General features: G+C 34.2%; 2 protein-coding genes, 1 long non-coding RNA gene and 1 pseudogene across 5 annotated transcripts; 3 read left to right on the top strand and 1 right to left on the bottom strand.

Moving 5' to 3' along the window:
- Window positions 1-12703: 12703 nt before the first annotated feature.
- Window positions 12704-80716, bottom strand: LOC115967008 (annotated as a pseudogene).
- LOC115968966 (very-long-chain aldehyde decarbonylase CER1-like) lies at window positions 69552-77121 on the top strand. Of its 2 annotated transcripts, XM_031088512.1 has the most exons (10): window positions 69552-69679; window positions 70499-70722; window positions 71095-71327; window positions 72154-72373; window positions 73444-73819; window positions 73999-74106; window positions 74932-75132; window positions 76155-76253; window positions 76418-76591; window positions 76768-77121. In XM_031088512.1, exons 1-10 carry the CDS (start codon window positions 69620-69622, stop codon window positions 76942-76944), a joined length of 1872 nt encoding a protein of 623 aa, XP_030944372.1. In that variant the 5' UTR covers window positions 69552-69619; the 3' UTR covers window positions 76945-77121. The 2 variants fall into 2 exon arrangements, with proteins under 2 accessions (XP_030944372.1, XP_030944373.1); XM_031088513.1 differs by lacking the exons at window positions 71095-71327; window positions 72154-72373.
- Window positions 80717-91304: 10588 nt separating the features above from the next.
- On the top strand, window positions 91305-93762 carry LOC115969397. Its single transcript, XR_004086960.1, has 3 exons — window positions 91305-91504; window positions 91993-92034; window positions 93415-93762. It is a non-coding gene; the product is annotated as an uncharacterized LOC115969397 (long non-coding RNA).
- A 7469-nt stretch (window positions 93763-101231) lies between these two features.
- Window positions 101232-113985, top strand: LOC115968885 (very-long-chain aldehyde decarbonylase CER1-like). Of its 2 annotated transcripts, none has more exons than XM_031088423.1 (10): window positions 101232-101294; window positions 102234-102457; window positions 102574-102806; window positions 103796-104015; window positions 104220-104595; window positions 111595-111702; window positions 112531-112731; window positions 112978-113076; window positions 113294-113467; window positions 113643-113985. In XM_031088423.1, exons 1-10 carry the CDS (start codon window positions 101235-101237, stop codon window positions 113817-113819), a joined length of 1872 nt encoding a protein of 623 aa, XP_030944283.1. In that variant the 5' UTR covers window positions 101232-101234; the 3' UTR covers window positions 113820-113985. The 2 variants fall into 2 exon arrangements, with proteins under 2 accessions (XP_030944283.1, XP_030944282.1); XM_031088422.1 differs by having other exon boundaries at window positions 113640-113985.
- Window positions 113986-117010: the final 3025 nt, after the last annotated feature.

Here is a 117010-nt window from a genome sequence, read left to right as displayed (position 1 = left end):
TACGAGGGTTATGTGGTTCAACCTTATCGGCTTACGTCCATGGAGGATTTATTAAGGGCTACATCTTTATTATGTAAAAGTGTAGTATAATAACCTGTGTTACAATAATCTATGTTACAATGAACCAAAACATAAGTATATATAGGTGATTGTAGAGAGGGAAAATTCCCAACCTATCACAAGCTGACACATCACACTACCAAGTTCACAAAGTACAGCCAATTACAAAGCGCCATGTACTACAACTAGTTTCTACCATCACCATTCAGGAATCAACAGAAATTTGCCAAGTATCATGAAATAAAAACATTAAAAAAAAAAAAGTATGCAAAATGTCAATCACATAACGGTGCGTGTAAGCAATAATACATGCCACACATCAGCAAGTGTAAGCAATGACATCCGGCACGTGTAAGTAATGACATCCATTGCGTGTAAGCGATGACATAAGCGATTAAATCAATTGCTGATATGTGTCATCTTGAAAATCAAGACATTTCTGCCAATCAAATGATATCATGTGTCTTGGAGAAAAAGTCTTAAAAATCCTCCAATTAGACTATGACATGCGTCACCAATCAGACTCTGCCATGTGTCGCTCATCCACCCCCAAACTCCTATAAATAGAAGCCTTCCTAAAACATTTCCACACACCAAAACATCTTGGAACACACACCAACACATCTTGGAAGACATTGTAAACACAAAATTTCCCAATTGTAGAAAATCAAACAAATTGAAAAATGTGTTCCACAAATATAATTTTGTATTAATCAAGTAGTGAGTACAGTCTCTATTTTGATTTTTTTACAAAAGTGCTCCTCTGATTCTATCTTCTTTATAGTCTTGACTTGAACGCAAAATTTTCTTCAATTTGGCTGGAAGATGAATCAAATGATCTTCACAACAAATCTCTGGCTTTGAACTTGTTAGAGATTTGTTGTTCTTCAAGTCCTTCAAATGTACTTCAAGTCCTTTGAATGTTCTTTAAGTCCTATGAATGTTCTTCAAGTTCTTCAAAGATTCTTGAGACAGAATTTCTCCAAAGTTTAGGCTTCTTGAAAACTTGGTGTTGAAAATGATAGGGGATGTCCCCTATTTATAATGGTTTCAGAGGATAAGATCCACTTTGAATTAATATGCTTGAAAATATGTAGTAGACTTTTGATTGGTCCAAATTTTGCTTAGGGATAATTATCTCTATTTATCTATTTCGATTAAATTCATATTTTAATAAAGATAATGATCAACAAAGATAAATAATTATCTCTATTTAATTTATTTATTTTAATAAAGATAATTATCCATCAATTTTGAATAGAAAATTTATCTTTATTTTATTTTATTTATTTTAATAAAGATAATTATCCATAAACTTTGAATAGGGGATTTATCTTTATCTTGTGGGCCAAGTGACACATGGCAAATTTCAATATGCCAATGTAATATCAATTTGGATAACACATGTTGTCATTTGATTTAACTAATTTAATGACATATTAATCTAGAATTTGTCACTAACCTTTGATGTGGCATTTTATAATTAGCTTAAAATTTTGCCTCCTATAGACATCTTGGGAGAGATCTTAGAAGACACCAAGGCATCCATGCCACAAGTAGCATCAAAGAAGATTCAAAAGTGTAGAAGCTCTGCTGGAATCAAGCCCTGAAGCCTCCAGGAACTTCAAGAACTTCATCTTCGAATACGAAGAACATTCAAAGAAAAATCATCCAAATCATCTTCCTAGATCTCAAAATTCACTAGAATCAAGTTCAGAAGCCTCCAGAAACTCCAAGAAACCACAAGTTGGTGAGGCTCAATAGATTCAAGCCTCCAAACCTCCAAAGAACTTCCACCATAAACCTTCGAATACAAAGAACATTCAAAGAGAAATCATCCAAATCATCATCCTAGATCTCAAAGTTTGTTGGAATTAAGCTCAAAAGCCTTCAAAAACTTCAACAAACCATAAAATGGTGAAGCTCAACGGATTCAAGCCTCCAAAGCCCCGAAGAACTTCCACCATACATGAAGAACGTGAAAAAAAAAAAAGATTTCTAACAAGCTCATAGCCAGAGATTCATTGTAATTCTGTTTCAAAGACTTTCGATCCATTCTTTAGCCAAATTGAAGTATATTTGGTGTTCGAATCAAAATCACATTACCACAATTCCAATCAACAAATCTTTCAATGAGATCGAATTAGAGGATCACTCTTTGTAATCACAGAAAATTGTACCACACATTCATCAATACAAATTCGTATTTGTGAAACTATTTTACTTGTTTGACTTTATTTCAAACTCAAAATTTAGTCGTCCACAGTGACTAAGCCCTAGACTATTAGTACAAGCAAAAGTGGGCTTGGGCCTATTACTTTGGGCTAATATGTCTAATATATCTCTAACACCCACCCTCAAACTCAAGGCGAAAGTTTTATGAAGTCTTGAGGTTGGGTAAGCATGAGAAGATCCCTTGGAGATACCTTGAAGAATGCCTTTAAAGAAACCTCGATAAAGAATGTGCTAATTGAATGATTTAAGAGCTTCAAATGAAGAAACAGAGTCCAAAATCAAAATCTACTCGAAAAAATTGGGCAAGATAGGCCATATCAAAAATTTTGACTTTTGGTTAAAGATCAATGCAATAAGTTTAAGTCAATGATTAGGTCAAAGTCAACAATCAGCACGATCAACAATCTACACAGTCCGAGTCAGGTCACAGATCAGGCTGTAAAGGCACTATTGTCTTATGATGACGTGTCAATGATGTGGACTAAGGCTAACGTGGCTATACTTGCATGTCTGATGACATGACAAGATGATGTCATCAAATGACGTCAGTCTTGATGTTAGTGAGTTTTTCGGCGTGTGTATGTCTTGGTCTGATGATAAAAAACTATAACAAGAAGTGAACGCTATAAGTTGTAATTATGTTGTGACTATAAATATAATGTATTTATTTTTTTAACTAGTTAAAAATATTAGTACATAAATACTACCCCTTGGTTACTTTGGTGTGCATGAGTAGAATTTATTTAAGATAAAGTTTGGCTATAAACTTGGTAATAACCTAAGACTACAACTCTCACTAATAAATTTAACATGACCATGTATTTTGAAAATCTAATCATTGAATTATATATTCTTTATATTCTTAACAAGCATGTCAAATTTCATATTATTCAGATGTTATTTACTATTTGATCTACAAGCTAATTTTTATGCATAATTTAATACTACAATAACTTGAAATTTAAACACTTGATTGATAATATAGCTATTGATCTTTATCAAACATATATACAAACAAAACTAAAGGCACTCAAACAACATAAAACATGCAAACTATAATATAAAACACTTTTGACTCAAATAACCATTTTCTTTTTAAGATTATTTAGACCAACATTTAATTTGAAATGACTATTTTTTTATTTTATTTTAGAGAGATTAATAAATTTTTTTGAATTTAGACTTCCAAAACAATACTAATAATATTTAAAAAAAAAAAAAAAAATCAGGGGCCATGGCCCCCATTAGTTTAAAGGTCGTCCTTTCATTCCTCCCTATCATCTAGGTGAAATATCTCCTTTTCTTTGTATGGACTTTTTAGAAATGCCACTATTTGAAAATATGGTTGATGATGATTAAATCGAACTTATTTTTTAAAATAACTAGAAATACTACATAAATACCCCTTCCCTCTACTCAAACTGAGGCCACATAGGGAGATACCATCCCACTGGCTTAAAACTAATCAACTTCATTTTAATTTAATTTAACATTAATTTATTACAAAAAGCGATTGAATCATATTTAGTGAATTAAAATAAAGTTGAAGTTGATTATTTTTAAGCCAATGGGATGGTATCTGCCCATGCCTTAAGTGCATAGGGAATGTTGTGGCCTCAGTTTAAATGACCATTTTTCTAATTTTTTTATATGTCAAATTACAATTCAATTAAAAAAATGGTCATTTAAACTGAGGCCACAACATTCCCTATGCACTTAAGGCATGGGCAGATACCATCCCATTGGCTTAAAAATAATCAACTTTGTGGGGCCCAATAATCTATGGGCCAGACCCATTTGCTCGTGGAGAATCCGAAGGCCCAAGCCGAAGAGAGCTATGGCCCAAGCCCGATAACATAGAGCACAAGACTGTTTTGGAATACAGCCGAGGACAGTTCAGTCCTCGGCAGATCCAAAATCCCACCGGAATAAAGGGGTAAAACTGGTATTGGACTAAGCTTGAAAAGAGACCTAAAATATCTTGGGAAAGTTACCCTTATGACCCTTCCCAGATAAGACTCTGCACCTAGCAGAGCCGTATTCTTCAGCCTTATCAATCATCCCCAACAATTCTGGGATTAGACTGATGGGACAAATATCAGTCTTGTAAAGGTTGACCCTACACGTGGACGAAGGACAGTGGACGTAAGCTAGTATAAAAGAAAAAGTAAGTGAACCTAGAAAGGAGGACTCCCATCTGACCTCCAAAAAGGGGACTACAGGGGTGAAAACACCCCAACAACACCTGAAATCACAAGAAAAAACCCATCGTTGGGTAACCGGGGTAAGACCTTAATAGTCCTCGGATCAAGTCCGAGGAGTCCAACCCCATAGGATGCGACGCCGTAGGGCTTAAACGTTCAAGCCCAACTCCTTTTTCAACATGAATTCCTCTAAAATCAGGACCGGAACATCGCCCTGTGACCAACGGCTAGTTTTTCAAGCCCACTCTCTACAAATCATATTGTGAGGAATCTTTCATATGCGAGCCCAACATCATTATTAGGCCGCAAAGGAATTGTGTCCTTACAAACTTCTACTTTATTTTAATTTAATTAAACATTAAGTTATTATAAAAATCAATTGAATCATATCTAGTGATTAAATTAATTAAAATAATACAAGCTAAATATTCCCTTATAATTATTGTCAGGAAATAAAATATCTAATTTTTTTATATAATTTATGATTCAATTTACTCAATTCAATTAAGGCACGGGGAGAAACCATCCCAATTTTTCCCTTGAATCACTCAAACCGAATGCCACAACACTCCCTATGCACTTAAGGCATGGGGAGATACCATCCCACTAGCTTAAAACTAGTCAACTTTATTTTAATTTAATTAAACACTAATTTATTACAAAAAGCAATTGAATCATATTATCTAATTAAATTAATTAAAATAATCCAAGCTAAATATGCCCTTATAGTTATTGTTAGGAAATAAAATATCTATTTTTTTATATATCAATTTACAATTCAATTAAATAATTTTTCCCTTCACTCAAACCGATGCCACAACACTCCCTATGCACTTAAGGCATGGGGAGATACCATCCCACTAGCTTAAAACTAGTCAACTTTATTTTAATTTAATTAAACACTAATTTATTACAAAAAGCAATCGAATCATATTATCTAATTAAATTAATTAAAATAATCCAAGCTAAATATGCCCTTATAGTTATTGTTAGGAAATAAAATATCTATTTTTTTATATATCAATTTACAATTCAATTAAATAATTTTTCCCTTCACTCAAACCGATGCCACAACACTCCCTATGCACTTAAGGCATGGGGAGATACCATCCCACTAGCTTAAAACTAGTCAACTTTATTTTAATTTAATTAAACACTAATTTATTACAAAAAGCAATCGAATCATATTATCTAATTAAATTAATTAAAATAATCCAAGCTAAATATGCCCTTATAGTTATTGTTAGGAAATAAAATATCTATTTTTTTATATATCAATTTACAATTCAATTAAATAATTTTTCCCTTTGCTCAAACCGAGGTCACAACACTCTGCATGCACTTAAGGCATGGGGAGATACCATCCCACTGGCTTAAAACTAATCAAATTTATGTTAATTTAATTAAACATTAATTTTTGTATAAAGAGCAGTTGAATCATATTTAGTGATTAAATTAATTAATATAATCCAAGCTAAATATGCCCTTATAGTTATTGTCAGAAAATAAAATATCTAATTTTTTATATGTCAACTTACGATTCAATTAAACAATTTTTTTCTTTAATTTTAATAATTTAACTGTTATTAATAATAAAAATACTATTTACTTTTAATTATAAGGTATTACATAATGAGAATTTTTCAAAATGAAAAATTACCAATAAAATATCGAACAATTTATTTAAGTATATATAAATATATACATTTTAATAACTAAAAAATCAAAAGTATATCAAATAATTAAAAAATTATGCTTGTTGTATGCCAAGTGTTTGGTAAATTACCTTCATAAGTTATGAGGTTAGATTACTTGATTTTTGGCTATGATAATTGTTATATAAGGTTATGAGTTGCATTCCTAGTTGTTAATATGTGCTAGCTAACACTATCTTATAGTGTGTATTCTTTTTTTCTAAAACACTTAAACAACTATAATTGGAGGTATATTTATTTTCTTCAGCAACTCTAAATTTATTCTTAAATTTGATATTATTAGACTCATCCTTCATGTGATATTATTAGAATATGTACTTTACTATGGTTGTTGGTAGATGGCAATGTATTAATAATTGTTTCTTTGATGGCACACATTGACTTAGAAGACATGAGTAAAACTTTATGGACAAAGTTTAGTTACAAAATTGATTAGTTGCAAAACTGATTGTAGCCTAAGGATACAATCTTACTTAATAAAATAAACATTTCTGCATATTTTGAAAATCTAATTGTTAAATTGCATATTCTTTACTCCCTTAATACACATATCAAATTTTGTGTCAATCAGCTGTTATTTACTATATGATTTATAAGCTTATATTTTATGTATAGTTTTAAACTATAAAAACTTGCAATTTAAACAATTTATTGATGACATAGCTATTGATCTTTAATTTTCTAGAAATTTTGTAAGCATGGAAGATATAAGAAGAAAATGTAATCTAATGGTGAGTTTGTCAAAATTCACATCCAATAAAAAGATATTAAGTAAAACTATATTCTTAAGCTACAACTAATTTTGTAGCTAAATTTTGTCAAATTTTTTTAATGTTTTGAAAGTGTATTTAATGTATTCAATTGGTAATGGATTAGTCTTATTGTACTATTAAAATTGCTGTTAAATGAACTTATAACATTGTCTTTATTATATTTAGGATTGTGATAATGCAGGTGACCGTTCTCCTATTGCGCAAATTCAATCATCGGGGGAATCTCATTAGGAAATATGCTGCTCATGTTTTTTTTTTTTTTTTTTTTGGTTTGAGGACTATTTAATTTTATCTTGTTGCACTAAATGTATTAAATGGTTTGCAACTTTGATATGGCATTCTAGACATTTCAAATGTCTTGTATTGGGCATAACAATTATTATAGCTAGAAATTTTAGGCGAAAACCATATTTTCGTCCTTACATTTTTACGCGATTTCCAATTTGGTCCCTATCTTTTATTTTTACTGCTTTTACTCCCTATTTAGAAAAACACTATCTATTTTAGTCCTTTCCCTCAGTGCCCTAACGGCAAAGTCCTACGTGGCAGATAGAACTATTAAAATAATAATAAAAAATTTTATTTTGGCATTAAAATATGCCACGTCAGCATCTAAATTAAAAAAATTAATTTATTAATTTTAACTAATAAAAAAATTAATATAGAAATAAAAACTAAAAATCACATGAATTGAGATCCAAGTGTGTCTTGAACAAGAACACAAACCCAGATATAAGAGCACAAAATTAAAATCTAAAAATCACAAACCTAGAAAATAAGAAAAGAAAATTAAACTATAGATCCACATCAAATTAAACATGAACAAGAAATTAAACATGAAAACAAAATTTAAAACCTAGAAAATTCGAACCTTAGAGCTGAAACCCAGAATTAGAATTCATGCCAACATTCTTGACGAACCCAGATAAAATTGATAAATTAAACATGAACACATTAAATATTTGAACAAGAACACAAACCCATCAAATTTAAAACCCAAAAAATTAAATTCAAACCTAGATTCAAAAATTTAAATTCAAACCCATATTTCAAACCCCCACACCACCAAAACATCAAACACAAAAATCAAATCCAGATTTTTGACCCCCAAACTCAAAACTCAAAACCCAAATTTTCTTATGCTTTCTGAGAAACCAAACACAAACCTCATATCCAAACCTTAGAGTTGAAACCAAACCACCTCTGCCTCAGATTCAAAACTATCAAACCCAAACGAAATTACTCACCTGACAACAAAACCATCTCCTCTCTTAGCCGCCGCTACTTTCTTCTTGCTCGTGTTTGTCTAGGATGTGGGTTTGAGAGGACGAGGCCTCATTTCTCTACATCTTCTCTCTCTACTCTCTCACGTTTCACTATCTCTCATTCATCTTACTCCCCTCTGTTGAGCTTTATTCCTTCTATCTATTTCATCTCTCTATTTTTCTTGTCTCCCTCTTAGATAAGCATGGAGGTGCTTTTATGGTGGAGATTGTGGGTCTTGGGTTTTGGGTCTTTGGTCATGGAAATCGTTTTGTAGATCGGTGGGTTTAGGTCATGGTGGTTGTGGAGGTGAATGAGGGTTGTGGTTGATTGGCGGTGGTGGGTGATTGATGGTGGTGTGGATGTGATGTAACCGTGGGTATGGTGGATTCCAGAGTGTTTTGTGGTGTGGGTTGTTGGTAGGTGATGGTGGCGGTCTGGTGACGATGGCGTGGTGGTGGATCTGCCTCTCTCGCCTCTCTCCAGCTCTCTCAACTCTCATTGTGACACACCCTCTCTTTTGCTTTGATTTCTGAATCTTAGCTCTACTAGGGTTTGATATTTTGTTGCCTTTGCTAGGGGGTTCATGTGTTGTTCTATATGCTTAGATCCTTGTTAATAGTTTGGGAAAAATTGTTTTCAGATTGGAATATTGATCTTGTTCTTATTGAATTCCGTGTTCATGTTTATTCTGATATGGATCTTATGTTTAATTTTGTGATCTTATTTTTTGAGTTATTTATGATTTTTGGATTTTAATTTTGTGTTCTTATATCTGGGTTTGTGTTCTTGTTCAAGACACACTTAGATCTCAATTCATGTGATTTTTTGTTAAAATTAATAAATTAACTTTTTTTAATTTAGTTGCTGACGTGACATTTTTTAATGCCAAAATAAAATTTATTATTATTATTTTAATAATTCCGTCTGCCACGTAGGACTTTGCCTTTAGGGCATTGATGGAAAGGACAAAAATGGATGGCATTTTTCTAAATAAGGAGTGAAAGCGGTGAAAATAAAAGATAGAGATCAAAGTGGGAATCGCGTGAAAATGTAGGGATGAAAATGTGATTTTCGCCAAAATTTTATTATTATATTATATTAATTTAATAATTTGAATATGTTTGATTATTGTGGGGTCTATATTGTGTGCGTAAACTAGATCTAGTCATTTATTTAATATTGATTTTTATTTAGCTACAAACAAGTCGAGAAAACAAAATGCAGCGAAAATATTTTTGCCAAAAAAAAAAAAAAAAAAAAAAACAAGGACCTATATCTGTGTGTTTAAACTGCTGCTAAAGCCCGTACTAAAAAAATTATTTTACATGTCTAATTTTACTTAATTGAAAATTATTTTCAGTTTGACGGAAAATTTAGGTTTGGCGTGGGCCTCTCAAAAAAAAAAAAAAAGGATTAGATGAAGGCCAAACACCTAAAATTTGGAGGAAAAATATTTCCTCAAGTAATTTTACAAGGAAACTGTAAGGACCAGATTTGGGCCCCTAGCCTAGATGGTGGATGGACCTAGGCCCAAAAAACCCAAAACAATGAATTTGTAGAGAGTGGGTTGAAAAACTGGGTTAAGATGAGTTGGATCGCGAATAGAGTGAGCCCAGTTGACAAGAACAAAGAAACATATTGAATTAAATTGGAGAAAATTGTCCTCGGCACAGTCTGAGAAAATCAATCCTTATATCTTCATTACAAGTTTGATTACAGAGTTGGTTCTTGATTGCTACAGTATTTCTCTTGTGATTTTTCGATCCCTTGTCCATGGAGGATCTCCTACATTATATAGTTCCCTCTAGACGATCTTGTTCCTACACTTGTTGATCATTTGAGCCACCATTTGAGTGTTTGTCCCATTAGACACCCTTTCTGGCCTTCTATGAGTTGTGGTAGCCAAAGCAACACTGTTTAGGGGTTTTCTCTATATAAATGTGGCCAGAAAGTTAGTTGCAGGGCATTCAATGCGGTGCCAACAGCTTTTCCTTAGATATTTCCTATATCTCTTTCTTCTCGTACGTTCATAATGCACGTCCTTCTTGGTGGAATTTCCTGGAAGGTCACTTTGAGTAATAGAATATACATTTGATCTGTGTTTCGTTTATCCGAGGTGACAATCCCCATCGGACCACCTTTTCCAACCTTTTCACTTGCATGTTACTTATGGGACTCTAAACTTAACACCCTCACTACTATTTATTAGTCCTCGGACCAATCACCATCCTCGGCCAAAGCCCAAGGTCCAATATACAATTTTGGGCCCTTATCCCTACAAAAACAAATGGACCCATAAATATAAAATCTTAATTATTAGCAATTTTATATCTTAATGAGTACGAAGAATGTATTTTAAATATATATATATATATATATATATATATAATATAGAAAGTTTCATAAATATTATAGAAGTGACATTTAAATTAAAAAAATGTCCACTTCAAACTTTTGTTTTAGGGCTCAAAATATATCGAGCTGACCTTGTTAATTTGATGGAAAACATTTAAGTGCTAATGTTCTTATGTCAATAATTTTTTTAGTCACGGTCCTTTTCATTTTAATTTTGAGCATGTTTTAATATTACTAGTGTGTAATTGGATCTAGAGTTTCCGGTTTTTGTACTCAATAATTCACTTGCCACAAAAATTAAAAAAAATAGATGAGACACATGGCACAAAATTAAACTCCAATTAGAATTCAATTTAGAATATAATTGAATTTAGACTCATTAATTTTTACACCTAATAATTCACTTGACACACAAATTTAGATTTTAGATAAGACAAGTGGTGCAAAATTAGACTCCAATTTAGAATTTAATTAGATTTTCTCTTAATTTTGACTATTAATATATATATATATATATATAGAGAGAGATGGGTTCAAGTTACACCTAGTGTAACTCTATAAGAATTACACCCTTTTTAAATCATAGATTCCCAATAGCATACACATTATCTCTCTCCTTATTAAATGCTTTTTGTGTCCACTTTTTTCTCTCCTTATTAATTTTTTCAATTTTCATTGTAATTCCTTTTTCTATGCAATTCCTAGTACGTTTCTACCATCTCCATCTTTCTATGCTTTTCTTATTTTAGTCAGTTTTTTTCTTTACTAAATAAAATCTATCACTTTCCTCATCCTTTTTAACAAAATGTTCAAGCAAAAATATTCATAGCAGGAGCTACAAATAGCATCGACAACTACAACAAGACCACAAATTTCTTGAAAGGAACTTCTAATTATTTTTAGTTTAGGTACTTTGTATCTCGTGTTCCAATTTTACTTGATTTTTTTAATCTTTTTTAAATGTTCGTTGATTTGCAAACAACCTCATCACCTAAGATAAAACCTGATTATCTTATCACTAAGGATAGACTTCTACAGACTTAGGACTTGTATTTGGTGTGGCTACCAGATATGCCCTTATCTCTATCTCTTGTATTTGAACTCAAACTAGTATTATGATTAGTATTAGTAGAATCCTTAACAAGGCTCAAGTAATCGCAGCATAGACAATTATGTTTTTGATTTTGAAACTTTTCTTTGAAGAGTTGAGGTGTTATTCCATAAGATCAAAACAATGTAATTTGATATTTCTTAATTATCAGAACCATGGAAATGGTTGGTGGAGCTATTGGATTTGTATGTATCGGGTTTGTTTGTTTTGTTTTTTTTTTTTTTTTTGTGGGGGGGGGGGGGGGGGGGTGTGGGGGGTGGTTTAGAGGGCAGGTTCATTAATTCTTTAAACTTTATTTTTACCCTATAAATTTATCTTGAAGATCCCATGTTTTGTTTTTAACTTTCAAGTTATTTTTAGATTTCATTGCAACGGCACTTAGTCAATTAGATACGACTAATCTCCACACAAAGAGAGAGAGAGCTGGGCTAATTTCTGATTTCTTGATTCTCAAAAATAAAAAAAAATAAATTCTGATGCCTTTTCATTCAATTGTGCTTGAACATTTTGTAAAAAAGGGATGCAGTTTTATTTAGGGGAGAAAAGAACAAAGTAAGGAAATAGTAGAAGGAATTGCATAGAAAAAGAAATTACAATGAATGACTTAATAAGGAGAGAGAGAAAAGTATAGGAGCATTTAATAAGGAAAGAGATAATGAGTACGCTATTAATTTGTTAAATATTTAATAGATGTCATGGATAATAGTATTTTGTTTTTAACCATATGATTTTTTGGAAATCAATGACTTAAAAAATGTGTAACTTTTGTAGAGTTGAATCCATCTCATATATATATATATATATATATATATATATATAATACCCGGTGTATTATCTGCCATAAGAAGATATATTAATGCTTCATTACTGGTTATATTGATAGATACGAATCACAAGATCACACAAGTTTAATCGAAATACATGATTAAGAGGTATTAATACAAGTTCTTCAATTTAAAATAGAGGTTGTTCTAAACATCAGGGTTAAAATGAAGGTGGCTTTCTAATCTTAGTAGCTTGCTCGAAGCCATGTGCAATCTCAATCAACGTTGGCCCTGAGCCCTTTAGTCCTCCAAAGGTTATGCCAAAAGGCACAGCTTTATTATCATATCCTGCAGGGACATTAATACCAAGGAACCCCCCAATTGCAAGAACATGAGCAGCATCGGAATCAGGTGTTACCAATGCATCTAAGCTAATCTTACTTATCAGTTTCTCAAATCCATCTCTGGACAGTTTTTCCAGGTTAAGTAATGCTGCCTTCTCTTTATTGCCAATTCCATTCGTGGCTTGGAATGCTAGAAAGATGTCTTGGCCAAATTCCTTAATCTTTTCCTACATGTCCATTCAAGTCAAATTTTCTGCATCAAAAGAACAAGCTTTGCCCATGTCGCTTGAATATACAACCATGGATCGAAGAAATTAAGGGAACCTTTGGTAAATGGTAATATGTCACCCAGGAGAAAGTAAGTAATTGAAACATTTATTTATTATATTGTTAAAGTGACACCAATAATTTATATTTATTATCATGCAAGTTTGTAAGTTTTGTATAATAAAATTTGTTGTAATTTTAGAATTTTCCTACCTACCACATCTGAGAACTTGATGTTGAAGGCTATTACATCTACCAAGGACTGCACTGGAGAAACCGCCAGATCTTTTAGATATGCATTTAAGAATAGTTTGAACTCAGCCAGCAAAGCCATTGCTTCCCTACTTTATGTGACATTCAAGATAACGTTAATGTTGACTATTTCCAAGTGGTCTATCAAAATTGCACCTTCTTGCCTTTATAACATGCAAATTATGACATATTAAAGCAACATCACTATGTAGAGCCAATTTCTTACTTGAATAATTTTGCTGTATATTTAGATTAGTACTTGGAAATATTTTACCTTAAAGTCTGGAAATGATAGTCAAAAGCTTTAGCCTGGAGAGATCCTGTGCCAGAAGTGAAGAAGGGATTCCTAACTATTCCCAACCTCTTCTTTGAGCCTATAAGCATTTAGAAACTGTTTATAGCCGCCACGTGGAATGTACTTTGATGCGTCCTCTGTTGCTTTATCATTATAGTCGAAACCTGTAATGGCATCAAGAACATAAACAACATCTGATACCATCCTGGTGATTGGCCTGTTCAATTAGTCACAATATATGGCACTCCACTTAGACCATTTGTACATACATAACCATGGTGAATGAAAATTGCAACACAAGTCTTAGAGAGAGAGAGAGAGAGAGAGAAGTAAACCGTTTAATGGCTCAAAACAATTGGGCCCTGCAAGAAAAATAATACCATATCCTTTGGATACAAATGCCATTTTTAAAAATTAGATGAGATGGACTTTACAGAGAGGCTGGCCCAGCTTGGTGCCATGGAAAGAACAGAATGGCCTATGTGGCCCAATTTAACCTTCATCACTTAACATGTTGATATGAGTAGCAAACTCGACATGTAACATGCGACGAATCCAGGTCAAAAAGACAAGCCAATCAAAGTTCGACAAGTGACGAAGGGATGAGAAGGACCAAACACGTTACCAATTCAAATTGATTTTACTTTATTAATCCAAGTTACTTGATTGATATTTGTAATAGAAAATTTTAGATGGAGCACTGTGCCCAATTGGATGCTTAGAATTGTAATGGTAAATGTAACCCTCAATATTTTCTGTTTACCTTTTACATTGGTTACATGTTTCACAATTGGTTAGAGAGCACTCACCTCGTGTGGACACTACATGTTATGAAATATTAGTTGCATACCATCGTTACACAAAATACTATCTCGTGAATGTAAATACGTTGCAATGCTTCATAACACAAAAAATATATTAAAGCATTCGCATTAGTTTGTGCAAATATTTTTTACTATTTTAGTATAAAAATCTTTTTTTTTTCTTTTCTATTTTACATAACCATTTTATTTTTCAAAAACACTCACATTATATTATCTGCTATATTATCTATTATATTAAAATATCAATTTTTTGTGATTTTTTAATTATTTCTCTATCTTCAGTATTATTCATACATCAGAATCACTATTTACTCTCTTCTTTCATTTTCGAGAAACACAAAGAATGAATAAAATATGCATATACACAACTACGGTAACCATGTAAATTTACATGGTTATTATAACTAAAATAGAAAATGCATAACTTTATATGAATTGATGTAAGTGATTTTTAAAGTTAATTGGCCAAAATTTTGTATTTAAGCTATATTTCGTGGAATGATGCAAGTGCTCTTATAATCTCAAAATGGAAAGTGTAAAATCACATACCCAAAGTGTCCTGCCAAGGAGAGATTGGGATGACCCCCTGCTCGGCTGGTGAGCCCAGTGGTTGGCTTGATGCCTACTACTGAGTTAAAACTGGCAAGATATAGGATTGAGTCATCAGTCTCGGTCCCAATTAAGTGCCACTGCTACCAGATTTGCCGCAGCTAATATTGCTGGCCCACTACTTGACCCACAACGAGTTGCTGATAAAACGTAAGGGTTCTGCATGCAATAGCAAAACATTAGGTCTTGGTCACATTAAGTATATAGTTTTTTTTTTTTTTTTTTAAATAAAAGTATATATATAGTTTGTTAGTGTTTCCTTTTAGCTCGCTTTGTCAAATTTTTTTCTAGCCAAATTCCAGCTAATATTTAAGTTTACTTAAGTTTCAGCATCTTAACTTCGATATTTTTCTACTATGATTTTTTCTCCCTTTTTTTAAGGTTAGTTTTTATAGATGTCTGTTGAAAATTAGATGCTAAAATTGAGAATTTGAGAACCATTACATTGTTGGTTTGGGATTTCTATTGTCTGTTAGGGTTGTAAATGAAATGATATATATGTTTTATAAATAATTCAGGTTTGGCTCAGGAAATATTTACTTTATATTCATTTATTTTGCAAAACATTCTGTTTAAGCTTGCTTGCAAAATGAGCATAGTTTCAAATATAATAATGCTGGGACTATCAATTTCATGGTTAAAAATTTGGGGCATTCATTCATAAAAATAAAAAATAAATAAAAAAAATCATTTAGTATTTTCATTATTATATTTCTCTTATATATATTACAATTTTTTATATTAAAGCATGTAAAATTGATATTTATTATTTAGTTTATTTGAAATTAATTGATTGATATATATTTTATGTTTTCGAAAACTATAGTATAATGTGTTGTCTAAAATTTATTTAATGAAAAATCAAAAACTTTATTTTAAAATGTTGAAAGAATATCCACTGTGTTTCGACATAGAAGGTGAGGAGGAAGGTCGGGGAGATGAATCTAAAGTGTCCATTGATTAGGGAAAATGAATCGAGATTAGGTTTTTGTAGTTCATTAAAGGCCTAAGGGTAAAAGCAACTAGTAAAATATGTATTATTAATTTATTACATATGTTGGGTCGGGTCATTCCATATTTATCAACCTGAATCCAATATAAGATGAAGGTTTTTTTTTTTTTTAAATTATATATATATATATTTTTTAAATTAACTCAATCCAACCCAATTCATAAAAACTAACTTGGAATACCCTTTTTTTTTTTTTTTTTTGATTGGGCTAAACCCAGTTTGGTAAATTGATGAGTTGGTTACTAATTTGGATTGGCTATTGCAACATGCAATTAATAAATTATCACTTAGTTGTGGAGATGTAAAAGTTAAGATAATTAAATAAGCTGGTTAGCACAGCCGGAAGAATTCGACAAGAACTAAGACTTCTCTTGCCATTAAATTATATCACCCTTCAATAAATTTTACATTTATATGTGCCGTCCAATCAAAACAGAAACCAAAAAAAAAAAGGTATAAATACATACTATTTATTGTCCAATGTACTAATGTACTGTACAGAAACCGTGTCCGAGTACATACAATTTCCATCTAAAACCTATAAAAGGAGAAATTATGCAGTCTTTTGGTGGACCACGTCACTTGTCCACCATTTCACTAAAAGACTCTTACTTGTTTAAAATTATTGAGTCAATAATTAGTTTCTATTTAAAAAAAAAAAAATTTAACTTAGTAATTTTAAACAGGTGTGAGTCTTTTAGTGGAATGATGGACCACATCACTTATCCACTATATGGACCTTATAATTTCGCCTATAAGAGAGAGAGAGACAGAGAAAAAAACGTGGAATTCATGTTTCAAACTAGTGATGTACATAATGCCACTCACCATACAACCCATCAATTAATGAGGAGCAAGAAAGTCCGATCAGACACTAAGAAGCCTTAATTACTTACCAAAAAATTTGTTAACAAGTACTTATTTCAAGCAAAAATAAAAGTACTAATTTTTTTTTTCCTAAAATGAGATAATATTACTGAAGTTGAGTTCAAATTATGGGTCTATTTGGATTGAACTTATTTTTGCTGAAACTGAAAACTAAAACTGAAAACACTGTAGCAAAATAATTTTTAAATGTGTGAATAGTATCGTGGGACCCATTTTTAATGAAAAAGTTACTGAAAAGTGGAATTTGTGGGTCCGTGAACAGTGCACGGATGCACTGTTCACGATTGACTTGGTCAAATAGTGCGGCTGGGAAAAAAAAAAAAATTCAGAAAACACAGACTCTGAAAACGCTGGATTCATTTGAATCCAAACAGGCACTATATCTGGTGTAATTTTAAGTAACGTTATACCATTTAATAACCTTCTATTAGCTAGATTAATTTTATAAAAAAAAATTGATTGATGGATTACATGTACTCTATATTCTTAACATGCATAAAGAACTTCTTACTAATTAAATACTATTTTATATTCAATCTAGAAACCCATTTTTTGTGCAAAATTTTAAATACAAAAATTTATAATTTTTAGATTTGATTGACGTGTTAGTTATTGACCTTAGATTATCTTGAAATTTTGCAGATATATAGAGTATAAGAAGAACATTAATCTAATGATAGATTTTTTAAAATTTACATCCAATAAAAAATTATTAGGTAGTATAACATTGTTTAGAGTTAGACTAGGTGTAACTTGAATCTAACTCATATTATTGGTGCAAAAAAGGATCAGCCCAGGTCATCTACCCTCTTTGCTTCCAAAATGATAGCAGGGAGAATGAAGATGGATAGGAGCCCGATAACATTACAAAAGGGAGCCCATGCAACAAGGTCATGGGCAGCACGACTAGTTACAACAAAGAAATGTCATTGCTAGTTGGTTGATGTCTACAATGATGGAAAAGATGGACCAATGAGGGATCAAAGAGGAGTTCATAATAGGTTCAATCACATTAAGAGCAACACCTTAAAAAAATGATATTATTCAATTTCAAACCCATATTGTGACTTGTGAGATGTAAGCAGATGACACACAGCCAAAAGAGCTACTTCGGCTTCAGCCCAAATGGGTTCACCATTTCATGTTATACTCGTTATGCATAGACAAAGTAACCCAAGAAGTCACTACATATGGTAATCTTTGTTACACGCAACTAATTGAACACATGGTTTTTGTTGACGTGGGTGGCTTGAATTGCCACTGAAGCCCAAGCCCATTGCTGGTAAGTCGGTCAAGGATGACCAAATACAACTAGGAATGTATCTCCTAGTAATAGCCGGCCTATAATATATATATATATATATATATATATATATTAGGTTTGTGTTGTAGGGAAAACAGAGATTATTCTAATTAACCTAGTGAGCAGCAGCCGTATGAGAGAAAATAGAGAAAAGAGAGGCAACCAGCTTCTATTCTTATTGTTTCTGTGAGAGAGTGCTAGGGTGTATTGGGAATTGGATTTCTTGAGAGTGTTCTTTTGCACTATTGTATCTCCCTATTTTTATAGTGAAATTTCTCCGTCGTCTCCGTGGAGATAGGCAGTTTGCCGAACCACGTAAATTCTTTTGTTCTTTGTGTGTGTTTGTTATTTAATTTCCGCTTATTTATTATTATTGATTTGAGTCCTGGGGTGCTATCTGCACAACAAATGGTATTAGAGCCAGGTTAGGATTCAATCTTTTGAATACAGTAAAGATGTCAAGCACAAAGTATGATGTAGAGAAGTTTTGTGGTAAGGGAAATTTTTCACTTTGGCAAAGGCGGATGAAGGATCTCCTAATTCAACAAGGAGTTCATAAGGCCTTGCTTGGGAAGGAGAAGAAACTGGAAACGATGAAGGATGTAGAATGAGTAGAGATGGATGAGAAAGCAGCTAGCGCTATTCGTCTTAACCTAGGTGATAAGGTCATTCACAACATCCTAGAAGTAAAGACCGCAAAGGAGGTTTGGGAAAAACTAGAAGGTCTTTATATGAGAAAGAATCTGATGAACAAGTTGTACGTGAAGAAGCAACTGTATAATTTGCATATGAAGGAGGGTTCTAATCTGTTGGAGCATCTCAACATGTTTAACATGTTGAACACCCAACTGTCAAGTTTTGGGGTGAATTATGAGGACGAAGATAAAGCATTACTCTTATTAGCATCGCTTCCTACTTCTTTTGATCATCTAGTAACTACGTTGATGTATGGGAAAGAGACTATAGTACTAGAGGAGGTGACCAGTGCTCTTTTGTCACATATTAAGATGAAGCAAGATTGCAATGGTTCTCATGCTGATGGACATATTGTAAAGTCTGAGTCAAGCAATAGAGGTAGAAGCAGGTCAAGAGGACGGAACTCCAACAGGAACAGATCACAGTCTAAATCACGTGCAAAGAAAGATGTAGAGTGCTTTTATTGTCACAAGAAAGGGCACTATAAGAATCAGTGTAAAGAGTTGAAAGAGCATTTAGAGGAGAAGAAGAATGGAAAGAAGTCCTTAGAATCAGCTAGTGTTGCTAAAGAAACATCAGATGACAGTGAAGTTGGTGCAAATTTACTTTCAGTCTCATCAAGTAACAATGTTTTATTGGAATCTTGGGTTTTAGATTCAGCATGCTCATATCATATGACTCCAAAGAAAGATTGGTTTGACACGTATAAGCCTTACAACGGTGGTATGGTCCAAATGGGTAATGATGCTACATGCCCGGTTATTGGGATTGGTACCGTGAAGATCAAGATGTTTGATGGAGTTGTGAGAGTTCTTAGTAATATCAGACATGTTCCAGATCTTAGAAAGAATTTAATTTCTTTAGGAGTGTTGGATGATTTGGGTTATTCATACTCATCAAAGGGTGGAATCATGAAGATTACCAAAGGTGCTTTGATGGTGATGAAGGGACAGAAAATAAGCACGCTTTATAGATTGATTGGGAACACAGTTGTAGGAAGAGTTGCAGTCACCACTCCGGTGGAGTCCAGCACTGACGACACAAAATTATGGCATATGCGACTTGGCCATATTGGTGAACGTGGTATGTTAGAGTTGCACAAGAGAAATTTATTGAAAGGAGTGAAGACATGCAAGCTAGACTTCTGCAAGTATTGTGTGTATGGGAAGCAGCATAGAGTCAGTTTTAAGACAAGCTCTCATACAAGTAAGGGTGTTCTTGACTACATTCATTCAGATGTTTGGGGTCCAGTATCAGTTTCTTCTCATAGCAGTGCTCAGTATTTCGTCAATTTCATTGATGACTACTCTAGAAAGGTATGGATTTATTTTATGAAGTATAAGTCTGATGTGTTTGGCATATTTAAAAGGTGGAAAGCACAGGTTGAGAATCAGACTGGCAGGAAAATAAAATACCTTAGAACAGATAATGGACTAGAGTATAGAGATAAATAATTCATAAGATTTTGTGAATTAGAAGGCATTACTCGTCACTTCACAGTTAAAGGAACTCCACAGCAGAATGGGGTTGTAGAGAGAATGAACAGAACCTTAGCAGAAAGAGCTAGATGCATGAGATTGAATGCAGGGTTGTCTAAGGTGTTCTGGGCAGAGACAGTTAACACAGCAAACTTCATTATTAATAGATCTCCATCTTCAGCCATTGATTTCAAGATTCCAGAAGAGGTTTGGTCAGGTAAACCAATTGATTATTCGAGTCTAAAAATCTTTGGTTGTCCAACTTATGTGCATGTGCAGAGTGGAGAGCATTCTAAATTGGATTCGAAGTCAAGAAAATGTGTATTTCTTGGTTTTGAAAAAGGTGTTAAAGGCTACAGGCTTTGGGATCCAATCTCAAAGAAAACGGTGACCAGCAGAGATGTCATATTTGATGAAGCCTTTATGTTGAAACAGAATGAAGTAGAGACATGTGATGATAGTCCACAAGAGAAATTAACTGTTGAGGTGGAGCTTGACGAGAATAGTTCACCTAATGATAAGGGTGATGTTGAGATTGATCCACAGCAGCAACAAGAAGAGTCTTATTCAATTGCTAAAGGTAGAGAGAAGCGGGTTCACAAAGCACCACAGAGATATGGCTTTGAAGACATGGTTAGTTTTGCTCTCGTAACCAGCGGTGGAGATCCATTCACTTTGAAGGAGGCTACAAATAGGAAAGACAATGATAAATGGCTTGTAGCAATGTCAGAAGAGATGGAGTCACTACAGAAGAATAAGACTTGGGAATTAGTGAAATTGCCCAAGGAAAAGAAGGCTATTGGTTGCAAGTGGATATTCCGTAAGAAAGAAGCATTGTCAGAAAAGGAAGGTGAAAAATTCAAGGCACGGTTAGTGGCAAAGGGTTACTCACAGAGAGAAGGAATTGATTATAATGAGATTTTTTTATAATGAGATTTTTTCACCAGTTGTGAAGCACACCTCAATTCGAGTAATCCTAGGATTTGTGACAATGCATGACATGGAGTTAGAGCAACTAGATGTGAAGACTGCATTCCTCCATGGAGATTTAGAAGAAGAGATTTACATGCAACAGCCCGAAGGCTTCAAAGAACCTGGCAAGGAAGATTATGTTTGTCTATTGAAGAGATCATTATATGGCTTGAAGCAGTCTCCCAGGCAATGGTATAAACGGTTTGATTCATTCATGGTCACACATGGGTACATGCGTTGTGAGTATGATTGTTGTGTTTATTTTAGAGTACTTGCTGATGGCTCTTATATATTTCTTGCTCTATATGTTGATGACATGTTAGTAGCTGCAAAGAGTAAGCAAGAAATTGTGAAGTTGAAGTCTTTGTTGAGTAGTGAATTTGACATGAAGGATCTTGGAGCTGCCAAGAAGATTCTTGGGATAGAAATTCACCGAGATAGAAGGGCTGGTAAATTATGGTTATCTTAGAAGGGATATCTTAAGAAGTTGTTAGAGAGGTTTAGTATGCTTGATGCAAAACCTGTTAGTACACCGCTTTCTGCCCATTTTAAACTGTCCTCATAGTTGTGTCCAAGTTCAGATAAGGAGTCAGAGTATATGTCTAAAGTGCCATATGCAAATGCAGTTGGGTGTCTTATGTATTTGATGGTGTGCACAAGGCTTGATATTTCTCATGCAGTCAGTGTGGTTAGTAGGTATATGGCAGATCCAGGCAAAGAGCATTGGAATGTAGTAAAGTGGATCTTTCGATAGCTTACAAGCACTCGTGATTTCGGTATCCTATTTGATCAGAGAGCTAGTACAGAAGCTGTGGGTTATGTGGATTCCGACTATGCAGGAGAGCTTGATTCTAGAAAGTCCACAACAGGCTATGTGTTTAGGTTTGCTGGTGGCCCAATTTGCTGGAAGTCGACACTACAAGATGTAGTTGCTTTATCCACTACAGAAGCAAAATATATGGCGATGACAGAGGCAGGAAAAGAAGCCGTTTGGCTTAGTGGACTGGTTAATGAGCTTGGTTTCAAGCAGGATAGCATGGTGCTACATTGTGATAGTCAGAGTGCAATTCATTTGGCGAAGAATCAGGTATATCGTGCAAGAACAAAGCATATTGCTGTGCGGTATCACAAGATCAGAGAATGGGTTTCATCTGGTGATATTTTTTTGTTGAAGATTCTCACTAGTGAGAATGCCTCTGATATGTTAACAAAGCCAGTTCCCACAGCCAAGTTCAATCACTGCTTGGACTTGATTGGTGTTTGCAGCTTGTGAGCCCTAAAGGGCTAAGGTGGAGGCGATGGAGGAGTTTGCTAGTGTAGCTTGATCAATTCAAGCCAAGGTGGAGATTTGTTGATGTGGGTGGCTTGAATTGCCACTGAAGCCCAAGCCCATTGCTGGTAAGTCGGTCAAGGATGACCGAATACAACTAGGAATGTATCTCCTAGTAATAGCCGGCCTATAATATATATATATATATATATATATATATTAGGTTTGTGTTGTAGGGAAAACAGAGATTATTCTAATTAACCTAGTGACCAGCAGCCGCATGAGAGAAAATAGGGAAAAGAGAGGCAGCCAGCTTCTATTCTTATTGTTTCTGTGAGAGAGTGCTAGGGTGTATTGTGAATTGGGTTTCTTGAGAGTGTTCTTTTGCACTATTGTATCTCCCTATTTTTATAGTGAAATTTCTCCGTCGTCTCCGTGGAGGTAGGCAGTTTGCCGAACCACGTAAATTCTTGTGTTCTTTGTGTGTGCTTGTTATTTAATTTCTGCTTATTTACTGTTATTGATTTGAGTCCTGGGGTGCTATCTGCACAACACTTTTGAAATCCGAAACGACCGGTCGAACCATGATAACCGGAAACCGTTTATCATTCCGGTTTTTTAAACTACCAAAACCGAAAATTTTAATTTTTTAGTGAACCTTTCGAACTACGGTCAAATTGCCTGGTTTTCAAAACCGGGCACGGGTCTGACGGTCCTTTAAAAAGTCACAAAATATTGCCATCTCCCAAGTCCCAAAATCAGATCTTCCTAGAAGGAAAAAAAGAAAAAAAGAAAAAAAAAGAATAGATAGCTGTGGAAGAGAGACTACAAATCTGCTTCTAGCTTTTGCATATGCATCTGATTCTTCTTTGTTTGTTGGAAAATTGTGAAAGAGAGACTGTTGTTTGTTTGAAAATTGTTGAAAAGAGGCTGACAAAGGAGGGAGAGAGAGGCGGAGGCTGTAGGGGAAAGCAAAAATAAATAGAAGACAATAACGTCTGTAGGGTTTGAAATTTGGTATGAACTTTTAAGAACCCAACATAGTTACTGACCATTGGATTAAAAGCAACAGTCAAAATGGTTTACAGCTAAAGCCACTTGATACTTGAATTGGACTTTTTTGTTTTGTTTGCAATTGTACTTTGCCGGAATGGTTTACAGCTAAGCCACCTTGATGTTTGGATTTTTTATTTTTTTTATTAATTGTACTTGCCAGTATTAAAGAGTTAAAATATCTTAATGTGATAATTTTAAAGATATTTTTATATGAGAAATGTTATAAGTGTTTTTTTTCTTTCTTTTTTTGTTTAGAGAAAGAGAAATGTTATAAGTTATAACTATAATGTTTTCACAACAAATTTTAAGTAGTAGTCTAGGTTTCATTGAAAATAGAATTAATTATTTTAGATATTTTTAAATTTTAATTGAGATTTTTAATTTGTATATATTTATTTTATTTATTTCATATTAATTAATTACTAAATTAATTATGACATCATCACAGTTCGACCTTGGTCCAACTCAGGTTTGACCTTAAAAACCTTGAACCTCTTCCTCTACTGATTCTTTGAACGGTCTGGGTCTGAAGAAAACCATATTTGAACATACCTGTATACGTACATAATCTTTAAAACACAATTTTAGCTACAATTTTGAAATTGTGAAAATAAAATTTCACAATTTAACCGAAATTGTATATTTCAAAGACACAATGTGGTTACATACTTTGTAGTTCGTACACACCGGTGTGTAAATAAGTATCACCAAAGTTTGGTGGTAGATATATAAACAAAAATTCTAGGACAACAACTTAAATTACAATTTTTGTTATAACTATTCATACAATAAATTATGAATGGTAGATAAATAGTAATGGATCCATATAAAAGTGACATGTAATCAGTCATAATCTACCACTTAAAATAATTATGACAAAAATTATAACATTTTATGTAATACTAAAATTACTCATTCGTAGATAAGATGGTCCTGGCTCAATTAGTGTTGCTGTTACCTGCGTCCATGTCATAAATATCCTTATTCCTTACTACCAAAAATAAATACTCTGTATGTGTATTCTACGGACTGGTCCTTGTCTTATTAAATTCTTAATTCTAAGAAATAAAAAACAAATAAAAAACTTATTTTTACTTTTTACAGTGCTCCACTGGATCGAAGAGTACTTGATTTTTATTGTTAGTCAGTATAATCTGGAAAGCAGCTGAAATAGGGCTGAAATTCCTATAAAAAATAGGGCTGAAATTTGTAAATTTGCTGCATACGTTGCTCTTTTGCTTAGCTTGCATGTTATAATTGTTATTAATAAAAATGACATAAAACATAAACCTACATAAAAGTGATGTACGTTAGTTGATAATAATAATAATAATAATAAAACTCTGAAAATTTTCTTATAGCATTACTCTAATAGCATATAAATATGAGGCTTCCAGAGGCAGAATGCTGAGTAAGGGAAATAGTAAAAAAAAATATGGCTTCTAATCCAGGAATTCTCACCGATTGGCCATAAAAGCCTCTTGGAAGCTTTAAGGTGGTGTTTTCGTCTAAACTTACCATTTCTCTCACTTGCACGCACATCCCCTACAAGCACTGTATGTAACTTTTTTTTTTTTGATAAGAAACACTTTCATTACTAAAAAATGAAGAAAACTACATAACATCCATAAGAAAAGCTTGTTCAAGAAAACAAGGAATCTCTTCTATCCAAACAGAAAAATCATCAATGCCTAAAGCATGTTTAGCGAGAAGATGGGTTGGACAATTACCTTGCTGGCGAACATGAGAAAAAGTCACTTGACGAAACTCATGGGAAGCAGATACAGAACCATAAATCACAGCAGCAATTGTCGAAGGCGGGGAAGAGGTCTCTAAAAGGGCATTGAACACCACCAAAGAATCACCCTCCAAAATGAAGTCTTGAATCAGCAAATACTTGGCAAATTGCAACCCGAACTCAACTGCCTTTGCCTCCACTTCCACAGCACCAAGAGGGAACCGAAGCTTCTTACTGCATGCTCCAATTAATGAGCCATCTAAGTCCCTGATGATTACACCAATGCCCGCCAACTTTTGAGCAGCAAAAACGGCGCCATCAACATTAATCTTATACCTGGTAGGTGGAGGAGGCATCCAGCTAGTTTGGTTATTGGTGCTCGAAACAGAGGTGGTGCAACCACCTTCCTGAAATTCCGCTAAGAACTCCAAAGCACCATAAACCACCTGGTGGTCATTTTTTTTTTTTTGGGTGAAATGTATAGTAACTATATGTTTAAACACTAGATTATTTGGTCCACATTGTGAACAAGTTCGGATTAAATCCCCCTCTCTCTAATACTCTAGGGTTCCTCTTTCTGTCAAATTTTTGAAAATTTGTTTCCTGTGGATTGTTGTTAACATACAGGTGGTGGATCAGGATGCAAGTTCTATAATTTGGTCCAGCTTTTCAAGCCTTTTGGGGTGTTTACTATAGAGAGGGAAAATTCCCGACCTATCATAAGCTGACACATCATACTACCAAGTCTACAAAATATAGCCAATTACAAAATGCCGCGTACTGCTACTAGGTTCTGCTATCACTATTCAGAAACCAGTAGAGATTTGCCAAGTGTCACTAAAATAAAAGCATAAAAAGCATGCAAAAACCAATCACACATTGGCACATGTAAGTAATGACATTGGCCACACATCAACGTGTGTAAACAATGACATAGGCGATCCAATCGATTGTTGACATGTGTCATCTTGAAAATTAAGACATTTTGACCAATCAAATGATGCCATGTTTCCTGGAGAAAAAGTCTTAAAACTCCTCCAATCAAGCTATGACATATGTCACCAATCAAACTCCGCCACATGTCACTCACCCACCCCCAAACTCCTACAAATAGAAGCCTTCATAAGGCATACCAAGACATCCTGGAACACACACCAAGACATCTTGGAAGAGATCTTGGAAGACACCAACACACCAAGGCATCCATGACACAAGCAGCATCAAAGAAGATTTAGAAGTACAGAAATTCTGGCAGAAACAAGCCCTGGAGCCTCTAGGAACTTCAACCTTAAATACAAAGAACATTCAAAGTAGAATCATCATAACTACCTGCCTAGATCTTAAAGTTTGCTGGAATCAAACTCAAAAACCTCCAGAAACTTCAAGAAACCATAAATTGGTGAAGCTTTACAGATTCAAGCCTCCAAAGCCCTGAAGAATTTTCGCCACAAACCGTTGAAGACAAAGAACGCACGAAGAACGTGAAGAACAAAGGATTTCCAACAAACTCATAGCTAGAGATTCATTGTAATTTTGTTTTAAAGATCTTTGATCCATTCTGTGGACACAACGGATAGAAATCGCCACCTAGTTTTTGCAATGGTCTAGGAACTGTATATATAGCACCCTCTTGAGGAAGGACCATTGATCTTACTACCAGAGATATGGGTTCGGAGTTAAGGTATGGTTTTGGGAAGATGTTAGGCACCTAAAACCACCCAACCCTAAGGTTGGCTTCCTCTCGTTATGTCTTATGTCTTAAACCTATTAAAGGCATACTCAATATTGCATCTATACTCACACACATACTAGCATACATCTAAACACACAACATGTCATCAATCTTCCTAAAAGACCTAATCATACATCTATCATGGCAATCGACCAAAGTCTTAACATTCATCTAATTATACATATCATCACATCATAGACCCTAGCATTCATCTAACATGGCATCCCCTAACATTCATCTAGCATGCATACCACATCATTGTAGCATTCATCTAATTAGGGGTGGGCAAAAAACCGAGGAACTAAAAAAACTGCTTCAAACCAACCAAATCGATGCAAAAATTTTGATTCGATTTTCGGTGGCAAATTTTAATGTACCAAACCGAAATATATTATTATATTATATTTTATATTAAATATATAATATAAAGTTTGTAAATATTTGAGATATGCTTTGCGTTGGCCTCCCTTGGGCCTCCATCGTTTTATTTTAAAACAATTCACAATTGGGCCTTTATTTGTTTAGACATCAAATGATCCGGCCTAGCTTAATAGCTTTTCAATGTTTTCATTTTATCTTTCTAAACATAGCATTTTAAAACCCATTAGATTAATTACCTATAATTAAACTAAGTAAATATCTAATTAAACTAAAACTAATTAGACTATAAAATCAAAAGTTAGAAAACCCTACCCTACATACCCCACACTTTTCACTCTCACGCTTTCCACTCTCTCTCACGTTTAGACTTCAGACAGCCTCCACTCCACAGTCCCTACCTCTCACACTGAATCTGCCTTTGCCACCGCCTCCACACACCGCCCTCCCCACGCCGGCTTGATCAACGACTTCTCATCTCATGGTGAGTCTCTGTTTTGAAAATCTTGATACCCTCTCTCTGTTTTGTGTTTTGGGTTTTGAAAATAGTGAATCTCTGTTTTGTAGTAACAACATAAGATCAAGATGTTTATTTTTTCACGTTTTAATGTTTTATATGGAAATAAAGTTAGAGTTTTGAAAAAATCGATAACCCATGTGCTTGGCTACTTGTGCTAGTTGGTTTCTTTATTAAAGTTAGCTCAACTGATTGCCTTTGTCTCATGTGCTCGTTGAAAATCTCGATAACCCTCTCTCTGTTTTGTATTTTGGGTTTTGTTTAATACTGAATCAATAAAGTTAGGGTTTTTAAAATACTGAATCTCTGTTTTGCAGTAACAACATGAGATCAAGATGTTTATTTTTTTATATGCGAATAAAGTTAGGGTTTTGAAAAGATCGATAACCCATGAGCTTGGCTGCTTGTGCTGGTTGGCTTCTTTATTAAAGTTAGTTGATTGCCTTTGAGTTTTGATATATAAAGTTAGCTACTTTTTTTATTTGTTTATTGTTGATATATTTTTGTTTATTGTTGTTGACATGTTGTGAATCTGTGATTGTCATGTTGAGTTGTTATTTTTTTATTGATGTTGCAGATTTGAAAAATTCAATAACCCCATGTGCTTAACAATGATGTTGGTGTATTTGTTAATAGTTGACTGTGATGTTGGGGTATTTGCTTATTATTGCTTTGATGTTGATGTGTTTATTTTTATCTTATTGACGTGTTTATTGTCGGCTTGTTGCTGTATACTAGAGTCCTTCTCATTCCCCCCCCACCTTTTTTTTTTTTTTTGGTGTTTTGTATACTAGAGTAGAGTGAAGAGTCCTTTTTTTTTTTTTTTTTTTTTTTTTTTTTTGTTGCTGACTTTTATTGTGTTATTGTTGCCATTTTTTATTTTATTTTATTTTTATTTTTATTGTAGACTAGACTCATTTTGGCGTTAAATTTTTATTTTTTATTTTTTACTTTTTATAGTTATTGACTTATTGTTGTTTTATTTTATATTGTAGATGAATGAGACGAGAAATCCTAGAGGGTCAAGACAATGAAGTGGGTCAAGGGGCAACCAATGTGCATGAAGGCAAAGGCAAAGCCCCACTCCCACCAAATATAGGTAATACTGGTAAAAAAAGATCTATTATTTGGGGTCATTTCACTGTTATTGAAGGGGGATAAAAACCTAGGGCAGCTTGTAACTATTGTGGCACAACCTATGCTTGTGATACTAAGTTGAGTGGCACTACAACCTTGAGAACTCACATACAATCACAATGTTTGAAATATCCTTATAGGGAAGACAAAAAACACCAATCAATCGTAGCATTCAAACCTAAAGAAGAAAGAAAAAGTAGTGGTAAACTTGTACCTTGGGTGTTTAATTTTGAGGAATGTAAGAAAGTATTGGTAGAGATAATTATTCTAAATGAGCTTTATTTTAGGTTTGTGGAGGGTTTTGGTTTTAGGAAGTTTATGTCTGTTACCCAACCTAGGTTCAATCCAATCCCTTGTCGCACAACAATTTCCAAAACTTGTTTTAGGGTGTTTTTAGATGAGAAACAAAAGTTAAAAGAAGCCCTAAGAGAGCAGCGGGTCTGCCTTACCACAAATACATGGACATCCGTTCAAAATTTAAACTACATGTGTCTCACTGTCCATTTTATATATAATGATTGGAAAATACACAAGAGGATTCTTAGTTTTCGTTTAGTGGAAAATCACAAGGGTGAAACACTTGGGAAGGCGGTTGAGATTTGTTTACTTGATTGGGGGATAGACAAAATTCTAACTATTATAGTTGATAATGCTACCTCTAATAGTAGGCTGATTTCTTTTATTCAAAAAAAAACTAAGCATAGGAAGGCAACAATTTTAGGGCATAAATACTTGCATGTGAGGTGTAGAGCTCATATCTTGAACTTAGTTGTTCATGAAGGGTTAGTTGAAATGGATGAGACAATAGTGAAGGTGAGGAAATCTGTGCGATATGTGACACCATCTCCACAAGGACAAAGCACATTTAAGTTATGTGCGGAGAAGGAGAAAGTTGACTTTAAAATTCAGTTGTGCTTAGATGTGCTAACTAGGTGGAACTACACCTATATTATGTTGGAGAAGGCCAAGAAGTATCAAAAGGCTTTTGAGAGGTTGGAGGAAGAAGATTCAAATTATCTTAGGACAATTAGAGAGGAGGTAAAGAAAGAAGGAAATGATAGACATGAGGTTGCTTGGAGAATGGATGATGTGGATTGGGAAAAGATTAGCATCTTTTCGAAATTTCTTAAAATTTTCTATGATGCAACCTTGCGGTTTTCGGGCGCTAATTATGACACAATTGACTTGGAGTATGAAAAAGATAGTTATTTGTTGAGAAAAATGGCTGATTACATGAAAAACAAATTTGAAAAGTATTGGGGGAACTTTGATAATATGAATCACTTGTTGTATGTAGGGTTAGTTCTTGATCCTTGATACAATATGAGGTATCTTGAGTACTGTTTTGGTACTTTGTATGAGAACCAAAAGGCTGTTGATAAGGCAAAAAGAGTAAAGGCTGTTTTGGTGGATTTGTATAATGCTTATACTCAAAATCAGTTACAAGTAAAAGAATCCCAGTACTCTATACCAACCTACAGTTGAACCCTTACCCTAATACCCAATTGAACTTGTTCTGTAATGACAATCTCTCCTTTTCAATGCACGGCTCCTAGTATACGACTAACCAATAGATGCACGGCTAACCAATAGATGCGGATCCCAGTATGCGACTTAATCACCAACCTGAGAAAGATGTTAACTGCAAAGTTCTTCAATTCATCATATGATGAAGATCACGAAACTCCTTGGTCACAAAACCCTACGGTGTATAAACATAATAGCTTCTTCAAGAAAAAGATGAACTAGGGCAAATTCTGTCTTCGGTCACAATTTGCATGAACACAACTTTGCTTCACACTCGCGTAACCTTTGACAGCCTTTAAAACAATCCTTATATATGTTTAGGGTTGTGAAAAAAGAAAGCCTAAACATGTACCCACAAATTGGATGAAAATCAGAATTGAAAATCTATTTTTCATAAATCTCGACAGATAGCCTATCTATCAAGATAGCTGTCGAGCATTGGTTTTCAGTAGCTTTTAAACCTCAATAGATACTAGCTGTCGAGTTAGCTATCGAGATTTAAAATCCAACACTTCTTCACTTTTTTCTTGGACATACTTGCATGGCTTTAACACTTGAACTTAAAACCTTATTCCTTGAAGTATTAAACACATCTTAAATCTACCCAATTACAAGTAAAGTGTATTTTGTCAAAAGATTAGCCAATTACATAAAATATTGACATATGTTCCTAACATGATTCATATATGTCCTAACAGACAGTATATGTTGATATTGGCATTGACATATGACCAATTTATTTTGAGTCTTTGGCTATAATGCTATTATGTATGTATTGACATATGGAAAATATGTGGACATTGACATATTACTAATGAAGTAATGAAATCTGCACTAGTTATTTTATTTTGACTTGTACAATTTATTTTTTAATCTTGTTTGTATTTGATGTGTGCCTGTAACAAGTTACAGATTAGTTTGAGGCTTTGAGCACTAGAGCAATTTTTTGCTCTAGATTATTTCTGAATTTATGAATCTGTGTTTGTAGGTTGTACTTGTGCAAATGTATTGTTGACAGGTTATATCATGTTGACAGGTTATTTTTGGATTTATGAATATGTGATCTGTGTATTCTAATAAGTATAATAGAAGCTTTAAAGCAGGTTATGAATCTATGACATGTTGTGATTTATGAATCTGCTATATGTGTTGTAATTTTGGATTTATGAATTCGTAATAGGTTGTGATTTTTTTTTGATGAATTTGCTTTAATGTGTATTTTTGGATTTATGTTGAGCAAAAGCAAGTTATGAAAAATGTAAAATGCAAAGCAGGTTGTGATTTTTTCTTGTTTGTAAATTGCTTTTTGGATGTGTAAAAAGGCCCAAAAATGGCCAAAATAGGAAAGGCTCGAATTTGGGCCAAAAGGGCCAAAACAGAAAGCTAAAAAAGGCCCAAAGATGGCCATTGGCCAAAATAGAGAAGGCTCGAATCTAGGCCACAACTGGTTCCTAGAAAAGGCCTAAAACAAGTTTCTAAAAAAGGCTTAATTACAAAGAGCATAAAAGGGCCATAAAACAAGTGGCTTGAATACTGCATTTAAAAAAAAAAAAAAAAAGCCCAAACAAAAAAATTTTGGAAAAAAAACCAAAGGCCCAACTGGCCCAAACTCCAAACGCAAAAACCGAACATCGGCCAAAAAACCGACTGAAAGCGAAACCAATTGAGTTTCAACTATTTTGGTCTGTTTTAGTTGAGAACTTTGCAAACCGAAAATTTTGGTTTCGGTTGGCCAAATAAAAAAAAACTGACCGAACCGAACCGGTCACAGCCCTACATCTAATCATGACATAACACAAGGCAAACCTATCATACATCTAGCATGGCATCTCCTATCATCAAGGTCGGCTCTAGACATTTTGGAGCCTTAGGTGAGAACTAAAATATGGCATTTTTTTTTTTATATTTATGTATTAGTTAAATTAATATTTATTTAATAATTTTATATTATAGTATATTTCATTTAAAATCTATTTTTCTTGCCTTTTGAGATGTAAATTGACTAATTAAATTTTTGTTTTCAAGTTCTTCTAACATCTCATTTTCAATTGATAGTATAGCTAATCTAATTAATCTTTCTTGAGACATTGTTGATCTTAGATATGATTTTATTAATTTTAATTTTGAAAAACTCCTTCCTGCAGAACCAACTATAATAGGTATTGTTAGTAAAATTCTATAAGCAATGCATGTATTGGGAAATGAATCTAACCTTTTTATATAATTTAGTATGTCAATTGGAGTATATTCTTTTATTTGTAAAATTTTTTTTAAAACTTTTAACTCAAAAAATAAATCTAAACCATCAATATCATAATTAACATCATGTTTGAGAAAAGATTCAAGTTTAAGTCAGTATTTTTGCAGACTATCATCATCTAGCTGAGAGAGAGAGGTAGAGAGCAAGAGTGAGAGAGAGAAAAGGTACGAGTAAATTTTAGGGATTTGAGATTTTTGATTTTTTGATTTATTTGAGATTGTTTTGTGGGTAATTTTTTAGATTGGATTTGCATTTTATCTAGTTTATTTTTTGTTTGTCTAGAGGTTAAGGATGATATTTTTGGGATAATTGATTTTGTTTAGATCAAAGAATGCTTTGGGTACCAATGTTTACAAGGATGTATCAAATTTTTTGGAGTTTCATCTGAAACTATATATATTTTAAATTTCTACTATCCCTTCTTTTTCAAAATTTTGGGCCCCACTTCCACTTAGGGGCCTTAGGCAATGGCCTAATTGGCCTAGTGGAAGGACCCGCCCTAGTGGAAAATTTTGGATTTAGACCACTTAGACTAGCATAATTGAGAGAACTAGGAAGAAAGTAAAAATACATCCTTGTCTTTCTCTCTTTTTCCCTCTCTCTCTCTCTCTCTCTCTAAAAAAATCTATGGTTCTTGCTGGCAAAAATTTCAAAAAATTGTTTCTTGTGGATGGTTTGCTAACAAACAGGTGCTGGATAAATATATGCAAGTTCAATCTTTGTAACATTCCTAACTCCTAAGTACTACTTACAAGCATACCGTTTTGTAATCTGTATTCGGCTTTTCAAGCCTCTTGGGGATGTTTGTACTTGATAATAAATTAGAAACAAATATTTGTATCCACTTCTGAAATTATCTAAACTACTCTCATACATTAATTAAGTCCAATAAAGAAAACTAGTCTCATCACACAAAGAGGAAGACAAAGAGGAAGAGAAAGTTGTTGGAAAAACTGGTTTTGCATCTCATACAAAATCCACAGCGGAAGCAACACAATGATCTACTTCATTCATGTGAGATAACATGGAATATCTACAATTTTAGAGACAAAGAATAGAAAAGCTTACCTTGATGCAGTGAAATTCAAGACAAAAGAAGTTCGAACTTAGGAAGACTTTCAATCTTTACCCCAACTCCACATATGCGCAAGATGTGTGGTCTCTCTATAAGTTATGGACGCACTTGTTTAAGATAGAATGTGTTTAGAGAAAACTGTATATTTCTCTTTTAATTGTACATACATTTTTTTTTTAATTGTCAAAAGCAGTTACTTTATTTAATAACTCTTATTAAATAAATAACTGATTATCTAATTAGGCTATACTTTTGGGCAAGCCCAATTAGGTTTTAGTGTGTGGCTTGGGAAGGGACCAAATGGACAAATAAAACTCTAACTCCAACAGACTTTGGGCTAATCTATCAACTCTAGACAAGCCCAAAGTTACCATTAATTATATTTAATACTACTATATAAATATAATTGTCCTCTAGGTTTTATTAATAAAATTAAATCCCAAGACTTTATTATCTAAATAATAAACCCCTTCATGAAAATATTCGTAGTAATATAAAGTCATAATATATAATTGCCACTTTGAAAATTCCTACCTCTTGATCCCTGAGTACTCGATTTAATCCTTTAAGTTATTCATATATATTTATGAAATCAAATTTCATAAAATATAAACTTTAGTAACTATTTACTAAAGTGGTTAGGTCTAACACTTTGAATAACCAAATTCATTAAAATTATCTCAAGGGAATATTTTATATCTCTACAAAGAGACTATGAATTCCATCTTGAGAATATGTGTTCTTTTAGCATCACGTGTGGCTGCCCAACATACTGAGGTTTTGACCATTGAATTAGATCTCACTCCTGATATATCAAAGCAACCTACATTTCATAATCAGGTTCACTATCCTCTCAAGATTGAGAGTTTATGTAAATTAAAGTCGTGAGAATTATGATTTAGTTGAAAGTTATTAATAAAATAATTAATTTCACATCGGTCCAGTTCAATATGTCTTATACACTTAAGACACATCAACATATCAACTAAAAGTCTTCAATTCCATGATCAAGACAAACCATCTTAGTTGATACGTTATAGTCTTCACAGATGAAATGTCTAATTTCATCACCGACTAAGAACTAAGGTTTTGAGTTTACAAAGAACTTGTGATTTATATCTTCTATGACTAAATCACATAAATTACATACTATGCATCTCAAGGACTACATGATAATGTCCAAATATTCATGTTACCATTATTTTAGATAATAAAACAATTTCATTATTTATAATATAATGTCATACATAATATCATACATAGCATCGTACAATAGGGTTTTAGGGCACTAATCCTAACAAAAGTAATATAATGAAATTTATTAAAAGCAAATTGTATGTTCATACCTTCTTACTTGAGTTTTATGTAACTTTCTTATTTTGAAATTTTTGGAAACGTGGGAATAGATATGTAGGATTGAATTTGTTTTTCAAAATTTGAAGAAGAAAGAGAAAAGATGAAAAAAAAAATGGAGAGACGTGTTAAATGAAATAATTGCTTGTTATTGGGAGTATAAAGTTAGTGAGAACATGAGAGTAGATATGTTGAAGAGAATAGGGTAAAAAAAAAATGTATGTAACTTTTTTTTAGAAGAAAATCCTGTTTGTTTGTAAACTGTGTGTGTGTGTGTGTGTGTGTGTGTGTGTGTGTGTGTGTGTTTTTTTTTTAATTTATTTAAAATTTAGGTGTTTCAAAATTAGTAACTTTACATGTCTAACCATATTATTTAAACTTTCTAAACATGTGAATTTGTGGGTATTTTGGGTATAAAAAAGTAAAAATCTAAATAGGAGAAACTCCTTAAATAGTAGTATAGATAATATATTTCAAACACTTAAATTTTGGATCATATTTAAAATTTAGAACACAATAGAAACTAAATTATAACTTGAAGAAGTAATTATAAAATGAACTTTAAAAAATCCAATCTATAACGGCCTATGAAATTTAAAGAATTACTACTTTTTTAATATTTTCACAACAAATTTTAGGTGGTAAGTTATTACAAGTTTAGTTTTAATTTGAACCTACCACTAAAATTACTTTTTTGTCTACTAGTAATGACCTATCACTTAAAATTTTTTGTGAAAGTGTTATGAAAAATATCATGGATATATCATTTATCTACAATTTATACAAAGGATAAATGTATGTGAAGAAGTTCTTACAACTCTACATCCTCAAGCTGTCAATCTGATTCTTTTATTTTAAGAAAAAAGTTTGTCTTAAATATGGGAATGAACGGTGGGTTTAATTGAAGGCAGGGAATAAGAATGGCAACGGGTAGGATTCGGGCCGGGTTTTTTCATACCCAGACTCGACCCGCGGGCCTGAACCCGTGGCTCAGACCCGGCCTGTTTACTAAACGGATTTTTTTCCTAGGGCTCAGACCCGCCCTGTCAGGCCCCACGGGCCCCGTTTAGGCCAACCAGATTTAGGCCAATCCGTGGCCCAAATCGTGGCCCAACCAAAGAAAAAAAAAAGAATTGAAGCCTAAATAGAGCCCTAACAAAAATCTAATCACAGTTTAGTAACTAATTCTAAAACCTCAAAATCAAACTAAAAACCAAAAAAATACACGAGAATTGAATCAAAGCAACGAATAATTAAAACTCTAACGATTCTTCCTTTTTCTCACACTTTCTCGGTAACCAAACAGAGCTAGAAAATCATGATTCACAAACCCAAAATCACAAACACAGAAATCATTAAATATACATGTTTAAATAAAAATAATTACAACAAATATTCTTCAACGACAAGTTTTTTGGGGGTTTGGTGGCTTTGAATTCGCTAAGGAACAATGGGGGTTTCGATCAGAGGGTGAAGGAAATGTTGAGTACGAAATGTCCATCGGATGATGTTGCACTTGCATCACCTGTGTACAGGTTTTCTGGGCTTGGTTGGGGCTGTCATGGTGCGAAGCGAGGAGAGTGAGTGAGGCTCGATTGTGGCTATGGTGGTCAGAGGAGAGGAGAGTGAGTGAGTGAGACTGTGAGAGTGGGAGAGGAGAGTGAGAGAAAGAGGGAGAGGAAAGTGGGGCGGCTGAAAAATGTGAAATGAAATGAGATGGTAGGGTTTATAACTAAATATAAATATATATATATATATATATATTTATATATATGAGGGTATTTTAGTACTTAAGTATATAACCGGGTCAGGTCGGGTTGAGTTCGAGCACAGTTTTTATTAAAACCTGCTCTTGACCCGGACCCGTTTCGATTTTTTTTTCTTTTTTTCTTTAACCCAAACTCGACCCTATTCTTTATTGGACCGGGTAAAACTCGACCCATTAGGGTCAGGCTGGGGTGGGTACCCACAAGTTGGGCAAAAATTGTCATCTCTAGCAGGGAATTGACAGAAGATGGGAGAGAGTCCAAGTGAGGAAGTCCTTATTATATGGTACAAATTTAGAGTAAAGAATTATTTAAAAAATAGTGAGGGTGGAAATTTTCTGAACCCTCAAAAGTTTAAGTTTATATAGCAAAATCTTATGAAGTAAACCCACAAGCAGAAATTTAGAATTCAATTCCCTCCTATACCAAGAACTGATTGATATCATGGTTTGATGATGAAGAGAAAAATCATCAAAAATGGACGCCATAAGTTGAAACTCTATAAAGAAAAAAACTTACAAGCTACATTTTTTGGGTTTTATATAGATTATAGATATTATTTATATCATAAAAATATTAAGAATGTAACTATAATTTTAATATGACTAATGCTAGCCAAGTAGCTAGGTTCCAGTTAGCTTAACTGGCAAAATCTCTGATGGTTGTATAAGAGATCTGGGGTTCAATCCCCGCCTACACCAAAAACTGATTGGTGTCTTGGTCTAATGATAAAGAGCTATCATCAGGAGTGGATGCCATAGATTAAAACTCTCTTCAAAAAAAAAAAAAAAAAAAAAAAAGACTAATGCTAGCCAAGAATCTTAAAATTAAGTGGCATTATCTAATCCCCATTATTAACTAATCAAGGTTTCAAAAAAAAAAAAAAAAAAAGCATATGCCATGTGACATTTATTAAGAAACTAACTTCTTGTCTTGGGTAACGGTTACTTGGTACGAAGAAAAACCAACTTCCTTATATTGTAGAGTGGTTACATGGTTAGAGGAAAAAAAACTTTCATCCTTCGTCCATAAAAGCAGGATGACTACCCATGGGAAAAGTTCCTAACAGCAATTCAAAATTTTCTCTTTTTATCATTTATTTTAGGACTAGGCTTAACTTAAACCTAAGGAGTGAAACTTAAAATTTTCACTCATTTGTATTAGATTTTAATCGAGATCACTCACAAGGTCTAGAACATTGAATACATATATTTTTCCATTAAGTGTGTGCTTGAAATTTATCTATATTCATTATTCATTGAATTATATTATATACTCTATTTGCAATTTTGTATTATCTTTTGTGTTAGGTTAAGATAGCTTGACCCCAGTTAATTATTCAATTACCTAAGTTGATTAATTAAGTTTAATTGCATGCAAATCGTGAAGGCACCAACAAATCACCAAAAAAACTAAGTGTAGTGTAAAATAAATTAGACACGGTGATTTGTTGAAAAATTGGGAAAACCTCACAAGATAAAAACTCAACCAGATGATTTTAAGGTCACCATTCCCAAGAATCCACTAATCAACAATCAAACGGTTACAAGAATAAGAAATCTTACCAACTAACCTAACCTATCCCAAAATACCAACCTACAGTTGAACCTCTGCTCCAATACCTAATTGGACTTGATCTTGTAGTAACCTTCTTTCCCTTTGATGTACAAACCTCCAATTAGTGACTAACCCTTTGCACGCATCCCAGTATGTAACTAACTCCAACAACTTGAACAGATGTTAGCTGTAAATTTCTTCACTTCATCAACAATGAAAATCAGGAAGCACTTGGTTACAAAACTGTTAGGTTCTAAATGTTTAGAACAATTGGCAAATCGTAAACACAAACTTGTCTAGATATAGATCTTAGAGTCTATAGATTTTATTAGACAATGCTCAATGTGATTCAAGTCAAGATTCAAGAACATACAAGCTGCAGGAAGAAGATTTCATAATCTGTCTGGTTCGATCGATCGAAAGACAGGCTCGATCGATCGAAAGTCGTATCTGTAGAATTTTAATTAAGCCCAAACAACAGTTCAAGCCCATTAAGGATTAGGGTTTCTAATCTACTTCTCCCAGTATATAAAGGAAACCCTAAGCACGTTTTTATGTGGCTTTTCAGAGAGAAAAGAGTGTGCCTCTTTTGTATTTAGGGTTTTGTTCCTAAAAAGCTCTCTTATGTCTTCTACCGGTGCTATTCCTTGAAGAATCTCAAGATCCGGTATTGTAGAAGTTGCTGCCTTCTCTAGTCATCAAATGTGCTGATGATCTAAACCTTCAAGGATGGTCTTGGAGTCACAAACAGGAGAGTTTGTGTTGCTAAACCTTTGAGTGGGATCTCAAAGTCACAAACGGGGGTGTTTGTGTTTTGCAAAGGCCAAAGAAAGAAGGAGTTCGTGAATTCGGAGCTTGCACGTGGTCGTGTCAGTAAGTTCTACTGGTTGGTAGCAATAAGAAGTCGAGCGTGGAGGCTTGTAAGTATTATTTTATGCACTTTGATTCTTTCTAGTGGATTTGCTTTTTACCTTGAGGATAGCTAGGTTAAATCCTCCCCAGGTTTTTTTTACCGGTTTGGTTTTCCTGGGTTATCATATCGTTGTGTTATTTATCTTTCAGCTACTTTGCATGATATGATCTTTATTATTGTGATAACCTAGACTTGTTAAATTGGACTAAGTAACAACTTGGCTAATTAACTAGGTTAAATCAATTGTTTTTAAGGGGTCTAAAAACTATCAAAAACCTTATGGCATACAAATGCAATAGCTTCACACAGAGAAAAAAAGTCTCTTGGTCTTTGTATCCGTGTGTGACAGCTCTTAAAATAAGCCTTATATATGTCTAGAGTTATAAGAAAAGAAACCCTAAACAAATACAAAAGCTTGGGCCAAATTTCAAATCTAGAAATTCTGAAATCATAATTCTCGATAAATCGAGTTACTGCCGAGCTATCTATCGAGCTTCATATTAAGTCTCGATAGCAGGCTTCTGTCGAGCTATTAGTCAAGACTTAATAAACAATTTTTCTTCACTTGTTTCTTGGACCAATCTTCATGTCTTTAATACTTGACTTGAACAACATGTTTCTTTAAGTACTAAATCCATCTTAAATCTACTCAATTACAAATAAAGCACATTTTGTCAAAGGATTAGGCAATTACAATAAAATATGACCCTAACATTTTAGTTAACAAGTGCCCTTAAGGCATTTATTAATTGACCATTTTAAGAAAGTTTTAATACCATTTTAGAAAATATAAAAAAGCTATTAAAAAAATCAGTTTCTTTGTTGTTTTATCTTAAAAAGTCTCTAAAAAACCTCTATGGTCCTTCTTGCTGGCAAAAATTTCGAAAAATTGTTTCTTGTGGATGGTTTGTTAACAAACAGGTGCTGGATCAAATTAATGCGAGTTCAATCTTTGTCACATTCCTATGTACTACTTACGTGCGTACCGTTCTGTAATTTGTATCCAGCTTTTCAAGCCTCGTGGGGGTGCTTATACTTGATAATAAGTTAGAAACAAATTTTTGTATCCAATTCTGAAATTATCTAAACTACTCTCATACATTAATTAAGTCCTATAAGGAAAACTAGCCTCATCACACAAAGAAACAAAGAGGAAGAGAAGGTAATATAATGAAATTTATTAAACGCAAAATGTATGTTCATACTTTCTTACTTGAGTTTTATGTAATTGTCTTTCTTTGAAATTTGTGGAAACGTGGGAATAGATATGCAGGATTGAATTTGTTTTTCAAAATTTCAAGAAGAAAGAGATAAGATGATAATAATGAAGTGACGTGTAGAATGAACTAGTAACTGCTTGTTATTGGGCGTATAAAGTTAGTGAGAACATGAGAGTAGATTTGTTGAAGAGAATAGAGTAAAAAAAAAAAAACATGTACGTAACTTTTTTTTTTAGAGAAAATCCTGTTTGTTTGTAAACTTTTTTTTTTTTAATTTATCTAAAATTTAGGTGTTTTAAAATTAGTAATTTTACATGTCTAACCATATTATTTAAACTTTCTAAATATGTGAATTTGAGGGTATTTTGGTGGTGTAGTTAGTTTATACTTTATAACCAATTTTAAACTTAAGAAAAGCTCAAAGATGAAATAGCTTAAATTAATTTCAGAATTAAATGGGCCAATAACAAGATAAATTATTATTATGTTTTTAATCTTCTAACATAATTTGAACCCATTTTAGGTAGGTACATTACATGAGGATGAGCACATGAAGCTTAACAAATCATTGGAAATAAACTCATAGAGTAGTTTGATCCTGTTAAATTGCCGATTGTCCCAAAAGCTTAAACTATTAGGAAATGATGAATTTAATCACTTAACCATAAGTCTAACACTCCCCCTCACTTGAACTTGATGGCAACCATCCTATGGACAGTGTGGCATAGACGGAATCAGATCAGAACTTCAAACAAGGACTATCCTATCACCCAAGTGGTCCAAAATGCCAAGCAAGCCCTTCAGGACTTCCACAACACTAACATGGTACAATCAGCTCAGGTACCTATTAGTGCTCGTCCTCGGGTCAGATGGAAGCCTTGGTGTGCTGTCGTAGGCAACCAAAAATAAAACTTATACTCCTAAAAATATACGTAGTAGTGTGAGTAAGGATCGTTCCCATGGAGAGTATATAGCCTAGTTTTATGCTACGTGAACAAGGAGGGGGGGGGGTGGAGTATAATGAAAACAATTTTAAGAAAAAAAACAACAACTAAGGAACAATTCAAATTAAAGTATCGAAATTAATCAAAAGAACAAACCTTGGTCTAAGTCAACATCCACCATCGAAATTTTACAACTGATCATTGATGCAAGTATATATCAATTCACACTTTGAATATTCACCATCGAAACAATTTTCCTATCTCTCTTTAGTCGTAGTTAATTAGAAAACAAGCGATCTAATAAACCCTAACTACTAAACAACCTAAGATAAGCGCTAAATGTTTAATCTAGTAGCAGCCTTAAGAATTAGAGAGATCGATGAAACTAAACAACACAAACACAAGCGGTTGCATTTAATTTAGTCAAGCATTCTTCCTAAGATCTAATAATTTCTAACGCAGCAAATCGTTAAATCTTGGTTGCTTCACAAGTTAGAGAGATCAAACAATTACGGATTTGATATCTAACCTAGCAGTAGATTGCAACGAACAATAAACTAGTAGGCCTCCAAGTAATTAAATGAGACAATAATGAAAATAGGCACAGAAGAACATCCGATATTGAAAGCATAAATTGAACAATAAAAACAAATTAGATCTCATAGTTTTATTGATTCACAGGCTTCAGTTTCCTTCGACCAAGTATAAAAGTTTAGCCAAGTAGGGCCATGATGAAAACTCAAAGAAAAAAATCAGAGAAGAGGGGAGAGAGAGGCGTGTGTGTCCAATTTTAATTTCTCCTCCCTCTTTTACACGTTAATTCCCCCTTTCCCAAGCCTTCAAAATCTCCTAAAAATATTCTCAATAATAATATCCAAATCTAACTAATTAAGGAAAAATATTAAAAATAAAACAAAGTTCTAATATAACTAGGAAAGTGGTGTTTTTCAGCTGGAAATTTCGTGCACCAGATCTGGAAGCTTCTGAAAATAAACCCCATCAAATCTACGTATTAGAATTGTAGGCAAAGGAACATTCCAAAACGTCAGCAATGCAGGTGCAGCAACTTCAAGCCCGATTTTGACCTTGATGCAACCTGTATCTTTCAAAACTCAAAACATGAAAGTTGTAGAGCTTTTTCTTGGCATTCCATAGCATCTTGAATCATCGCAATCGGAGCTTGGATGAGAGAGTCATTCCCAGATTACGAAGCGATGTCAAAGCTGTCTAGGCACCAAATAAATATAAAATACTAAACATTAAGGGAGAAAAATATGACAATTTACATTCAGTTCAAGCCTCCACCTGATGCTTCTCTAAAAGTTAATTTCGATGGTGCAACTTTCAAGGATATCGGGAAGGCAGGTCTAGGTGCTATGATTTGAAACTCATCTGGACAGGTTCTAGCATCCATATTTGAGCAGGTTCCTTTCCCACACACATCGGATATCGTCGAAGCCTTGGCAATGGCACGAGCCATTTCCTTTGCACTTAAACTTGGCTTCTCATCCTTTATTCTTGAAGGAGACTCAAGAGCAACGAAGCGACACTCTCCCCCTTTGGCCACATTCTAGACTTGGCCAAATAAAAAACAGAGACCGGCTGCTGTATTTCCTTCTCTCACGTTCGTAGGCTTGGTAATTCTGTTGCTCACAACCTAGCGAAACATGTTAGACATGTTCGAGGTTTTTCAGTATGGATGGAGGATGTTCCTCCACACCTTTTACCTTGTTCGTAGACATGTTCTACCTCACTTGTGGGCCTAAACTTCCCCTTAATAAGTGGGGGCCCAACAAGTGGGAATTTAACATTTTAAATGAGAGGTAGAGTAAAGCCAGTGATCGAACTCAGGATCTCCTGCTCTGATACCATGTTAAATTACCGATTGTCATAAAAGTTTAAGCTATTAGAAAATGATGAATTTGATCACTTAACCATAAGTCTAACAGATCCTTTCAAAAAGTTACAGCCAAAACGTAAACCATAAAATACTTTCCCTCTATTATCTCAACCTTAAGTACATAACATATTTGTTCTTGTTTCCATAGTTTCTTTAAGATATTTTCCTCTCTTTTCGTATGTGTATTAAAAATACTTAGTATTCTAAAAAAAAAAAAAAAGTTAATACTAAATATTTAAATTAGTATTCACAAACTTATATCTTATTAATTGACACCATTTCTTTTCAACACCAGAAAATTCTAATATCTAATTTTTAACAACAATAATATTAATATAAATTTGTTCGAACATGGTTAGTGAGAGATGGATTATTTGAAGAAGAACAGTTGAAAGTGCCTAAATGAACATTATTTATTCCGTATTCACATTCCCAACAAAAAAATTGCAAAAGGACTGTTTGTACCATTGCACGCTAGCAATGTTGATTCCCACTTCTCTTGAGAATGTCCACTCTTGTGAGGTTCGTAGTATTACACCTATTGAAATTTTGCGCTAAGCATCAATCACCTCCCTCCCTTTAAAATGTGATGGTGGCCTTATGTTTAATTTTTCAGTCTTTTGTCTGTTGAAAAGAATGCTAAAATTTATTATTAATTTTATTAGAAAATGTTCATAAATTGATGTGATGATAGGTACCATTAGTGTCACATCAATAATATAAGATTTTTTTTAATTATTTATTATATAATAAAAGTTAATTCCTAAAAGCTATTGTTGCATCAAATAGAATCTTCTCTCTATAATAAATGGCTACACTCTAATTTTATTAAAATAGATTATCTTATATATTGTTAGGATAGCTTGCTTTAGGTAAAAAAGTTTTACCTCAATTTCGAGATATTTTAAATTATACTTCAATTACATTTTTTATTACAAAATTTTTTTAACAAATTTGAAATAAAATTTAATGTATACTTTATCTCATAAAAAATTGGCTCTCATTAAATTATTTAATATAGTTTATCTTATTAATTATTAGGAATGTTCACTCTAGGTAATAATTTATTAACTAAGTCACTAAATTTTAAATTATAATCCTACCCAGATTTTACTACTAGAAATTGAAAGAAATATATAAAAATAATAATTTTTTTTTTTTTTAATTTTACTAAATTAATATGATAAAATGTATACATCAGATACCATTATTATGTCAAGTGACTCAATATATGTCTGTATTTCAATAATTCAATCTAAGTGAACCTCTAGTAAAGTTTCTAGGGAAGAAAATTTTGATAATATTTGTAAAATAATTTTCTTTTGCATAAAATCTTTAATTAATCCATGCATTGCCATACTACTAGTTAGTTTATAAAAGCTATATACTAATGTAGTTGCACGATTTTCCTAGCCCAAATTCGATTGATCAGGCCCTGGCCCAAAGCGCAACCCACAATAAATATTGTTTGTAGAGGATGGGTCAAAGAACTTGGCCTCAGTGAGTCTATTCAGTCTGATGCATGGGCAATATGGTTGCAGAAAATAAAGACACGAAAATGGATCTCTCACGTACAAGTTTATTTCTTTAGTTCCTCATACAGAATTTTTCCTCCCTTTCTCTAAGGGACTCCACTACATTATATAGTTCCCTTCTCTCATCTCAACCTTACACTTGTTGACTATCTAAGCACCTACTTGAGTGGCTGTCCCATCAGACGCCTTCATCTCTCCCCATGTGAGTTGCAGAGGCCAAGACGGTACTGTTCAAGGGTCATTTCCTCATTAATGCGGCCAAGAGGGTGGTTGGGGCGCAATTAATGTGGTGGTAGCTCTCCATGGGATATTTTGGATTTTATTCATTTTATATGTTGGGAGGATGAACTGAAGTGGCTGGGGAGAGTTCCTCGTCTGGGCTTCGTGATGTCCGAGGAGGAGTTACTCCTCGGACAGGTTTCCTTGGCGTTTATTGGGATTGAGTAATGCTTCATACGTGGTTTCTCTTTGGACAGGACGCTCCTCGGACGGGCCTGAATTTGGAATAGCCCATTATTTCTGGGCCGGGCCCCACATTAGCCCCTCAAAACTCCGGTTTCTATCTCCCTCCGAGGAGGAAAAGACGGGGTTTTGATATTTGGGAGAGGGTGGAAATAAGGAAAGCGTGTGGCGCGCGTGTGGACCGTTACTTCTGACGCGCTGCAATTTACGAGGCGTGGCCATTAACTTCTGGAGGCGTTATGTTCCCTCATCCAACGGTGTGGCGTAGATCGAACGGCTATCGTTTTTTCCCGTATTTTTAGGCAGGAGCGATCTTTTCTCTCTCCTCCTGGCTATATAAGACGTCATAGGGGTTCAGTTTCTTCTTTTATCTGCATTTCACAAACCTTAGAGGCTTCCAGAGAACTCCATCGAACCCCAGAGATACACGAACACTTGCGACCGTTACGCCATCGTAGCCGTTTTTGTGAAGCGTTTCGTCCACGAGAGATTCCCAGGCGCCTCATTGAACGTTTTGTGAAGGTACCAGTACATTTCGTTCATCTTGCTGTTTCAATTTCCTCCTCGGACTCTACTTTTTTTTTCTGAGTCTTTACTTTTGTTCCCCGGTTCAGTCCAGATGGGTAGATTTGAGAAATTAGTAAACACCCCCGCCGCTATGGAGGCCTTTAGGGCTAAATATCACATTCCCCCGGGGGTTGGGCTGCGGTACTGTCCTCTTGAAGGAATATTGACAGATAGGCGTGAGGGAGAAGTCGTTATCCCCATGATTGCTTTCATAGAGGGAGGGATGACACTTCCCATGCGTAGGATTACAAGGGAGTACTTGTTCAACCATAGGTTGACGCCGTACCAGTGTGCCCCGAATATGTTCAAGATACTAGGCTGTGTAGATGTCTTAAACGAGCGGATGAATCTAGGCCTTACTTGGCACGATGTGGCTTATCTGTATGAATGTCATCGCCTCGGGGATGAGGGGTATTATCTTAAATCCCGGAACAAGGACGTTAGGTTGATCTCTTATCTCCCAATATCCAATAAGACAGTGAAGAATGATTTCCTTATTGCTTCTGGGGAGTGGTTCGACGGTATTCATTGTCCAACTCAGGCAGGAAACCCAGGTGCGGCGTCTCTAGGATCGGTCCCTTTTGGGATAGGATTTAGCATTGAGGAGTTACACTTTTTGCTTTCTTTATAATTGGAAGATTTCGTGGACTAATCCTCTTTTCCTTGATTGTTTGCAGATAAAATTCACGTCGCCCCTCGGCTAAACTTTGTGAAAGTGCCAGCGCTGAACTACCTTCTTAGGTCGGAGATCTACGTTTCCGAGGACGGGCAGTTGCGTGCTGCCCATCTGGTTCTGGGCTATCAACCCCTGAGCAGCTCTTTCCAGGCTATCGGTCACGCCATAAGGGCTGGTAGTCCGAGGTTGGCTAGGATTGACGTGTCCAGGGACGGGCTCCTAGCTGAACACGATCTGCCACCAGTTGTGTTGCCCGGTGTTAGAGATCCTTACTTGGCAGAGCAGCTACCTCCGCCAAACGAGCCTGGTGCTGCCGCTCAAGTCGAAGAGGAAGCTGAATCATCTCGTCTTTCCCTTGAGGCAGAAATAGACGAGTTTTATTTTGAGGAGGAAGTTCAACAGACCCCCTTGGTGGAATTTTCTGATCCCGAAGGAGAGCGGGACCGACATTCTGCAGTTGGTGTTCCTTCCATCGTTATCTGCTCGGACGATACTTCGGACGAGGAGATAGAGCCCATGGCAGAAAAAGGAAAAACTCTAAAGGAGCTGATGGCCTCCCGAGGGAAAGGCCGGTTGCCGAAAGGACAGTCCTCGAAGGCGCCAACTCCACCATAGGGCAAGACCCTCCCTCCTGTGGCTCCTACGGACACCTCAGACCTTGGCCTTAAGGTTAATCCGGACTTAAAGAAGAAAAGGCCGGCCGACACTCCTGAGGAGGGCGAGGTGGTTGCCCAACCGACCAAGCAGCAAAAAATCACTCGCGCGCCAAGGAGCAGAAGGGGCAACTCCTCGGAGAGTCGAGACGAGGAGACTCTTGCGGATGTACGTGCTACCCCGCGTGTATGGGGCCCCAGATTGGAGCTGGATGGGTGGCCATTCCCTATAATGCTTCGATCCGAGAGTACAATCGAGGCCGGGCGGGCTACGTGGCCGAGGCCTTAGAGCAGCCCCTACTCCTTCTTCGGGATATGGAGGCTTATAGGCGGTTCTCTCAGCCCGAGATCTTCCTATCCCTTAAAAGGGATCTCGCGATGGTAAGTAATCCTTTTACTGTTTCATTAATTTATTTGACCTTAGATTACAGCAATCTTGTTTCGTTTGTAGATTACCCAGCAGGTGTTCGTGGCTGAGGAATTTTGCCGTGGTAACAGTAGTCGGGCTGAGGTCGAGAACCAGGCGCGAGCGGAGGTGGAGAAAACCTTGGGGTCCCTCCAGCACGATTACGCTGAACTTATGGACAAGTTCAAGGAATCGGAGAACCGGCGCAAGTCTGCAGAGGCTGGTTTGAAGAGTGCTGAGGCCCAGGCGGAGGACCAGCGTAAGGAGCTGTTCTCGACCCAGATTAACCTTGCCATCGAGAAACAGGCAGTGCAGGATCTCAAGACCGCTCTGCAAAGGGTCGAGGATGAGCTGCGACGGGCCAAAGAGGAGGCCCAACTGATCCGAGAGGCCACAGAGGCTGAGAAGAGTGTCGCACGCCAGCTCGGGGCCGAAGAGACGGAGGCCAGGCTATCCGAGGAAATCCCCGAGGTATGCCGGGAGTATTGCGATATCTCATGGTCTCGTGCCCTCGACGCTGCAGGAGTTCCAGCTGACTCGGCGCTGAGACTGCCCGAGAGCATCTTCTATCCTAAAGAGATCCGAGCGCATCCTGATGGTTTCCAAGCTGCCTCTGAGCAGGATCTGGCGACGCCTGATGCTGTCCTTGTGCCCGATATGGCGAATGATCCCGTCGTAGACTCTACCATCGAGGTTCCGCCTCCTCAGCCCGAGCAGAAAGGAGATCCTCCTACTGAGGCTTAGCCTTCTAGGCTTTTGATCTTTGTACTCTTTCCTTTTTTGACCGAGAGTCGTCCAATTTTCCCGCTCTTTTGTAAGGACCTCTCCTTCTAATGTACTCGGAATATTAATATAAAATGTTCGTTTTGCTTACTATGGATGCACGTCAGTAGCGTTCTTCTTTAAACATTTGCAACTATGTAGATACAGATAAACGGTCAAGATAAAAATGGGTTTTTGGGCTGCGCATCTGAGGGTTGCGATGGTGCCAGACTGCGCCCACGTATTAAAATGGTTTCCTTTAAGTAATGATCTCCCAATCTACCATAAGCAATAATTTCCCCTAAGTCTGTGGCCCGAGGAGCCATGCAGGACTTAGGTTCTGTTTAAAGCTATGAATAGTTGCCTTAAGTATTAATTTCCCCTTAGTTTGTGGTCCGTGGAGCCATGCAGGACTAGGTTCTGTTTAAAACTTATGTGAGTAATAATTTCCCCCAAGTCTGTGGTCCGAGGAGCCATGCAGGACTTGGGTTCTGTTTAAAACTATGAATAGTTGCCTTAAGTATTAATTTCCCCTTAGTCTGTGATCCGTGGAGCCATGCAGGACTAGGTTCTGTTTAAAACTTATGTGAGTAATAATTTCCCCTAAGTCTGTGGTCCGAGGAGCCATGCAGGACTTGGGTTCTGTTTAAAACTATGAATAGTTACCTTAAGTATTAATTTCCCCTTAGTCTGTGGTCCGTGGAGCCATGCAGGACTAGGTTCTGTTTAAAACTTATGAGTAATAATTTCCCCCAAGTCTGTGGTCCGAGGAGCCATGCAGGACTTGGGTTCTGTTTAAAACTATGAATAGTTGCCTTAAGTATTAATTTCCCCTTAGTCTGTGGTCCGTGGAGCCATGCAGGACTAGGTTCTGTTTAAAACTTATATTAGTAATAATTTCCCCCAAGTCTGTGGTCCGAGGAGCCATGCAGGACTTGGGTTCTGTTTAAAACTATGAATAGTTGCCTTAAGTATTAATTTCCCCTTAGTCTGTGGTCCGTGGAGCCATGCAGGACTAGGTTCTGTTTAAAACTTATATGAGTAATAATTTCCCCCAAGTCTGTGGTCCGAGGAGCCATGCAGGACTTGGGTTCTGTTTAAAACCATGAATAGTTGCCTTAAGTATTAATTTCCCCTTAAGCCATAACTAGTAAACCCCCTTAGTGCTTAAAACTATGAATAGTTGCCCCCCTTAGTCTGTGGTCCGTGGAGCCATGCAGGACTAGGTTCTGTTTAAAACTTATGAGTAATAATTTCCCCCAAGTCTGTGGTCCGAGGAGCCATGCAGGACTTGGGTTCTGTTTAAAACTATGAATAGTTGTCAGTAGCCCAGCAAGCAGCGGATAATCATGAAAGAAAACGTGTGCTAAGCCATTCTCATTAATAATAATATCTTCTGAGGTTATTTACATTCCATGGTCGAGGTACAGATTTTTCATCTAAATCTTCTAGGTAGTAGGCGCCTATTCCGGCCACGGACGTGACACGGTATGGTCCCTCCCAATTTGGCCCCAACTTGCCCCAAGAGGGGTTCTTTGCGCTGCCAAGAATCTTCCTCATTACGAGATCACCTGGCCCCAGAGGCCGTGGTTTGACGTTAGCATCATACCCTTGTCTCAGCTTCTGGTGATAATAGGCCACATGAATCATTGCTTTTTCCCTTCTTTCTTCGGCTAGGTCCAGACTCCGTTCCAATAACTCGTCGTTATCGCTTGGGGTAAACGATCTAGACCTCAGTGTGGGAAAGTTGTTCTCAATCGGGAGCACGGCCTCAGCCCCGTAAGTCATCGAGAAGGGGGTCTCACCGGTCGATCGTCGCGGCGTCGTCCGATAAGTCCATAAGACATGGGGGAGTTCTTCTACCCATCTCCCCTTCGCCTCGTCCAACCTCTTCTTCAGTCCGTTCACTATGACCTTGTTCACGGCTTCGACCTGTCCATTTCCCTGAGGGTAGGCGGGGGTGGAATATCAGTTGATGATTCCAAACTCGCGGTAATACTCCCTAAAGTTTTTACTGTCGAACTGCAGACCATTGTCGGAGATGAGTGTACGCGGGGTCCCGAAGCGGGTGATGATGTTCTTCCAGATGAATTTTTGGGTGTCCACGTCCCTAATGTTGGCCAATGGTTCAGCCTCCACCCATTTAGTGAAGTAGTCCGTTCCGACTATTATGTATCGCTTGTTCCCTGCGGCCTTGAGGAAGGGTCCAACTAGATCAAGGCCCCATTGTGCGAACGGCCATGGACTCGAGAGGGGGTTGAGAACTCCTCCGGGTTGGTGGATATTCGGGGCGAATCTTTGGCGCTGATCGCACTTCTTAGCGTATTCTTGGGCCTCTCTCTGCATGTTCGGCCACCAGTACCCCTGGGTAAGTGCCCTGTGTGCCAGCGATCTCCCTCCGGTATGACTTCCACAAATCCCCTCGTGTAACTCCTCAAGCAGAGATTCGGATTCTTCTAGGTGTACGCAGAGTAGGTACGGTCCAGAATAGGAGCGCCGATATAGTTTGTGGTCCTCTGACAGCCAAAACCGAGGAGCATTCCTTCGTATCTTCTCGGCTTCCAATTTTTCTTCCGGCAAGACGTCGTTTTGCAGGAAGTTCTTTATGGGATCCATCCAGCTGTGACTCTTTCTGATCTGGTGGACTCTGGCAGGGCCTCTACTGATGGGACTTGCCTGGGCTAGATCTTCAACCAGGATCACTCGCGGCAGATTATGTGCCGAGGACGTGGCGAGGGTGGCCAGCGAGTCCGCATGGGTGTTGCCACTCCTGGAAATGTGTGTCAGATTGAAGGACTCAAAATTCGTCTGCAGCCGCTTGACTTGTCCCAGATACTCTTGCATCCTAGTATCTCGGGCTTCCAGCTCACCCATCACCTGTCCGACTACCAGTCTGGAGTCCGAGAACGCTTCTATCATTTTTCCGCCCAACCTTTGAACCATCGTCATCCCTTGAAGTAAGGCTTCGTATTCGGCTTCATTGTTCGTAGCCGAGAATCCGAGCCTTAATGATTTTTCAATGGCAGCACCGTCCGGGGATATTAAAACTATCCCAACTCCTGACCCTCTCTGGTTGGCTGCGCCATCTACGTAGACCTTCCAATGCGTGTTCCTCCCTGTTGAGATCGCACCAACCGACTTCCCATCCATATCCCTCTTCTCGGTTATTGTTTCTATGGAGGGCTCAGCAAACTCCGCTACCAAGTCTGCGAGGACCTGCCCTTTGATGGAGGATCTGGGCATATATTTTATATCAAAGGCTCCCAAGAGCGCACTCCACATGGCGATCCTTCCTGTATAGTCAGCGCTTCGAAGCACTGCTCGAAGGGGAAGCTGAGTCAGAACGATGACCGTGTGCGCCTGAAAGTAATGAGGAAGTTTTCGGGTTGCATGCACTATTGCCAGAATTGCCTTTTCTAAAGGTAGGTATCGCACCTCGGCCTCATGTAGTGATTTGCTCACATAGTACACCGGTCGCTGCACCCCATTATCATCCCGTATCAGTACCAGGCTTACAGCGTGGGGAGCTACGGCGATGTAGGCAAACAGCACCTCATCCGCCTCAGGGCTGGACATGATGGGTGGTCGGGACAGGTAGTCTTTAAGTTGCTGGAAAGCCTGAACGCAATCCTCCGACCATGCAAACTCTTTCCACTTGTTTATCAGGAGGTAGAAAGGCCGACATCGATCCACCGATCTCGATATGAACCGGTTCAATGCCGCAATCATACCAGTGAGCTTCTGTACTTCCTTCGGGTTCCGAGGAGCCTGTAGGCTGTTAATGGCTTTGATTTGATCGGGACTTACTTCTATTCCCCTGTGGGTGACCATATACCCTAGGAATTTCCCAGACCCTACCCCGAATGAACATTTGGAGGCATTCAGCCGCAACCGGTGCTCCCTTAATATGGTGAAAATTGTTCTGAGGTCCTTCACGTGCTCGGACGCCCTTCTACTCTTGACGACCATATCATCTATATAAACCTCAGTGATCTTGCCCAGTTGTGGTTCAAACATCCGAGTCATCATTCTTTGGTAGGTTGAGCCTGCGTTCTTTAGCCCAAACGGCATCACCTTGTAATGATAGTTTCCGATGGGCGTCATGAAAGCCGTTTTCTCTTGGTCCTCTAGCGCAAGGGGTATCTGATGATAGCCTTGGAAGGCGTCCAGGAAGCTCATTCGAGGGTGCCCCACGGTTGCATCCACTAATCGATCAATTCGGGGTAGGGGGAATGGGTCCTTTGGGCATGCCTTATTCAGGTCCGTGAAGTCTACGCAGACCCTCCATTTCCCTGTCTTCTTCATTACCACCACCGTGTTTGCCAGCCACTCTGGGTAAAAGACCTCTTTGATAGCCCCCGCTCTTTTTAGCTTTGCCACTTCGTCTTTTACGGCACTAGCATGTTCCTTTGAAGGGCGTCGGGGTGGCTGCTTCTTCGGAGTGGAAGAGGGGTTGACGTTCAGGTGGTGACAAATAAGGCTGGGATCGACGCCCGGGGCGTCGTAGGCTTCCCATGCGAACACGTCGACATTTTCTCTAAGAAATCCGACCAGTTCCTCCTTTTCTTGAGAGGGCAATTCCGAGCCGACCAGAAAGAACTTCTCCGGGTCGTCGTTAACAGCGATTTTATCTAAACTTTCACACCCTATCTCCTCGGCCAGTCCGTCGTCTTGCTCTGCCGAGGCGGCTGATTGCTATAAACTTTCAGGGGCCGAGGACTCGGCATGGGGCCGATGTAAGACGGCGGCCACCATACACTGCCTGGATACGGCCTGATCTCCTCGGATCTCTTCCACTTGTCCTTTGGATGGGTATTTCACCTTCTGATGAAGTGTGGAGGTTACGGCTTCCAGGGCATGGATCCATGGCCTGGCGACTATCGCGGTGTAAGGTGAGTAAACGTCGACGACGATAAAATTCACTTCCACCACCTCCGTCCCAGTCTGTATGGGTAGTCGGATTTGTCCTTTTGGCGTAACCATTCTTCCCTCGAAGCTAAGAAGGGGGGAGTCATAAACTGCCAAATCTTCTGGCTTCAGGTTCAGCCCCTTGTATAGATCAGGGTACATTATCTCTACTGCACTTCCTGAATCCACCAACACCCTTTTCACGTCAAAGCCCCCAATCCTCAGAGTGACCACCAAGGCATCATCGTGAGGTTGAATAGTTCCTCTCTTATCCTCATCCGAGAACCCCAGTATCAAAGAGCTTCCCTTTTTTGACCTTTTGTGTTCCCTCTGCCTGCTCCCGGAGGGGAGCCGATCAACAGCTAACACCCTGGGGATGGGTGGTCCCGTTCTTCCTGGTGCAGCGAAGATGACATGTATCGTCCCGGTGGGTGGTCTTAAGGTCACGTCCTTTCGAGGCTCTTGTGTTGCTTGGCCGGTGTGGCCACTCGACGGGTGCAGCAGGTGACGTAACTTTCCTTCTCGGACCAACTGATCCAGATGATTCCACAGATTCCTACAGTCCTCAGTAGTGTGCCCATGGTCTTGATGATAGTGGCAGTACAGGTTCTGGTTACGTTTGGAAAGTTCTCCAGCCATCTTTCCCGGCCACCTGAAATAGGGTTCATCTCTTACTTTCTCCAGTACCTGTTGTACGGGCTCTCTGAATATGGCATTCACTGTTTGCGGGTTGCTCTGCCCAGCCTGTCGCGAAAAATCTCTCCTCGGCTGACCATGATTGTGCCGTTCCGACCTAAAATCATTTGCTTTGGGGTGGATAACCTTCTCCTTCCCCCTCCCTTGCAGCTGATCTTCCTCCACTCTTTTGTACTTGTCTATCCTATCCCTCAACTGATCAACGTTGGCAACCGGTTTACCAGTGAGGGATTTCCTTAAGCCATGGTCGGTGGGGAGGCCGCTTTTGAATGTGCTGATAGCGACAGCATCGTGGTTATCATCCAGGTCATTATATACTTCCCAGTATCTATCGGAGTATGCTTTCAGAGTCTCTCCCTCGTGCATGGACAAGGACAATAGCGAACCGAGGGGCCTGGGGACTCTGGTGTTGGTGATAAAGCGAGAGCAGAAATCCCGAGTGAGCTGCTTGTAAGAGCTTATGGAATTTGTCTTCAGGCCGTTGAACCACCTCATCGCCATTGATCCCAAGCTGGACGGGAAGATTTTACACATAAGGGCCTCATTTTGCGAGTAGATCGCCATCTTTTGGTTAAATTGACTCACATGCTCTACCGGGTCTGATCGACCGCTGTAGATGGCGAATGCTGGTTGGTTGAACCATCGAGGCAGCTCAGCCCCTTCAATTCTATACGTGAAGGGGGACCTTGAAACCTGATCCAACGCCTTCTTCATGGCGTCGTTTCCCGAACCCTTACTAGATGTGCTCTCATACTTCCGCACAGGGCGTGGTTCCTTTTCGTAGGTAAAGGTTTCACTTGGGGGGGTCCTTGACCTCCGTCGGTAACTCACATCCTCCGCATTAGAGGACTTGTCTGAGTCTGAAGGAGATCGCCTTCGCTGTGCTCGTCGTAGCTTCCTCTTCAGATCATCTATCTCTCGTTGCATGGCCTGGTGACTATTTCGCTTCTGGGACACGTGACTACCTATCTGAGTGTGACTCTGGCTTGTCCGGATAATATGCACACTTCCCTCACGATTTCCCCTGTGGCCTGGGTTGACGGGGTTATTTTGCCTCTGGGACTCGGCGGGTTGTGTCTGTTGGGAGTCAGCCTGGTGAGGATTCTCCTGGTGCGGACCTAGTTCTGCCATGCTTGACCGTTGTGCTAGCTGATGCTCTAGTTCTTCCCACAGACGGCGCCAATTGTAGTTGCACGATTTTCCTGGCCCAAATTCGATTGATCAGGCCCTGGCCCAAAGCGCAACCCACAATAAATATTTGTAGAGGATGGGTCAAAGAACTTGGCCTCAGCGAGTCTATTCAGTCTGATGCATGGGCAATATGGTTGCAGAAAATAAAGACACGAAAATGGATCTCTCACGTATAAGTTTATTTCTTTAGTTCCTCATACAGAATTTTTCGTCCCCTTCTCTAAGGGACTCCACTACATTATATAGTTCCCTTCTCTCATCTCAACCCTACACTTGTTGACTATCTAAGCACCTACTTGAGTGGCTGTCCCATCAGACGCCTTCATCTCTCCCCATGTGAGTTGCAGAGGCCAAGGCGGTACTGTTCAGGGGTCATTTCCTCATTAATGCGGCCAAGAGGGTGGTTGGGGCGCAATTAATGTGGTGGTAGCTCTCCATGGGATATTTTGGATTTTATTCATTTTATATGTTGGGAGGATGAACTGAAGTGGCTGGGGAGAGTTCCTCGTCTGGGCTTCGTGATGTCCGAGGAGGAGTTACTCCTCGGACAGGTTTCCTTGACGTTTATTGGGATTGAGTAATGCTTCATACGTGGTTTCTCTTCGGACAGGACGCTCCTCGGACGGGCCTGAATTTGGAATAGCCCATTATTTCTGGGCCGGGCCCCATAACTAAAATTACGAAAAAATTGTAGCATTGTAACTCAAAAAAAAAAACAAAAACTGTAGTATTACTCATTTGTTTATGGAAGCCTTTAAATGTGGCCGCAGAACTAGTTACCTAGAAGGGTGATGAGTGCATGGCGTATAGCTGGGATAGTGCATGCATTACAAGGATGGAATGAGCACGAATCTGGTTACAAAATGTCCAACACGGAATAAGTTTGGCAAGCAAGTCTTCGACATGAATTTCAACCTTTGAAGTTCCCAAATTAATATAATTATATAAATTCATAAGCATATATATGCATACACAGATGCAACTTTTTGCATTGGTGTGTGCAGTGTGGTTAGAATTTATATGTATTCCTTCTATTCAGGATGTGATGTCTTTGTTTTAATTAATTGGGCAGAATTATGCAACTGCTTGCTTAATTTGGCCGGTTTGCGTGAGAAATATGTTTGGGATATCAATATCATGCATGTCTTGTAATTTATTTCATTATTCTACTACTTTGATCTCTGCCCTTCCTTGTTAGTATGACTACTGACCTTTCAAAATGAATTTGATGAACAAAAAATGGTAAAAATAAATAAATAAAACATTAAAAAGGTAATAAAAAGATAAAATGTTAAAAAAAATTTCCATGTTAATTTTTACATCAACAAGCAGCTAGCTGTATGATACACCGGATCTAAATGTGTTGCATTACCCTAGAATTAGAGGTGTGCATGGGTTGAGTTGGAAGATTTTTTCATCCCAACCCAACCTTGTTAGGTTGAAAAATTCTCAAGCCAACCAACATGAGTCGAATTGGGCTGGGTTCGGTCAGTGGGCTATGCATATATGTTTTATACCTTGCAACAAATTGGAGTTTCGTCAATTATTTGAACACCCTTTTCAATAAATTATTATAATTCATAAAATATGCTTAAATTATATTCCATAGTTTCAAATTCATTAAACTAATTTGCAAAATACCAAAATCAATCAAACTAAAAAATTAGAATAAAGATAATAAAAATCAACATACCTACATGCATGGTGGGTCAAGTTGGGCCAAATGGGTTAAAAATGCTATCAACCTAAACTCAACCTTACCTAAGGCTAAAAATAAAATTTCAACTCAACCCAATCCAACCCACTATCCTATGAAACCAAATCAAGGAGTCAGATAAGGTTGGATTGTGTTGGTTTGTTGAGTTTAATGCACACCCCTACCTAAACCTACGACTTGCAAAAAAATAATATCACCCATTCAATAAATATTACATTTGAACAATCCGGGACCTTTCAAAACAGAAACAAGAAAAGCAAGTATAAGTTCCTATCATAAAAGAGAGAGCATAATATTAAGTAAGTACAATCTGATTCTCAAAAAAGGTGCAATGAAGACTTGAAGTATGTATTCAACTTCTATCTTTAACCTAAAAATAAATTTATAAAAAAGGTACGTACTCCAATTCAAAGTTTCAAACCAATGATCTTATATAATGTTGCGACGCATACGCAATAGTCGGCAATACAACCCATCAAAATGAGGAGCACGAAAGTCTGATCAAATATTAAAAGTAAATATGATAAATATCTGCATTACTGATGGTTGATACATATTGTTAAGAGGCATTTGATTCGCCGTGATGTTACATTACACTGTAATCTCTATATATTAAGAGGATTCAAAAATTTAGTTATAACTTCAAAAATGTCAAAAATGCCTATAATCTAATAAGATAATCCTTATTTCTAAAAAATAAAAAATAGGATTAAAATTGTAATTCAACAAAATAAAATAAAAAACTATCAAAATTTTTTTTCCTAGCACACATCACATTTGATACATTTTTTCTTAAAAATTAGCATAGCAATTTACTACTTTTCAAAATCCTAAATTTTAACTTCTTAAAAATCCCTTATTGTGTAACCTTACTAACAATAGACAAATTCAAATTTAAAAATTTCATTAAACCCAAAATAAAAAAAGAGCCTCATCGCACATGCAGAGTGCGCGTGATGAGACTAATATTGTATTATTATAATCTTACATTAATGTAATTCAATATAAGAATACAAAATTACATTGTTTATAAAGATGATGTGATATATTTTGTAATTTTAGATTATGATGATATTAAAAAAAAAAAAGCGACAAAAAGAGTGACATTACTTTTGGCGACATTGTATACGCGACGTAAAAAGGACATTTGGTGACAAAAGTTTGTCACCAAAAATTCATTTTGCTCTAGTATGTACGTCTCTTGGCTTGAACTTTATTTTTGAGTAATTATGTTGTACTTCCTAAATAGTTGATTGGTATGCCTTCTTTTCACATGAATGATGGTCCCAAGAATGAAATTTAGGGTAGAACTCATCGTCAATGTGAGAAGACGAAATATCTTACTGTACTTTTAGGGTAAAGTCTCTGAAGGTTGAATAATAGATTTGAGGGTTCAATACCCGCCTACACCAAAAAATCGATTAGTGTCTTGGTATGATAATAAAGAGTTATTAGTAGGAGTAAACGTTATAGGTTAAAAATCTAGAGTATTGATTTTTTTTTTTTTTTTTTTTTTACTTTTAAAATTCAATGTTTTTTGCCTTAGATGACCGATTTACTTTAGAGCATTTAAAGCATGAGTAAAATCTAGGTGTAAGAATGCATAAATTTTTTGTTTCTTTTTTCATTAGAAGAAACAATGATATTATTTTCATGGTCAAAAATTTGGGACATGTTCTAATTTCTCATTCATAAAAAAGAAAAGAATTTTTTTTTTCATTTAGTTATTATTATTATTATTATTATATTTTTCATATATTGCATTGTTTATATTAAAGCATATAAAATAACATTTATCACTTAACTTTTTAGAAGAAAAAAAATGATTGATACATAGATTTGTTTTTCAAAAACTATCCTCATGTTCTAATGTGTAGCCTATAATTTATTTAAAGAAAAAATCAAAAGTATAGTAATTTTGTTTCAACATAGAGGGCGAGGAGGAAGCCTGGAAGGCGGCGGTTGATGACTAATTAATGACGACTAAGGTTGGGGAGATGAGTCCAAAGTGTCCACTGATTAGGGACAAAGTTAATCAAGAATAGGGTTTGGTAGGTCATTAAAGAGATAAAGGGTAAAAGCAACTATTACAATATGTATTTTTAAAATATATATTATATATGATGGATTGGGTCATCTCATATTTACCAACCTGAGCCAAACTAAGATGATTTTTTTTTTTTTTTTTTTTTTTTATTTATAAATAAAACAAAATCCAACACAATCCCATTAAATCTCAGGGGCGGAGGCAGCATGGGGCGAGGGGGGGCACTTGCCCCCCCTACTCTGTTAAAATGCCTTATATTGGTGATACGTTCTTAGAGAGTTTGACACTTTGACCCCTCTGATTGAAAAAAAAAAGGCAGGCCCACTCTCACCTTAAAGAAACATACCAAAAATAAGGGTTAAAGCTCCCTTGACATGCCTAGGTCCTAACCTTATATTATTCTTTTCTTAGTTTTTATACTGTATCATGTTTTTTACAAGTTTATTTTTTACCTATTTCACTATTCACAACAATTCCTTTCTTGCATATCTCATAAATAACTTATCCCATAAATGAATGATGAAATGCCATTATTTCTTACCTTTTTTACAATTTCAAAATCTGAATTTTTGTTATAAACTTAAATTTTAAATACTTAGAAGGATAGAAAAATAAATGTTGAATTTAACATATTTTAATAAACAATCAGACAATAAGACATATATACAACTTTACAAATATTTGTTATATTTTTAATATTTTTAGATTTCATAAAATAAAATAAAAAACTTATAGATGAATTTTTTTTCTTTTAAGGAATCAAATTAGATGTCTAAACTTTATGTATTTATTCTTCTAAAATAAAAATAAAAAACTTTATAGATTTACATTAATCTCTTCTTTCAACTATTAGTAACTATGAATTGACTATTTTTGTTTCTTTCTTTTAACAATATAAAACATATACTTGTAATTAAAATTGTTTATTTACAATTTATTTTGTTACTGTTATGGATTAATATATCTAAATTATTTTTCTTTTAATATTGTCTTTTAATTTTGCCCCCCCTAGACTAAAATCTTAGCTCCGCCACTGCCATTAATTCAGCAAAAACTAACCTGAAATACAAGTTATTTATTTATTTGGTTAAATCCGTTTTGGTAAATGGATGAGTTGGTTAGAGACTTGGATAAGCTATTGCTCCATGCAATTATCACTGTTCAGTTGTGAGGTATAATATTTAAAATGGTAAAAAAATAATAATAAAACTTTAAAAAGGTAATAAAAAGAAAAAAATTTAAAGAAAAAATTACCATTTTAATTTTTACATCAACAAGTAGTAACTGCATGATACACCGAATCTAAACATATTGCATAGAACCCCTAAGATTAGAGGTGTGCATGGGTCGAGTTGGAAGGTCTTTTCAACCCAACCCAATCTTGTTAGGTTGAAAAATTCTAAACCCAACTCACATGAGTTGGATTGGGTTGGGTTCGGTTAGTGGGCTATGCATATATATATATATATATATAGGTGTTTCATCAATTATTTGAACACCATTTTCAATAAATTATTGCAATTCATATAATATGCTTAAATTATATTCCATAGTTTCAAATTCATTAAAACTAATTTTCAAAATACCAAGATCAATCAAACTAAAAAATTAGAATAAGGATAATAAAAATAAACTTATCTACATGGTGGGTCAAGTTGAGTCAAATAGTTTGAAAATACTATCAACCTGAACTCAACCTAACCTAAAGCTAAAAATAAAATTTCAACTCAACCCAATCCAACCCACTAACCTACGAAACCAAATCTAGGGTTGGATAGGGTTAGATTATGTCGGTTTGTCCGCTTAGTGAGATTAACGCACACCCCTACCCAAACATAATACTTGCCAAAAAATAATATCACCCTTCCATTAAATATTACATTTAAATATGCCAGGACCTTTCAAAACAGAAACAAGAAAAGCAAGTATAAGCATTAATTTTCTATCATAAAAAAGAAAGTATAATTTTTTATTATTATTTATATATAAAATATAAATTCTACTTTAATCTAATCTAAATATATATGTGTGTAAAACTCCCTCTAAATATTTAAACTCCAACCTTTATCCTCACATTTGACTATCATTTATATTTGTAAAATATTAACCATCACATTAAGATGGCGCAGGGTAGAAAAAGTATAATATTAAGTACGTACAATTTGATTCTCAAAAAAGGTGCAATGAAGACTTGAAGTATATATTCAACTTTAGAAATAAAATTTTAAATGGTACATACTCCGATTCAAAGTTTCAAACCACTGATCGTATATGATGTTGCCACGCACATTCAATAGTCGGCAATACAACCCATCCAAATGAGGAGTAAGAAAGTCTGATCAAATATTAAAAGTAAATGTGATATATATATATCTGCATTACCGACAGCTGTTATGTACTATTCCTGTGTTCTCTCATTTAATACAAAGAAAATACATGATATTTTTTTATGTATCTTCCCTTTCATATAAGAATGGACCCCACATTTATGAGGTCCCCTCTTGTGTGAAAGAGAGTGTGAAAGAGAAACATCATATATCACCTCTTTAATGTGATAGATATCTGTATCATTATTATTATTGCTAACGTACCCAAAATAAATGGGTTATATATCAGTACAACTAGTCCTTGTCTTTTCTCTATAAAAAAAAAATAATAATAATAAATAAATAAAATAAAAAAACCGACTAGTCCTTGTCTTATTAATTCTGTCAAAGGTTCCTTTTGTTTTTGTCATCAAAGTCTACTCATGGTCTTACAGGCCGCGTGTGAGGGTGACTGTTGCTAATTTTATTTTTCGTTTCAATAATTTTTTTTTTTTTTTGTTAATCGTTTCAATAATATTGAAGTTTATCAAAAAAAAAAAAAAAATTCTCACAAAGATTCTTTAAAAGAGTTAATTCTCACAAAGATTCTCCAAAAGAGAAAAATAAATAAAGTTCTTCTCTTAAATTTTGTTACTATTAGAGCTGGCTAAAGTAATTTTTAAGATCGCATTATATTAATAATAAAATTCTAAATTTGAAATTTTTTGCTAGTATTTTGGGTTATTTTTGATAGATTTTTAATTATAATGTATGTGAGATAGGAATAATTACATACACCAAAAAAAAGAAAATAGTCAGATGCTCAAAGAAAGTATATATTCAACTTCTTTTAACCTAGAAATAAATTTTAAAAAGTTACGTACTCGGATTCAAAGTTTTAAACCAATGATCGTATATAATGTTGCCACGCACATGCAATAGTCGGCAATACAACCCATCAAAATGAGGAGTACAAAAGTCTGATCAAATATTAAAAGTAAATGTGATACATATCTGCATTACCAATGGTTGTTACATACTATTACTGTTTTCTTTGTCTCAATGTGAAAAAAATACATGGTATTTCTGATACATGTATCTTTTCTCTCACATAAGAGTAGACCCTATAAGTATGGGGTCCACCCTTATGTAAGAGGGAAGATGCATGCACTAAAAACACCATATATCACATCTTTAATGTGATAAATATCTGTATTATAACTATTGTTGACGTGCCCAAAATAAATGGGTTATATATCACAACTAGTCCTTATCATTTCTCTATTTTAAAAAAATAATAATAATAAATAAATAAAAAAAACCGACTAGTCCTTGTCATATTAATTCTGTCAAAGGTTCCTTTGTTTTTATCATCAAAGTCTACCCATGGTCTTACAACTTACAAGCCGCGTGTGAGGGTGATTGTTGCTAATTTTTTTTTCGTTTCAATATATATATATATATATATATATATTGTTAATCGTTTCAATAATATTGAAGTTTATCAACAACAACTAAAAAAAAAATTCTCACAAAGATTCTTTAAAAGAGTTAATTCTCACAAAGATTCTCCAAAAGAGAAAAATAAAGTAATTTTTAAGATCTCATTATATTAATAAAATTATAAATTTGAAATTTCTTGCTAGTATTTTGGGTTAATTTCGATAGATTTTTAATTGTAATGTGTGTGAGACAAGAATAATTACATACACTAAAGAAAATAGTCAAATGTTCGAAGAAAAGCTAGTCTTGTTTTTAAAATAAAATAAAATAAAATTGGAAAGCAGCTTAAATCATGCTCAAATCATGTCATAAGGAATCCTCAACTGAAAATAAAGGTTGTCATTAAAAAAAAAAAAAAAAAAAAAAAAAAAAAAAGGTGGTGAACCTCGGAGCTGCCATTATGCTAAACAACATTCCCAAAAGGACAACCCAAGTGCTTCTTCGATGCAAAATCAACTTGCAATTGCAGTTAATTTATGTAAATTAAACGAGGCTACCAGGTCATATTAAGAGCGGTGCTTATTATAGTGCAGTCCAAGTAGTTATGCTTGGTTTCTCACCACCAAAATAAGCTTTAGTTATATTCCTGGTATTCGAGCTCACTTTTATAAATCGGAAAGCAAATGCTCATTTGATTTAATGTGTCATCTAGTCCACCTATCTGATAAATTTTTTTGATAATAAACTAAAAGGTTAGCAACGAATTTCACACCACACACACACAATAATGGGAGAAATACAATATATATATATATATGTATTGTATAATTCATGAACCTAATAGGCTTTCATGAACTGGTGTGGTGTAGTCAGTTTATAACCAATTTTAAACTTTTATTTAAGAAAAGCTCAAAGCTGCAATAGCTAGCTTACATTAATCTTGAGATTAAATGGGCCAATAACAAGGTAAATTAGAATTTTTAAAATTTTTTTTATTTTTTAAATCTTCCAAGTTCTAACATGAATTGAGCTCATTTTAGGTTGCTATATTGCGTGAAGATGAGCGTATCAATCTTAAAAAATCGTTGGGAATGAGCTCAGCGACTAGTTTGATCCTTTCAAAAAGTTACAGTTAAAAGGTAAACCATAAAACACTTTCCCTCTGTTATCTCAACCTTAAGTACGTATCATATTTGTTCTTGTTGCGTTAGTTATTACTAAATATTAAAATTAGTATTCACAAACTTATATATTATTAATTGAGACCATTTCATTTCTATACCTGAAAATTCTAATATCTAGCTAGACAAAGATTAAATTTTTAATAGCAGGAATATTACTATAAATTTGTACAAACATGATTAGTGGGAGAAGGACTGACCGAAGAAGAAGAACAGTATGCTTCACAGCCCGGTTAGCCGACTTAATTGCATTATGATGAAAGGAGTTTTCTTTGGCTCCAATTAAAATAAAATTTATCTCGGAAAGAAAAATACAGTTTGGTTTATTAAGCTATACTACACTTGCATTAAATATGAACTTAAGATTCGGTTCATTTTGTTCATACATTGAGTTGGTTTTAAAGATATAAAGTAGGTGTTGGGCATTGGACGTTAAGCGTTACTAATTAATTCATGATGTGATGAGTCTCATTTCTACACACACACGCAACAAAAAATAAATAAATAAAAAAACGTGCTGACTTTCATTGAAGGTGAGAGATCAAGGAAAAAGAAAAGATATGTAGGCGGGTGAAATTTCAGTGAAGAGACGAAATCGCAACAAGGACTTCGACAAAGACCACACGGTAAAGAATCCTTGTATTTCTAACAGGTTGGTCAAGGAGGCTCTGATGGTTAAATTAGTACCAATAATAGAATAAGAAAAGAGATGAATTTAGCAAAGTAACAATGCCCAAGGTTGCATACCTATCTCAACAGCTAATACCACCCCCACCCCCCGGCCCTTAAGATTCATTTTTCTTTGTTTGGTTAGGATGAAAGAGATAAGAGAAAGGAAATGTGGAAATAGGGTTTCTGTGGGTCCTATCAATTTTTTTTTTTTTTTTGAACTTTTTACTTTGCCTCCAATTTTGATTGAAGTGCTTAACAAATCCATAAAACTCCTCTTATATACCCTTGGAAAGTTTTTTTTTATTCTTTGTGAAATTAATTTTTGGCGAAAATACGCTTTTAGTCCCTCCATTTTGGGCCTATTCTCATTTTGGTTCTTAAATTGATTTTGTTTTTACCTCAATCCTTGAAAATGAAAAACCATTTCCATTTTGGTCTATGCCTTCAACCTAGTAACAGAAAATACATACGTGGCAAACGAAGCGCATTGTTGGCATGTTAGATGCTGAAGTGACTAATTATGGAGCTAACATGGTCATTAAAAAATATTTTAAAATGCCACATCAGCATATACATTAATTAAAAATAAGAGCAGAAAAAATTAATTTCTCAATTTTAATTTTAATTGGAAAAAATAAAATAAAATACAATCTACTTAAAAATAGTAATTAATACTTTTTCTTTTTTTCTTTTCATTATTTTCAGAAGAACAAAAGTAACATATTCTTCATGTTCTTCAGGGAAGAATATGTATGGTTGCCTAGAAAATTAAAATAATCAAGATTTTCTTTTCTTTTCTTGTATTTTCTTAGCAAATAAACATGTAGAAATACATACAAAATCCTTATCCTCCACTGAAACCTCCAACAAATCAAACCCATAAATCCAAAAAAATCATCAAATCCACATAAAAAAAAAAAGAAAAACCCTAGAAATTTAAAACAAACACAGCAATAAGTAACAACAATCACAAAAGAAAACTTTCATTTCCTTCAATTTTGTAACTCTTATCCAACAGAGACATCTCTCTCTCTCTCTCTTTCTCTCTCCCTCTCTCTGAAACTCCACAGTGAGAGTATTCAATAATCAATTTTTGGGTTCAAACTAAAACCCAACACCAACCCAAATTGTTGTGCTTTGCATTTTTGGTCAATTGCCTCCTCGAATCCAACGACTCACATTACCAACCCCAACCCTACCAAAACGTGAGAGGTGGAGCTTAGGATCTTTGGTCTTAAGTGTTTGGGTAGATCAAAGAGAGAGAGTGAGCGACACAAAGATAAAACAGAGAGAGATATGGAAGGAAGAAAGAAGAAAAAGACCCATAAACCTAGCAAACCAAACCATTGAAACCTAGAAAATACCTTGCAATCTAAAGCCCAAACCAACAACAAACCCAACCAACGAGCACCGATTAGACCAACTAACCAACCAATCATGCAATCTGAAACCAACACGAATAGATCAGACCACCAATCACCACCACTGCTACCAATTAGTCTATCAAGCCACTGCAACCCACCACCGAAGTAACCACCACTTCTCAACCACTACCACCGTTCTTAGCCCATCTCTTTCTCTAAACCCTGATCAAAACTAGATACCAAAGAGAAAGCCTAAAGAGAGAGATCTTGATTCGAGGAAAAGCTGAGAGAGAGAGAGAGAGAGAGAGAGAGAGAGAGCGAGCGAGCTTCAGATAAGATTTTTGCAGAAAAAGGAGAGGGAGATTTTGATATGTGTTAGGGTCATATTTTATATAATTGACTAATCTTTTGACAAAATACACTTGTAATTGGATAGATCTAAAATGGGTTTAATACATCAACAAATATGTTGTTTAAGCATATCAAGTGTTTGTATTTAAAGACATGAAGGTTGGTTCAAAAAACAAGTAAAGAAAAGTTGTTCATTAAGTCTTGACAGATAGCTCGACAGATGCTTGCTATCGAGACTTTATGTGAAGTTCAATAGATGGCTTGACAATAGCTCGATTTATTGAGAATTACGATTTTCAGTTTTCTAAATTTGAAATTCAACCTAGGCTTATGTATTTGTTTAGGATTTCTTTTCTCACAACCCTAAACATATATAAGACTTATTTTAAGAACCGTCATACACGAATACAAAGACCTAAAGATTTATTTTCTCTACGAGAAGCTACTACATTTGTACGTCATAGAGTTTTGTAACCAAGTGTTTCCTAATCTACATTGTTGATAAAGTGAAGAACTTTGCAGCCAACAATATCATTCAAAATTGTTGGATTTAGTCATATACTAGGATTCGTGCAAAAAGTTAGTCATAGATTGGAGATTTGTGCATCAAGAGAAATAAGGCTACTACATGATTAAATTCAATTAGGTATTGAAACGAAAGTTCAACTATAGGTTGGTATTTTGGGATAAGCCAAGGTAGTGGTAAGATTCCTTATACTTGTAACCGCTTGATTGTTGATTGGTGGATTCTTGGGAGTAGTGACCTTAAAATCACTCGGTGAGATTTTTGCCTTGCAAGAGGTTTTCCCTATTTGTCAACAAATTACCGTGTCAATTTAATTTTCGCAACATTTAGTTTATTTGGTGATTTGTTGGTGCCTTCATGATTTACATGCAATTTAAACTAATTAATCAACTTGGGTAATTGAATTAATTAACCAGAGCCAAGCTATCTTAACCTAACAATATGAGAGAGAGAGAGAGAGCTTTATGATCTAAGAGAGATTGAGATTTTGATCTTAGAGATTTTTGCTAGCTGTATGACTGATGTAAATTTAGAGATTTTCTCAATCCTTAGAGTTTTGAGCTTCAGAGATTTTCTAAGTCTTTAAAACTGAAAAAGTAATATTTTTTTTAATTTTTTTAATTAAAATTAAAAATTTTATGTTTTAATTTTTTTAATTAAAATATTGACGTGGCATTTTTAAATGCCCAGGTAAATCTTATTAATAATATTTTAATCGCCACGTCAGCAAGCAAAACACTTCATTTGCCATATATATATTTTCTGTTACTAGGCTGATGGTAGAGACCAAAATAGAAATGGTTTTTCATTTTTAGGGACTGAGGTAGGTGCAAAATCAATTTATGAATCAAAATGAGAATAGGCCCAAAATGTAGTAACCAAAAGTGTATTTTCACCTTAATTTTTTAATTTTCCCTTCCCCTTCACTTACTATTTTCTCTTCTCTTCCCTCTCCTTCCATGCAATCAAACATAGGGTTAAGGTTAATTGTTTATTTTCCTGTGACTAATTAAACTAATCATTTACCCTTTTTTTTAGAGAAACAATCATTTACCTTTCTAATGCAATATGCTATCACAGAACGTGCTAAGAAGTAGCTACCAACACAAATAAACCATGTGTTGGAATCAAATTAGTCATATTAAAAAGTTCTTAAAAAAATTGTTTGCTTGTTTAGACCCTTGAAAATAGATTGATTAACCTAATATATTCCCTAAGTGATTACTTAGGTTAATTATCCAGATCTAGGTTAAACAATAATAAATCATAACACCACGATATGATAACCTAAGAAAACTAATAAAACTAACAGTTTCAAGGTAAAAACTTAGGGAGTATTTGATATAGCTATTCTCAAGCTAAAACAAATCCACTAGTAGAGAAATGAAATTTTTACAAAAGATGTAACCCTAAATCAATTGCTACCTCCAGTAATAACTTACTGACACAATCACGTGCAAACTCTATCCACAAACTCCTTCTTTCTTGGATTTGCAGCACACAAGCACCCACGCTTGTGACTTTGAGATCCCACTCAAAGATTTTAGATCACGGGTTGTTGATTTATGCAGGAAGTACTAGATTCTACCAGCACTTGATTGTAGATCTTATTCCGGTAGATGTTTGTAGAGTTAGAAGGTATAGAACCTCTCAAATCTCATAAGAGTGACTCACAAGTCTTCCAAGAGTCTTCAAAATATGGCTAGGGTTTTTCTTTTATATGTAAGTGTTGGATTGAAACCCTAAACATTTTCTCAAGCTTAGGCCTGTTTAAAAATTCTGCAGAAATTATTTTTCTGCGATTCTCGATCGATCAAGCCTCATCCTTCGATCAGTTGAGCCTCATCCTTCAATCGGTTGAGCTTCACAAAAAATTAATTCTTTTTCCTACAGCTTGTACATTTTTGAGTTTTGACCTGTATAGCTTTGAGCAATGTCTAACACCTATCCTAGACATATTTTTGTTCTCAATTAGCCAACACTTACATGTTGAAATTCTAAACATTTAATCCTAAATCTTTAGAACCTAACAAAATTAAATAATTTTTTTATAATGTGAAATATTAATTAAATATTATTTAAGTGATATCAAATATAAACATTCCAATATGAAGATGTTAATGTTGCCTTAAGTCTCAATCTGTTAAAACAAATATTAAGATTGTACAAAATAGAACCATTAATGTTGCCATCTGGGTCCCCCCCCCCCCCCCCCCCAAAGTAGTTGTAGTGGGCCCCGCATTAATGAAGAAGGCTAATAGCATATATATACCGCATTAATGAAGAAGGTTAATAGCATATATATATATATATATGTGTGTGTGTGTGTGTGTGTGTGTGTGTGAGCTTCGATGGGTTGCATGCTGAACAAGTGAAGTAGTAAAGAAAGAATGGCTTCGAATCCAGGAATTCTCTCCTATTGGCCATGGAAGCATCTTGGAAGCTTTAAGGTGGTGTCTTTGTCTAATCCTTCCAAGTTACATATACCTCTCTCTTTGCACACAGTCAGTCACACACACTCCACAAAATATTTACTTTCAAGTTAGGGTTCTTGCCTTCTTGGTAGTCTGTGAAGCTTTCTTTTTGTTAGGTTTTATGACAATATTATATTCGGAGCCCTTTGTTTCTGGAATTCTTTTCTATGTATGTAGTTGTTGGCTGTATTATGGAGTTTGGCCCATGGCTGCTACAACGTTCTCTTTGTTTCAATATATATCCTTTATTTAGGATGGAAAATAATAATAATTGCGTTTTGGTTGTTATTTTGTTTGTGAAATGTGGCCTTTTTTTTTTTTTTTTTTTTTTTTTTTTTTTTTTGAGAAAGTTGTGAAATGTGGCCTAGTAGTACTAGGGCTTAGTACTCGATGTTTTGGTCCACCTTCGTGGACAAGTTCGGATTTGGACCACTGTATAATAAAGGGTATATATATATATATATATATATATACACTTGGCAACCTTTAACCTTTTCTTCTTCTTCTTCATTTTATTTTATTTTATTTTATTTTATTTTTTTGAAACAAACACACACAAGAGAGAGGGAAAAAAATTCTAACACAAAGGCCCTCAAAAGATATACATGCATATATATATATACATATATATACTTGAGTTTTGGGCGTGTATGTACATGTATAAATAGACTTTAACTTAAAAAAAGCTTAATTATGTCTTTTTCTTCTTTTTCTTTTTTTGGACAGAAACAAGTATATATGATTAAATGGTTTGCACTTCGTATACTAACTTCTCATTGTTTCATTCAATCGAAGTATTTGATCTTGGCTCCATGGGCGGTACACAGCATTTACTCATTCCTATTCAAGGAAGAGAGTAAAAGGGACCTTACCAACTTTTTCATACTCCCATTTCTATTATGGAGGATGCTTCACAACCAAATATGGATTAGTATTTCTCGTTACCGAAATGCAAAAGGCAACAACCTACTTGTTGACAAGAGTCTTCAATTTGAACAAGTCGACAGAGAGCAAAGTTGGTTAGTATTAATTTTATTTGTATACACACAAACTTTTTTTTTTATTAATTTTTTATTTGCTGAAAGAATAAAGGGGTAGGGGGCGACCTGAGTTAGCATTTTCTTCTTGGACGTGACCATAGTAACATCTTACCCACTGCCTTATGAAAGCAAAAAATCCGAATGAGTCATAACTGTGTACCCAATTCCATCGAGAACACAAACACAAACTATTTTTACAAGCATTTGATTTTGTCAATTTATTCAGATATGTTGCACCTTACAAACTATTAATATGCAAGGTGCAACATATGTGAACAAATTGAAAAAATCTAATGCACATAAAAATTAAGTTGAAGTTGTAATCTTATGTCTTTTTTGGTTAATATTTAGGGATGACCAAATAATTCTGAGTGGAATCATATCCTACCTAATCAATACTACGGTGCCGGGGGCTTCACACTTTCCCATTTGGAGAACGGATGGAGTAATTCTAGCAATTCTACTTCATGCGGGTCCAGTGGAGTTTCTCTACTATTGGCTTCATAGAGGATTGCACCACCACTACCTTTACTGTCGCTATCATTCTCACCATCACTCCTCAATTGTCACAGAGCCTATCACGTGTAAAACCTATTACTATATATTTTTATTGCATTTGCCTTTTCATGTATTATCATTAGTCACAAATTGATGAATTTTATCGATTAATACTTTACCTCACATTCATGCAAGTAGATGGAGCCATGGGAGGCTTTCAGAATAATTTTAAAAAAAAAAACATTTTTTTTAATTATTATTATTATGAAAAATTATGTCTTTACGAACATTCACAATTCATGTAAATTTTACTTTGTAAACTAAACAAATGTATACAATATTATACACATATGCATGCATGAGCTATAATATTGAACACTATTCATAGAAATGTATTCAAATAATTGTATGCACAGTAAATGTAAACATATAATTTTCCTATTATTATTATTATTATAAGTACCATAAATCAGTAATGTCCCACAAGTTAATGGTCAACTTAAAAACTAAAGAGAGAGAGATCTAGCTATTTTGACATTTTATTTTTTATGAGTAAGTTTGATTCCAGAGAGGAGAGGGAAGATTCAAAATAATAATAACCTTCATTTATAAGTTATGTATCATACCCGTTATGTTTATGCCATGGGCTTAATCATTTGTGCTACCTTAAAATAATTTTTTTTTTTTTAAGAATTCCTTAAAATAACTGATTGGTGTGATAATCTACAATTGAATTCGGTAAATATTATATATGTAAATATTCTTTGAATTTTTTATCTTTAAATTGCATTAGCATGCTATTCTATAGAATAAGTTTTAAAGAATGAGTAAACTAAACTATACCCATAATATTTATCTCACAATCATATTCTTATATTTACATAATGTTTTTTTTTTATTTTTTTATGGCAGCTGTCGTACATCCATTTTCTGAGCTTATAATATATTACATGCTCTTTTCTATAACAACAATGACACTCATCTTGACGGGAACTGCTTCTTTGGCCTCTATTTTCGGTTATTTTACTTATGTTGATTTCATGAACAACATGGGTCACTGTAATTTTGAGTTTATTCCAAAGTGGTTGTTCTCTTTGTTTCCTCCGCTCAAGTTTCTCATGTACACTCCTTCGTAAGTCATAACCCTTATCTTCTATATAATTCTTTATTTAAGTTCTTGATTTATTTTATTTTTTATTTTTTGATAGGAAGTTCTTGATTTATTATTCTCTCTTTTCACACATATATGTGCATCTAAACATATATGTACACTTAAAAAAGAAAAAAAAAAAAAAAAAAAAAAAAAAAAAAAAAAAACAAACAAACAAACGTGAAGAAAAAAATGTATGCAATTTCTTAAAATTTGGATTGTTCCTAAAATAACCAAATTATTTGTTAAGATGACCGACTTCCAAGGGATAATGATTTCAAAATGGTATCCTGAAGTAGCTTACGAAAACAAGAACATAGATGGTTATTAATTTATGTAAATTTATCCAATGGATTGTAAACCAACTGGCATTTCATTTTCACCCATGGACCATATTTTTGACAAATCTTTTTATTAGATGTGTATTTTAACAAATCTAATGTTAGATTATATTTTTTTCTTATACCTTCCACAATTATTGTAAAATTTCAAGACAGTTAGAGATCAACAGTTGCTTCATTCTCATATATAGAATGTTTGAGTTCTATTTTTTATTTATTTATTTTTTAACTCTTAAAATGAGGAACAAAAAAGATGATAAGAAAATCTTGGAACACAACTTAATTTTTGTCATAACTTTTACCACAACCTTAAAGATGAGTTTGTAAATTGAATCGGAAATAATATCCAATTAACACAATTTAACCTAAACATGTAATTAACGGTAAGATCTTAAAGATATTAATATAATAAAAAGTTACTATGTATTATAATCTTACCAAAAAGTTTAAATTTGTTTAGTAGGGAAATGAAGATGCTCTCTTAATTACCAAGATACTGATAACACCATTTCCCAAAAAAAAAAAAAAAAAAAAAATGATCGTGCCCATTTGATATGTGAAATAGAAGACCACCTCATTCTATGTGAGAATTCTAAATAAATAAAAAATTTAACTATAAATAATCACTTATCTCAAGAATTTAAATTTATAGAAAAATGGCATATTAACTTGAGTACTTAATAAATATTCTAACAATTCCACTTATCGCAGGTTTCACTCTTTACATCATACGCAATTTCAAACCAACTACTGTCTTTTCATGCCTCTTTATGATTACATCTATGGTACTATGGACAAATCCAGTGACACACTATATGAAATTTCTCTCAAGAAAAATGAAAAAGTGCCACACGTAGTGCATCTAACACATCTCACAACACTAGACTCAATCTATCATTTGAGGCTTGGATTTTCTTTCTTGGCCTCTAGCCCTCACACCTCAAAATGGTACATGTGGTTAATGTGGCCACTGACATTATTGTCTACGATGTTAACATGGATTTATGGTCGTACATTTGTTGTTGAGAGGAACCAGTTCGGTATGCTCACCTTGCAAACTTGGGTCATCCCGAAGTATAGTGTACAAGTAAGAAAAATCTTCACCCACCAGCTCTTAATTTTGTAGTTTTGTTAGATGTTTCTTCCCCAACTTAAACAAGCATTTTCATCGTTTATAAAGTAATCTTGTTGGTAACCAATGTATTCCAAATTTTCAATCAATAATTATGCTATTTTGCTTACCCATTTATCTACATATTGTTACAGTACTTTTTGCGATCGCATGAGAACTCTATCAATGATTTGATTGAGCAAGCCACACTTGAAGCGGAGAAAAAAGGCGTTAAAGTGTTAAGTCTAGGTCTCTTGAACCAGGTAAGTATCAGTTATCCCTTTTTCTTTATGTAATTCAAAAATAAATAAATAATTCTTTTCATATATAGGAACTAGTTTTTAGAGTATTCACATCAATTCATGCAAAATTTCTGTCTATTTTAGCGTAAACCTTTGTTTTTTCTCTATTTTACATATTTACTTTTTGAAACACTTCATATCAGATTATCTATTTTATATTACATTTCATTAAAATATCAATTTTTTTTAATTGTTTCTCTTTTTTAACACACAACAATCATCATCCACTATTTTCCTTCATTCTTGGGATATGTAAAGAAATGATTAAAAACAAAATGCATAATGAATGATGTCAGTATAAATTTACATGGTTACTATAGCAACCATGTATTTTTACAATCTTTACTTGAATTGATATGGGTGAATTTTGAACTTAGTTGACTAAAATGTGATACTTTTTCTATTATACAAGCATTGATGTGAGTGCCCTTAATTGGAGACTTAATTTACTAGCTCAGTGGGACTTCTTTCTCATGTGAAATATTGGTGGCCTTAAATTTGTTCTCTCTTACAATGGTGTTAGTGAGATAACAACTTAGAGAGATTAATAAAATCTTATATAGAATATAGTGACACTTAATCCAAAAATTAAGAAGAATTTACTCAATTATATTATATTAATTCTTAAATTTCTTTCCATTCTTTTTTTTTTTTTTTTTTTGGTATATTGGACTTCTAGTAACATGTGTATACTACACCCAACATACTCATATTATAGGTCGATACATGATATTCATTCTCTCTCTCTCTCTCTCTCTCTCTCTCAATACATCGAACGTTTTGTAGGGGGAGGAACTCAACGGATATGGTGGAGTCTATGTCAAGAGGAATCCTCAACTGAAAATAAAGGTGGTAGATGGAAGTAGCCTCGCAGCTGCCATTGTGCTAAATAGCATTCCCAAAGGGACAACCCAAGTGCTCCTTCGAGGCAAAATCACTAAGGTTGCCTGTGCAATTGCAGTAGATTTATGCAAACAGGGCATTCAGGTATGTTTAACCCCTCATATTCATGTTGTAATAAGACCGGTACTCATAATTGGAACATTATTTTGAAAGCAAAAGGTGCAGCCCCATTACTTCTTCTTTGTTTCTCACCACCAAAATAAGCTTTAGATACAGTCCTGGTATTTGACTAAATGTTTCATCTAACCAACCTATCATCAAATTCTACGTTCATATATAGTCTATAGCAGGGGTTATAATTAGTGTCGGAGTCTGAAACATTTTTCAAGGGGTCAAGCTAATTTGGTAAGATAAAAAGTATAATTGTAATATGATTTAAAACTTATTATTTTCTCTTATATAACTAAAATCATGGCGATCATAATTAATATTTTAAAACTACTTTAGAGATTATACTATTGAAGTATACTGATAATTTCAAACATTGTGATGAAACATATAAAGATTTACTCAATTTAAATACTTAAAATATTTTTTTTTGAGAAACATATACTTAAAATATTAAATGTCACTTTACGTGCCTAAATATATACAATGTAATATGAGAAAATAATAATAATAAAATAAAAATAAAAATAATATTGCAGTTTCCATATCTTTAATTCTCTAAACGAAAATTTTAAAAAAAGTAGAAGATATTTTCTATTTGAAAATGAAATAATTAAAATAAATGACGCTTTGATTTAGTGATTTACGTATATGTTATAAAAGTAATTAAAAAAAATGATGCATCAATCATTTAGATAAGCCTATCTATTTGTCTAAAAATATATCTTGGATACAAACTGAATTACGTATGCCATAAAAGTAATAAAAAAAACAAAAATAAATAATTTAGTCATTTATAAATGTAGTATAATTTTTTAGAAATTTAAGAGAACTAATAGTTAAATTTTACATACAAATTTTTATTCTTTATGAAAAATATGAGAGGGAGGAAGAATTTTAAAAGGCCAGGGGGCTCATAGCCAATTACCATAGCCCCCACTGCTTAGATATATGTTTTCAAATTTTTTATCTTCTAACATGTGTTGAGCTCATTTTAGGTAGCTACATTACAGCAGGATGAGTACATGAAAATTAGCAAATTTTTGGAGATGATCTCAGAGAATAGTTTGATCCTTTCCAAAAGTTACAGTCAAAAGGTGAACCATAAAATACTTTTCCTGATCCATTATCTCAACCTTTATACTTAGTTATAACATAAAATATTTGTTCTTGTTACCTTATTCCTAAAGATTTAAATTATTATTCACAAATTAATTGAGATCATTTAATTTCTACACCTAAACATTATACTATTTTACAGATATGGTTAGTGGGAGATAGATTGACTGAAGAAGAACAGTTAAAAGTACCGAAAGGAACATTATTTATTCCCTATTCACAATTTCCACCAAAGAAATTTCGAAAGGACTGCCTATACCATAGCACACCGGCAATGTTAATTCCCACTTCTCTTGAGAATGTCCACTCTTGTGAGGTTCGTAATATTACTCTAAATGATGTTTTGACTTGAGCATTTACATTCAATTTTACAAACTATAACCAAATTTTAAAGTAAAAGGTAATTTTTGAGTTTTGATAGAGCACTCTCTCCAAGCACCAACATATTGCAAAACTATGAATATTTATAGAATGCTTTAAATTTGATCGCAGAACTGGTTGCCAAGAAGGGTGATGAGTGCATGGCGTATAGCTGGGATAGTGCATGCATTAGAAGGATGGAATGAGCATGAGTGTGGTTACACAATGTCCAACATGGAGAAAGTTTGGCAAGCAAGTCTTCAACATGGGTTTCAACCTTTGATGTTCCCAAATGGATCTAAATACTAGCTTCATAAGCATATGGTGGTGTATTTTAATAAAAATAAAAAATTAAAATTTCCTATGGAATGTTGGTGTATTTTAATAAAAATAATAATTTTCATAATTTTGTTGTTACAAAATTTGTTATGGAATGTTATGCCACATTAACTAAATGAGTTGTTTAAAAAATTTGTATTACATCAACCCTGGCTTCATTATCTTTCTAATTTATTTGTCATTATGTTGTGACTATAAATATAATATATTCGTTTTTTTAATTGGTTAAAAATATTAGTACAAAAAACACATTAGAGCATTTGTATTACATTAACCCTGGCTTCATTATCTTTCTAATTTATTTATCATTATGTTGTGACTATAAATATAATATATTCATTTTTTTAACTGGTTAAAAATATTAGTACAAAAAACACATTAGAGCATTCGCATTAGTTTGTGCAAATATTTTTGACTATTTTAGTATAAAAATCTTTTTTTTTTTCTATTTTATATAACCACTTTAATTTTCAAAAACACTCATATTATATTATCTGTTCTATTATCTATTTTATTCAAATATCAAATTTTCGTGATTTTTTAATTGTTTCTCTATCTTCAGTATTATTCACATATCAGAACCACTATTCACTTTAGTATTATTCACATATCAGAACCACTATTCACTCTCTTTTTTCATTTTCAAGAAACTCAAATAATGAATAAAATATGCATATACACAACTCCAGTAACCATGTAAATTTATATGGCTATTATAGCTAAAATGGAAAATGAACCATAGATTTATAACTTTATATGGAGTGGTGTAAGAGATTTTTAAAGTTAATTGGTCAAAATTTTGTATTTAAGCCATTTTTCATGGAATGATGCAAGTGCTCCTATAATATCAAAATGAAAAGTGTAAAATCACATACCCAATAGTGTCCTGCTTGGGGGAGATTGGGATGACCCCTGCTCGGCTGGTGAGCCCAACGGTTGGCTTGACGCCTACTACGTACTGAGTTAAAACTGGCAAGACATAGGATTGAGCCATCAGTCTCGGTCCCAAGTGCCACCGCTACCAGATTTGCCACTACTGATATTGCTGGCCCACTACTTGACCCACAAGGAGTTGCTAATAAGACGTAAGGATTCTGCATGCAATAGCAAAACATTGGGGTCTTGGTCACAATTAAGTTTATTGGCTTGAATCAAAGTCGCATTAAGTATATAGTTTTTTTTTTTTTTTTTTTTTTTAAATAAAAGTATTGGCGAAAATGGCCAAACAGCATATTTAGACGAAATATTTAGTCATTTATCACTATTTGCAAAATATTTAGTAATTTATTTGTAACTTGAGTTCCCAAAAATCGAGTTTCTTATAAAAGTGTGACATTTTTTAATTAAAAAAAAAATTCACGTGTAACTCGAATTTATAATATAAGCCTCGAGTTCTTTGGACTCAAGTTATTTAGAAATTTTAACTAAAAGAGCTGTGTGAAAACAGCTTGGCAACATAAAAGTAGAAATTTTTAGAGAGATTTTTAGAGAAGTTTTGTTTTACGTGAGGATTCACAGTTTTAGAGCTGTGTGATACGTTAGAAGATGGTCTGACTTTTTTTCAAGCCTTAATTGCATATCTCTGCAATTTCAACATAAGATGATTCTTGTAATATGCCTTGATAGAATAGGTATAGGCAATTTCAACCATATGGACTTTCTTGTAGGAGCAAGCTTGCCGACATTGACCTTCCTGCATGCACAATGGTAAATTGCCGTGAGTTCCTTAAAAAATACCGCACTTTTGTAAGGAACTCGACTTTTTTGGAACTCGAATTATATGTAAAATTTGAATTCATAAACTCAAGTTATAAAACATTGATAAATTGCTAAATATTTTACAAATAATGGTAAATTGTAAAATATTTTGCTCAAACATACAATTTGGCCATTTTTGCCTAAAAGTATTTATATAGTTTGTTAGTACTTCCTGTTAGCTCATTTTGATAAATTTGTTTTCTGGGCAAATTCTAGCTAATATTTAAGTTTATTTGAGTTTCAGCATCTTAACTTTGATAAATTTTCTACTTTGATTTTTTTTTTTTCCCCTTTTTAAGGTTAGTTTTTATAGATGTTTGTTGAAAATAAGATGCTAAAATTGAGAATTTGAGAACCATTACATTATTGGTTTGGGATCTCTATTTTCTGTTAGGGTTGTAAATGAAATGATATATATGTTTTATAAATAATTCAAGTTTGGCTCAGAAATTTTTTTTCTTTATATTCATTTGTTTTGCAAATGTAGGGTCACAATTTGGGGCCCAAGCCCAAAATATATGGAGTCTTCGTCCAATGAGCCCAATACAATGAATTTGTAGAAAATTGGTCAAAGAACTGGGTCCTAGTGAATTGGACAACGGCTAGTATTGGACTAAATGACAATCAAGCACAAATAAGAGATATTGATATCAATGGACTTTCAGTCCGAGGAAGCCACAATTATTGTATATTAATCACAATTAGATACTAAGACAGTTTAGATTGCTACAGTGTTCTCTCTCTATTTTTTCGATCCCCTTTCCATGAAGAGTCTTCCACCTTATATATCTTCTTTTAAGTCATCTTCACCCTCCATTTGTTAATTAACTGAACTCCTACTTAAGTACTTGTCCCATCAGCCACCTTCCCTAGTTCTCTGTGGGTTGCAATAGCCAAGGTAACACTATTCAAAGATCTTCTCCACATAAATGCGGCCAATAAAGTAGCTATTATGCATTTAATGCGGTGGTGTCAGCCTTCTCTTAGATATTTTTAGGTTTTCTTCCTTCTCACATGTCCATGAAGCACATCCCTATCATTGAATCTTCTCAGTAGGTCACTTTAATTGCTGGGTTATATATTTTGAACCATATTCATTAAGTCTGAGGAGTATGTACTCCTCAGACAGCCATTCATTTGCTCTCCACTTATGGAACTTGGTCTGAGAATATCTCATAATTATTTGCTTCTGCTCGGCCCTATTTATCCCCTCGGATAAAACTCAATGCCTAATATACGATCTTGGGCCCTTGCCCCTACAGCAAACATTCTGTTTAAGCTTGCTTGCAAAATGAGCCTAGTATCAAATATAATAATGTGTTAAGGAACAAGCTTGTAAGTATGATCTTCTCAACTATAGCATACCAAATATTATATGTATACATGCATAAATTACTTATGTCAATTTGAGATTGAATTGTATAATTTTGTAAAAAAATTTGTAAGATATAAAATTACTAATTATAAGGTAGGAATAATAAAAATTAAAATAGTAAATTTCATAATAAACATTATATACACTGTTTACTATACAAGGTTGATAAATCCAATTTTCTTAAGTTCATAATGAAAATTTTTACATCTATATAACTCAAATAATATAATTCCAACTGTAATTTAGTTATAAAGTATTACTAAAGATTTGTGATATGACAAAAATATATATATATATATATATATATTTTTTTTTAAATTAATCATGATTTTTTTTTTTTAACATATATGGGGATGAATAAGTTAGCTAAATAATTCTTAAAAACTCGAATTTTTTCAATAAGAAAATGAACAAAGTTTGCAAATCTAATTTAACTTGTTAGAAGTTCTAGTTTAATTGAATTAATTCACTAATTCTTAGCTTTTAATACTTTTATATATATATATATATATATATATATATATATTATTTGGTGAGCACATAAAATTAACTTACTTTGCCCTGGCCACCTCTAGCACTAAAACCATTAGGTGCTTCAAGTGACCTAAAATTGAACCATTATTGCTCTCGTGGTCTACCTTATCAACTTCATATAGAGCATCTGGGTTCACCTCTATAACCCCATTAAGGACCAGGTTGAGTTCCCGGATTTCTCCATGATAGGCCAAAAAACAAGTTGACCCATTGTGATAAATTAATTAATTAATTAGTCAAGTTTATAAATTAATTAATTAATTAGCCAAGTTTATTAATTAATCAAATTAACATGCAAACGCGTGGTAACACAAACAAATCACTAATTAAACTAAGTGCAGTAAAAAATAAATTCACACGGTGATTTGTTTACGAATAAGAAAAACCAACACAGCAAAAACCCCATCGAGTGATTTTAAGGTCACCACTATCAAAATTCCACTATTATCACAACAAGCAATTACAAGTAAAGCAATCTCAGTACCTTATACCAATCTACAGTTGAACCCTTGCCTTTAATACCCAATTGGACTTATTTTGTAGTGACGATCTCTCCTTGTAATACACAGCTCCCAGTACGTGACTAACCAATTGTACGGATCCCAGTATGCAACTTCAATCACCAACTAGAGAAAGTTGTTGGCTGCAAAGTTATTCAATTCATCACATGATGAAGATCCAGAAGATGCTTGGTCACAAGACCCTATGGTGCACAAACACAGCAACTTCTTCACAAGAAAGATGAATTAGGGCAAAACTCTGTCTCCGATCACAATTTGGTTGAACAAACTTTGCTCAACACTTGTGCAACTTGTATCAACTTATATCCTTGTTGACGGCCTTTAAAATAATCATTTTATATGTTTAGGGTTGTGAGAAAAGAAAGATCAAACATACAATCACGGATTAGAATCAAAACAGAACTGAAATTCTATTTTTCATAAACCTCGACAGACACCCTATCTATCAAGTTGCTATCGAACCACAGGGCTGAACAACTCTTCAAGTAAACCTCGACAGACACCCTATCTATCAAGCTGCTGTCGAACCACGGGGCTGAACAACTCTTCAAGGCTCGATAGATGGCTAGCTGTCGAGCTTTAATGACAAGCACTTTTCAAACTTGAATCTTAAATAGACTTGCATGGCTTTAACACTTGATCTTGAAACAAAATTTCTTGAAGTATTAAACGCATCCTAGATCTACCCAAATACAAGTAAAGTGTGTTTTGTCAAAGGATTAGCCAGTTATATAAAATAGTGACATATATTCCTAACAAGTGAATCACATATGTTCTAACACTCCATTGTAAAACTCAACGAGTTGTCTCGAGGTGAGTTGGTTTTGCTTGAAAGCAAGTTGGAGGTCATCAATGGTTGCTTCTCTGATTGAGAAACCATAGCCTGTGATAATGTGAGATCCGGATGGTAATATGGCTAGAAGAATTAAAAGAAGTGATGAGATTGAGAAGTGAGAATTGATAAGACTTGAGTTGCCATTGGTAGCCATTGAATGTTGGCTGGCTATTTGAGCATGTATATATATTCACATTACCAGGCAATAGATAATCAAAATTAACCTACGAGGCCCATGACAGTTAATATAATTTGAAACATGAATTAACGGTTATAATTAACACGATTTTTTTTTTTTTTTTTTGGGAGTAAAAATGGTTATAACACAATTGGGATGGTCTATTTGTAACCAAGTTAAGGTTTGGTCTATATTTTGAACATTTGTATTTTTTGAACTCAAGGAGTATTTTTTTTTTTTGGGTAACAAATATACAATAACAAAGTTACATTAGAAAAACGAAAGCACATTAAAAATATAGCAAACTCATTTCTCTGCCTTTTGGCATCAGGAATCTATCGTTACAGGAATATTCGAAAAGGTTCTTGGTCCAGTCAAATATATGAAAGAAGCTAGCCTTTGTTTTTCCCCATATAAGAAATGGTGTAGGACAATTTATGGCCTCTGCCGTCTTCTTCCGGTAAATTTGATTATATTAGTTTTGGATTGAATTATTTCTTTTTGTTGCATGTCCCATCCCATTTTAATGGGTTTGAACAATTTTTACGTACCTTTTGTAAAATTTAAAGTATTATTTGAGTTACAAGGGTCTTTACAGAACATATACGTTATAGATTATGTTATAGATACTAAAACATAGACAAACAATAAAATTGTCAACTGGCTGTGGTTTTAGTGGTTGTGGTGAAAGTTTGAATTTGAAGCTTTACTTGAAAGAATTTCTAATTGAAGAAACTCACTCGACCAAGAATGAATGAGTAGACATGGCAAAACAGGTTAGAATTTTCTGACCTAACCCGACCCGACCCAAAAAATATTTGACCCGAACCTAATTTTTTTTACTCAAAGCAAAAACAGGTTGACCCGTGACCCGACCAGTGTTTTTTGCGAGTCAACCCGACCCAAACCCAAACTTTTTTTTTAAACTTTTTTTTTTTGGTAAAAAAAAGGAAGCAATTGAAACATTTACATAACTGCATGCAAATTAATTGAAAGATAAATGGTTGAGTATTCTATAATGAGTAAAGATTTTTAGATGTCAAATAGCAAAGTACATGCCAAGATAATATGGTTACAGTAAAGTTAAAAACATAAATTTAAAATTATAGACATGTATGAGAAACATTCACATGTGTGAAAATAGTGAAGCCAAAGTATCAAATTAGCATAAATTATGAATGCTTAGACCTATATTTTTAGAAATTTATGTTCAAAATAAACAGCTTTTCAAAATAAATTATGATATTTCCTAGAGTGTATAATATGATGTATAAATAAATAAACAATCAAACTTTAATGTACATCTCAAATTGAAATAAAATGTCAACCACAATTGATAATAGATTATAAAATCAATTTTCAAGATTGTAAATTTTTTATATGTTTTTATTCTTTGTCAAATGAGTTATCCATCCAATAAGTCATTTGTAATTTTGTTTTATATCCGGGGATGTTGATATTGTGTAGAAATAAAACTTGTGTATTTGTTTTATTTATCTTTGTGTTATTTTGTTTTAGTTAACAATAGGAATGGCAACGGGTCGGGTTTGGGCCGGGTTTTTCCATACCCGGACCCGACCCGCGGCCCAAAACCCGCGGCCAAGACCCGGGCCGTTTACTAAACAGATTTTTTTTCCAGGGCCCGGACCCGCCCCCACCAGGCCCCACGGGCTCCACGGGCCTCGTTGGGCCGTGGTACTTCAGGGCCCATTTTGTGGCCCAATAAAAAAAAAAAAAAAAGTTTGCCTAATATTGATTTTCTCAGCAACCAAACAAGAGGGGAAAAAGAAAACTCAAGAAAACCCATTATTTTCTCTGCAACCAACAGATCGGAAACCCTTTTTTTTTCATTACAATATTTTCCCACATCAAAAGCAAAAACAAGAATTAACATACAAACCCTAGGTTTGAACAATAAGACCCTACAAACTCAAATCAAATAAGCCGATCTATTCAACCAAAATAGCACTAAAACTAGAAATTACAAATTTGATTCGTTGAATAAAAAGAACGATTTTCACTGCAAAAGCTTGAGTTCACAATGAGGTGAGGGAGATGAGAGAGTTGCGGCCTTGTGAGGTGGAGGAGGGCCTAGCGAGGTGAGGGAGGAGCAACGGCATTTGCAGGCTTCGACAAGGTGAAGGAGGCAGGGAGGAAAGATCAGTGAGGTGGAGAATGGAGCGGCGCCGGCGAGGTGAGTTATGCAAGGAGCAGCGGCATCGGCTATGTGAGCATGGGAGGCGGAGCAGCGGTGCTGGTAGTCTTACTCAAGTGAGAGTGAGAGTGAGGGTGAGGGAGACAATGGGAGGCGGCTTGGGAGAGAATGAGAGGGTGAGAGAATGGGTTGAGGGATTTAGGGGAAAAGTGAGTATTTATAGTTAGGGTTTTTTTTTTTTTAATATTATATATACGGGTCGGGTTCGGGCCGGGTATGCCTAATACCCGAACCCGACCCGAACCCGCTTCGGGTTTTTTAATTAAAACCCAGACCCAACCCTAATGTTAAACGGGTCGGGTCGGGCCGGGTACCCACGGGTCAGGTTCATTTTGCCATCCCTAGTTAACAATGTTAGGATTTGTATAATTTTAAAATTATTGAATAAGTATTAATAAGTTTAACTGAGTTCATTCTTGATATAAGTGGTGAATTCAAAGTAATGCATTATACATCAAATAATTGTTGCATGACTTTCCAAATAACAAATACATGATTTTTTCTTTATTAAAAAAAATAAAAAATCATGTGAAAAATAGGGGTCAACCCGACCCAACTCGACCCGGCACGTAACCCGATTGACCCGACAGAAACCCGAACCAACCCGACCCGCCCGTTTTGCCATGTCTAAAAATGAGACGCAATCAAGTAAAAAAGAAGCCCACTTAGCGAATCAATAAAAGTAAGAGATTTTTCACTCAAGCAAGACCAATGAAAGCAAAATACCTATTTTTCTTTTAACCCTAATTTTAGTTGTCACTTAATATACCCTACTTTGAGTGTTGGGGAAAAATCCTAATACCCTCAATGTCTATGTGTGAATTAAAATATATAACTATCAAGCAATAGCAATATTATGGAAACCAAAAAAAAAAAATCCAACAAGCACCACATAAACACAACCATACAAGAACACTAAATCTTATGTGGAAAACCCTCTAGTGTAGAGGGAAAAACCACGAGACAGTTCCGAAAAATATCAACTATGAAATAGAGATTATAACTATCAAGTTTTTGCTAAACTGGAGTCCACAATAAATTGGATATACAACAAATAAATCTCAAGGAGTAAATACAATCTCACCACAAAACCAATAGCAAAATTGTCCTCTGAATACTCCAACTCTCCATCATTGTAGCACTCAAATATTCCATGAGAATTTCACCAATTTATCTTCCTTGTGTGTAATTTGAGCAAAGAAAAAAGTCTCTTTTTTTCTTTTTCACTCTCTCACACTGTCACTGTGTTTCTCTCTATCTCTTCACACAGATTGCACCTCAAATGGCTGAATATCTCTATGTTTTTGGCTCACTCTATGGAACTCACACACTCTGCTTCAGCTCTTAGTGTGTTTCTCTCTCAATCACACTCAATGGCCGAATGGCCTTTCTTTTATTTTCCTTCTTTTCTCCTCAGCGTGTCTCATATGCTTGCTCAGCTTTGCATTAAACCAAAAGTTGACTTTGGAAGCTTGAGGAAGCAAGCTCATTAATTGAGCTTTCACTAATGTGACAAGCAAGTGGGCTGGACCCCTTAGGTGCCACACACCCAACATTGAGCACCTATGGAACGTGCCTTATGCACAATTTTTCGAGAGTTGAAGGAATTGTTTGGTAATGTTGTTTTAATAATGCTGTTTGTATTTTTTGAAAATACGTGTGGGTGAAAAATAGTCTAAAAATATGTGTAACGTTATTTAAAAACTATAAACATATGTTTAAACTCTTATACCAAATAGCCCCTTAGAGACTTTAAAACTCAAAGCTTGAGAGAGAAAAAAGTAATGCCTTTTTTCCCTAATATTTATTGAAAACCCATGCTATACTACCCTCTCGCCTTGTGATCCAAAGACAATGCTTGAGAGTTTGAAACCACAAAGTCTTATTCGAGTGAGGTCCACTATAGCAAAATCTTCAAGAAGGTTCCTTGAAGTGCTAGAGGTCCTGGTTTGTGCAAATGAGGTATTCAAGGAGAATATCAATATAAAAGAATTCCGGAAGTTTTAGGGCGCTACGACTGTAGTAGGACGGCAAACAAGGCATTTGCAACTTCGCATAAGTTACAATAGTGGGTCTAACTGTACTAGAGTCATGTAGGGGGCCAAAATGGCCCATTAGCATTAATTTTTGAAATATTTAGCAACAGAGCACTGTTTCGGAAATAATTAGGGAAGTACCACTTTTTCCGAAAATGCCGCTATAGGGCCCGAAAACGTCACTATAGGGCTTAAAAAACGCCACTATAGGGCCCCTTGAACCTGTTATAGGGACTTATAAAAAAAATTTTGCAGGAAAACGCCGCTATAGGGCCCAAAAACGTCACTATAGGGCTTAAAAACGCCACTATAGGGCCCCTTGAACCTGTTATGGGACTTATAAAAAAATTTTGCAGGAAAACGCCACTATAGGGCCCAAAAACGTCACTATAGGGCTTAAAAACGCCACTATAGGGCCCCTTGAACCTGTTATGGGACTTATAAAAAAATTTTGCAGGAAAACACCGCTATAGGGCCCGAAAAAGTGGTATTTCCCTAATTATTTTCGAAACAGTGCTCTGTTGCTAAATATTTCAAAAATTAATGCTAATGGGCCATTTTGGCCCATGTAGGGAGGTCATTGTTACTGTTTTTCCAACAGTGCATTTTCTGCCTAAGTCCCCATAGTGTTTTTTTACATTGAAGATGTTCTTGTTTGATTTTCCACTTCGTTACCAAATCCTATGTTGTACTTTATTGCTTTTATATTTCTAACATTAAGATTTGGTATATGCTAAATTATGGTAACATATATTTATTAATTTGTGTGGGTCACTTAACCAAGGTAATTTGAATTTATCAGAATGTCGATAGGAGATCAAAATCTGTTGCTTCATAATTTTATTTACATTGCAGGAAATATTGAACTTTTGGATTCAAGTTGCAACCAAGGTAATTTGATAATAAAATCAATAATCTTGCAATTAACATAAGGGGTCTAAAATAGATGTTTTATCATGGATTTAGTTATTAATGTACCTCTAGACATCGTGAACAAACCTGAATAATTTTTTTTTTTTTGAGAGATAATTACAACATGCTTCTAACTTCACAACTCAAACCCTTTCCCCCCCTAAACCCCCAAGCACTTTGTACATGGAAAGGTGTCAATTTAGCTATGATAGGCCAAAAACGAATTGACCCCTTGTGATTAATTAATTGATTAATTAGCCAAGTTTATTTTTTAATCAAATTAACATGCAAAGCGCGTGGTAGCACAAACAAATCACCAATTAAACTACGTGCAGTGGAAATTAAATTGACATGATGATTTGTTTACGAATGGGGAAAACCAACACGGTAAAAACCCCATCGGGTGATTTTAAGATCACCACTCCCGAGAATCCACTATTATCAAAACAAGCGATTACAAGTAAAGGAATCCCAGTACCTTCTACCAATTTACTGTTGAACCCTTACCCCAATACCCAATTGGACTTGTTCTATAGTGACAATCTCTCCTTGTAATGCACAGCTCCCAATACGTGACTAACCAACTGCGCGGATCCCAGAACGCGACTTCAATCACCAACTAGAGAAGGTTGTTGGCTGCAAAGTTCTTCAGTTCATCACACGATGAAGATCCAAAAGATGCTTGGTTACAAAACTCTACGGTGCACAAATACAGCAACTTACACAAAAACGATGAACTAGGGCAAATTTGTCTCCGGTCACAATTTGCTTGAACAAACTTTACTCAACACTTATGCAACTTATGTCCATTTTGACAGTCTTTAAAATAATCTTTTATATGTCTAGGGTCATGAGAAAATAAAATCCAAACACGTAATTACCGATTGGAGTCAAAACAGAATTGAAACTCTGTTTTTCATAAACCTCAATAGATAGCCATCTGTCGAGCTGCTGTCAAGAAGCTGTCGAGCCACGGAGCTAGAACAGCTCTTCAAGCTCGATAGATACTAGCTGTCGAGTTTTAATGAACTTGCACTTTTTAGCATGAATCTTGGACAGACTTGCATGGTTTCAACACTTGATCTTGAAACAAACTTTAATGAACTTGCAATTTTCAGCTTGAATCTTGGACAAACTTACATGGCTTTAACACTTGATCTTGAAACAAAGTTTCTTGAGGTATTAAACGCATCCTAGATCTACCCGAATACAAGTAAAGTGCGTTTTGTCAAAAGATTAGTCAATTACATAAAATAGTGACATATGTTCCTAACAAGTAAATCACATATGTCCTAACAAGCTACAAGGCTTTTGGCTAAATAAATTAGTAGTGGTAGTGAAAACATGTGCACACTTGACACATGACCTATATATAGGTCTGACTCTTCATACTCCTCCTTTCAAGATGTCTTTTAGTGTAGGGAATTAACACGAAATTCCCAAACTTGTGAGAAATAAAATAGAGAAAAACACACGTCAAAGAAAAAATAATCACACGCACAAGACAGTATTTACGTGATTCGGCAATTTGCCTACATCCACAGAGTTGTAGAGATTTCACTATTATTAGGAAAGAATGCAAATTGCGGCAATACAGTTTTTCTCTTTCTCAAAAACTACATCCAAAAACCCTAATCACCAAAACCCTAATCTCCCATTAAAAACCACGCAACATCATTTCGGGTTAGGTCGTTATCCGGATCAAATAAAACTACGCTCCACAAAGCCCAACACTTAGAGGGACAAGCCACCTTAATATCTAGAAAGAATAAGATCCAAGGTTTTGTCTAATCTATATATCTATATATATAATAATAGGTGAAATCGAGAGAAACTCAAATTAGAATTCCAATCTTGCACCATGTGTCTTAAATTATTTATTTTTAAAGAGTTTTATTTCTTAATTTTAGAATCAAATGTGGAACCACATCATAAATATTCATCTAAGTGAGTTATTAAATACAAAAACCAAAGAGTTTAAAATAAATAAATTTTAAAAAAGAAACGTTCTTCACAATAATTATAAAAAAAAAATGAATAATTTAAATTTTATACCTAATAATATACTTACAAAATATTTTAAAGAATTAACAAAATAAAAAAATGACTATCAATAGTATTTACATTATATATATATATAGGAATTATACTATACATCTTATTATATATCTTTAATGATCCATTTTGTTAGAAAGGTGGAAAAGTGGGAGGATAGAAAATGATGGGAGAATGGAAAAGTGGGAAGATAAAAAAAGATTTTAATTTCCCTCCTTTTTGTTTGGTTGGGAGTAGAAAAGTTAAAGGATAGAAAAAGTGAGTTTATATAAATTTATGCATATACCCTTATTAAAAAATGATGTCAAATTAAAACCAAAAAAGAGATAAACAACCAAAAAAAAAAAAAATCAATCACCTAAATTTATTTAAAAATAAAAATCATGTCTAGAAAAAAAAAATCACATCTAAAAAAAAAATATATATATATATATATATATATATATATGAGCATTGGACGTGTAGAAAGCCTGCCCAAAAAAAAAAAAAAAAAAAAAAAAAAGGCAACGTCCAGGAGGAAAGAAAAAGAAAAAAGAAAAAAAAAATGAAGAAGAGCAACGTGGACAAGCCCATGTGCAACTACACATGGGCATTTTTGTCCAAAAAATGATGTCCAGTTTTTCTTTTCAGTTTTCTCTCTATTTTGAAGAGAAAACTTTTTGGTGAGTCCAGGAAGAAATTGTTGGATATATTTCAACAATTTACTTTTGTGATAAAGCAAAAAAAACAACATACAAATTTAAATATAAGCAATAACACAAATTGATATGATAGGCAAAAGTAATAAATTAATAGATGTATATATAAGAAGAAATCTGTAAATAATTGAAAACTCACAGACTTACTGACTCAAAAGATTATACATTACTGAGCAGATTATATGTTGCTAAACAGATACACTATATCATAAAATAACTGTTGTATACAGACTTACTGACTCAAAAAATAAAATAAAATATTATTATTAATTAGATAAATGGGTCCAGTCCACACATGCTTAAAGCCCAACCCAATATCCAACCCAAAACTCATATTCTCTATCATTTTCTATGTGGGACTCAAGGATTCTCACCACTTCAATATCATGTTTAAGTGAACACATTAGGAGTCAATTTCTTATTCACTCCATCATATTTATGTAACAGAAAACACTTGGGTCCCACTATTTATTTTCCTTCCTTCTCACCCAACTAAACACACTCCAAAAAGTTTTCCTTCCCATTTTCTCTCCAAAGTTTTTCATCTACCCTATTTCACCTCTAAACAAACACACCCTAAGTGTGTCCATGCATATGCATGGGTTACAAGCTAGTGTTTATAATGCACAACCACCAATTATGGACTAGAATAAAAATCAAAGGCTCTATATGTCATATCTGACTATATTACAAGCCCTAGAGAAATAAGGTGTACAAAAACTCACTACCTGAATATGACTACAACATATGCAAATGGGCAAGGGCGAATGGAAGGGGCCAGGCTCCTTCAAATTCCAACCCAACTTGGCATATATATATATATATATATATATATATATATGTATGTATGTATGTATGTATGTTTTAAATTGTATAAGCAATCATTTAAAGTAATAATATTTCATTTTTGAGTAGTAATTCAGTACTTTCGAAGTACAGTTGATTGGTATGCTCTCTTTTCACATGAATGATGAGTTTTAATAAAGAAATTTATGGTAGGACCTACCAATCATGTAAGAGGAGAAAGTACCTCACTATACTTCGAGAGGGATCATTCTACTGTACCTCCCATTTTTTGAGGGGGTATGGTACCCACTTAAATTTTAGCCATAGATCTTGCTTGTTTTAATCTGGTCCGTTTATTTAATTTTATTAAGATACCTGCAACCGATCATCTAGGTTTTGTATAAAACCCAAAAAAACAAAACAAAGTTCTTCTTTTGACAAAGAGTTTGAGAGAGATCACGGGTTCTTCTGTCTAGCCACCTCTCTCAAACCTTCATGGCTCCTGTGTTTGGTATTCAAATCAGGATTTTGATTTTTAATCATTTTCCTCTCTATTGGTTGAAGTCACTGGAACCTAGAAAGATCAAATCCTACACCTACATGACCTTCATTGAGTCCTGAAGAATGGTTAGATATTTTTTTCTTTTACTTAATCATTTTAATTTAATTTTTGGGTTTGTTTTTTACTCTTCCCTGATCTGCTATTTGTTAAGTGGCACAATATGGTTTATATTAATTGTCGAACAAACTTGGTTTTTGTGGGTCATATTACTCATAATGGAAGATTTAGATTTCTTGCAAACGTCAATTTTTTTTCTTTTCTTTCTTATTTTCAGTCCAAATGTTACAATACAAACTTTTTTTCTTTTTGGGTAAGAGAGTGCAACCGGAAGTTTTAAAGACCAAAACTGTGAAAATTTCTATCGATTTCTAAGAAAAATCTGCATTGTTTTACATGTATATATAGAAGATCTGCTTTCTTTCATATAGGCGATCACCCAAATCGTAATTAGTCCCTCAATTATTAGCAAAATGGCAACCAATTTTCAATTTAATAAAGCTTGGTGATTATGTGGCTTCTTCCACAAGACTTAATTTTAATTTTAATATTGCAGGAGGAAGTTCTTTTGGAGCAACTTAAGAAGTCCAAAATATAGGTAAACTAAATATTCTCTTTAATTTTATTTTTTTTTTCTGTCTTTTGGTTGCTTTTATGAATGAGCATCTTGATTAGGATAAAAAAAAAAAAGGATCTCAACAGTTAGAAAGAATTTCTTTCTACAAAAGGTTGTTTATGATTGACCCTTTGAGTTATAGAACACAAAGTTTTCACCTATTAACTTGGTAGGTCACTAACATGGTCCAACCAACAAAGGCCCAAAAAAAGGGTGCCTTTGAATGTTTCCCTTCGGTATGAGAAAGTAAAATAAATTTATAACCTTTTTAGTAAGATCTGTTTTTGGGTTATGTCATATATCAATCTGGAGATTTATTTTTAAAAATCATTCTTTTGGTGTTTAAGAACTCAATTGGGATTCAGGAATAGTAATTAGTATAGCTTCTGTATTGGTTCCACCTAAGCACACTTAAAGTTTGCTCCCATGTGGTGATGGTGAACATATAGGCTCAACTGAAATCACATAAAAGAAAATATGGAATTCCGGTTTGAAATAATTTTACCAAAGTTGGAAAGATGAAATTTTTTTAAAGAATTCATACGTTTTTCTTGGGGGGGGGGGGGGGGGGGGGTGCAATTTGGCATAGCACTTACTAGGGAGAAATAGGTGAGATCAAAACCATTTCTTCTATACAATAATTTTTACATACAACAAAATCTATTGCCTTCATTTTTCATGTTCAAATCATAAAAAGCTTCATGAAATATGGTGAACTTGCAAGTCACCTTTCCTTGAATTCATCCCTTTGGAGAGGAAGTTTTTACTCTCAAGCTCAAAAGTTGTTTCTACCTCTACATCTGAGGAAAATGAACATTTAGACACTTCTTTGCATTTGGGGTATGCATCAATTTTGCATGAGTTCAATTATTCCTAGCATTCTTAGATGTCTCTTTTCAAATTTTTGTCCAATGTTTTCCTACTTTCTTGGATATGAAGTAAGGATTTAGCTAAGTTTTATCCTAATATAAAAACTGTCAAGAAAATGGGAAAAGTTTCATATATGCGCATTGTTCTCAACTTGTTGGTAATGACACTTCCATCTGACTCATTTTAGTGAGCTATGTAGAAAAAGTGCAATGTTACTTGATAGAGAAATGAATGTTGCTGCAAGTTACCTAGACCTTGTAGCAACAACCAAATGCAAAAGCATAGCATTGGTTTTCGTTATCATGAGCTTGTGCTTGACAATTGGACTTGTTTAAGGATGTCAATTCTTATATATATATATATATATATATATATATATATATTAACAGCTTTAATCAAATCTAGAAATATTTTTAATCATAATTCAATGTAAAATTGGTTCTGACTCTTAATTTGATCTTTTCTTATTTTTCTTTGACGTTTGTTTCTCAGATTGTCCACAAATGTTTGTCGCAAGAGAAAATCACATAAGATCGATCACACATGCAATGACTCAGGGAGTCAAGCGGCTCTGGAGTGATATATTTCTTAAGAAGTTATTGTCTTGCAGTTAGAAGCTTTATCTAGTTAGTTTCAACTATAAAATAGTTAATTTTCTTCTTTTGACAAATAGGGGTAGATGTCTTGAACTAAGCTGAGGTTTTTTTAGATTTCTGTAAATGCTAAGGCTAATAAGGCATTTCAACAAAATTTTCAGTTCATTTGATGTGCTAGGGTGGTAATGCAAAATGCAAATTACCTTGATATAATGTGGAGAACTGAAAGATTAATAAAAAAAGAAAAAGAAATTGCCTTGAATTTTGATATGAAAAAATTAAAAATGACTAATTATAAAGCTCTTTCCACCTTTGTGCTGCAACAATATTTATGTAAAAGATGCTCTTAGCATCAGTATTAGTGGTGCCAAAATTTTAGCAATTTAATACCACAAAAAGCTACTTTATCTATTTTACTATCTCATTTTACAATGCACCCAACATTAATGGTTTTATTTAGTATTCAACACAATAAAATAATATAAATAACACAATAAAATAATATATTAACTACAATAAACAACAACTACCACCAACACAATAAAATAATATACCTTTTAATAATTTTTTTTTTCTTAAGCATTTGAGCTATAGTGCACATGCAAAGAAAGCTGTGCATCATAGCTCAAAAGCCAAAAAATTTGGCTTTGCTTCCACTAACGCATGAGCATTTTGTTATGTTTGGTTAGTAAATTTAGCATTTTAGAAATTTGCCTCCATCAATACTAATGCTCTATTATGTAAATTTATTCAATAAGTGGTCAAACAAGGAAGACTATAAGAGGTGGAAACAAAACCACCTTATTTTTGTATCTCCAATTCTCCATCTCTAAGAAAAAGATCAAAATTCATTTGTGAATCATCTGAGCATAACTTATCACAATTGAATATTCCGGTTATTTTTTAGGTTTCAGGGTCATTTGGTATTTTTTTAGGTTCTAAGGGTATTTTGATAAGCTTTTAGGTTCTAAGGATATTTCGGTAATTTTAAAGGGTTTTGGGGGGTATTTAGGTCAAATTTTAGGTTTCGAGGTCATTTCAGTAATTTTCAGGTTATATGGGTATTTCAGTGTTTTTATTTTTATTTTTGATGGCATTACAGTCATTTTTTAAAAATTATAAGGGTATTTTGGTCATTTTTTAGGTTTCAAGGGTATTCTAATCATTTTTTAGGTTTCAGAGCCATTTCGGTCATTTCTTAGGTTTTAAGTGTATTTTGATCATTTTTTAGGTTTCAAGGGTATTTTAGTAATTTTCTTGGTTTCAAGTGCATTAAGGTCTTTTTTAGGTCCTAAGGGTATTTCAGTCACTTTTTAGGTTACAAGGTCATTTTAGTCATTTTTTAGGTTTCATTCGGGTCATTTTTTAGGTTCTAAGGGCATTTCGGTAAATTTTTAGGTTTCAAAGTCATTTCGATCATTTTCAAGGTTCTATGGGTATTTTGGTAATTTTCTTAGATTTCAAGTGCATTTTTGTCGTTTTTTAGGCTCTAAGGATATTTTAGTTATTTTTTAGGTTACAAGATCATTTCAGTCATTTTTAGGTTTCAGGGTCATTTAGGTTACAAAATCATAAGGTCAAAGAATTGTCACATGTGACAAAAAAATTGTCACATGTGATGTTGGAATTGCACAATGTGAGGATGGAACAGTCAAATGTGAAAAAAAAAGTAAGGGAACCACCAAATGTGACAAAAGAACTGTCCCATGTGATGTTGGAACTGCATAATTTGAGGATGGAACCGTTAAATGTGAGAAAAAAGTAAGAGAACCACCAAATGTGAGAAAAGAACTGTTACATGTAATGTTGAAACTGCACAATGTGAGGATGGAATCATCAAGTGTGAGAAAAAGTTAAGGGAACAACCCAATGTGATAAAAGAACTGTCATATGTGATGTTGGAACCGCACAATGTGAGGATGGAACCATCAAATGTGAGAAAAAAAAGGTAAGGGAACCACCAAATGTGAGAAAAAAAACTGTCACATGTGATATTAGAACTACATAATGTAAGGATGAAACCGTCAAATGTGATAAAAAAGTAAGGGAACTACCAAATGTGAGAAAAGAACTGTCACGTGTGTTATTAGAACTGCACAATGTGAAGATGGAACCATCAAGTGTGAGAAAAAAGTAAAGGAACCACCCAATGTGACAAAAGAACTATCACATGTGATGTTGGAACTGCACAATGTGAGAATGAAACCGTCAAGTGTGAGAAAAAAATAAGGAAACCACCCAATGTGACAAAAGAACTGTTATATGTGATGTTGGAGTCGCACAATGTAAGGATGGAATCGTCAAATGTGAGAAAAAAAAAGTAAGGGAACCACCAAATGTGAGAAAAGAACTGTCACATGTGATGTTGGAACTGCACAATGTGAGGATTGAACCGTCAAGTGTGAGAAAAAAGTAAGGGAATCACCTAATGTGACAAAATAACTGTCATTTGTGATGTTGGAACCGCACAATGTGAGGATGAAATCGTGAAATGTAAAAAAAAAGGTAAAGGAACCACCAAATGTGAGAAAAGAACTATTACATGTGATGTTAGAATCGCATAATGTGAGGATGGAACTGTCAAGTGTAAGGGAACCACCCAATGTGACAAAAGAACTGTCATATGTGATGTTGGAATTAGGAATGGCAACGGGTCGGGTTTGGGCAGGGTTTTTCCGTACCCGGATCCAACCCGCGGGCCAAGACCTACTACCCGAACCCGGCCCGTTTACTAAACGGATTTTTTTTCGAGGCTCGGACCCACCCCTGCCGAGCCCCGTTGGGCCGTGGTACTTCAGGGCCCATTCTGTGGCCCAATAAAAAAAATAAAAAAAGTTTGCCTGATATTGATTTTCTCAACAACCAAGTAGGAGGGGAAAAAGAACACTCAAGAAAACCCATTATTTTCTCAGCAACCAATAGATCGGAAACCCTTTTTTTTCATTACAATATTTTCCCACATCAAAAGTAAAAACAAGAATTAACATACAAACCCTGGGTCTGAACAGTATGACCCTACAAAATTAAATCAAACAAGCCGATCCTAGGAGGAATGTAGCGGCGCCGGTGTCGTGAGGTCAGCGCTGGTGAAGTGAGCAGCAGCGATCTTGCTCAAGTGAGAGTGAGGGTGAGGGAGAGAATGGGAGGTGGTTTGGGAGAGAATGAGAGGGTGAGAGAATGGGTCTGAGGGATTTAGGGTTGGAAAAGTGAGTATTTATACTTAGTGTTTTGTTTTTTTTTTTTTTTTTTTTTTTTTTTTTTAATATTATATATACAGGTCGAGTTTGGGCCGGGTATGCCTAATACCCAGACCTGATCCGAACCCGCTTCGGGTTTTTTAATGAAAACCCAGACCCAACCCATTAGGGTCAGGCCGGGTACCCGCGGGTCGGGTACATTTTGCCATCCCTAGTTGGAACCACACAATGTGAGGATGAAACCATCAAATGTGAGAAAAAAAGTAAGGGAACCACCAAATGTGAGAAAAGAACTATCACATGTGATGTTGGAACTGCACAATGTGAGGATGGAACCGTCAAATGTGAGAAAAAAGTAATAGAACTACCAAATGTGAAAAAAGAACTGTCATATTTGATGTTAGAACTACACGATATGAGGATGAAACCGTCAAATGTGAAGAAAAAAGTAACATGGTGTAGCAGGTTACCTACTAGTGGGTATCGTCCCCCCCCCCCCTTTTTTGGGGTACCGTAGCATTACTCACTTCGAGAGTATTGAATACTTTTCCTTCATTTTTTCTTTTAATATTCAATGTTTTTTTACCATAAATAATTCATTAACTTTAAAATATTTAAAATATATGTTTCCCACAAAATCTAAGTATATCTCTCCAGTAAAATCTAAGTATAGAAATGCATAGATTTTTTGGGTTTTTTGAAAAGAAGAAATGATGATAATATGGATTTCATGGTTAAAAAGTTGGGACATTCATTCATAAAAAAGAAAAAAAAATCATTTAGTATTTTTATTATTATATTTCTCTTATATTACATTATTTATATTGAAGCGTATAAAATTGATATTTATTATTTAATTTATTTGAAATTAATTGATTGATATACATTTTATGTTTTCGAAAACTATATTATAATGTGTAGTCTAAAATTTATTTAACGAAAAATCAAAGACTTTATTTTAAAATGTTGAAAGAATATTAACTATGTTTCAACATAGAAGAGGAGGAGGATGGTTGGGGAGATGAGTCAAAAGTGTCCATTGATTAGGGAAAATGAATCAAGATTAGGTTTTTGTAGGTCATTTAAGGCCTAAGGTAAAAGCAACTAATAAAATATGTATTATTAAAATATTACATATGTTGGGTTGGGTCATTCCATATTTATCAACCTGAATCCAACATAAGATCAGGTTTTTTGTTTTTAAAATTTTTTTTTAAAAAAAAATCATCTCAATCCAACCCAATTCACCAAAAAAAAAAAAAAAAAAAAAAAAAAAACCTTGAAATACCGATTTTTTTTTTTTTAGATTGGGCTAAACTCAGTTTGGTAAATTGATGAGTTGGTTAGTAATTTGTATGAGCTATTGCAACATGCAATTAATAAATTATCACTTAGTTGTGGAGAGGTAAAAGTTAAGATAATTAAAAAAATAAATAAAACATTAAAATGATAATAAAAAGATAAAAGGTTAAACAAAAATTACTATATTAATTTTTACATCAACAAGGTAGTAAGCGCTTTATATTGTGGATATAAATAAGATAGTTAGCACATCTAGAAGAATTCGGCAAGAACTAAGGGCATTCACACCTGCTTTCTTAGAAATATTTTATTTTATCATCCTAAAAGTTACTTTATTAATTATATCATATATAAAATATTTGGGAATCTAAGAAAAAAAGAATTCAAACTACAAAATTAGTAACATGTTATAATTATTTCTTAAAAAAAATTCTCAACTCTTATTTATCTCATTTATTCATTAAAATATTAATTTCATCTACTCTATCTCTCTCTTCCTCTCTAGAAAAGATAATTAAAAATATCCACCCACCAACATAAAATATAGTATAAACCTTTTACAAGTTGCTGCAGAAAAGTATCACCCTACAATAAATTCTCTTGCCATAAAAATATCACCCTACAATAAATATTACATTTATATGTGCCGTCCTATCAAAACAGGATAATTATCACCCTACAATAAATTCTGTTGCCATAAAAATATCACGGCCAAAATGGCCCATTAGCATTAATTTTTGAAATATTTAGTAACAGAGTACTGTTTCGGAAATAATTAGGGAAATACCACTTTTTCCGGTACTCGAGCATGGTGAGCTCGAGTACCATCTTTTCATTGGTCAAACATCTTCTCAAAAAAAAAAACGCCGCTATAGGGCCCGAAAACGTCACTATAGGGCTTAAAAAACGCCACTATAGGGCCCCTTGAACCTGTTATGGGGACTTATAAAAAATTGTGCAGGAAAACGCCGCTATAGGGCCCAAAAACGTCACTATAGGGTTTAAAAACGCCACTATAGGGCCCCTTGAACCTGTTATGAGACTTATAAAAAAATTTTGCAGAAAAACGCCGCTATAGGGCCCAAAAACGTCACTATAGGGCTTAAAAACGCCACTATAGGGCCCCTTGAACCTGTTATGGGACTTATAAAAAAATTTTGCTGGAAAACGCCGCTATAGGGCCCGAAAACGTCACTATAGGGCCCGTAACCTGGTATAGGGGCTTAAAAACGCTGCTATAGGGCCCAAAAACGTCACTATAGGGCTTGAAAACGCCACTATAGGGCTCCTTGAATATGGGACGATGGTGGATTAAAAAAACATGGTACTCGAGCTCACCAAGCTCGAGTACCAAAAAAAGTGATATTTTCCTAATTATTTTCGAAACAGTGCTCTGTTGCTAAATATTTCAAAAATTAATGCTAATGAGTCATTTTGGCCAAAATATCACCCTACAATAAATATTACATTTAATGTGCCGTCCTATCAAAACAGGATAATTATCACCCTACAATAAATATTACATTTAACCCAAGTCAGACCATACATACTTTTTTTTTTTTTTCTTTTTAGTTTCAATATACGGCGTTTTTTTAGATAACTTTTTATCATTAAACTAAAAAATCAATCAATTTTTAATGTAAGTGAGGATTAAATCTCAAATTTTTTATTCAATCATAAGAAACTTTACCCATTAAACTGACTAAAACTCACACGATTACCTTGACTAGTACTGTATTACTGTTACATGCGTCCATGTCATAAACATTTGTACTACCGACTAGTCCTTGTCTTATTAAATTCTTAGTTCTAAAAGATAAAAATAAAAAACATATTTTTACTTTTTACAGTGCTGAATAAATATCACTGAATAAGTCTTGTGACGCATAAAGTAATACAATAAATACCACAACTTATTCATGTGGTGAGTTGTGGTTGGTGGAGAGATAGTGGTAGGTCCATGTGAAGACACCCGTCCACCAATTACAACTCATCACATGAGCGAATTGTGACATTTATTGTGCTATTTTATGTGACACTAAAAGCACTTAGTATCACCAAACTTTGATGGTAGATATATAAACAAAAGTTCTAGGGTTACAATTTAAATTACAATTTTTGTTATAACTGTTGATCTAGTAAACTATGAAGGGTGGATTCATGAAAAATTGACATATAATTAGTTATAATCTACCACTTAGGATAGTTATCGCAAAAATTATAACATTTTATGTAAAGTTATGTCACAATCACAAACTATTTTACATCACTTTTACAAAATATTGATGTGATCAACTTCTTATTAGTTTTCATCTAGGCTTACCATTAATATCATTTTTTCATTTACTAATAATCATTCACTATATCAGTAGTTTGTAAAATTTTTTATAAAATAATTTGTATTTCTAGCCTAATTCATTCGTAAATGAAATTATCACTTTTTTATTTACTAATAATTACTCGTTATATCAATAATTTATAAAAAATTTTATAAAATAATTTGTATTTCTAACATTATTCATTCCTAAATAAAATGGTCCTGGCTCAACTAGTGTTACTGTTACCTATGTTACTGTTACCTGCATCCATGTCATAAATATCCGTACTACCAAAAATAAATACTCTATATCAATTTTCTACCAACTAGTCCTTGTCTTATTAAATTCTTAATTCTAAAAAATAAAAATAAAAACACTTATTTTTACTTTTTACAAAGTTTCACTGGATCGAAGAGTACTTGAAATTTATTGTTAGTCAGTATAATCTAGAAAGCAGCTGAAATAGGACTGAAATTTGCGGCATACGTTGCTCTTTTGCTTAGCTTGCATGTTATAATTGTTATTAATGAAAATGACATAAAACATATATCTACATAAAAGTGGTGTAAGTTAGTTGAAAATAATAGTAATAATAATATTAGAAGAGTAATACTTCTGTCATAAATTATTTTATAATATTTTTATAAATTGATGATGGGATAAATTTTTATTAGTTCTAATATAAGTGCATTACTAACATTACATTTATATTTACTTATAATTATTTAAAAATTACTAAAGTCACATTAGCAGTTTATAAAAACGTTGTAAAATAATTTTTGTCTATAGCATTACTCATAATAATAGTATGAAAATTTTCGTGTAGCATTACTCTAATAGCTTATAAATATGAGGCTTCCAGAGGCAGAATGCAGAGTAAGGGAAATTGTATAGAAAATATGGCTTCTAATCCAGGAATTCTCACCGATTGGCCATGGAAGCCTCTTGGAAGCTTTAAGGTGGTGTTTTTATCTAAACTTACTATTTCTCTCACTTGCACACACACCCCCTACAAGCATTGTATGTAACTTGGTGGTCATTTTTTGTGTGAAATGTATAGTAACTATATGTTTAAACACTAGATTATTTAATTGGTCCACATCGTGAACAAGTTCGGATTAAATCCCTCTCTCTCTCTCTCTCTCTCTCTCTCTCTCTCTCTCTCTCTAATACTCTAGGGTTCCTCTTTCTGGCAATATTTTCGAAAAATTGTTTCTTGTGGATTGTTGTTAACATACAGGTAGTGGATCAAGATGCATGCAAGTTCTGTAATCTGTATCCGGCTTTTCAAGCCTTTTGTGGTCCTTTTTCTCTATAAAAGCTGGATGACTACCCATGCAGAAAATATTTTAATCACAACTCAAAAATTTATCTTTTTAATCTTTTATTTTAATTTTAGGACTAGGCTTAACTTTAACCTTTAGAAGTAGTGTAACTTAAAATTTTTCACCCATTTGTATTAGATTTTGATCGAGACCACTCACAAGGTCTATTACATTGAATACATATTTCCATTAATATAATATGAGTATGTGCTTGAAATTGATTTATACATATTATTTACTGACTTATATTACTCTTTTTGTAATTATGTATTATCTTCTTTACAATTGTTATTTTGTAGTTGAAACCTTCTTAATTAAGACAAACACAAAACTTAGATACAACTCCTTAGTGCAATATATTATATTTTCAAAATGTGATTATATTGACTAATAAAGTATAAACTACATTATCTTTTTTGAGGATGATTAAATTCATTGAAGTTATTTATTTTAATTTAATTGAAAAACTAAATGTACAATACATAAGTTTTATCCTTAAGATGATATCCAGCTTAAAAATATAAATGGTTTTCATTTCGTGTACTAACTTCTCATCCGTTCATTCAATTGAAGTATTTGATCTTGGCTCCATGGGTGGTACACAGCATATACTCATTCCTATTCAAGGAAGAGAATAAAAGGGACCTTACCAACTTTCTCATACTCCCATTTCTATTATGGAGGGTGCTTCACAACCAGATATGGATTAGTATTTCTCGTTACCGAAATGCAAAAGGCAACAACCTACTTGTTGACAAGAGTCTTCAATTTGAACAAGTCGACAGAGAGCAAAATTGGTCAGTATATATATGCATATATACGCATTGGTGTGAGCAACATATTTTCACAAAAGCTAAGATGATATAAAAAAAAAATTTTACGTGACATTTCTTTTTGTTTATATCAAACTTAGGGATGATCAAATAATCCTCAATGGAATCATATACTACTTACTCAACAGCACGTTGCCTGGGGCTTCACACTTTCCTATTTGGAGAACCGATGGAGTAATTATAACAATTTTACTTCATGTGGGTCTCGTGGAATTCCTCTACTACTGGTTTCACCGAGCATTGCACCACCATTTCCTTTACTCTCGCTATCATTCTCACCACCATTCCTCAATTGTCACCGAGCCTATTACATGTAAGCCCTATCATATTATTTTAGGAGAAAAAATTATTGTTGGTCCCATACTTACTCCATTCATGATTTTGAGTAGTTGAACTTTAAACAATCGTTTTTAGTATCTAACAAATATGAAGTAGTTTTAAAGTTAATTTGTTAGGGACTAAATTATAAACTTAGTTTTAAATTAATTTGTTAGGGACTAAATTATAAATTTAGATTTTACAGATGGACTAAAATCACTCATAGACTACAGTTTAGATACCAATATTGTAACTTGGCCTATTATTGTGCTCTTTGTTGCATTATCATTTCTCACAAGCCAGTGAATTTTATTACATAATATTGACAACTAAAATACAGTAAATATTTTTTTTCATGAATAAATACACTAGATATAAACTCTCTGTATATAACAGGTTATAGATTCCACATGAATAACTTATTGTTTTTCATAAAATGAATATATAAGTAATATAATTAAATTATAGATTTCACATCAATAATAAATTAAAAAATTATAGATTTTCAACTTGAAAGGGGTCCGATAATAAATTAAACTAGTCCAATAAGTTTCTGATCCAAACCCGATTTAATACAAACCTAAACGGGTCTAACTTGAAATTCGATCCACTCGACCCATTTGCCATATCTACGTAAACTACACCCATAATTTTATCGACAATGCTATTTTTATAGAGTTCGAATTTAGTAAGGATGATGTGTAAAACTCATATTTTATACCATCCAATAAAAAATTGTCACATCAGCTTTTTTACTTAAAACTCTATATATCCTACCACATATAATAATATCTTAATAAACTCACAAATAAGTTAGATTTTCAAATAGATATTATAATTGATTGAGTGTGATTGTACATATTATATAATATGTAATATGATAATGTGACATATTGGAATTTAAGGGATAAAACTTGGGATTTATACCATATTCTTAAAGAATTTAATCTCGCTCTTATATTACATAATATCTTTTTATGGCAGCTGTCATTCATCCATTTGCTGAGCACATGGTATACTTTATGCTCTTGTCTATAACATCGTTAACAACGGTCTTGACGGGAACTAGTTCTTTGGGTACTCTAATCGGTTATATTACCTATGTTGATTTCATGAACAACATGGGTCACTGTAATTTTGAATTTATTCCAAAGTGGTTGTTCTCCATCTTTCCTCCACTCAAGTATCTCATGTACACTCCTACGTAAGTCAAAACCCCTATCTTCTACATAGTTCTTTATTTTAAAAAGTAATAACTTTTACACAAACAAACCTTGTTTTTAATTGAAATCGCGGTTTCAGTTAAAAACAAATAGGTGTGTGCATAATAGCCATTGCTCTTTTAAAAATCACAAATGAACTTAATCCTTTTAATAAATATTCTAATATTTACTTTTTTCTCACTCAGGTTTCACTCTTTGCATCATACACAATTTCGAACCAACTACTCGCTTTTCATGCCGTTCTATGATTACATCTATGGTACCATGGACAAATCCACTGATACACTATATGAAACTTCTCTCAACAAAGAGGAAGAAGTGCCCCACGTAGTGCATTTAACACATCTCACAACATTAGACTCAATCTATCATCTAAGGCTTGGACTTTCTTCCTTGGCCTCTAGCCCTCACACCTTAAAATGGTACATGTGGATAATGTGGCCTATAACATTATTGTCTACAATGTTAACCTTGATTTATGGTCGTACATTTGTGGTTGAGAGGAATCGTTTCAATATGCTCAGCTTGCAAACTTGGGTCATCCCGAAATATAGTGATCAAGTAAGAAAATTTCTCACCACTAGTTCTTAATTTAATATATAGTTTTGAAAGATCTTTCTTCACCAACTTCGACAAACATTTTCGTCATTGTTCATAAAATTTGTTGGAAGCCTATATATTCTGTACGTTTTTAGACCCGGATTTATTGGCTGAATTTGCAAGGCTCGATCGATCGAAAATTAGACTTAATTGATTAAACTCATGCAATTCACTCGATTCCAACTTTACAAATAAACACACTTTGAGCAGCCTAAATCTAGACTTAATATTTTGATCATGGTTTGCCAACACATTATAAGTTGAAGTTCTAATACATTTAGATCCTAAAGTCTTAAAACCTAACAAATTCTCCCTTTGGCAATCTATGACAAAACACATCACAAACATGAAATGCTCAAAGTTACAACCAGCCCAATTAAAATTCAACCTAACTACTATCTATCAGTTGCCAATGTAGACAGCAGCTATGACTGAATTAACCTATAAATTCTTGAAATACTCAAAAAACACATAAATGCATGTGTGAAAAATACAAGTAAACCAAAATTAAACTTCTTGATTTAACAAAACATAAAATAAAAAATATATATCATGAATAACCTCATAGATATAAATCAATAATCAAATGTACCATATGTGAAACAAGAAATAATAAAAATACTAAACACAAAGCACAAATGTCTCCCCCTAACATATACAACCAATAAAAACAAATACATCATGAGCCAAAGAAAATGAATACATCATGAATCTCCTAAATACAACCTAAATCTCCCCCTATCAACAAAAACACAAAATCTCCCCCTATCAACATGCATAAATACTCCCCCTTTTTGTGATGAATTGCCAAAGGGCAATCAAGACTCATCATCAAAAGGTGGAGGTGGAGTAGAATGTCGAACACTCGCCAAATCCGCACGTAAAGCCTGAAGCTCAGCAAGCACATCCACCAAAATATGTCCATGTGCTGCCTGAACGGTCATGATAGTCTCCAACGTACTCCGAATGGAAGCATCATTGGATGAAGAAGGTGGAGGATCAACAACGGCGGTGGGATCGACAAACTCCCCAACAGATGGATCACCAGATGGAGGAGGCCAAGATGCATCACCTGTGGAAGACTCAACTCTGGGGCGTTTAGAGCTAGTTTTCATCTGAGCCACTCTTTGCCTAAGGAAGGTGGTACCTATGGAGGTGATGATATGAACAGGCTAGGATGCAGGAAAATCCTCTAAACCCAAATCTAACAAAATCCTATGAATGAAAACCGAAAAGAAAAGACCATGCCCTTTTAAGCTACTCCTATAAACCTCAACTAAAGAGCTAATAAACAAAGAAGAAGAAAAAAATAGAAGCATCGGTGACAAGAGCATACAAAAATGCACATCGCTCAATGGGAATAGTGTGTAAATGAGAGATAGGCTAAATGGAATGACACGAAATCCGGAAAAATAGATAGTTGAGCTCAGTAAGCTCATGAGAGGCGATACGAGGATCAGTACCCCACTGAATGGAAGTATCAGTGATGAGTGACATGATGTCATTAAAAGGAGGGACCTCGATATAAGGATAGACAGGCTGTTGTACCAAAGGTACACCAAGAGCAGAGGCCACTACCTGAGGAGTAATGACGTACTCTTTTTCCCTTATCCAACTCTTCACAAATTGAATGTTGGATGAAGTGGAGTGGATAGAGAGGTTCGAGTAGAACTTTCTGATCAAAACAGCCAGAGGAGGATGATTTACATCTAAAAGAGGCAACCAACCCCTCTGATCAAAACTCCTATGAATCTTAGGATCAACCCCATCTAAAATCACTTTACGCTTAGCCCACACCTTCCTATAGACATTCAGTTTCACAAAGGTTTCTTGATTTTTCGAGGTAAAAAACCTAACACTTTGGAAAACAGGGGTAGAGGAGGTGGAGGTTTTCTTATGGGCTCTAGTCTTCCTAACCATGACGCTAAGGGTTGGAAAGAATGGAAAACAGAAACAAAGAAAAAAAACACAAGGGTAGACTGCATTAGAAAGGGTTAGAGCAAAAAAACAAAAAAACAAAAAAAAAAATCTATATGATGCATGAAATAAATGCACATATAATGCATACTCTAATGCATTGAAAACAGTTCTATTTTACTTTATGAACCAACAATTGACTTGAACATAGAGTTTTACAACAAAAACCCAAATTTTGAAAAATTCAATTTAAAAAAATTTAACCAAATTGAGTAATTAATCATTACACTAGATAGAAACCATCATATAATGATATAATCAATCAATTACACAAGTCAATTTTACCAAATTAAGCCAAATTTAACAAAAACCCCAATTTCTGAAAGTTTCAAGCCTTAGAAATTTCAATTGATCTCAAATCACCAAATTAATCAAATTAATGCATGGGAAACATGTTTACAACATCTAAGAACAAAAACCCATTGGTCAAATATGATTAAAAACAACCCTAAAATCAAAAATCCAAAAAATCCCATGTTCGAAATTTTTAGAGAAAAATGCATGTAAATGCATGAAAAATGAGATTTTAATGAAAAATGAAGGGTATTTAGGTCATACCTGCACTTGAAGACAAAAACACTTGAGAATTTTTAGGAAGAAAATGACAAAAAAGACTTGGTGTGGATCGTCAGCGTAAAACAGGGAAATAGCTTTTGAAAAAGATTTGAAAAGTATAAGAACATGTGAGAGAAAACCTTTTTTAAAAAACTCACTGATCGATTTTTGATCGGTCGAAAATCATATTGGATCAATCCAGCATCAATCGAGATCCGATAGAGCCAAGCAGATTCAAACCTAATTTATTTTCGCATTTTCGATCGATCGAGCAACAGCTTATATCAATCGAAAATCTAGAAAAGTGAATTTTTTGAAAAACAATACAAGTTACACCATATTTCATGAATGAAATGCATGAATATGAGTTTAAAAGTGTTGGGGGACCACAATTTGACTCCCTACAGCCACTCTAAAAACAGGCCTGCGTGGTGTGATGTCGAATGCCATAAAAGATTTGAGCGCGTCTTCCTCATCACCAATTGGTTTTAAGGTGGAATAGCATAGCTCACAGTCCGACAAATGGTATCAGAGCCAAGGTCATGGGTTCGAGTCACGGGAGTGTCATTGTGAGGGAGGGATTGTTGGGGGGACCACAATTTGACTTCCTACAACCACTCTAAAAATAGGCCCGCATGGTGTGATGTTGAATGCCATAAAAGATTTGAGCGTGTCTTCCTCATCACCAATTGGTTTTGAGGTGGAATGGCACAGCTCACGGTCCAACAAAAAGTTTTCCAAAAACACATGAATTCAACCCAGATCTTCCAAAAACACATTTTTGAAACAATTTGTCCCCAAAAACTCAAACAATAATCACATTTTACATTAAAATCAAGGAATTTTTAATCTTCGATGGTCACAACAAGATTACACACAATATTATGTACGAAGTTTTGTAAAGAATAACTTGTATAGTGTGTGCAACTAGAAAAAGTATGAGATACATGTGAGGTGTGAGGTGATAAGTAGATAGTATTCAATCACAATTTCTACAAAATTCATCACATAAGTTTGAAAGTGACTATCACTTAAAAAGTTACATCATATAACTCTCATGTCTCCTAGAATACAAGCTTGCAATCATGTAAGTTTTTTTATTTGCCTCATAATGTACACACAAATTTTATTTCATTGTGAAATTATTATTTAGGCCAAAATGTATACATCAATTTTATTACTAAGCCGAGGCTACATCATATGTTTTTTTTTGTGCATGTGCTACACTTTTTCGAGCACAAAATCTCATGATATGCACTAAAGTATTCATGATTGGCTAGTAAACAGTGGTGAGATGATTATTTATGCCTTTCTCTTAGGATTTTTTTGTCCTTACAATCATAAGCATAACTTCAAAATCAAGATCATCTGATAAAAAACTATAGACAATTCCCACACAACATGCACTACATAGCCAAAACTAGTAAAATACAATAAAATAAGCTCATCCAAGTTAAACAAGGTATACAAGCATGTTATGTAAAAATAATATGGCCAGTCTTGATTAAAAGTCTAAAAGATATAATGCAAAACACATTTTTCCTTCATTACCTTTTTTTTATATTTTTTATTTTTTAAAAAAATAACAAAACACCCATCATGAAATGCATGAATGTTATGCAATGCAAATCCTATAAAAAAAAATATACAAAAGAAGGATGATCACAAAGAATATAGAGATGAAGCACAAAGACCATGTTAGAAAAACTCAATTAGATTGACCCCAGGATTGGAATAAAAGTTTAATGCATTTACCAACTCACCAATAAGTACCATAAGATCTTGTGCTTGAGGCACAGGTACTTTTGGCTTATTTGCTCGCTTTGTAGCTTACAACTTAAAATAGTTTGGATAAATGTGCCCAGTCTTTCCACAAATGACAAACCCACAAAGGTCTATTATACATCTTGTCCTTAGGAAGGGTAGGATTCTTAGACTTAGGCTCTTTAAGATCAACCCTAATCTTCCTAGGAGGTGTAACTTCTACTGGTTTGACAATCTCACTCACAGGGGGCCTCAAAAGAAGAAACAAAGTTTGTGAAATGAGTCTTAGACATTGAAATGCTATCTTAAAAACCTAGACCAATTTTTTCTAAGAGGGACTTCTAAATACTCAACATATGTTCAAGTTTAAAACTAGCAGACTTCTTCGTTTATTCTCTAGCAACAGATAATTCAAGTTCCAAATTCTTAACTTTATCAAGCAACAACATGTTCTCAGTCTTCACCTTATCAAGTAATTCATTAACATCAAACAATTTCAACAGCAAATTTTTCTTATCAAGTTCAAGAGAAGTAATTTTCTTTAAACCCAAATCAACATTTATAGCATCCTTTGCAGCAACCTTGCAAAACTTATTATAGGCTTCTTGCAAATCAGCATTCTCAAAAAGTTCTCCATCAGAAGAGTTCTCATCAGTAACAACACTTTCATCAACTACAGCAGTAGCTGTGAAAGCATTGAAATTTCCATCTTCATCACTACCAGACTCATAATCAGAAACTTCATCATCACTAAGGGTTATAGCCATAGATTTACCCTTTGATCTCAAGAATGTAGGACATTCTGATTTCACATAACCATACTCTTGACAACCAAAACATTGTTGACCCATGGAATTATTAGAGGTTTGACCTACTTTCTCTTTAGGTTTATCAGTATTGTTCACTTTAGTGGTTTCATTCCTCTTAAAGTTCAGCATTGTTTTTACCTCTTGTCCTTCTGTTATTGTTCCTAAGAAAATTTCTAAAATTCTTAGCAAGATATGCAATCTCTATAGAAGAGAGTTCATCATCAAATCCATTCCCATTAACATCATCAACTGACTTAAGAGTCATTGATTTGGATTTATTTGTCTTGGATAGGTCTAGCTCATAGGACTGGAGAGATCCTACAAGTTCATCAAAAGGGATGGAGTCCACAACCTTGCTTTCAGTAATGGTAATCACTTTGGGACTAAAGTCCTCAGTCAGAGATCTAAGAATCTTCCTAACAATCTTAGGTTAATCATAAATTTCACCCAAATTATAAGCGGAGTTAACAATATCATTAAGCTTAACATAGAATTCATCAAAACTTTCATCATCAGACATCCTAATGTTTTCAAATCTAGTTGTTAATTACTGCAACTTATTGATCTTAACTGCCTTTATGCCTTCATGCACAGTTTGGAGAATATTCCATACAGTATGAGCAACCTCAACATTAGAGATTCTCTTGAATTCCTCCATAGATAGAGCATTAAAAATAGCATTCATGACTTTGCTATTAAAAGTAACCACTTCTTTCTGAGAAGTTTGCCACTCGCTTATAGGAGTAGTCGGCTTCTCCCATCCGTATTCAACGGAATTCCAAACTCTTTTATCAATAGATTTCAGGAATACTTTCATCCTTACTTTCTAGTAGGCATAATTGTTCCCATCAAAGTGAGGTGGGATCACAAGAGAGTGACCGTGTTCCATGACAATAGGGGTCAAGGATCAGTTCTTAAATCAAAAGATCTAAATACTAGAGCTAGCCTGCTCTGATACCACTTGTACGTTTTTAGACCCTTAAAACACAAGTTGTTTAACCTAGTTATTTAGCCAAGTGATTACTTAGATAAATTATTCAAATCTAGGTTAACATAAGTAAATCATATCATGTAAATAATGTGGAAAAATAAAGAACACAACAATATGATAATCCATGAAAACCAAATCAGTAAAAAAACATAGGGAGGATTTAACTTAGTTATCCTCAAGGTAAAACAAATCCACTATGAAAGAATTGAAATTTTTATAATAAGACTTAGATTACTAACATCCTATTACTACCTCATGTAGAAAACTTACTACCATGACCATGTGATAACTCCGAGTCCACGGACTACTTTTTTCCTTGATCCACAACAACCACAAGTTCTCCTACTTGTGTTTATCTTTAAGCTCTTGAAGCAACAGTTGAAGAGATCACCAAGTTCTCAACATCAATCTTGATTTTGATAACCCTAAGTGTGTATGAAGGTAAATATCTCTATATCTCACAAAAGATTCACACACAGAGCATATCAACAACCTCTAAAACGTGGCTAGGGTTTTTCCTTTTATACTTGAAGCAAAACATAAAACCCTACACGTCATATGGGCTTGGGTTGAGTTGGAACTTCTGCAGAAAAAACAATCTACACGAGCTTCAATCAATCGAGTCTAATTTTCGATCGATCGAGCCTTGCAAATTTCGCCAATAAATCCTGCAATTTACTCGATTCCAATTTTACAAATAAACACACTTTGAGTAGCGTAAATCTAGACTTAATGTTTTGATCATGGTTTGCCAACACATTACAAGTTGAAGTTCTAATACATTTAGATCCTAAAGTCTTAGAACCTAACATATTCAAATCAAATATAATATTTTGCTTACTTATTCATCTACTATTGTCACAGTACTTCTTACAATGGCATAATGACTCTATCAATCATGTGATAGAACAAGCCATACTTGAAGCAGAGAAAAAAGGTGTTGAAGTGTTTAGTCTAGGTCTCTTGAACCAGGCAAGTGTCAGTTACTCAGTTTTCATTTTTTTTTTTTTTCCATTTTTTTTTAATTGTAATTAACTCTTTTTTTTTTTTCCTTTCTTTCTTTTGTTAAATTGTATATTTAGTATTTATCCTTTAACTTTTGTTTCAAAATTGTCTTTATATTTTTAATTGTTTTACTTTTGTCCATATACTTTCAAAATTGCTTTAAAAATGTCATTACTGATATTGATAATATGTACTGGCGTGACTAATGTAATTCATGTTATGTCATAGACTTCATGGTGGCTTAGTTTCATGAATTCCTTTAATTATGTTAAATTTCTCATCCACGATATTGGCAATCACTTATCGAAAATATTTTGAAGTATACTTGCAAAGTGAGAATTAAATATACCTTTTAAACCTTTTTTTTTTCTTTTCATATATGTCCATTAATAGGTTCATACTTTATGCCATTTGGTGGTGCACTTGGGGACAACTATGCTTAAAGTTTTAAGAATAAAAACTTTTACCAATTATTAATGTGCATGTAATTTTTTTGCTGAAAATTGATTTGCTTATTTGTTTGATGTTGATAAATATAGTTATACCTCTAAAAAAATAAATAAAAAGAGAGAGAGAGAGAGACTCTAAAATTTTGAACATAAACTAAAAAAATATAAACCAGATTCCAAACACCCCCCACCCCCCAACCCCCACCCCTTCCCCAAAAAAAAAGTGGGACTATCCTCAATGAAATACTGGTGGTTTAAAACTTTGTTGTTTTAAAAACGATAGGTTGGTACTCTAGCTCTCTCTCTCTCTCTCTCTCTCTCTCTCAATACATCAAAGGTTTTGCAGGGGGAGGAACTGAACGGATATGGCGAACTCTATGTCAAGAGGAATCCTCAACTGAAAATAAAGGTGGTGGATGGAAGTAGCCTCGCAGCTGCCATTGTGCTAAACAACATTCCCAAAGGGGCAACCCAAGTTCTTATTCGAGGCAAAATCACTAAGGTTGCTTGTGCAATTGCAGTTAATTTATGCAAACGAGGCATCCAGGTATGTGTATACCGTTTTGATCCATGTCATAACAAGATCATTAAGGCTTTCATTAATAAACCGCATCATGCTATTTAGTGTTGCTATTCATGCACTTGTGATGTAGTCAGTTTATAACCAATTTTAAACTTAAGAAAAGCTCAAAGATGAAATAGCTTTAATTAATTTTGGAATTAAATGGGCCAATAACAAGGTAATTTTTTTATTATTTTTTTAATCTTCTAACATGAGTTGAGTTCATTTTAGGTAGCCACATTAGATGAGGATGAACACATGAAGCTTAACAAATCGTTGGATATGAGCTCAGAGAATAGTTTGATCCTTTCAAAAAGTTACAGTCAAAAGGTAAACCATAAAATACTTTCCCTCTATTATCTCAACCTTAAGTACATATCACATTTGTTCTTGTTTCCATAGTTATTACTAAATATTTAAATTAGTATTCACAAATTTATATATTATTAATTGAGACCATTTCATTTTCTACACCTGAAAATTCTAATATCTAGCTAGACAATGATTAAATTTTTAACAGCAAAAATATTACTATAAATTTGTACAGACATGGTTAGTAGGAGATGGATTGACTGAAGAAGAACAGTTGAAAGTACCTGAAGGAACATTATTTATTCCCTATTCACAATTCCCACCAAAGAAATTGCGAAAGGACTGCTTGTACCATAGCACGCCGGCAATGTTGATTCCCACTTCTCTTGAGAATGTTCACTCTTGTGAGGTTTGTATTAATATTACTATTACTATTAATGAGATTGTATGCTAAGAATGCATGGATTACCTCACTCCCTTTAAAATGTGATCCAGCCACTGTTACGTTAAATTTGTCAATCTTTTTTATTTATTTATTTATTTTATTTTATTTTTTTAATGAAAGCTTTTAAGTGTTTTAGCAGAATTGGTTGCCAAGAAGGGTAATGAGTGCATGGCGTATAGCTGGGATAGTACATGCATTAGAAGGCTGGAATGATCACGAGTGTGGTTACACCATGTCCAATATGGAGAAAGTTTGGCAAGCAAGTCTCCGACATGGATTTCAAAATTTGATGTTCCCAGATGAATCAAAATACTAGCCTCATAAGCATAAATGCACATGCAAATGCAACTGCTTGCTTTGGTGCGTAAGAGTAGAGTTTATATTTGTTATTTCTATTTGGAATATGATGCATGTCTTCTATAAATGAATGCTCAATAAGAGTAAGAAAATAAAGGCAATGTTTAGTAAATGGAATGTGTAATTAGCGGGTTAGAGCATTCACATTCGACAAATCTTAGATTTTGTTTTAGAAAAACGCCACTTTTCTATTTGAATACACACTTCTCAAATACATCTTAGGAAAATGCATTATTTACAAACTTTTTTATAAACTGTTAATGTGATAAGCGATTATTGATAAATGAAAAAATAATACTAATGATAAAATCAAATAAAAACCAATAAAAATTGACCACATCAATAATTTATAAAATAGTATACTCTTCATTTCCTTATATATCAAAACGCAACAATGCTCTGCAAACTTGTTGAGCATTGCCACCAAATAAATTAATTTTTTTAATTTAAATGCTGACATGACATTTTTAAAATGTTAAATAAAATATTATATTATTATTTTAATACTGACGTCAGCATTTAGTGTGCCAATGATGCACTCTATTTGCCACGTAGACTATTTCTATTCATGAGATGACGGTAAGGACAAAAACGAGATCGCCTTTTTGATATTAGGGACTAAAAGCGGTGAAAATAAAGTTTAGGAACCAAAGTGGAAATCGCCTAAAAATATAGGGACGAAAATGTGGTTTTTGCCAAAAAAAAACCTTTTTTTTTTTTTTTTTTAAGTTTCTTTGAACTAATTTAATTTTTAGAAATGTAAGGTAGCTATGTATAAAGGAGATAAGAGACCTGTTGAGTCAATAAGCATGTTGTGTAATTAATTAAGGAATTTGATGGGTTTTTCATGATCAAAATGGAATGCTCTTAAAAGTCAAGTGTAAAACTAGGATTCAGATATTCTAAAATTCCTAGGGTACTCTACTAAGTAAATTTTTTTAAATCCTCACCTCTCATTTAAAATTAATGGTTTAAGATGCTGCCATATCATCAATCCACTAACTTACTGGTCTAAGATGTTGCCATATCGTCAATCCACTAACTTACTCTTTTAAAAACACAAAAAGGGGATAAGCTTAGGAAGCAGCCGTGATCTTTAATGTTAGCAAACAGATCTAACCTTTTTGTTTTTTTTTTTTTTTTTTTTTTTTTTTTTTTTTTTTTTTGGATGGAACAAATCTCAAACTTGGGAAATTCATCAACCCACAAATTACTCCCACCATTTTTCCCATCTGAATCCAAAAGACACTCTAGGGCAAAACAGTTCAAGAAGAAAATGAGACTTTCTTTTACAACTATCCCACATTCTTGAAATTTTCAATACTTTCAATCACAAATGATGGATCCATCCAGTCAATCCCTGCAAATCATCCATGAATAACCATTGAAAGCCCAATGGAGGCCAAGTATATTAGCTATCTTACTCTCTTTCTAGCCTTTGTTCTCTGTTTATTAATTGTCTATTAACTATTAGTTTCTTCCTTTCTTCTTCTTCTTCTCCTTTTTTTTTTTTCCCCCATTTTTTTGTCATTTCTTTATTTCATACCTATGCTTGATATTAGATTTTTGTTATTTTGCAATTTCACTACTGCAAAACTGTTTAATGATTGCTCAGGAAAGGCTGTGTTTTTTTGGGACTATATCCTCTGCCTGCAAGGTGTTTGATAATTGTTCAAGATAAGAAACAAAGCAGACAAAGAAGATAATTGTACTAGTTTGTTACCCTTAGTATAATCTTAAACAAAGAGCAAGGCCACTATAATCAGAGAAAAAGAAAAGAATGTATTTGCTCTTCCTTTACCTTGCTCTTCCTTTACCTTTTTCTTAGTGTTGGAAAGCATTCTTTTCTTCTCTCTGTTTATAGTGGCCTTGCGCTTTGTCTAAGATTATACTAAAGATAACAAACTAGTACAACTATCTTCTTTGTCTACTCTATTTCTTATCTTGAACAATTATCAAACACCTTGCAAGCAGAGGATATAGCCCCAAAAAACACAGCCTTTCCTAAACAATCATTAAATAGTTCTGCAGTAGTGAAATTGCAAAATAACAAAAATCTAATATCAAGCATAGGTATGAAATAAAGAAACGACAAAAAAAGGAAAAAAAAAAAAAGAAGAAGAAGAAGAAGAAGAAGAAGAAGAAGAAGAAAGGAAGAAACTAATAGTTAGTAGACAATAGAAAGAGAACAAAGGCTAGAAAGAGAGTAAGATAGCTAATATAACTGGCCTCCATTGGGCTTTCAATGGTTATCCATTGATGATTTGAAGGGATTGAGCGGATGGATCCATCATTTGTGATTGAAAGTATTGAAAATTTCAAGAATGTGGGATAGATGTAAAAGAAAGTCTGGTTTTCTTCTTGAACTGTTTTGCCCTGGAGTGTCTTTAGGATTCAAATGGGAAAAATGGTGGGAGTAATTTGTGGGTTGATGAATTTCCCATATTTGAGATTTGTTCCATCCAAAAAAAAAAAAAAAAAAGGTTAAATCTATTTGCTAACGTTAAAGATCACAGCTGCTTCCTAAGCTTATCCCTTTTTTGTGTTTTTAAAAGAGTAAGTTAGTGGATTGATGATGTGGCAACATCTTAAACCATTAATTTTAAATGAGAGATGAGGATTTTAAAAAAATTACTTGTAAAGTACCTTAGGAACTCTAGAAAATTTGAAGACGTAAAATTATGCATGCGCATTTAAAGCCATCCGTAGTATAAATGGTAATGATATAAACACGCATGGGTGTGGCTTGTGTCCACACCTATTGGATTGCGGACACGTGTCCACTCTTGGACACGTGTTTGTATCCTAACGTGTCTAGTGGCAACTGCCACTGGACACAAGCCCTTCCCAACGCGCATTGCCTTTTATTTGTTTTTAACATAAGCATTTACCTCCTGTCAAAAAAAAAAAGAGCATTTACTTCTAAATTAGTACGGTTCCTGGTATTGGTGTAAAATTGTTGGGTTTTTAAAGAAAATTTGAAAGTTATAAGTAAGTCAAATGAATTGAGTAAATTGGGAAGAAATTAGGCCAAATAAGTCTTAACACACAATAAATTTCATGTAACTTTTTACAAGTTGAAGTGATAGATTGTGATTCATGTATGATGTAAGTGTTTTTAATGGTCTCACATAAAAATAATGTTGCACT

This window comes from Quercus lobata, chromosome 11 (assembly GCF_001633185.2).
Source record: "Quercus lobata isolate SW786 chromosome 11, ValleyOak3.0 Primary Assembly, whole genome shotgun sequence".
Taxonomy (NCBI): Eukaryota; Viridiplantae; Streptophyta; class Magnoliopsida; order Fagales; family Fagaceae; genus Quercus; species Quercus lobata.
Note: the sequence above shows the minus strand (reverse complement) of the source record. Positions and strands in the feature narration are given on the sequence as shown.

What these genes read in the sequence shown, in the direction of transcription:
- LOC115968966 (XM_031088512.1), top strand. Translation starts at nt 69,620, where the DNA reads ATGGCTTCGAATCCAGGAATTCTCTCCTATTGGCCATGGAAGCATCTT. An exon ending in AGCATCTTGGAAGCTTTAAG is followed by an intron (nt 69,680 to 70,498) that starts GTGGTGTCTTTG and finishes ATTCAATCGAAG; the next exon opens with TATTTGATCTTGGCTCCATG. An exon ending in GTCGACAGAGAGCAAAGTTG is followed by an intron (nt 70,723 to 71,094) that starts GTTAGTATTAAT and finishes GTTAATATTTAG; the next exon opens with GGATGACCAAATAATTCTGA.
- LOC115968885 (XM_031088422.1), top strand. Translation starts at nt 101,235, where the DNA reads ATGGCTTCTAATCCAGGAATTCTCACCGATTGGCCATGGAAGCCTCTT. An exon ending in TATCTCATGTACACTCCTAC is followed by an intron (nt 104,016 to 104,219) that starts GTAAGTCAAAAC and finishes TTTCTCACTCAG; the next exon opens with GTTTCACTCTTTGCATCATA. An exon ending in AGAATGTTCACTCTTGTGAG is followed by an intron (nt 113,468 to 113,639) that starts GTTTGTATTAAT and finishes TAAGTGTTTTAG; the next exon opens with CAGAATTGGTTGCCAAGAAG.